General features: G+C 37.4%; 3 protein-coding genes, 2 long non-coding RNA genes, 15 other non-coding genes and 1 pseudogene across 21 annotated transcripts; 12 read left to right on the top strand and 9 right to left on the bottom strand.

Annotated features, from left to right (window-relative positions):
- Positions 1-1,591: 1,591 nt before the first annotated feature.
- Positions 1,592-2,873, top strand: LOC134326844 (uncharacterized). The gene is made up of 3 exons (XR_010014606.1): positions 1,592-1,653; positions 2,458-2,574; positions 2,817-2,873. It is a non-coding gene; the product is annotated as an uncharacterized LOC134326844 (long non-coding RNA).
- Positions 2,874-12,037: 9,164 nt separating this feature from the next.
- On the bottom strand, positions 12,038-12,110 carry trnak-cuu (transfer RNA lysine (anticodon CUU)). Its single transcript has one exon. It is a non-coding gene; the product is annotated as a tRNA-Lys (tRNA).
- Positions 12,111-12,848: 738 nt separating this feature from the next.
- LOC134326249 (serine/threonine-protein kinase DCLK2-like) lies at positions 12,849-17,385 on the bottom strand. The gene is made up of 10 exons (XM_063008421.1): positions 17,294-17,385; positions 16,270-16,369; positions 16,047-16,185; positions 15,921-15,968; positions 15,439-15,836; positions 14,824-14,964; positions 14,583-14,633; positions 14,120-14,495; positions 13,868-14,044; positions 12,849-13,391 (listed from the first exon to the last, which is right to left on the bottom strand). The coding sequence occupies exons 1-10, from the start codon at positions 17,383-17,385 to the stop codon at positions 13,297-13,299; spliced, it is 1,617 nt and encodes a 538-aa protein (XP_062864491.1). The 3' UTR covers positions 12,849-13,296.
- Positions 17,386-32,202: 14,817 nt separating this feature from the next.
- LOC134326840 (uncharacterized) lies at positions 32,203-40,691 on the top strand. Of its 2 annotated transcripts, none has more exons than XR_010014602.1 (3): positions 32,203-32,287; positions 40,388-40,452; positions 40,595-40,691. It is a non-coding gene; the product is annotated as an uncharacterized LOC134326840 (long non-coding RNA). The 2 variants fall into 2 exon arrangements; XR_010014601.1 differs by lacking the exon at positions 32,203-32,287 and adding an exon at positions 39,992-40,062.
- A 3,672-nt stretch (positions 40,692-44,363) lies between these two features.
- Positions 44,364-44,437, top strand: trnai-aau (transfer RNA isoleucine (anticodon AAU)). The gene has a single exon. It is a non-coding gene; the product is annotated as a tRNA-Ile (tRNA).
- A 979-nt stretch (positions 44,438-45,416) lies between these two features.
- On the bottom strand, positions 45,417-45,489 carry trnak-cuu (transfer RNA lysine (anticodon CUU)). Its single transcript has one exon. It is a non-coding gene; the product is annotated as a tRNA-Lys (tRNA).
- An 8,740-nt stretch (positions 45,490-54,229) lies between these two features.
- On the top strand, positions 54,230-57,721 carry LOC134326248 (maternal embryonic leucine zipper kinase-like). Its single transcript, XM_063008420.1, has 15 exons — positions 54,230-54,383; positions 54,462-54,509; positions 54,593-54,741; positions 54,886-55,003; positions 55,106-55,191; positions 55,309-55,425; positions 55,515-55,658; positions 55,745-55,813; positions 56,067-56,159; positions 56,362-56,460; positions 56,636-56,704; positions 56,798-56,896; positions 57,017-57,103; positions 57,198-57,296; positions 57,409-57,721. Exons 1-14 carry the CDS (start codon positions 54,230-54,232, stop codon positions 57,273-57,275), a joined length of 1,410 nt encoding a protein of 469 aa, XP_062864490.1. The 3' UTR covers positions 57,276-57,296; positions 57,409-57,721.
- Positions 57,722-60,249: 2,528 nt separating this feature from the next.
- On the bottom strand, positions 60,250-60,321 carry trnaq-uug (transfer RNA glutamine (anticodon UUG)). The gene has a single exon. It is a non-coding gene; the product is annotated as a tRNA-Gln (tRNA).
- A 258-nt stretch (positions 60,322-60,579) lies between these two features.
- On the bottom strand, positions 60,580-60,651 carry trnaq-cug (transfer RNA glutamine (anticodon CUG)). The gene has a single exon. It is a non-coding gene; the product is annotated as a tRNA-Gln (tRNA).
- Positions 60,652-69,053: 8,402 nt separating this feature from the next.
- trnan-guu (transfer RNA asparagine (anticodon GUU)) lies at positions 69,054-69,127 on the top strand. The gene has a single exon. It is a non-coding gene; the product is annotated as a tRNA-Asn (tRNA).
- A 5,827-nt stretch (positions 69,128-74,954) lies between these two features.
- On the top strand, positions 74,955-75,026 carry trnaa-ugc (transfer RNA alanine (anticodon UGC)). The gene has a single exon. It is a non-coding gene; the product is annotated as a tRNA-Ala (tRNA).
- Positions 75,027-75,121: 95 nt separating this feature from the next.
- Positions 75,122-75,193, top strand: trnaa-ugc (transfer RNA alanine (anticodon UGC)). Its single transcript has one exon. It is a non-coding gene; the product is annotated as a tRNA-Ala (tRNA).
- A 743-nt stretch (positions 75,194-75,936) lies between these two features.
- On the top strand, positions 75,937-76,009 carry trnaa-ugc (transfer RNA alanine (anticodon UGC)). Its single transcript has one exon. It is a non-coding gene; the product is annotated as a tRNA-Ala (tRNA).
- Positions 76,010-76,194: 185 nt separating this feature from the next.
- On the top strand, positions 76,195-76,266 carry trnat-cgu (transfer RNA threonine (anticodon CGU)). The gene has a single exon. It is a non-coding gene; the product is annotated as a tRNA-Thr (tRNA).
- A 560-nt stretch (positions 76,267-76,826) lies between these two features.
- On the top strand, positions 76,827-76,898 carry trnaa-cgc (transfer RNA alanine (anticodon CGC)). The gene has a single exon. It is a non-coding gene; the product is annotated as a tRNA-Ala (tRNA).
- A 4,522-nt stretch (positions 76,899-81,420) lies between these two features.
- LOC134326247 (uncharacterized protein F54H12.2-like) lies at positions 81,421-82,728 on the top strand. The gene has a single exon (XM_063008419.1). The coding sequence runs from the start codon at positions 81,421-81,423 to the stop codon at positions 82,726-82,728; it is 1,308 nt and encodes a 435-aa protein (XP_062864489.1).
- Positions 82,729-92,322: 9,594 nt separating this feature from the next.
- Positions 92,323-92,394, bottom strand: trnaa-ugc (transfer RNA alanine (anticodon UGC)). Its single transcript has one exon. It is a non-coding gene; the product is annotated as a tRNA-Ala (tRNA).
- Positions 92,395-92,489: 95 nt separating this feature from the next.
- trnaa-ugc (transfer RNA alanine (anticodon UGC)) lies at positions 92,490-92,561 on the bottom strand. The gene has a single exon. It is a non-coding gene; the product is annotated as a tRNA-Ala (tRNA).
- A 550-nt stretch (positions 92,562-93,111) lies between these two features.
- Positions 93,112-93,183, bottom strand: trnat-cgu (transfer RNA threonine (anticodon CGU)). Its single transcript has one exon. It is a non-coding gene; the product is annotated as a tRNA-Thr (tRNA).
- A 7,112-nt stretch (positions 93,184-100,295) lies between these two features.
- Positions 100,296-100,367, bottom strand: trnaq-cug (transfer RNA glutamine (anticodon CUG)). The gene has a single exon. It is a non-coding gene; the product is annotated as a tRNA-Gln (tRNA).
- A 16,926-nt stretch (positions 100,368-117,293) lies between these two features.
- Positions 117,294-119,719, top strand: LOC134326793 (zinc finger protein 850-like; annotated as a pseudogene).
- Positions 119,720-144,179: the final 24,460 nt, after the last annotated feature.

The following is a 144,179-nucleotide window of genomic DNA, read 5'->3' as shown; positions in this document are numbered from 1 at the left end:
GACATCACGGAGCTGGTGGATGTTAGACACCTTGAACTCCTCCACCTTCCACTTGAGGATGCGCCACAGGTGCTCAATTGGGTTTAGTCCATCACCTATACCTTCAGCTTCCTCAGCAAGGCAGTTGTCATCTTGGAGGTTGTGTTTGGGGTCGTTATCCTGTTGGAAAACTGCCATGAGGCCCAGTTTTCGAAGGGAGGGGATCATGCTCTGTTTCAGAATGTCACAGTACATGTTGGAATTCATGTTTCCCTCAATGAACTGCAGCTCCCCAGTGCCAGCAACACTCATGCAGCCCAAGACCATGATGCTACCACCACCATGCTTGACTGTAGGCAAGATACAGTTGCCTTGGTACTACTCACCAGGGCGCCGCCACACATGCTGGACACCATCTGAGCCAAACAAGTTTATCTTGGTCTCGTCAGACCACAGGGCATTCCAGTAATCCATGTTCTTGGACTGCTTGTCTTCAGCAAACTGTTTGTGGGCTTTCTTGTGCGTCAGCTTCCTTCTGGGATGGCGGCCATGCAGACCGAGTTGATGCAGTGTGCGGCATGTGGTCTGAGCACTGACAGGCTGACCTCCCACGTCTTCAACCTCTGCAGCAATGCTGGCAGCACTCATGTGTCTATTTTTTAAAGCCAACCTCTGGATATGACGCCAAACACGTGGACTAAACTTCTTTGGTCGACCCTGGCGAAGCCTGTTCCGAGTGGAACCTGTCCTGGAAAACCGCTGTATGACCTTGGCCACCATGCTGTAGCTCAGTTTCAGGGTGTTAGCAATCTTCTTATAGCCCAGGCCATCTTTGTGGAGAGCAACAATTCTATTTCTCACATCCTCAGAGAGTTCTTTGCCATGAGGTGCCATGTTAAATATCCAGTGGCCAGTATGAGAGAATTGTACCCAAAACACCAAATTTAACAGCCCTGCTCCCCATTTACACCTGGGACCTTGACACATGACACCAGGGAGGGACAACGACACATTTGGGCACAATTTGGACATGTTCACTGTGGGGTGTACTCACTTATGTTGCAGCTATTTAGACATTAATGGCTGTGTGTTGAGTTATTTTCAGAAGACAGTAAATCTACACTGCTATACAAGCTGTACACTGACTACTCTAAGTTATATCCAAGTTTTATTTCTATAGTGTTGTCCCATGAAAAGATATAATGAAATATTTGCAGAAATGTGAGGGGTGTACTCACTTTTGTGATACACTGTACATGCCATGAACCAATCAGATTTAACATAATTAAACAAGTTTATTCCTTAATTATTTGTCCTTATACTAGAGGAGCGACTCGGTTCCTTTAGTTCATTTCAAAGAGTCGTTCAGTAGAATCGGTTCGTTCGGGAACGACTCATCCCTCATCACAGTAACTGTAACGTCATTACAAATATGTAACTGTAACGCGTTACATGACTTCGTTACAGATAAAAAGTAATCACGTGACTGTACCGCGTTCCCCCCAACACTGTAGCTGAGAGATACAGGGCTAATGGAGATGTTTTACTGCTAAGCTGCTGTTCAACTCCAGTCCAGTTGGAGGCGCTGGTGCGTCTTAAGTTGTTCTGCCAACCGCCATTAAACATCATAAGAAGAACAAGAAGCTGCTGTGTTTGTACTGTAGAGCCTCATCTGTAAGTAAAATATGTATTTAATTATAACCCTTATATTTAATTATAACCACATTCTAATTAATAATAAAACTAGAGTTCATAATAAAACATCACTGTGAGGATTTGAGGAGCTTTAACTCCAGTTTTATTTAAACAAACAAACTATTAGCTGCTCCGCTAACTGTTAGCATCACAAATGATTCAGTACTGATGAACCGATTCATTGAACCGATGAATCAGTCGATTGTAACGGATTCAGAGTTTATTCATTATTAAATCTAACATTTTGATATAAACGCGTCACATTTTCAGCTTTGTTTACAGTGTTTAATGTTTGATAGAAACAGCGAGTTCTTGTAGCTTTGTTTACAGGTTGTTTTACAGGTTTATAGTAAAAGTTAAAAGTATTAGTACAGCACTGTTATTGGGAGTGGATGAGAAACTAGATGTAAAGAACATCAGACTTCATCATTTCACTTTGGGCCACAAAACCACTTCCACCAAACTCAAAGGCTTGTTTCCCAGACAGGGATTAAGGTTTATAGTCCAGGACTACATGTTGCTTTAAATAGAGAATGTCCATTCAAAATGCTGTGTAGTCTAGGACTAGGCTTAATCCCTGTGTGTGAAACCAACCCAAAAAGTTCTATTAGAAGTCTTTTCTGTCTGATGCTGCTCAGTCCCACAATAGTTTCAACATTTTCACTCTGTTTACAGCCTCACAGCATTAAAAATAAACAGTTAAAACAGTCTGAAAGAGTTTTCCTGGATTTCTCTTTAATAGGGAATAAAGTACATTTGTCTATCTGTCTGTCTGTCTGTCAGATCTTTTAATAATGCAGTCAGCAGAAGAGGGACACGTCACCCCCATAGATCTACAAAATGAAGGATTCCAAGAGAAACTAATAAAAAAGGAGGAGGAAGAAGATGGAAGTTACTTCTGTAAGTAAATATGGAGCAATTTGCCATGTTAGTACAGTACAGTTTGGTTAGTATAGTAGAAATAATAAGAGAATGTGGATAGTGGGATTAGAACCTGTACTGTACCGTACTGTCCTGTGGAGAAGTGCTTATACTTCCAGTCTGGATTAAATGTAAGTAGTATTTATTTGTGGTAACTAAACCCACAACCTTCAGTTTCCTCCAGTTGTTGAGTTTCTTATTCACATATTGATGAATTTCAGGTGAAGGATCTTTAATCCCTGTGGAACACGTCACCTCTGAGGAACACCTCACCCCAGAGGAGCAACAGTGTGGAGGTTTCCAGATGAAGCCTGTGAAGAAGGAAGAACCTGAAGATAAAGATGAACTCAGTAAGATATTTTTTATCTTGAGTAAAATAAGATTTGGATTGAATAGAATCAGAGGAACCTGGGATGAAGCATCATACAGTGAAAGCTTGTATTGTGCTCATGCAGATCAGTGTGAGCAGGAAATGATGAATGCAGGATGAATCACGTTACAGGACTTTAGCATCAGATCTCAGTTTAACAATTACTAACAGTATTTATTATTTATAATGTTATAAATGTATTTGATTATTTATAATGTTATAAATGTATTTGATTATTTATAATGTTATAAATGTATTTGATTATTTATAATGTTATAAATGTATTTGATTATTTATAATGTTATAAATGTATTTGATTATTTATAATGTTATAAATGTATATTATTATTTATAATGTTATAAATGTATTTATTATTTATAATGTTATAAATATATTTGATTATTTATAATGTTATAAATGTATTTGATTATTTATAATGTTTTAAATGTATCTGATTATTTATAATGTTATAAATGTATTTGATTATTTATAATGTTATAAATGTATATGATTATTTATAATGTTATAAATGTATTTGATTATTTATAATGTTATAACTGTATATTATTATTTATAATGTTATAAATGTATTTGATTATTTATAATGTTTTAAATGTATCTGATTATTTATAATGTTATAAATGTATTTATTATTTATAATGTTATAAATGTATTTGATTATTTAAAATGTTATAAATGTATTTATTATTTATAATGTTATAAATATATTTGATTATTTATAATGTTATAAATGTATTTGATTATTTATAATGTTATGAATGTATTTATTATTTATAATGTTATAAATGTATTTATTATTTATAATGTTATAAATGTATTGATTATTTATAATGTTATAAATGTATTGATTATTTATAATGTTATAAATGTATTTGATTATTTATAATGTTATAAATGTATTTGATTATTTATAATGTTATAAATGTATTTGATTATTTATATTGTTATAAATGTATTTGATTATTTATAATGTTATAAATGTATTTGATTATTTATAATGTTATAAATGTATTGATTATTTATAATGTTATAAATGTATTTGATTATTTATATTGTTATAAATTTATTTGATTATTTATAATGTTATAAATGTATTTGATTATTTATAATGTTATAAATGTATTTATTATTTATAATGTTATAAATGTATTGATTATTTATAATGTTATAAATGTATTTGATTATTTATAATGTTATAAATATATTTGATTATTTATAATGTTATAAATGTATATTATTATTTATAATGTTATAAATGTATTTGATTATTTATAATGTTGTAAATGTATTTGATTATTTATAATGTTATAAATGTATTTATTATTTATAATGTTATAAATGTATTCGATTATTTATAATGTTATAAATGTATTTGGTTATTTATAATGTTATAAATGTATTTGGTTATTTATAATGTTATAAATGTATTGATTATTTATAATGTTATAAATGTATTGATTATTTATAATGTTATAAATGGTTTTGGTTATTTATAATGTTATAAATGTATTTGATTATTTAAAATGTTATAAATGTATTTGATTATTTATAATGTTTTAAATGTATCTGATTATTTATAATGTTATAAATGTATTGATTATTTATAATGTTATAAATGGTTTTGGTTATTTATAATGTTATAAATGTATTTGATTATTTAAAATGTTATAAATGTATTTATTATTTATAATGTTATAAATATATTTTATTATTTATAATGTTATAAATGTATTTGATTATTTATAATGTTATGAATGTATTTATATTTATAATGTTATAAATGTATTTATTATTTATAATGTTATAAATGTATTGATTATTTATAATGTTATAAATGTATTGATTATTTATAATGTTATAAATGTATTTGATTATTTATAATGTTATACATGTATTTGATTATTTATAATGTTATACATGTATTTGATTATTTATAATGTTATAAATGTATTTGATTATTTATAATGTTATAAATGTATTTGATTATTTATAATGTTATAAATGTATTTATTATTTATAATGTTATAAATGTATTGATTATTTATAATGTTATAAATGTATTTGATTATTTATAATGTTATAAATATATTTGATTATTTATAATGTTATAAATGTATATTATTATTTATAAAATTATAAATGTATTTGATTATTTATAATGTTGTAAATGTATTTGATTATTTATAATGTTATAAATGTATTTATTATTTATAATGTTATAAATGTATTCGATTATTTATAATGTTATAAATGTATTTGGTTATTTATAATGTTATAAATGTATTTGGTTATTTATAATGTTATAAATGTATTGATTATTTATAATGTTATAAATGTATTGATTATTTATAATGTTATAAATGTATTTGATTATTTATAATGTTATAAATATATTTGATTATTTATAATGTTATAAATGTATTTGATTATTTATAATGTTATAAATGTATTTATTATTTATAATGTTATAAATGTATTTGATTATTTATAATGTTATAAATGTATTTGATTATTTATAATGTTATAAATGTATTTGATTATTTATAATGTTATAAATGTATTTGATTTTTTATAATGTTATAAATGTATTTGATTATTTATAATGTTATAAATGTATTTGATTATTTATAATGTTATAAATGTATTTATTTTTTTCAATGTTATAAATGTATTTGATTATTTATAATGTTATAAATATATTTGATTATTTATAATGTTATAAATGTATTTGATTATTTATAATGTTATAAATGTATTTGATTATTTATAATGTTATAAATGTATTTGATTATTTATAATGTTATAAATGTATTTGATTATTTATAATGTTATAAATGTATTTGATTATTTATAATGTTATAAATGTATTTATTATTTATAATGTTATAAATGTATTGATTATTTATAATGTTATAAATGTATTTGATTATTTATAATGTTATAAATATATTTGATTATTTATAATGTTATAAATGTATATTATTATTTATAAAATTATAAATGTATTTGATTATTTATAATGTTGTAAATGTATTTGATTATTTATAATGTTATAAATGTATTTATTATTTATAATGTTATAAATGTATTCGATTATTTATAATGTTATAAATGTATTTGGTTATTTATAATGTTATAAATGTATTTGGTTATTTATAATGTTATAAATGTATTGATTATTTATAATGTTATAAATGTATTGATTATTTATAATGTTATAAATGTATTTGATTATTTATAATGTTATAAATATATTTGATTATTTATAATGTTATAAATGTATTTGATTATTTATAATGTTATAAATGTATTTATTATTTATAATGTTATAAATGTATTTGATTATTTATAATGTTATAAATGTATTTGATTATTTATAATGTTATAAATGTATTTGATTATTTATAATGTTATAAATGTATTTGATTTTTTATAATGTTATAAATGTATTTGATTATTTATAATGTTATAAATGTATTTGATTATTTATAATGTTATAAATGTATTTATTTTTTTCAATGTTATAAATGTATTTGATTATTTATAATGTTATAAATATATTTGATTATTTATAATGTTATAAATGTATTTGATTATTTATAATGTTATAAATGTATTTGATTATTTATAATGTTATAAATGTATTTGATTATTTATAATGTTATAAATGTATTTTATTTATAATGTTATAAATGTATATGATTAGTTATAATGTTATAAATGTATTTGATTATTTATAATGTTATAAATGTATATGATTATTTATAATGTTATAAATGTATTTGATTATTTATAATGTTATAAATGTTTTTGATTATTTATAATGTTATAAATGTATTTGATTATTTATAGTGTTATAAATGTATATGATTATTTATAATGTTATAAATGTATTTGATTATTTTCTGCTTCAGAACTGAACAAGGATTTCTGCTGCTCCTCGTGTCCACATTCCTCTACAACCCAAAATCAGCTCCACAATCACATCAAGAGCTGCAACCATGATAAATATGAGACTCTGGTGAAGATTAAGACTGAACATGAGGATCTGACGCCCACCAGAAGCTCCAGTAATCAGCAAACATCCTCTGGTACTGTCAGCATTAACACCTCTCTCAGTCCCACACAGGAAGAAGGAAACGTCTGCTCACAGTGTGGGAAGAGCTTCAGTACCCAGGGTGCTCTCAAAATACACCAGCGCATTCACACTGGAAAAAAAACATATCAGTGCTTACAGTGTGGAAAAAGTTTTAATACACAGGGTAATCTCAAAATACACCAGCGCATTCACACTGGAGAGCAACTGTATCAGTGCTCACAGTGTGGGAAGAGTTTTTATACACAGTCTAGTCTTAAAATACACCAGCACATTCACACGGGAGTGAAACTGTATCAGTGCTCCCAGTGTGGGAAGAGCTTTAGGTGTCTGAGCACTTTCAAAACACACCAGCGCATTCACACTGGAGCGAAACCGTATCAGTGCTCACAGTGTGGAAATAGTTTTAATACAAAGACTGAGCTTAAAAAAAAGTGAAGAGTTTTAACAGACAGGAATCTCTCAAAAATCACCAGCGCATTCACACTGGAGAGAAGCCGTATCAGTGCTCACAGTGTGAGAAGAGTTTTAATCAACAGAGTAATCTCAGAATCCACCAGCGCATTCACACTGGAGAGAAACCGTATCAGTGCTCCCAGTGTGGGAAGAGCTTTAGGTGTCTGAGCACTTTCAAAACACACCAGCGCATTCACACTGGAGCGAAACCGTATCAGTGCTCCCAGTGTGGGAAGAGCTTTAGGTGTCTGAGCACTCTCAAAACACACCAGCGCATTCACACTGGAGCGAAACCGTATCAGTGCTCACAGTGTGGAAATAGTTTTAATACAAAGACTGAGCTTAAAATACACCAGCGCATTCACAGTGGAGAGAAACCGCATCAGTGCTCACAGTGTGGAAATAGTTTTAATACAAAGAGTGAGCTTAAAATACACCAGCGCATTCACAGTGGAGAGAAACCATATCAGTGTTCACAGTGTGGGAAGAGCTTTAGGTGTCTGAGTACTTTTAGAACACACCAGCGCATTCACACTGGAGTTAAGCCATATCCGTGCTTACAGTGTGGGAAGAGTTTTAATCAACAGGGTAATCTCAATATACACCAGCGCATTCACACTGGAGAGAAACCACATCAGTGCTCCCAATGTGGAAAGAGTTTTAATACAAAGAGTGAGCTCAAAATACACCAGAGCATTCACAGTGGACTAAAACCGTATCAGTGCTCGCAGTGTGAGAAGAGTTTTAATCGACAGAGTGATCTGAAAAAACACCAGTGCATTCACACTGGAGAGAAACTGTATCAGTGCTCACAGTGTGGAAAGGGTTTTAATACACAGAGTGATCTGAAAAAACACCAGCGCATTCACACTGGAGAGAAACCGTATCAGTGCTCACAGTGTGGAAAGGGTTTTAATCAACAGAGTGCTCTCAAAACACACCAGCGCATTCACACTGGAGAGAAACCGTATCAGTGCTCACAGTGTGGAAAAAGTTTTAATGTACAGAGTAATCTCAATAAACACCAGCGCATTCACATTTTACAGAAATGATGCTCACCGTGTTGGAGCTGCTTTGCTCATTTATCAGCACTTAGACACAAGTGTGACTCATCAGATTGTACCAAACATGCTAAAATATAAAAATATATGAGTGAGTGAGTGTTGGGGAGAAATGGTTAGCAATGAATTAATTATACTGTGTAATTAATAGGTCATTAATTACACAATTACACAGCAAACATTAATAAGTAAATAGTAATAATAAAAGTATAAATCTTTAGGTTAAACTATTACTGGGAAATAATGTGATTATCTATAGTGGAGTGAATGGTGGGTAGAACCAGGAGGTTTAGAGCCTGATGTAAGTGAATGCTATTAGTTAATAGTGGAAGTAAATTGGAAAAAAAAGGTATTGGATCAGCTAGCATATATCGGTCTTAGTGATACTGTGCTTGATTGGTTTTCTTCATACATTTCTAGACGTGTACAGTATGTTCACAGTAACTCCTGTTACTAGTGGTGTCCCTCAGGGCTCTGTCCTGGGGCCTCTACGATTTATAATTTCCCTGCTTCCCATTGCATGTATCTTTAGGAAATACAACATTCAATTTTATTGTTTTGCAGACGACACCGAGCTATACCTGTCCACTGTGCTCACGGCTACTCTTCCTCCTCCATCTCTCTCTGATTGTCTAATAGAATTAAGAACATGGTTCTCTTACAATTTTCTTAAATTAAATGCTGATAAAACTGAAATTCTTCTTATAGGTAGAAAATCTCCTCTCTCTAAATCTAACAAATTCTCAGTGATGATGAAGAACTCAGTCGTCTCTCCTTCCACTCACAATCTTTCATTTCATGCACATGTTAACAATATCACACGATCTGCTTATTTCCATTTACGTAACATAAATCGTGTACGTCCATTCCTTTCTCCTAGAAGTGCTGATGTTCTTGTTCATGCCCTGGTCACATCTCAAATTGATTATTGTAACTCTCTCCTTTTTGGTCTACCTCATATGGAAGCTAGAGCTTTTAGTTACTCTGCCCCACAATCCTGGGACTCTCTCCCTCCTGACATTCACACCATTCAATCCCTAGTTTCAAAACATGCCTTAAAACGTATTTCTTTAAACTCGCCTACCCTTAATCTGTGTAATTTATTCTGTACTGATTTTTTGTATTGTAAGGTGCCCATAAATAAAAGTATTATTATTATTATTTTTATATGTTGGCACAGATGTTACTTATACTTGTTTTTCACACATTTTCATAGTTTGGCTTATACAGAGGTGGAAAGTAACAAATTACATGTAGTCATGTTACTGTAATTGAGTAGTTTTTTGTGTACTTGTACTTTTTAAAGTAGATTTTACAGCCTGTAATTTTACTTTTACTTAAGTATGTTTGGTATTAAGATTTGTAATTCGCTGCATTTTAAATAACTTTCTTTGAGTAAAAAAAAAACAATAAAAAAAAGTGGACATCAAACCTACTTGTACTTGTACCGTTGCAGTCGTAGTCGCAATTTAACTGTTATGTGGCGCGTTTTGTTCCGTATTTTTATCAGTGGGAGAGAAATGCTGCAGATTAGACTGACAGGGTGATGTGTATGAAACAGAAGGAAACTGCTACTACCGTGGGAATTAGAAAGTGTTTAGTTATTATTTTAAGTAGTGTTCACTTTTAATCTTGGTGACGCCGTGTGTGCGCAGGTTTATCAGCATAACAACCTGTTTATTACTCCGCTGTTTGAGTAGCGCAGTGGGCACAGCATGTATTTTTATGCCCTAGATTCGAGTCCAGCTTAGGGCGAAACTAAACCAACTGGGGTGGGCATTGCTCCCCCTGGATTTTCTCACTGCCCGCCTAAGCAACATAGCCAGAACCGGGGCTGCATATCAGTGTGTCAGTGTCACTAATCATTAAGCTCCACTTGGCTACAACTATTAAGATTCTGGAGTGTATATGTGGGAATTTGTGCACGTCCGGATTTGACAAAAATGTCCAGGTTTTATCCCAAGTTAAGTTGAGGTCAGGGCTCTGTGACACTGGAGTTCCTTTCAATCAACTTTTCTTAATGTAAAACAGGAAAGGACCTTCCCTAAACTGTTGCGCTTTGTTTAAATAGTTGATTTACTACACCTGGGAGACACTTACAGTACAGGTATGTCCGGGTGGTGTATTTTAGAAAGTGGTGCAACAGCGACATCTAGAGTTTACATGCGGTACCGCTCAGAAATATAAAGAACACTCGCTCTGTTAATGACAGTGCTGCTTGGTCCTAGTGCCCTATAGTTCACCTTAAAATAAATGCTAATCACAACCACCGATCAAATAAAAACATTAGTTTAGCATTATGTGCAAAATGGAGACAGCATGTCTAAAATATAAAAAAGGTTTGTTCAGAGCATTTATTTCTTTAGCTAACTTTGCCAGTTCGTTCACTCTGCTGTTTTGAGTAGAGACTATCGGCCTCGTCTCAAATGACGCCAACTCCCTACTTAGTGCACTACTTACAATAAACATTGCACTGAACAGTTACGTTAAATATAACTTTTTATTGCTGAGTAAAAACTTCACCACCTTAATTCAATTTAAATAATTTAGCAGGAGAAATAACTCACATCATAGCATGAACAAACTGAGACGCACTAAAAGTGTGCAGACCCTTAAATGGTTTTTGTGCTGCCATGCAGCTGGTTGAATGGAGTTAGTGTAGAATTATGTACAAAGATCTACAGAAGCTTGATGTATTGGCAGGTTAGCTTAGTTGGTTAGAGCGTGGTGTCAATAAAGCCAAGGTCGTGAGAGAGTTCGATCCCCGTATGGGCCACACTATATTTAATGATTTCACCTAATGAACGTGTCATGACCTTTATAAATGCTTACAATCAATAAAATAATGGGCTCGATCCCCTTACGGGCCACTATCACTTTCGTACATAAATTAACAAACAAGTGAACCTTCTCTAACTACCAGATCCTATTAACCTGGGCTTCAAACGGTGTTTTTGACAAGTGTGAGATCTTTTTAATGCCCTGGTGTTTCAAACGGTGTTTTTGACAGTGTGAGATCTTTTTATTACCCCTCTCATTCAAGTCAGAAACATGCCATTATTTCAGTTTGCCAAACTTAATTGCCCTTCTGTAAATGTTAGCAAGTCATATGACCCAGGTGTACCATCCAATGAAACAGCTATATGTGTCTCTGTGGCGCAATTGGTTAGCATGTTCGGCTGTTAATCGAAAGGTTGGTGGTTCGAGCCCACCCAGGGACGAGTACCTTTTATTGCACAACCTGCCTGTTGATCAAACGAATATGAAACACAACAACAATGTGTAGCTCCACAGAATAGTGGAAATAAGTAACTGAAAAACATCCAGTAAACAACAGTCCTACAAGCACAAATATCCACCTGATAAGTCACCGGAGACCGGCTGTCCAAAGTGGAAGAACGTTCTTTTGGTTTCAGTAGATGTTAAATGAAGATACTCGCCCAACGTGGGGCTCGAACCCACGACCCTGAGATTAAGAGTCTCATGCTCTTCCGACTGAGCTAGCCAGGCTTAAGCAGCATGTCAGAACAGACAGCTTATTGATCAGACCATCAGAGAGATGAAGGTTTAATAGTGTTATTTTAAATAAACAAAAATAAATGAAATAAAACAATTTTACTTTCAAAGAATGTGCACAGTGAAATACACTGGAAACCTCAAAAGGTCGTCCTAACATGAGTGTGTCAGTGCTGTTGAATACAAATAAATAAAATATATAAGAACTGCAGGACGGATCAGCTGCATTCATCTTCCCCTCTATCAGGACTGCCACCACCATGCTTCACAGTAGGTGTGGCATTAGCCGGGTGCCTGGTCTCCTCCAGACGTGACTTGATTCTAGTGGTCCGAGAGACCTCTAGGTGCATTTTGGCACCTAGTTTAAATGGTTGATCTTCTGGAAGGTTCTCACGTCTCCACCAGGATATGCCAGAGGTTCCTGCTCACCTCCTGGCCAGGCCAGACTTCTTCCATTTATGGATGTTGGTGGTCCGTACCCTTGCCAAGATCTATTCCTCCGAGGTCTGCAGATGATTCCTTTGACCCCATGGCCACAGTGGACTGTGGGACCTCGTTTAAGCAAGTGTCTGCGATCCCCAATTGTGTCCAATCAATCCAATTGACCACAGATGGCCTCCAATTAAATTGAAGATGCATCTCAAGCAGTATCATATGTGTCTTTTGGGTGTCCTATCAAAGTGTGTGCACACAGACACCTAAAAACGTGCTAATAACACACAGACACACAGATAACGGTACAGTTCATGTCTTTATTGAACAATTTATTTATTTAATAAACAAAGAAGCTGCTGGTAACTGTAAGAAGAATCTCCTCGTCTTCCGGATCGAGATGCTCGTTGACCTGCGTCGAGAAAACAAGCAAGAAATGCAGTTAGACACGATCCAGCCCTGAAAGGTTGGAGATGTTAATTTATAGAGGTCTACCGTTACGCTATCGTGACGTCCTTGAGGTCCGGTAAGGTCCTGTGAGGTCCTGTAAATAGAGACTTAAACCTTGCATAGATATCAAACCTTCATCATCTGCTACTCACCCAGAAAGACCTCCCAGAGCTCTTGAACCTTCTTATTCCTGGAAAAAAGCTCAAATCTTAAAAGGTTTGATCGTTTTTACCGTTAGCAGAAGCCTTCAGAAACCTGTACGGTTAAAGATCTACACCGTCTGGACCTAGTCTTCGGCTTACTCATCAAACCACCTGTGCAGAAGGATCTGCCCGAGGGTGAGACGCTTGCTGGGCTTCTTCTTGAGGCATTGTTCGATCAGATGGCAGCAGGCTGGCGAGTGCGACAATGCAGATTCAAATTATACGGTGTTTAGATCTGAAGAAGATACACCGATCAGGCATAACATTATGATCACCTTTCTAATAACGTGGCCTCCATTGATCGGACTCGTTTGTCCAGCACATCCCACAAAATCGAGATTGCCATGTGTTCCCCCAGGTAAGCGACGTGGACAGGGGTCACCATGGGCATCCTGACTGGTCTGCTGCTATCTTTGAGCTACAGGAGCTCGTCTGTTGGATCGGGCCACACATGCATCAGCGAGCCTTGGCTGCCCATTACCCTGTCGCTGGTTTACCACTCTACCCTCCCTGGACCACCCCACAAGAGCTGCAGATTTGGAGATGCTCTGACCCCAGTCATCTATCCATCACGATTCGCTCCTTGATAGTCACTTCACCTGTCAGTGGTCATAACGTTATGCCTGGTCAGCGTAATTGCAGGTCTTAATGTATATATTTCCTTACCATCAGACACACCAGGTTTGAACACTAGACGCCCTTTGGTGATTTCCTTCCTAGACCGAAATGGCAGGCGTCCACAAACCAAGACATACAGCAGTACGCCCAGACTCCAGACGGTCGCAGGGCAGCCATAGTACTTCTGCTTGGTTATCCACTCGGGTGGCGAGTATTCCCACGTGCCTACACGAACAAAGAAGACAAACTAGTACCCAAAGTCCAAACCAAAGTACCTGTCCCTCATTGGTGCACAGTTACCTGAATATGTGTAGTACGGAGTGTCCTTCAACAGGTCGCCGCATCCGAAGTCGATCAGCTTCACCTCCAGCGTCTCCGTGTTCAGAAGGACATTCTGGCGCTTAATGTCCCTGTGCAAGACACCGCGATCCCGGCAGTGGAGAACCGCCAGGACAACCTGCCGCATTACATGCCGGGCAAACTGCATCCTCAGCCTACCCTTCTTGAGCATCAGCTGGTAGAGGTCTACGCAGGGGACGGGCCGCTCCAGGATCAGGATGCAACGCTCGGGCGTGTCGAACCACTCCAGGAGCTTCAGCACGTACGGGCTGGCGGGCGGCCTGGACACAATGCGCATCAGGGCCACCTCGACGGGGAGCAACTCTGTCTCGCCGGGCTGATGGTAGAAGAGACAAGAACAAATGATTTAATGTGTATCCAGTCTATACAGTATTTACTTCATCTGAAAGGTAAAGTCACTTACAATCCTGGTAAATCTGAGGTGCTCATCCTTCACCACGTATTTGATGGCAACCTAAACAAACACAAGTAAACGATCATTAGTGGATTTTTAATACAAGGGTTGGAAGAGACTCGATAAGGTCCTAGTAGGTCGCCATGGGTGTCTGGAGCCGTGCTGACTGCATTTGCTCGAGGCGCTCCTCAGGGTTCAAGTCTGGGAAGCCAGCTCACGAAATGAGACCTTCTTCAGGAGTAACTCAGACCACCGACACGTGGACTCCACGAGACATCCGAAGGCATCCCGTGGTATCTGGTATCACCAGTGACTCAGATCTTCTTAGTGTGCATCCCGGGTTTGTCTGAATAATGTCCCGGTAGGTTGTAGGGAGGATCCTGGGGAGGATCTGTAGATTGGGAACAAAGGGAATTCAGGGGGAAGGGTACTCGGAAGCCCCCGTGACCCTATAAGGTCCTGGAAGGTTGTCACAGGTATCTGGAGCAAAGGGAGGATCCAGGGGAGGATCCGTAGAGCCAACACGACCATCAAGGAGGTCCCATAGATGCTCAATTGGGTTCAAGTCTGGGACCAAAGGGAATTCAGGGGGCCAGGGTGGTACTCGGAAGTCCCCGTGACCCAATAAGGTCCTGGAAGGTCGTTGCAGGTATCTGGAGACATAGGAGGACCCAGGGGAGGATCCATTGAGCCAACACGACAATTCGAGGTGGGTTCAAGTCTGTGGATTTAGAGGGCCTGGGTCATGCTCTTCTAGCCATGCTGGAAGATCCCATCCATCCCACTGAGTCCTGATAGGTCGACACAAGTATCTGCAGCCATAGGAGGACCAAGGAGAGGATCAACACAGCAAACTGATACTCACCTGGTTCCCGTCCACCTTATGGATGCCTTCGTAGACCGAACCGCAGCCTCCCTTTCCCAGCAGCTCTTCAACGGTGTATTGGCTCTCAAAGCTGTTCGGGTTCGTGTCGGTCGTCATCTCCTCTTGACGTCCTCCATCGGTGGTTTCTCCTTCAGCAGGTTCTCCTTTAGCGGGTTCTCTTTCACCGGTTTCTCCTTTAGTGGTTTCTTCTTTAGCGTTTTTTCCTTCACCGGGTTCTTCTTCAGCGGGTTCTCCTTCACCGGTTTCTCCTTTAGTGGTTTTTCCTTCACCGGGTTCTCCTTCACCGGTTTCTCCTTTAGTGGTTTCTTCTTTAGTGGTTTCTCCTTCACCGGGGTCTCCTTCAGCAGGTTCTTCCTCAGCAGGTTCTCCTTCAGCATCTTCAACACAAATATCACCAATGATGCTTCATGGGCTCATGTAGACCAAAAATAAGGGTCCAAATAAAGGTTCGGCGTACTCACTCTTGTTCTCGGGAGCATCGCAGACGACTTCTCCAGAACTGATCCCACCTATGAAGCCCAAGGGTTAATTACATAGTCACTAAAGTTCAATAGTGTCGGACTTGAATGTGGTGGTGTTAAGGTTACCTGGAGCTTTAGAAGACGCCTGCGGTCCCTGGGAGTCTGTCTGCTCGCTCGAGTCTGAGTCCTCCAACTGAATCTCCCCGTCCACTAATGTCTTACTGGAGTCTGATTTCGAATCGTCCTCGTACCCGTTTGATTCCTCCTGATTCAGACGCATTAAACTGGTGTTACAGAGCCGAGAACCGAACCCCTCCCCTCCCGGAGTATAGTGGTGATGATAATTCACCTCGCTCTCGACTGTTTCTTCTTCTCTCTCAGTCAGGTTCTGAATGGCGCTGATCCACGCCCGTGTACCTGCCTCACAGTCGGCCTGGAACGTACAGCTCCTGTACACACACGGTGATAGATACAGATTATATACGATGCAGACAGACAGACAGATTGAGTAGATAGATAAACAGATAGATAGACAGACATTCAGACAGACAGATGGATAGACAGATAGATAGACAGATAGATAAATAGTCTGACTATTGATCTGTCTTTTGATAATCTGTCTGTCTGTCTATCAATTATCTATTTATCTATAATCTATCTTCTTGTCTATCTGTCTATTCATATGTCTATCTAGCATCTATCTGTTTGTTTATTGATCATCTGTCTGTTTGTCTATTGATCATCTATCTAGCTGTCTGTCTGTCTGTCTGTCTGACTATCTATTTGTCTGTCTAATATTTGTCTGTCTGTCTGTCTATCGATTATCTATTTATCTATAATCTGTCTTCTTGTCTATCAGTCTATCCATATGTTTATCTAGCATCTATCTGTCTGTCTGCTTATTGGTCATCTGTCTGTATGTATGTCTGTCTATCTCTCAATTATCTTGTCTATCTATTTATTGCCTGTCTGTTTATTAATCATCTGTCTGTCTATTGATCTTGTATCTATCTGTCTGTCTATCTATCAGTATGTCTGTCTATCAATCATCTTGTCTATCTATCTATTGTCTGTCTATTGATCATCTGTCTGTCTGTCTGTCTGTCTGACTATCTATTTGTATGTCTAATATGTGTCTGTCTGTCTATTGATCATCTATCTGTCTGTCTATCTGTCCGTCTGCCTATCTATCTGTCTATTGATCATCTATCTGTCTGTCTATCTGTCCGTCTGCCTATCTATCTGTCTATTGATCATCTATCTGTCTGTCTATTAATCATCTATCTGTCTGTCTATTGATTATCTTTCTGTCTGTCTGTCTATTGATCATCTGTCTGTCTGACTATCTCTGATGATTATAGATCTGGACTTACCTTGTGGGCGTGACCACCTGGAAGCAGAAGCGTCGCCCGGTGTCCTCGCAGCTCTGGACCGAACAGCGCTGCAGGTCTTCAGCCAGCACCATGAAGTCACGCTGGGGGAATAGAACATAAAACCTTCTTATTTATACAGTCGATGATATAAACGGCGGTGAAATCGTCCCAGACTTAAACACGACGGGGGCGGTTTGGGACGCAGCCCGGCACAGAAGTCGACCTCTGCTGTGATGCACCTGAATTATGAGGGGCGTAAGACTGCGGTGCATTATGGGTATTTCACAGAGTCCAGGAGAGAGCTGATTTAGATCATGTAAAGTCATGTGACCTACCTTAAACCTCTTCTTGTAGAGAAGCTGATTGTTCTGTATGATGAACCACCGCCTGCAGAGATCAAACACATCATATATATATACAGTATATAATATTGAGTGTATATATATAATATTGAGTGTATATATAATAGTGTATATATATATATATATATACAGTGTATCACAAAAGTGAGTACACCCCTCACATTTCTGCAAATATTTTATTATATCTTTTCATGGGACAACACTATAGACATGAAACTTGGATATAACTTAGAGTAGTCAGTGTACAGCTTGTATAGCAGTGTAGATTTACTGTCTTCTGAAAATAACTCAACACACAGCCATTAATGTCTAAATAGCTGGCAACATAAGTGAGTACACCCCACAGTGAACATGTCCAAATTGTGCCGAAAGTGTCAATATTTTGTGTGACCACCATTATTATCCAGCACTGCCTTAACCCTCCTGGGCATGGAATTCACCAGAGCTGCACAGGTTGCTACTGGAATCCTCTTCCACTCCTCCATGATGACATCACGGAGCTGGTGGATGTTAGACACCTTGAACTCCTCCACCTTCCACTTGAGGATGCGCCACAGGTGCTCAATTGGGTTTAGTCCATCACCTTTACCTTCAGCTTCCTCAGCAAGGCAGTTGTCATCTTGGAGGTTGTGTTTGGGGTCGTTATCCTGTTGGAAAACTGCCATGAGGCCCAGTTTTCGAAGGGAGGGGATCATGCTGTTTCAGAATGTCACAGTACATGTTGGAATTCATGTTTCCCTCAATGAACTGCAGCTCCCCAGTGCCAGCAACACTCATGCAGCCCAAGACCATGATGCTACCACCACCATGCTTGACTGTAGGCAAGATACAGTTGTCTTGGTACTTCTCACCAGGGCGCCGCCACACATGCTGGACACCATCTGAGCCAAACAAGTTTATCTTGGTCTCGTCAGACCACAGGGCATTCCAGTAATCCATGTTCTTGGACTGCTTGTCTTCAGCAAACTGTTTGCGGGCTTTCTTGTGCGTCAGCTTCCTTCTGGGATGACGACCATGCAGACCGAGTTTATGCAGTGTGCGGCGTATGGTCTGAGCACTGACAGGCTGACCTCCCACGTCTTCAACCTCTGCAGCAATGCTGGCAGCACTCATGTGTCTATTTTTTAAAGCCAACCTCTGGATATGACGCCGAACACGTGGACTCAACTTCTTTGGTCGACCCTGGCGAAGCCTGTTCCGAGTGGAACCTGTCCTGGAAAACCGCTGTATGACCTTGGCCACCATGCTGTAGCTCAGTTTCAGGGTGTTAGCAATCTTCTTATAGCCCAGGCCATCTTTGTGGAGAGCAACAATTCTATTTCTCACATCCTCAGAGAGTTCTTTGCCATGAGGTGCCATGTTGAATATCCAGTGGCCAGTATGAGAGAATTGTACCCAAAACACCAAATTTAACAGCCCTGCTCCCCATTTACACCTGGGACCTTGACACATGACACCAGGGAGGGACAACGACACATTTGGGCACAATTTGGACATGTTCACTGTGGGGTGTACTCACTTATGTTGCCAGCTATTTAGACATTAATGGCTGTGTGTTGAGTTATTTTCAGAAGACAGTAAATCTACACTGCTATACAAGCTGTACACTGACTACTCTAAGTTATATCCAAGTTTCATGTCTATAGTGTTGTCCCATGAAAAGATATAATGAAATATTTGCAGAAATGTGAGCAACATTTTGCACTTATAATTTGTGCGTTATCAGAACTCAATAAAATAACAACTGCAAGTAAAAAATTGTGTAATATAACGTAACTTTATTTTTTATCATACAGCAGTGCATATATTTAAGTATTGGCTAAAGGCCATCTGAATTACTTTTTAGAGTGTGTCCACCAGAGACCGCCATCAATGTTCAATCTAATCTCTAATTATCTGATATCAGGTGAGTTCTTACTTTTTCTTATCTCTTTAACGCTACTGTCATCAACATATTTTATTACTTGGACTGGTGCAGCAATAATATAATTATTTTTAGTTCTGTTACCTGGAGAAAATGGATGGGATCCTCTGTGTGTGAAAGCTGTTCCAGTTCAGCATCTTTCCTCTTCAGCTCTACAATATGCTGTTCCACCTGCTTCAGGACTTTTTCAGCTCGACTTACTTCTGCTGTCTCTCGATATCTGATCAGATCTTTTAGCTCAGAGCATCTTCTGTTAATTGAGTTGATTAGTTCAGTACAGATCCTCTCAATGTTCTTCACTGCTGTCTGTGCAGAACACTGTTAGAAGATTCAGAAAGAGGAAACGTTTCTCACTTAGATATTTGTCCATGCTGCACATTCATATGTAGCTACTGGCCAGACTAAGACTTTCATCACTTATAGCTTGGTGATGGTGCTAAATGGTTTGATTTTTCATACCCTTGAAATTTTTACCATCATCATGTCCACATGGTGCAGTATTTGATACTCTACTTCCCAAATATAAGAAAGAGTTCCAGTTTTCTACCTTCCACCTTAAACTCCAGCACTTCTTCGGTGTTCATCATCACTTTTGTTTTTACTGCATTTATCAGCATATTTCCTCAGAGATTTCCGATACAACACACCTGCTCCTGTATGTCCTTAATTCAAAATTATATGTGTGGATTATATCTAATAAAACCTAAAAGCACCATATATAGTGTAAAATGTGCTGGTGGTAGCATACTGTTACAGAAATTCTTTTGAGTATCAGGAAACAGCAGCCTGACCAGGACTGGGAAATTCAATGTAGTGATCTTAAGTCTTTACCAGAAATCTTATACAGAAATTTATGTTTAAGCATCTTGATCCAAAGCAACAATCAATCATCTTCTTGGGCGGCCCAGTCAAAGTCCTAATCTGATCTTATCACCCTTATAATTATTAGCACAATCTCAGAATTGCTGTACAGCATCAATCACTAAATAACCAGGCAAAATGTAAAGATTTTTTTTAAATTCATGAACAAAAATGCCCCATCACTTGCAAAGTTACCTGAGATATAAAATATCTCATTTTTAATAGAGCTGGGTTTAAAGGAGGAGAGTAGGAGAAATTCCCCCTCTTTTCTTACATTTTTGTCCCTAGTGTTTGATTCCACTCCCTGTATCCTACACACACACCTAATCCTGTCTACCCACACCTAATTGTGTCATAAAGCCCAAAACCCTTTTGTTTACCCTTGTCCTATATCTCCTGTATTACCCACCATAAAACCAACACCCTTCCAGTACCCCCCCCCCCTCCCCCCCGATCACCCTTCTTTGGTCCTTGTCTCCTGTATTACCCACATTAAAAACAACAACCTTCCAGTACCCCTCCTGATCACCCCTTTTTATCTTCCTTTTTGATCCTTGTGAATCCTCCCCTCATTTCTAGTGTATATAAAATCTCCCCAGAGTATGCCTAGTTAGATTTCTGTCGGTCTTCCAAGCTGTGCCCATACATCTATCTGTATGTGTTAATAAACGACTCTACTCCTGAAGACTGACGGTCTCCTGGCTCCTGAATATTGCTAAATTTCTAACAGTTGGTGCCGTGACCCGGATGGCAAACTGAAACCTACTCAGTGAGTAAACGCCATTTCGAACCTAGGAGAAATTTTGGCTGAATAAGATAAAACGGAGTCAGTAAAGGTTATCCTCTTTGCAAAAGAGAAAGTTGTAATGCATTGTTACTGATTGTAGCTGGTATTTTCTTTGAAAGAAAGGAAGTTTGATTGTTACTGCATTTGAAAGTAATTTGCTGTTTGAGAATTTTGTTGATTACTGTTATGGTAGTCTGTTTTTTTTGCTGTTTGAGAATTCTGTTGATTACTGTTATGGTAGTCTGTTTTTTTGCTGTTTGAGAATTCTGTTGATTACTGTTATGGTAGTCTGTTTTTTTTGCTGTTTGAGAATTCTGTTGATTACTGTTATGGTAGTCTGTTTTTTTGCTGTTTGAGAATTCTGTTGATTACTGTTATGGTAGTCTGTTTTTTTTGCTGTTTGAGAATTCTGTTGATTACTGTTATGGTAGTCTGTTTTTTTGCTGTTTGAGAATTCTGTTAATTACTGTTATGGTAGTCTGTTTTTTTTGCTGTTTGAGAATTCTGTTAATTACTGTTATGGTAGTCTGTTTTTTTTGCTGTTTGAGAATTCTGTTGATTACTGTTATGGTAGTCTGTTTTTTTGCTGTTTGAGAATTCTGTTAATTACTGTTATGGTAGTCTGTTTTTTTTGCTGTTTGAGAATTCTGTTGATTACTGTTATGGTAGTCTGTTTTTTTGCTGTTTGAGAATTCTGTAGGTTACTGGTAAAGTGTTTGTAACTATCACCTCCCTTAAAAGAGTGAAATCTTTGTTACTGCTGTAGTGCCTTTGTTCTGCTGCAATCCCAGTCAGTAGGGAAAGTTTTGTTTTGTTTTGTTTGTTTGTTTTTCTGCTTCCTCACCATGTTTAGTAAAGGCCAAAATACTCAGAATCTTGGTAAAAACTCCTGGAAACCTTTTAACTATAAAAGTAGCACCTTAGTTAAGGGAGGGACTGAAATGCCTGAGTGGACTGATTCATATTTTGAAAAGTTACTTAATAACAGTGGAGAAACACATTAATAAACAAAAGATAAGTCAGTACTTTTCATCCAAAGGTTTCTCTGTAGATAAGTTATGGACTCCTGCTGAGTGTAAAACAGCTTTAGGCTTTGGCCTTAAACATGACTCAGTCAAGGAATGTTTATTTGTTAATAAGCAATACTGGGAATACAGGTTGAAATCTTAAAAGACGCTGATGAAAAGATTGCAGAACTTACCAATGAGTGTAAAAAGCAAAAAACAGCTGCTATAAATGCCCAGAGAACATGTGAAAAACTTCAGCGTTCACTGACAGATATTGAGCAGCAACATGCTAAATGCATATCTAAGTCGAAAAATCAATGCCGCCCCCCACCTTTAGCCCCCCTGCCAGGTCAGCCATGCTACACAGAGGATAGCATGTACCCCTCCTGATCACCCCTTTTTATCTTCCTTTTTGATCCTTGTGAATCCTCCCCTCATTTCTAGTGTATATAAAATCTCCCCAGAGTATGCCTAGTTAGATTTCTGTCTGTCTTCCAAGCTGTGCCCATACATCTATCTGTATGTGTTAATAAACGACTCTACTCCTGAAGACTGACGGTCTCCTGGCTCCTGAATATTGCTAAATTTCTAACAGTTGGTGCCGTGACCCGGATGGCAAACTGAAACCTACTCAGTGAGTAAACGCCATTTCGAACCTAGGAGAAATTTTGGCTGAATAAGATAAAACGGAGTCAGTAAAGGTTATCCTCTTTGCAAAAGAGAAAGTTGTAATGCATTGTTACTGATTGTAGCTGGTATTTTCTTTGAAAGAAAGGAAGTTTGATTGTTACTGCATTTGAAAGTAATTTGCTGTTTGAGAATTTTGTTGATTACTGTTATGGTAGTCTGTTTTTTTGCTGTTTGAGAATTCTGTTGATTACTGTTATGGTAGTCTGTTTTTTTGCTGTTTGAGAATTCTGTAGGTTACTGGTAAAGTGTTTGTAACTATCACCTCCCTTAAAAGAGTGAAATCTTTGTTACTGCTGTAGTGCCTTTGTTCTGCTGCAATCCCAGTCAGTAGGGAAAGTTTGGTTTTGTTTTGTTTGTTTGTTTTTCTGCTTCCTCACCATGTTTAGTAAAGGCCAAAATACTCAGAATCTTGGTAAAAACTCCTGGAAACCTTTTAACTATAAAAGTAGCACCTTAGTTAAGGGAGGGACTGAAATGCCTGAGTGGACTGATTCATATTTTGAAAAGTTACTTAATAACATAGTGGAGAAACACATTAATAAACAAAAGATAAGTCAGTACTTTTCATCCAAAGGTTTCTCTGTAGATAAGTTATGGACTCCTGCTGAGTGTAAAACAGCTTTAGGCTTTGGCCTTAAACATGACTCAGTCAAGGAATGTTTATTTGTTAATAAGCAATACTGGGAATACAGGTTGAAATCTTAAAAGACGCTGATGAAAAGATTGCAGAACTAACCAATGAGTGTAAAAAGCAAAAAACAGCTGCTATAAATGCCCAGAGAACATGTGAAAAACTTCAGCGTTCACTGACAGATATTGAGCAGCAACATGCTAAATGCATATCTAAGTCGAAAAATCAATGCCGCCCCCCCACCTTTAGCCCCCCTGCCAGGTCAGCCATGCTACACAGAGGATGAAAATCCTACAGCCTCTAATAGGCTATATCCAGAATTAGCTGTGATTTCCTTGACTAATGAAACTGACCGCTTTGATGAGTCAGAATCCTTTTCATCTGATGAGGATTCTGACTATACTAGTGGTAAAGCACCATTTTCTAGGCGCATTCAGATGCGACCTGTAAGAATTGTATTATCAAAGGTACAGAATAGTGAAGGTGTAATCAAGGAATCTCGAATAGAGGTCAGTCATGTTCCCTTAGATGCAGTCACACTGGACAGAATATCTAAAGAATTTAAACATCCAAGGGAAATGGGACTTGATTTTATAGAGCTTATAGAGAAAAAAAGAACTCTTTACTCATTACATCCAAATGATGCTGTAGCCATTGCAAGCCAAGTATTAAATATTACAGATAGCAGACAGCTTGCTAATAAGGTGTTAGGTGGCCTTGGTGACAGAGGCCAGAACATTGATGAGGGGTGGAACATGTTTAGAGACTGGATTAGCCATAAGTGTCGTAAGACCACTGACTGGGGACAGATAACCCGTTGTAAACAACGGAAAGGTGGCAGAGTATTGCGAGCGATTTGAAAGGGTTTTTCTGCATCACTGTGGGATTGATCAGTACAGCAGCGATAACATTGATCAAACCACTGAAGGTCCCCATTTTAGACAGCTGTTCGAATCATTAAGACCAGATCTCAGACAAGCTCTGGTGACAGCTGTTCCAAATTGGAGAAAAACTAAGTGGGGTGATCTTAAAAACGAACTTGACCGCTTAGACTTGGATCTAGAACCAAACCATGTTTCAGCATCAATACATGCCCTTACTGCGAACAGATCTAACAAGTAAGATGTCCTATAGTAAAAAAAAAAAAAAAAGGGTGTCACTACTGTCATAAAATCGGTCATTATGCAAAAGACAGGCAGATAATCGCAGAAAACTTTTAAATGTGAATGATAGTCAGGAGGACATTACACAGGAAATATCAGTGGGAAATTCTTTTCATGGCATATCACAGGACCAGTTAGCTACTAAGGCAGTGCAAGGATGCACAGGGGTCTCAACAGTTCCCTCTGCTCCAGCTTTAAACTAATTTGCCCCGCCGCTTCAGCCTATCTGTGTGCTATTAGTAAAGTTTTTGAGAACCACGTTTTTGTTGATGTTCAAATCAGGGAACATAATTTTTCATTTCTTGTAGACACAGGAGCTCAAGTCACTACTCTTTCAGAAACAGTTTGTGAATCATTAGGAATACCTTTAACAAACAAACACATCACAGCTGAGGGAATAGGTACTGCTGGTATTTGCTTAACTTTGTTTGCACCCATATCTGTTAATCTAGGGCCTAAAACAATTTCATGGCAATTTTGAGTGGGGAAAGATGGATTTTCTGAGAGAGCTGAACTGCTCTCTGTCAATTTCTGCCGATTCTTGTGTTTGGAACATTGCTTCTTTAAAACAATCTGACTTGGCTGATCATATGATTTGGTCTGAAGATAAGGATGACTGTGGGCTCTTGGATATGAAACCAATTGTCAACCTCCTTGCACCAAACAATACCCTATTAATAGTGAAGCTTTGAAAGGTATTCGACCTATAATTGATCAGCTTAAGAAAAGAGGCATTTTGGTCAAAACACATAGTTCTTCTAATAGTCCTTTATGGCCAGTTCGTAAGGCTAATGGAACTTGGCGGCTTACGGTAGACTATAGAGGAGCCAATCAGCATATTGACAAGCTAACTCCATTGGTTGCTGACCCATCTACCATCTTTGATGGCATGATTTTTTGGCTAGCAAAGGGCACAAGGCCAGTCGTGACAAGGCACAGCTGGGTTGTGCTGGTGTACAATATTTGGGACAATGGATTACCCAGGGTTCTAGAGGAATTTTGCCTGCTAGAAGCTCTGCAATTAATGCAATGTCACTGCCAACTACAGTGCACAAATTGTGAGCTTTCTTAGGTCTATGCAATTACTGTAGACCCTGGATAGATTCTTATGCTGCAATTTCACAACCACTATACGATCTGCTTAAAGGTAACCCTGGACAACATGACCCTGTTGCACACACAGATGATAGCACATTTGCTTTTGACAAGCTTAAATCAGCCCTGGTATCTGCACCAGCTCTCGAACTTTGTGATACAAACAAGCCTTTTACTGTTTTTGTACATGAAGATTGTGGCTTCATGACATCCTGTCTAACTCAGGAGCATGGTGGTATGCAACGGCCAGTGGCTTACCATTCAGCTAAATGAGATAATGTGGCATGTGAAATGGGTCCGTGTTTAAAAGCAGTACAGGCTACCTATCTTGCACTATTAGCATTTGCGCCACGAATGCTAGAACAAACAGTAATAGTCAAAGGTCCTCATTCTGTGTCAGCACTACTAAATAATGGTCGTGTCTTGTCAGTGACAGCCTCCAGATGGGGTAACTGGCTTGCAGTTTTGACAGCTCCTAATATGGTAATTCAGAATGCACCCATGAACAATCCTTCCTCTCTTTACTGACTGATGCCACTGAGGAAGGAGACGACCATGATTGCATTGAATTATCTAATCCTCATCCTGTTTTTAAAGATGCCCCTCTCGATAACCCTGATTTGATTCTTTTTACTCACGGTTCCTCAACCCATAGTGATGGTCAGCTTAGATCTGGATGGGCAGTAACTGACAGCTACCAAACTTTAGCAAGCGGTAGTCTTCCTCCTTCTTACTCAGCACAGCAGGCTGAGTTGGTGGCCCTAACTGAAGCATGTAAACTTGCATCAGGCAGGAGTGCTACGGTTTATACAGATTCTCGTTATGCATTTGGGGTGGCCCATGATTTTGGGCATTGTGGAAACATTGAGGTTTCCTGACGGCTGCAGGCACCCCTGTTAAAAATGCTGATTTGGTACAGAATCTGTTGGAGGCAGTTAACTTACCCACAGATTTAACTATTGTAAAAGTCAAAGCACACACTGGAGTGATTTCATTTGAAGCACAAGGCAACAGACTTGCTGATGAAGTGGCTAAAAGGGCAAGTTTTTTACCACCAGCAAGCATTGCATCACTTACTAACACGGAGTGTAGCAGTAATAACATATCTTCCATCCTTAAGTTACAGTCTGATTCTCCAAGCTGGGAACTGTGGACATGGCTGGATTCAAGTGCAAAGGTTGCTCCAGATGGTGTCTGGACCAAAGGGGGAAAACTTGTTGCACCCGAATCATTGCTTTCTTACCTAGCTACACAAATACATTCTTTAGGCCACACTGGGGTGGCAAAGATGGTTAATCAATTTTCACACTCTTGGTGGAATCCTAAATTCTGGGAACAAGCTAGAACAGTTGTTAAAAATTGTGTTGCTTGCAAACAAGTCAATGCTGCACCACAGATGCAAACTCCTGCCATTAAAACAGCGGCTCCTCCAGGTTCTTTTCGCCATTCACAGGTAGATTATATCACATTACCTAAATGCGAGGAAAAACAAGATGTTTTAATTGTAATAGACAAATCTTCTCATTGGATTGAGGGCTACGCAACTTCTAAAGGTACTGCAGCACACACTGCTAAGATGCCAGTGCAGGATTTTATTCCCAGGTGGGGGCTCCCTGAGCAGATAGAGCATACAAACCGTGTCATCAAGGAACGATTGACCAAACTCCACAGTCAGGGAGTAAAGTGGACAGCAGCCTTGCCAGCAGTACTTTGCAGTATAAGGGCAACTAGCAACAAAACTGTTGGCCTTAGCCCTTATGAAATTCTGACAGGTAGACCCATGTCAGTTCCAGGTGTCATTGATCTCTGTATGGCAGATGTGCATTTGTTGTCAGATGCACTTCTTAATTACTGTCAAACACTCATGCAAGCAGTACAGGAGGCTCACACTCAGGTCAAACACATTTGGGGTAAACCAACTGAAGGCGGTCATACCATAATTCCAGGCCAATGGGTCATGGTGAGAAAGCATGACAAACAGTCCTTAGAACCTAGATGGGATGGCCCATATCAGGTTGTGCTCATTACTGACTTAGCAGTGAAATGTGAGGGAAAGAAAACATGGATTCATGTTTCTCACTGTAAGGTTGTGTCTGCTCCTCTGAATTGAGTGTTAGGGTCAGAAAGAGGAGGGGTGGGTAATATACAGAGCCACAGAGAAAAACTGTAGTGTTTAGAACTATGGGGGCCAAACTATGTGGTGAAGACTTTTCCACACACTGTATATTACCATAGCAGCCCCTACTAAGGGACAGATAGTGAGGAGCAGCAAGTAACCTTACATGACAAGTAAATTAATTAATTAAATTAATTGATTAGACTTAACTCAACGATGAACAGTTCACTGCCTGTGTTTCTTTATGTATCACACAGAGCCACCCAGAAGTCAGGTGGTGAGAGAGCTGAGTGTCTGCACAACGACCCGCCTAATTGACTGCCATTGTGGAAACCAACTGGAACAACATGCTCACCTCACCTGTTCAAATGCTGTGTCTGATCGTAGCAATGAGCTGTGGTGTCAACGCATGGGACTGTACACGGATGAACAACGGAGGGGTGACGAATCATTATGTGACAGCAAACAGTCCAAGCTCCCTGAACTGCATAGATAATGGAAACATCTTACCTGAGGACATCACGTGTTCCTGGCATTTCTGCACAGAGAAAAACTCAGACACGGCAGGAACCAGCGTACTAATGGCGAATTTTAAAATGAAAACAGACTTTCTACAGCCAAAACAGCAAACAACCCTCCCCTTTGTTTTAAAATCTAATGGAGTTTTATTCTTCAACAAGACAAATTTTGCTCTGGCATCTCACAGAATGATGATTCTACAAAACCGCATTGAATTAGATTACTTACTATCCAGCAAAGGAGGAACTTGTTCAGTAGTAGGCCCTGAATGTTGCACTGATGTAATAGATACCTCTGAGGACATATCCAACATCATCATTGACCTACACCACTTGCATGACCAAGTAACTGCCATAAACAAGTGCAGTTCTTGGCTGCATGGACTTCTTGGACAGTTTTGGCATAATGTTATGGAAATAGGCATTGTCCTCTTTTGTATCATTATAACTTTCAATTTGTTTCTGTGTTCAACTGCTTATTGTCTATTTTTTTTTTTTTTTTTTTTGTGAAATTAAAACAGTTTTGTGATTCTCCATTAGGGAAAATCAGAGGGAGGATTAAGATAAATTATCCCCCTTCTTTTCTTACATTTTTGGCCCTACTGTTTGATCCCACTCCCTGTATCCTACACACACACCCAATCCTGTCTACCCACATCTAATTGTGTCATAAAGCCCAAAACCCTTTTGTTCACCCTTGTCTCCCCAGAATATGCCTAGTTAGATTTCTGTCGGTCTTCCAAGCTATGCCCATACATCTATCTGTATGTGTTAATAAACGACTCCTGAAGACTGATGGTCTCCTGGCTCCTGAATATTGCTGAATTTCTAACAGGAGAGTCAGACTGATCCTGAGAGCTTTTTGTCTATAAAACTTACCTTATGAGATTTCACAGCGTTTATCAGCTCACAAAGTTCCTTCTCTCTGTTCTGGATTTTCTCCTGGAATTTTCTCTGCATCTCCAGCAGCTGCTTCTACACAGAATAACAATTCAGAATTTACTTGTATTGTGTACGAGCACCACATAAACAACAACAGTGTAAATGCTAATGAGTTGTTACAGTGTATCACAAAAGTGAGTACACCCCTCACATTTCTGCAGTTATTTAAGTATATCTTTTCATGGGACAACACTGACAAAATGACACTTTGACACAATGAAAAGTAGTCTGTGTGCAGCTTATATAACAGTGTAAATTTATTCTTCCTTCAAAATAACTCAATATACAGCCATTAATGTCTAAACCACCGGCAACAAAAGTGAGTACACCCCTTAGTGAAAGTTCCTGAAGTGTCAATATTTTGTGTGGCCACCATTATTTCCCAGAACTGCCTTAACTCTCCTGGGCATGGAGTTTACCAGAGCTTCACAGGTTGCCACTGGAATGCTTTTCCACTCCTCCATGACGACATCACGGAGCTGGCGGATATTCGAGACTTTGCGCTCCTCCACCTTCCGCTTGAGGATGCCCCAAAGATGTTCTATTGGGTTTAGGTCTGGAGACATGCTTGGCCAGTCCATCACCTTTACCCTCAGCCTCTTCAATAAAGCAGTGGTCGTCTTAGAGGTGTGTTTGGGGTCATTATCATGCTGGAACACTGCCCTGCAACCCAGTTTCCGGAGGGAGGGGATCATGCTCTGCTTCAGTATTTCACAGTACATATTGGAGTTCATGTGTCCCTCAATGAAATGTAACTCCCCAACACCTGCTGCACTCATGCAGCCCCAGACCATGGCATTCCCACCACCATGCTTGACTGTAGGCATGACACACTTATCTTTGTACTCCTCACCTGATTGCCGCCACACATGCTTGAGACCATCTGAACCAAACAAATTAATCTTGGTCTCATCAGACCATAGGACATGGTTCCAGTAATCCATGTCCTTTGTTGACATGTCTTCAGCAAACTGTTTGCGGGCTTTCTTGTGTAGAGACTTCAGAAGAGGCTTCCTTCTGGGGTGATGGCCATGCAGACCAATTTGTTGTAGTGTGCGGCGTATGGTCTGAGCACTGACAGGCTGACCCCCCACCTTTTCAATCTCTGCAGCAATGCTGACAGCACTCCTGCGCCTATCTTTCAAAGACAGCAGTTGGATGTGACGCTGAGCACGTGCACTCAGCTTCTTTGGACGACCAACGCGAGGTCTGTTCTGAGTGGACCCTGCTCTTTTAAAACGCTGGATGATCTTGGCCACTGTGCTGCAGCTCAGTTTCAGGGTGTTGGCAATCTTCTTGTAGCCTTGGCCATCTTCATGTAGCGCAACAATTCGTCTTTTAAGATCCTCAGAGAGTTCTTTGCCATGAGGTGCCATGTTGGAACTTTCAGTGACCAGTATGAGAGAGTGTGAGAGCTGTACTACTAAATTGAACACACCTGCTCCCTATGCACACCTGAGACCTAGTAACACTAACAAATCACATGACATTTTGGAGGGAAAATGACAAGCAGTGCTCAATTTGGACATTTAGGGGTGTAGTCTCTTAGGGGTGTACTCACTTTTGTTGCCAGTGGTTTAGACATTAATGGCTGTATATTGAGTTATTTTGAGGGAAGAATAAATTTACACTGTTATATAAGCTGCACACAGACTACTTTTCATTGTGTCAAAGTGTCATTTTGTCAGTGTTGTCCCATGAAAAGATATACTTAAATATCTGCAGAAATGTGAGGGGTGTACTCACTTTTGTGATACACTGTACTTGTTAAAGAGAGCTGTATAATATTTTTACCTGTTTCTCACTTCTTTCCTCTGCAGCTGATATTGTAATATGTCCATTATGATTGTCTAGCATACACAACATGCAGATACACTGCTGATCAGTATGACAGTAAAACTCCAGCAGTTTATCATGCTGAGAGCAGATCTGATCCTGGAGTTGCCTGGAAGCTTTAACCAGCTTGTGATTCTTATAAACAGGAATTCGATAATGAGGCTGAAGGTGAGTTTCACAGAAAGAGGCCAAACATGCTAGACAGGATGTTACTGCTTTGGATTTTCTCTCTGTACAGTAATCACAATCCACATCGTCAGGTCCAGAAGGAAGTGAACCTTGGGCTTCTCTCTTCTTCAGGTCCTCGACAACTTTTGCCAGAATAATGTTTTTCCTCACAACAGGTCTTGGAGTGAAGGTTTGTCTACACTGTGGACAGCTGTATGTTCCCTTATCATCCTCCTGATCCCAGCAGTTATTTATACACACCATACAGAAACTGTGTCCACAAAGAATAGTTACTGGATCCTTCAGTGTTTCCAGACAGACTGAACAGCTGAACTCATCCTGAGTTACTGAAATTTTAGACTCCGACATTTTTCTACACGTAAACAGAAACACCAGTAAACACAGCAAGTTATTTACAGCAGTTCAGACTTCCTGGTTTAATTTGTGTGTTTAAATCAAATCAACAATTTGAACTACATAAAGTAACAATACACAGTAATGTACAGAAGTGTGGAAATGTATAAACTCACCAGCGTTCATCAACTTCAATTATCAACAAAACTACAAACACAGACACGGAACAGATCCACACTCGAACAGAACAAGATCAGATCAGTTTCACTTCTGCTGAACTAAAGGAGAGAGAGAGAGAGAGAGAGAGAGAGAGAGAGAGAGAGAGAGAGAGAGAGAGAGAGAGAGAGAGAGAGAGAGAGAGAGAGAGAGAGAGAGAGAGAGAGAGAGACACGGAACCGCAGCGCTTAGCTTCAGAGATCAGACGAGATCGGGCGTTCTCAGAGTGGTGTGGTCGTAAGCGAGAGAAGTTGTAAACAAGCTGCTTCTTAAACACGTCCGTCGTTCAGCCTTTCTAGATAAGGCCAGCGCGCATATGTTGAGGTATGGGTTGCAGAAATGCTTTTTAGAGACATCGGTTCGAACCCCGCTTTGGGCGATTTTGTACTTCTCCACTTTTAGACTAAATAATCCTAAAGTGCATCGTAACTGACAGTAAAGATCTCTTGATATGTAAATCGCGAATTAACCATTGTACATGTGTTTACAATTGCCGTTTTATCACTTTTATAAAGCGTTTTTATTTAGCTTTATAAAGCATTTTTATTTACTTTTATAAAGCGTTTCCACACTTTAGAATAAATAAATTAAATTTAATTAATTCATTTACATTAAAAACGTGTTATAATAACAAAAACAAACTTTATTTACATGTTAACCTGCTGTAAAGGACAAAAGTAAATAAATAAATTCCTTATGAACATCACACCTGAATGAACTGTCGATTCCAGCCCATTGTGTTGATCTGATCACTTGTGAATTGCTGGCACATACCCATCTATAGATATTATGGTCTATTCCCGCTTATCATGTAAAATAAATACATTAAATTTCAATCCAATTAAGTTACATTAATAGAATTTATTTTATAGTACTACAAAAACATATTCACATGTTTATGTAACCTTTATGATTTAACCTGCTGTAAAGGACAAAAGTGAATAAATAAAAGCCTTATGAACATCACACCTGACTGCAAGCCCGGAGTGGCTAATCGGGAGATTCAAGAGGATTCCCGATGGGCCGGCTCATGTCACTCCCGAGTTTGGGCCGCTTGGATGGAAAAAATAATTTTGACACTTATCTGTCACTTATCTAATCTTCTTGCATTCATTCTCTTTTCATCTGACAGCGCAGCCCTACATCGCAGCAGTAGATTAGATGGGATCTACCATCTGAGGGAATTCCCCCCTCCCTAATGTTTCAGTTGGTCTGGTCCACGAGGCGTCTTTTCTGTAGCGCCGGTGTTGCAGCCGGTATTGCGCAACATAGCCAAGTCAACTTAGCGTACACTGTAACAATTTTACAGTATTACTACTGTAGAATGATAAAATTCTTACTGTAGAACCTGTACACAGCATTTTACTGTAGATCTGCAAAGGATCATGGTCAAGATTCAGTGGTGGGCGAATTCACCGTGGTAAAGTTAGTTTTATATTGGACATTCGCCTGACATTCGACTTTCTTTCGGCTCGTTCTCGGCTAATAAACATCCAAAAATTAATTAAATTGCACGAACTGATACCTCAGTAAACAAGGAACAAACTACAATTAATTTTGTTTAAAAAGGTTTTTCTGTTAATTTTTATTTAACGTTATTTGGTAAATGTGAGGTGCATCCGCGCTGAAATGCTAAGGAAGTGCTAAGGGAGCGTCTATAAAGTTCCGAGGTGTAGTAATTACCCAGTGGCGTGTACCATCTAATACACCTGTATTAAATCCTACAGTATGCTTACAGTAAACAGCGAGAAACGCACATTTTGAGGTTGAAATACTTAACTAGTCTCCTGTACTAGTTAATAAAACCACAATAATAATTAAAAGTCCCCCAGTTTGGGTGCATTACAAAAGTTTTTAAAAAATTAACAAAAATCAAGAAACACACATTTCAAAAAGACAAAGGTTGTAGTAGTTAACTAGTCCCATGTACTAGTTAGTACAACCACAATACAAGTTAAAAGCTCCACAGTATAGGTACAGTAATGAATCAAAATATTTAAAAAATGAAAAAAAATTGAGGAACGCAAATTTTGATATGATGAGGATTGTAGTAGTTAACTAGTCACCTGTACTAGTTACTACAACCACATAAAAAAATTATAAGTCCCACAGCATGAGTACAGTAACGATTTAAAAATGTAAAAAAAATTAACAAAAATCGTGAAACACAAATTTTGATAAGACAAAGGTTGTAGTAGTTAACTAGTCACCTGTACTAGTTACTACAACCACATAAAAAAATTATTAGTCCCACAGCATGAGTACAGTAACGATTTAAAAATGTAAAAAAAATTAACAAAAATCGTGAAACACAAATTTTGATAAGACAAAGGTTGTAGTAGTTAACTAGTCACCTGTGCTAGTTACTACAACCACAGAACAAATTAAAAGTTTTACAGCATAGGTGCAGTAATGAATCAAATGTTTTAAAAAATTAACAAAAATCGTAAAACGCAAATTTAGAAAAGACAAAGGTTGTAGTAGTTAACTAGTGACCTGCACTACTTACTACAACCACGTTTCAAATTAAAAGTCCCCCAGCAAAGGTACAGTAATGAGTCAAAGTTTTATAAAAATTAACAAAAATCGTAAAACGCAAATTTTGATAAGACAAAGGTTGTAGTAGTTAACTAGTGACCTGCACTACTTACTACAACCACGTTTCAAATTAAAAGTCCCCCAGCAAAGGTACAGTAATGAGTCAAAGTTTTATAAAAATTAACAAAAATCGTAAAACGCAAATTTTGATAAGACAAAGGTTGTAGTAGTTAACTAGTGACCTGCACTACTTACTACAACCACGTTTCAAATTATAAGTCCCTCAGCAAGTGTACAGTAATGAATCAAAGTTTTATAAAAATTAACAAAAATCGTAAAACGCACATTTTGATAAGACAAAGGTTGTAGTAGTTAACTAGTGACCTGCACTACTTACTACAACCACGTTTCAAATTAATATTCCCCCAGCAAGGGTACAGTAATGAGTCAAAGTTTTATAAAAATTAACAAAAATCGTAAAACGCAAATTCTGATAAGACAAAGGTTGTAGTAGTTAACTAGTCACCTGTACTACTTACTACAACCAAAATACAAATTAAAGTTTCCCCAGCATGGGTGCAGTAACTAATCAAAAATTTAAAAAAATTAACAAAAATCAAGAAACGCCATTTTTTATAAAACAAAGGTTGTAGTAGTTAACTAGTCACTTACACTACTTACTACAACCAAAATATAAGTTAAACGTGCCACAGCATGGGTATAATAGGTAATCAAAAAATGTACTAAAATCGAGAAAGGCAAATTTTAAAAAGACAAAGGTTGTAGTAGTTAACTAGTGACCTGTACTAGTTACTACAACCACAATATAAGAGAAATGTCTCACAGCATGGGTATAATAAGTAATCAAAAATTTTAAAAAATTAACAAAAATCGAGAAACGCACATTTAGAAAAGACAAAGGTTGTAGTAGTTAACTTGTCACCTGTACTACTTACTACAACCACATTTCAAATTAATAGTCCCACTGCATATGTACAGTGGGTAATCAAAAAATTTAAACAATTAATAAAAATTTACAAATGTAAATTTTGATAAGACGAAGGTTGTAGTAGGTTGTAGTAGTTATTTAAGCCAGCTGTAGCCTAGTGTTTAAAGTACTTGACCAGTGATCAGAGGGTTGCTGGTTTAAGCCCCAAAATTTTGACTTGAGAAACCTCTGTCCTTTTTGTCTCCTGATGTTTGGCCCACATTTCCTGAGACAGGCTGATGTCTTGTAATTTAAGTGGTTTTACAAGAAGGCCATCAGGGAAACTGTGGTAGACAATGTGCTCAGTGTACCTGCCCTGAAGAGAACTGTGCATTTTCCTCACAAACTGTCCTGGATGCAATCCTTTCTTTTTGTTTAGGATGTTATGCTTGATTATACCAAACCATGCCTCAACATGGCAATTCGTCTCTCTTGTTTTTTCAGAGAAAATGTCATCAGTGTTTTCTGTTTTGTCAGTAGATTCCCCAACATAATTCCACTCCAAAGAGGAAATATTGAAAGATAATGTTCAAACAGTTGATGACGCCTGGACAGTAGCATGGATTTTTATCTGATGACTCTTCCTCTTTATTCATCTTTAACTTAACAGAATCAGAAATACGCCTGAAACAAGCAGAGAAAGGTGAAGTTCCCACATGGGTTTTGGAAAATCTCTGCAATCCTTCATCCTGGTCGATTTCAGCTGCTCTGTCATCTGAAATTCTTCAAGGTCACATATTTTGGCTGTAGCAATAAGATCTTCAAGTCTTCTAATGTTTCTGAGAACATCATCATTCTTGTTCTTGTTTAACAGCACAGTACAAAATGATTGAAAAATGTCACATGCATCATCCATACAGCGAGTGTTCTGTAGTCTTGCCAGAATACGTACAAAAGTCTTTCAATCCTTTGTCACTGGTTTGTTTACCAACATCCACCACTTAAAAACTTAATCATGTAAAATAATTAAAAACTTGAAAATCTTGCATTTTCAAGTTCCATTATAATATTAAGCTACACTGTGGATTAAATCCAACTTTATAAATAAAATGCAACTGTATCGTAAGTGTAGTTATACATATTCATAATTATATTGTAATATGTTAATATGCTAAGTTATTATTATATTAAGGTGATATAGACATATCTATCTTCGATAATTATGCTTTACTGTTTTAACGATTTTAAATACTTTAATTTCATTGAGAAATAAAATTATTTTAATCTTGGAATACATTTCAACTTTAAAAATGGCAGCATGTAATGGACATTGCCCAAAATAACACATTTATTTCCAGGTCAATGTTTAATTAAAATGTATTAAGATATTTGTTAATTACTGTTCCATATCACTAAAAGACAGCAAAATATTATTTTATATAATCATACTATTTGGCTTAAGTTGGCTATAATTGCACAAAGTGTTCACAATTAAGGCTAATATGCCAGGAAAATATTTATTACATTTATTACATTGTAATTAACATATTATTACGAAACATTTAGCAGATAATGCAGATAAATAATACATAAATAACAAATATTTGTAATAAATAAATATTACAAAATGTCTACTAGAACCTACCTTATCCATTGAGCAAGATGCCAATATCCGGATTTTCATTAATGATATATTGTTGGCTCTGTATCATTTTGTCTGACCACCACTGAGCTATCACAGGGGCAATGGTAGCTCAGTGGTTAAGGTACTGGACTAGTAAACAGAAGGTTGCCGGTTCAAGCCCTGCCACCACCAAGTTGCCACTGTTGGGTCCCTGAGCAAGGCCCTTAACCCTCAATTGCTCATTGTGTTCAGCTCATTGTGTAAGTCGCTTTGGATAAAAGCATCTGCTAAATGCTGAAAATGTAAATGTTGTCTGCCTGACAGCTACTAATCCTAATGACCTTAAGTTGTAGGGGTGTTTACAATGCCTGAAGTGGTAGCTGAGAGTTGATTGGTTACATCTCGACATGTCAGTCTTCTGTTATATATGGCTTGGTTTACTGTCACCTTTTGGTTTGCTGCTTCCTTTGCATTTAATCTTGCTCATATTAAGTGTTTATGCTACTAAGGCAAACAGCATACACAATACACTTTGCAACAAATTTGTGTGGACTAATTAACTGATTTTAATTCTTCCAAACTTACTTTTCCTTAGCCCAATGCTGTAAATCAGAAACATTAGATCCACTTTCAAATTGGTTAACAACAAGGAGCTTACCAATTATGATGCCCAGGCATGTTGTGATTTAATCTTAAATATGCATTTAGTTTGTGAGTCAGTAGCTTTATTGCAATTGTTTTATGCCTTTAACTCCCAATAATACGTATGCACTATCTGATACATTACATTGTATTAAAGGAAACATTAAATTAAATTGAAATTGAAATTAACATAGACTGGTAAGCTTGTGAAAAGTTTTTTATTAAAGATGATCTAATAGATGTAACAATAATGTTTGAGAGAGCTTCTCCTTTGTATGTTCAGCATACAGATCATACTGCAATACATAAAAAAAAAAAGTTGGACACATGTTTAAAACCTTTTGCAATATTGAAAATTGTTGATCATTTGTGAACTAAGAATAGTAATTATTGCAATTTTCAAGTGCAATTGTTAGTTGTAGTAAGTAGTTCACCTTTCGGGTAATTACCAAAACATTAATTATATAAAAATATATTATTACACCTTGATTGAATACTGTACTGTAGTAGGTAGTATAAATGACTAAGTGAGTAATACAACATTCCTTATAACAAAATGTTCATTTATTAATTTGTATTTTTTTAAAATGTTTGATTCGTTACTGTACCAATGCTGTAAGACTTTTAACTTATATTGTGGTTGTAGTAACTAGAACAGGTGACTAGTTAACTACTACAACCTTACTTTTATAAAAAATGGCGTTTCTTGATTTATGCTAATTAAACATTTTTTTTTATTAGTTACTGCACCCATGCTGGGGGAATTTTAATTTGTATTTTGGTTGTAGTAAGTAGTACAGGTAACTAGTTAACTACTACAACCATTGTGTTATCAAAATTTGCGTTTCACGATTTTTGTTAATTTTTATAAAACTTTGATTCATTACTGTACACTTGCTGAGGGACTTTTAATTTGAAACGTGGTTGTAGTAAGTAGTGCAGGTCACTAGTTAACTACTACAACCTTTGTCTTATCAAAATTTGCGTTTTACGATTTTTGTTAATTTTTATAAAACTTTGACTCATTACTGTACCTTTGCTGGGGGACTTTTAATTTGAAACGTGGTTGTAGTAAGTAGTGCAGGTCACTAGTTAACTACTACAACCTTTGTCTTTTCTAAATTTGCGTTTTACGATTTTTGTTAATTTTTTAAAACATTTGATTCATTACTGCACCTATGCTGTAAAACTTTTAATTTGTTCTGTGGTTGTAGTAACTAGCACAGGTGACTAGTTAACTACTACAACCTTTGTCTTATCAAAATTTGTGTTTCACGATTTTTGTTAATTTTTTTTACATTTTTAAATCGTTACTGTACTCATGCTGTGGGACTTATAATTTTTTATGTGGTTGTAGTAACTAGTACAGGTGACTAGTTAACTACTACAACCTTTGTCTTATCAAAATTTGTGTTTCACGATTTTTGTTAATTTTTTTTACATTTTTAAATCGTTACTGTACTCATGCTGTGGGACTTATAATTTTTTTATGTGGTTGTAGTAACTAGTACAGGTGACTAGTTAACTACTACAATCCTCATCATATCAAAATTTGCGTTCCTCAATTTTTTTTCATTTTTTAAATATTTTGATTCATTACTTTACCTATACTGTGGAGCTTTTAACTTGTATTGTGGTTGTACTAACTAGTACATGGGACTAGTTAACTACTACAACCTTTGTCTTTTTGAAATGTGTGTTTCTTGATTTTTGTTAATTTTTTAAAAACTTTTGTAATGCACCCAAACTGGGGGACTTTTAATTATTATTGTGGTTTTATTAACTAGTACAGGAGACTAGTTAAGTATTTCAACCTCAAAATGTGCGTTTCTCGCTGTTTACTGTAAGCATACTGTAGGATTTAATACAGGTGTATTAGATGGTACACGCCACTGGGTAATTACTACACCTCGGAACTTTATAGACGCTCCCTTAGCACTTCCTTAGCATTTCAGCGCGGATGCACCTCACATTTACCAAATAACGTTAAATAAAAATTAACAGAAAAACCTTTTTAAACAAAATTAATTGTAGTTTGTTCCTTGTTTACTGAGGTATCAGTTCGTGCAATTTAATTAATTTTTGGATGTTTATTAGCTGAGAACGAGCCGAAAGAAAGTCGAATGTCAGGCGAATGTCCAATATAAAACTAACTTTACCACGGTGGCGAACCGTACAGTAAGCATATTTCTGCTGTGAATCACAATACAGTAAATTTAAGCGGGATTTTTCTTTTTCTGTCAGTTTAAACAATAATCCGTCTTTGGTAATAGTACAGTTTGCATTATATCTAACACAAATACTAGTTTTCTTTTTTTTTTTTTTAATCACTCAGACAGAAAGACGTCTTTATATCATCAGTAACAGGTACAGAAATTAGAATTACTTGATAATAATCACCAACTCTTTTAAAACGCTATCAAGACAGAAAGCGAGCTAGCTCGCTAAACATAGAACTAATCGGCCAGTTGATAAACAACTAGCTAATGGTCTCGCCAAAAGTGATATATTAGAGAGCCAGCGTGCATAACATTACCAAAATAAGCTATTTGTACATGATATTTTGTTATCTGGTGATATTTAGTTGATAACACCAGGAGTAACAACACAGTTCGTAAAGTTTGTGTGTATATGTGGCTGTGCTGTAGCTTCATGTTTTATGTGGTGAAACTCATCACTCGTTTTTTTCTAGTTACCGTGAGGCATGTGTAAGTAGCCTACTGAAGTGGACTAAAGCAAAACAGAGCCCCAAAACAGGTAAGAATTTTAAATAGTAGAATGTGTTTATTAATGTGATATCTCTAATGGGAGGTTAGGAATTAACAAAACTGTCATAGTCTCCAGTCTTGTATATAAATTTCTATAGCAGTAACAGTAATTCCTTGTTTTATCTTTACAGTGCAGGGAAGAAAACTTTAGCCCAAGATGTGGATTCCAGCAAATGTAAAACAAAGCACTTGCACATTTTTGTTTTTGTTCAGAACAGCAGTGTTTACAAAAATATAAATTTATTTATTTAATTATCTACGTATTTTCAAAAACATGTTTTAAAATGTTGAATTTAAATAAATGATTTTTGGTTACAAATGCAGTGTCTTCATTTTTACAATGTATAATTATTTTTTTAATATTATTTTAGTGTTAAATGCTGCAATGCCTTTGAAGTAGTCTAATATTTGCTGTAATTAAAAGACTGCATTACTGTGATAACAATTACAGTAAAGTGATTACTGCTGTAATAGTTTACAGTAAGGTGAAATTACTATAATAAGAGCTACAGTACTGTGATTATTACTGTAATAAATATTACAGTATTTTATAATTACTGTAATTAAATTTGCAGTATGCGTACTGTCAAATGTATTTCAGCAACTTACCGGCTAATTGCTGCCAGCAAGTTACTGTACATTTCACAGTCTCCTTTTTACAGTGTATGTAATAAATGTAGCATTCATATAGAAACACAATGTAAAGAAGTCATTTTAATGAAACACTGAGGTGCTTACAACACTACAGATTACTGTGACATGTCACCTACTTATAATTCACCATAGTGGTCTCTTACCTGTGTGTGTCTGTCATTATGAATCAGTCCAGTTTCCACCACGTGCGAAATCGTATGATTCGTCCAGTTCGTTCCTCAGTTCAGGCGCACACTGGGAACTCAGCCTGCTTTTTATAGATCCTACTACTGCACCACCCACAAGCCTCTGGGGCTTTCTGGTTCAGGGGACACAACACGAGAGTATAAAAACACTCGGCACTAATCTGACATACGTGATACACCATTTATTAACAACTCATTCATTATACCAGGGGTCACCAACCTACTACTACTACACAGTTATTTACTGAATTTAACATATAAGGGGACATAAAATGTATGAACGTAATGGTGCTTTCATTATTTTATGTTTTAAATCAATTGTATGGAGAATTCTGGCTTTGACCATGTAAGTGATAAAGGGGATTTGAACATGGAGTTTTATAATTGTAACAAAAAATAAAAATATCGAATGCAGTATTTATACACTTGCAATCTCAAATTGAATAGGCACCAAGTATTGTATCAGGCTATCCCTGGGATTTCCCATCCCTACTATATAACCAGTTTACTGCATTAAAAAAGTGATAGATAAGTCACTAAAATGAACCAATGTTAAGTGGAAGTTGGGATACAAAGTGAAACTTTATGTTTCATTACAGTTAAATAATAAAACATACATAATTCTTACTTACATTGGAACCTCTAAGTCTGTGCAGATGACTCTGATAGCTCCCTCTCCCTTATCTTTGATTATCCTCAGAAGTCTTTCCACTGCTAGAAATAAAGAGTTCCATCTGGTAGCATTAGTGCGCAGCAGCTGGAGGGAGCAAACCTCTTTGGTAGTTTCAGCTGCACGTGTTGATCTTCCACATTTGTTCCAAAGTGCATTGCACTTGCCAAAAGTCAAATAGTACACTTTCTTGTATGCCTCGGTGTATGTTGCTTTCATGGCTTTGGGAATTGAAAACTGCTGACACAACAAACTCCAATTCTTCATACCCTTCTTCATCCTCTCCTGGTTGAGATGCATCACCATCACCTTTGACTACATTGTTGTTCTCATCTTCACCAAAAACTTGAAAAGCTTTTATGAAGTTCGAGCCGTTGTAGTTCTCAGAATCTTGCCTCGAATTTTAAACTCTGAATGGATGTCATTCAGGGCACTTGCCAACATGTCAAACGTGTGCTAACCTCTCAGTTGTTTACAGGCTAGGGCTGCCGAGCATCTTTTGAGACTGTCAGGGTCAATCCAATGGGCAGTAACCCCAATGAAGCTCTGCCTATTGGCAGACCAGCAGTTGGTGGTGGTGGCGATATAGTCAACTTGTCTCATGTCTCAAGTCACTGCTTTCTTCATTTCCTTTGAGGCATTATGGTCACTAGTGACAAAAGTTTTGCATTAGGCATTAGTTCCTTTACAAAATCTTTAAATGGTCCTTGTTTAACGACACAGAATAGCTGGAGGCCTTGAACAACACACTTTATAACAGCTTTGTTAATAGACCTCTGAGACAGTTCATGTGTTCACTAATTTGGTCTGTCTGCTAGTGGAGGGAGTCTCAGAAACTCTTTTTCTCAGCTCATGTCAGCTCATATTTTTTAAGGTGGTGTACATGCCTTTTCTGAAACGGTGCCAGAAAGCCACTTTGTAAGCATATCTTTAATTACAGAATTTTCTTATCTTTTTGCTTCCATAGGGAAAATCAAATCACTCCAATACAGAGTTAGAATGCAAAAACTAGCAACCACAGAACTGCTTCACAATGTAATCTTATGGGGCAAGCCACATACACAGTAAACCATTTGTTTTTTTGGTCACCAACAGGCTTATAATGTTATTGAAAGTGTCTGACAACAAACCTGTGCCTACCTAAATAACTATAGGACGAAAAAACTAGACACGCCAGACAGTGAAAGTTAATTGATTATTGATGGGGTGCTGTTTTCTGATGTATAAAAATGACAAATTAATGCAAAATTTGTTAAGAAGCCTATTTCCAGTGCCCAAATACTGTATTTAGCATTTTTAAGGAAATACACTTCTTCATGAATTCTACGGATGGTTGTGGGCCCCCATGTATAGTTTTCATAAAAATATATATATACAAAATTAATGATGCGCAGCATGCATTACAACGAGAAGCGTGTTTGCATACCAAAAGACAAAGTTGTTTTTAGTTTGCACAGACAGAGCTGCTAGTCAGCGTTGTGGTTTACAACAAAGTAGTTCCCAAATTGTGGCAGATGGTTGCGATTGAAGATTTCCTTGTGCATATTTTGTGTACCGCCCACATCCTGGAACACTGCGCCATGTCAGCTGATTGCATGGTTCCGTACTGTGTGACATTTACTCTCTCCGTTGTAAAGTTACTAAGCTTCTATTTACAGAAAGGGGGCGCAAAAACAACAGAACAACTGAAGAAGGCAGTGAACTGAATACATCCCAAGTTGCAATACCCCCATCCCCCCTTACAGTTGTTACAGTATACAATCTAAGAAATTAAGGGTTAGGGGCCTTGCTCAAAGGCCCAACAGCTACAACCTGGCAGAGGTGAGGCTTGAACCAGCAACCCTCTGATGACTAGTCTAGTACCTTAACTACTAGGCTACAGCTGCCCTTAAAAGTCAATATTTCCATTTCTTAAGGTGAGCACAAGAGGAACTTCATCCGGTACGATGAATCTTTCTCTGCAACATAAAAAAAAAGAATTTCTTTTAAATATGGCCAAGGGTGTTCTTTATTGTCAACTCCACGGTAGCAATTTCTGCTTCCATCTTGTCGTAAAGTGGAATAATGATGCTTATATCTGACATTTCTAACTTTGTTGGATCTGGACTGAACTTGTCTGCACCTGCGCATTAATGTGCTTAACCAATGATCTAATTTACACCTGTTTGCAGTTTGTCACACATCTTACATCATTTAGCTTAAAAAAACTTGCAGTTTTATTTTACGAGTAAAGAATCTGCGTACGGCAAATGTATCGGAGTAAAAGTAAAAGTTGCCAAAAATGTTTATACTCCAGTACAAATACTCAAAGACTCAAAAAAAAAAAAAAAACTTACTATACACCACTGAGTGTAGAATTATGTTCAAAGATCTAAAGAGAATAGATGTACTGGCCGGTTAGCTCAGTTGGTTAGAGCGTGGTGCTAATAACGCCAAGGTCGCGGGTTCGATCCCCGTACTGGCCACACCCATTTTAATGATTAAAGGCAGCATGGCTGAGAGAGAGTCAGGTGAGCATGTGCTGTGTATCAGGACTTTCTAACCTGAGTAATTTAATCACTGAAAGTAAGAATACCACCCTGTTCTTCTGCCATCTTTAATTCTGGCTTCATTTCACCTAATGAACGTGGCATGACCTTTATAAATGGTTACAATCAATTTTGTCAATGGCAAAATAAAAAAATAAGTAAAAAGAGAACTGCTGTGTAATTTAGTGAATTCTTGCACTGCACATGGCAGAAGTCTAAAAGAAATGTAGACCGTGTACAATAAAAGTATTAGGAAAGTATGAGGTTAAAAGCATCAGCTTTTATTTATTATTAAAAGAAAAATATATGAACCTCAGTCATCTTACATGAAGATCTGTTCTGCCCTACCCTTGACCACTGGCTGGTTAGCTCAGTTGGTTAGCGCATGGTGCTAATAGCGCCAAGGTCTCAGGTTCGATCCGTGTACAGCCACTCACACAAACAAGTGATCCTTCTCTAACTAGCAGGTCGTATTGTCCTGGGCTTCAAATGTTGTCTTTGACAAGTGTGAGATCTTTTTACTGCCCCTCTCATTCAGGTCAGAAACATGCCATTTTTCAATTTGCCAAACTTCATTACCCTTCTGTAAACCCATGTATACTGTCTAATGAAAGAGCTGTATGCATGTCTCTGTGGCGCAATCTTTTAGCGCGTTCGGCTGTTAACCGAAAGGTTGGTGGTTCGAGCCCACCCAGGGACGAGTGCCTTTTATTGCCCATTTATGCCTGTTGATCAAACGGATATGAGACACAACAACAATGTGTAGCTCCACAGAATAGTGGAAATAAGTAACTGAAAACATCCAGTAAACAACAGTCCTACAAGCACAAATATCCACCTGATAAGTCACCGGAGACCGGCTGTCCAAAGTGGAAGAACGTTCTTTTGGTTTCCGTAGATGTTAAAAGAAGATACTCGCCCAACGTGGGGCTCGAACCCACAACCCTGAGATTAAGAGTCTCATGCTCTACCGACTGAGCTAGCCAGGCTTAAGCAGTGTGTCAGAACAGACTTTTTTTATTTTAAACTACTACACAATTACTGAACCCGCTCCATTATGCTTTACACCTCAGTGTATATTATCTGGAAACAGATGCTCTTCATATAGAAATATGCTTTACATTTGCTTGATGGTAATAACTCTTGGTGAAGTCTTAATGAACAATTAAAACATCAATTCAGGTTGTGTTTAGTTCAATTGGGGAAAATATTAACAGTAGCTGAACTTCCTAAAACCCAGAATCTACACATACAAATCCTACATTCATTCCACAATGGCTCTTTCATTAGACAGCGCTGATTGGATTAGGCGGTACCCTGCTGTATCGGGAAATTAAAAGAGTTGGGTCAGTTGTCAAAGGTCCCAAGAAACTGCCCAACCTGATTGAGATGGTGGGTAGAGCCGTGGGAACTCAAACTATGAATTTGAATCAGGGTATGGAATCCATCTTGCATAATATAGCGGCTCTGCGAAAGGAGATGAACCAGAGATGCATTAATCTAATTAATTCAGTCTGTGTTAAATTTTTGCCTCAGACAAAACAAGAAGTCATCTCTGCTTCTGGCTCCCCTGTTATCAGCAACGGCCTTGCTGATAAGTAAATACCTCCGGAAGATCTGCTGCTACGTTCCTACTGTTCCTCACTGTCTGTTTTCATTCTGGCCAGCAAGAGCTGAAAACAGCCATTTTATCGCGGACTTGCACAGACTTTCTTCTTGCTGCAGAATGGGAACTGACAGAAACTCTTTCCTTACCCAAACCAACGTCTCCACTCTTAGCTTCATCCCACCACTATGGTTGGACGGGTCTGTAGCGCGCGCTGTTATAGCTGCGAATCGCCAGATGGCTGCCTCCTGTAGTGCACTCTAAAAAATAAAACATTGGGTCAACAAAAAAAATTAAGGCAACATTTTGCATTAGTCTTTTTGAGTTATGCCAACTTCTCCTAGAATTACGTTGACCCAACACAATATTTTAAATTACACAATCTTAATAACTGTCAACATGAACACATATTTTTAAGTTAGTGTTATTTAAAAATGCTTTTTACTGAATTATGAAAACCTAAAATATTGTGTTGGATCAACGTAATTCTACAAGCAGTTGGCATAACTCAAAAAGACTAATGCAAAATGTTGCCTTGATTTTTTTTGTTGACCCAATGTTTTATTTAATATTCATTTAACTTAAAAGTTTTAATACTAAATATAACATTGGGTCAACAGAAAAAATCAAGGCAACATTTTGCATTAGTCTTTTTGAGTTATGCCAACTGCTCGTAGAATTACGTTGATCCAACATCCTGTAGCCTAATATCTCTAAACATTAATTTGAATGTTTGTTAGCATTGCACTGAATTTGCTGAATGTAAAACAATTTAAACAATGATACAAGAACAAGGAAACATGAATTATTACCAAAAATCATTTATTACAGAACACATCTACTTTTAACAAATCCCATTAGTGGACAACAATAAAAACTATGAAAAAACAAATTCCACATATCAGTCTGTAAAATCAATATTTTAAAAATTATATGCATTAAACAAATGAGTAATGTTTATTGTTTATTGTGAAAGACAGAAAGGCGTGGAGTACAATGATCCATAAAGTGACCGAGAGTCGGATGCGACTGAACGGATGAAATGATGAATGTTTATTGTTTAGTTTATTTTTACCTAGAACGCAAACACGTAATAATTAGCTAGCCAACCTTAGCATAGTTGTTGGCTACTTTTGCTACACAAACATCGTAAAATAGACTAGACAAAAAATAAGTTTTTAATAGCTCACCAGGGAAATTTTATGTCACTGGAAATATTTTAATCCATGAAAAAGTCAAGTTTTACTCAGTTTATAACACCAAATGGTGTGTTGGTCCATGCCACTCTGAAGAAAAGCTAGCTAGCTAATTTGCATAGCACTCAAACTCTCTCTTTCCCGCTCTCTCGCTCTTGTAGTTTGTGCCTGCCGACCTTCAACTGCAAAGCGGGCAAATTATTCAAATCACAAAAGTGAAATCTGTAGATATATAGGTCAAAAATTGTTTGTAACAGTTAGAATGCTCACCTTGCTTGTGAAAGACTCACTCCACAGTGAAGAAAGGGCGCCTTGAGAACACAGACCGTTTCTGTCCGTGTGGGCGGGGCGAATTTAAACTACTGAGAAAATTAAGTCGTACAGTGTATGTATTTTAAGTTGCTAGAAGCTAAATTTTGTTCTTTATTGTTCAACCCAATATCTTAAGTTCAGGTGATTCATTATAGTGTGTTGAAACAACACTTATAATTTGTGCGTTATCAGAACTCAATAAAATAACAACTGCAAGTAAAAAATTGTGTAATATAATGTAACTTGATTTTTTGTCATACAGCAGTGCATATATTTAAGTACTGGTTAAAGGCCATCTGAATTACTTTTTAGAGTGTGGTTACTTTTCATCATCCCCATATCCCTGCCTGTGGCTGGTTGTGTGATTATGTTATGTTATGTTTATATGTGCTTGTGTGCTGTTGGGGCTTTTTTTCATGTTATCACAGTGTGCTCCTAAGGGAGCACAATCTGGTTGCTGTTTTTTTTTATCTCCTATTCTCCCAATGTGTTTATTATTTCTTGTTTCTTATCCTGTCTTCCCGTCCTGTACCCCCCCCCCCCCCCCCCCTTGTCAAATTGAATGTTGGACGGGTGGATGGCTAATTTCGCTGTAATTAATTTATAGTGACAATAAAGTTCTACTACTACTACTACTACTACAAAGTTCACAAACATGATTTAATGAGTGAAAACTTGATGTTTGGAGCTCCTTTGGTGTGCAGACTGGTATTGTGTATCAGCACTACTTACTGTGTGCAGGACCTGAGTCGTATCTGCTCCAGTCACTAGTTGGCGCCATTAAGCTCAGTCAAGAACTTTAAGAAATATATAGTTTAGATAGTTCACACATATAAGAACCCACAAAACCTCTTAGATGTGTGTCAAGTGTGAGAGCTTTTTAATGCCCCTCTCATTCAGGTCAGAAACATGCCATTATTTTAATTTGCCAAACTTAATGACCCTTCTGTAAATGGTTTAATGTGCACACTGCTGCTACTGGCTTGTTCTTCTTTTCTACAATGTAAGTTCATACCTTCAGGTTCATGTTATTTGAGATCTCTCCATAGATTTCTTCCTCGTGTGCAGAAAGACGCAGTTCAGTTTGAGTCGATTCACTAAGTTGAAGGAATCGATTGATGAAGTCAACATTTTTTATGTTACACAAAATAATTAAAAGAGTCTGACCACTATCATTAGCTGTCATTTACAAATGAATCGCGGGTCAATACAGAGACAAACCATCTCTTCTAATACAAAATAGAATAAATAATGTGTAACAGTTTAATGATGCATCATACATACAGTGAAACAAAACTTCTAAACGTGTAAAAAGCTTCACTTAAATAATAATAATATGTCAAAAATACATCAACTCACCTAAATATTATCTACATAACACATACAGCAAAAACATGTGAATGTGGAAGCATGTGTGTGTGTGTGTGTGTGTGCATGTTTATGAATATTAATAGAATTGAAACGTATGTTAGACACGTATAGATACATGAAGTGATGTAGACACACATATTAACTCCTTAGCAATAGTAATGATACACTATGTGGCAAATTATTTGGACACCTTACCATGAGCTTGTTGGATCTCATTTAAAAAACAAACAGTATTAAGATCAAGTGACTTCTGTGTGATCATTAGTGAATTGTGATCTCCTGAACAGGTGCACAAATATCAAATCATCTGCTTCAGAGCGACATGAAGTGACGGGCCAACTGCGTCCTGAACTTAATGCAGTTTTCCAGCAGTGGAACGTTTTGTTGTGATTTTGATACTTGGGTGGCAATGTTTAACTAAAATGACTTTTATTTAGTGTTTAAAACTTCTAAATTACCTCAGTTTTTTTCAATTGATTTCAGTCAATTATATTAATCAAGTAAGTTTAAATAACTTGAGATGTAAAAGTAAAGTCTGAAGTTGTGTGTATTTTTCTTTTTGGCTTTATTTACTTAGCAAATGGCGAATCATTACGTTTAGATTTGTGGTGTCAGGGTTCCATGGTGTAATGGTTAGTACTCTGGACTCTGAATCCAGCGATCCGAGTTCAAATCTCCTTAATGAACCTTAATGCTTTTATTTGGGGCCCGGTGTGAGGTCCAAGGTTTAGAAACTTTAGCAGTTTCAGGATGGTAGCGTTCAGCGCATGTGCAAGTACAACAGAGCGCTTGTGGGGTGTAGACCACGATTACTTGTTCTAGTTGTGTCGACCAAGCAGATCACCATTCAGGAAGGTATATCAGTGCCAAAATATGAGCCAGTTTGTTCAGTAAAACTTTATAAGCCAACAGCAGCAAATAAACTTAAGAGTCACCTTAGATTACATGTTAACTTCCATCTATCCATGCAGCTTAAATACCATAAACACTACATACAAAACATGTGGAGCTATTCTTACTACAGTAAAACACACTGAACTGACTTTTAAAGTGAAGTTCGAAATGTTGTACAGAGATCGTTCCCATCTAGTGGTGCTAGATAAATTACAGCTTGTTGCTTGGGTACAGATTTGTGACTTTATTATTAAATTGTGTTTGTTGTTATTTTTTGAAACTGTAAAGTTTTTATTTATTTATTTTAGTTTCAATACAACGTGACACCGGCAAGATAATTTTGGCATACAGTAAAGAAAAGGCAGAATTCAGGTGAAAATGTGTTATTTGGCAACCAGCACTGTGTAAATATTAGACAGAACACATGATGGGTTATTTTAACTTGTTGGGTTGTGCAGTTTAACCATTGTGCTGAATTAAATAAATGTAAGAAAATACAGCATTAAAGCTTAATCTCATTAAAATACGCTACAACTGAACACTATAATACAATACAATACAGCGACAGTAAGTCTGTGTCTGTTTCTGTTACTTATTCTGAATTGTGTTTGTTTGTAAACTGTGAATTAGTTCTTATTCTGGTCGTGATGTTAGTGAATTAAACCTACATCTCTCTGATGGTCTGATCGATGAGCTGTCTGTTCTGACCTGCTGCTTAAGCCCGGCTAGCTCAGTCGGTAGAGCATGAGACTCTTAATCTCAGGGTCGTGTGTTCGAGCCCCACATTGAGCGAGTACCTTCATTTAACATCTACTGAATCCAAAAGAACGTTCTTCCACTTTGGACAGCCGGTCTCTGGTGAGTTATCAGGTGGATGTTTGTGCTTGTAGGACTGTTGTTTACTGGATGTTTTCAGTTACTTATTTCCACTATTCTGTGGGACTACACATTGTTTTTGTGTCTCATATCCGTTTGATCAACAGGCAGCTTGTGCAATAAAAGACACTCGTCCCTGGGTGGGCTCGAACCACCAACCTTTCAGTTAACAGCCGAACGCATTAACCGATTGCGCCACAGAGACACACAAAGAGACATTTAATTGGACGGTACACACAAGTCACATGGCGTGCTAACTTTTACAGCAGGGCATTTAAGTTTGGCAAATTAAAATAATCACATGTTTGTGACTTGAATGAGAGGGGCAGTAAAAAGATCTCACACTTGTCAGCGACAACATTTGAAGCCCAGGTTAATAGGACCTGCTAGTTATAGAAGGATCACTTGTTTGTTAGTTTAAGTACAAAGGTGGGTGTGGCCAGTACAGGGATCCAACCCACGACCTTGGCGTTATTAGCACCACGCTCTAACCAACTGAGCTAACCGGCCTATGTCCAAGGGGCAGGGCATATACCCACATACCTGATTCTACACTGCCAGCCCTTCAGTTAAGGACCTGCCACACAGAAACGATGGAGAGCTTTACTGTTGGTCTCAAGTTCGTCTCGGCTGTAGGAGAGAAGACTTAATGAATGAATTCAGTTTAAATATTAATTCAATAAAACTTGATGATTTACCAGGTCGTTTGTTACAGTTTCCTTTCCAGTCGTACCTCCACACAAACCAAAACACTCAATCTGTAAAAGAAAGACACGTGCAAGTGACGAGGTTCTAAAATTTTCTAATGTTGCGCTCACTATTAAAAGTCAAGTTTTAAGTAAAAAATAAATAAATAAATAAATCATCTAGGGGTTTTCTCTGCTCTTAAACATAGTAGAGGGCCACTTAAGAACACATCAGGGTTAAGTAAATTGTCAAGGTGTGTTATGGGATGGGGGTGTGTCAGTACCAGGGTGTGTCATGGTAGGGGGGGTGTCAGTACCAAGGTGTGTCATGGTATGGGGGTGTGTCAGTACTAGTACCAGGGTGTGTCATGGTAGTGGGGGTGTCAGTACCAAGGTGTGTCATGGTATTGGGGTGTGTCAGTACCAGGGTGTGTCATGGTATAGGGGTGTGTCAGTACCAGTACCAGGGTGTGTCATGGTATGGGGGTGTGTCAGTACCAGTACTAGGGTGTGTCATGGTATGGGGGTGTGTCAGTACCAGGGTCTGTCATGGTATGGGGGTGTGTCAGTACCAGGGTGTGTCATGGTATGGGGGTGTGTCAGTACCAGGGTGTGTCATGGTATGGGGGTGTGTCAGTACCAGGGTGTGTCATGGTATGCGGGTGTGTCAGTACCAGGGTGTGTCATGGTATGGGGGTGTGTCAGTACCAAGTTGTGTCATGGTATGGGGTGTGTCAGTACCAGTACCAGGGTGTGTCATGGTATGGGGGTGTGTCAGTACCAGTACCAGGGTGTGTCATGGTATGAGGTGTGTCAGTACCAGGGTGTGTCACAAACACACTTACACCTAGGGTACCCCATTACCCCCAGGACATGGGGAGAACATGCAAACTCCACCCGGGAATTGAACCCAGGACCCTCCAGAAGCCGTCCCACAGTGGAAATGAAGTCAGTATATGTGCAGTGACATGAATCCAGTCATGCCCATATATGGTAAAGGTAAATTCACTCTGCTCCCTCGGAACGCTGTGACATCACAATGTGGACCTGTGCTCTTCAGGAGCAGAATTTAGATTTTCTCCTCATTTACGATGGCTGCTTCTCTGAGACAGTGGTTTCTGCGTGTGCTGTGTTGCGGGGCGCCTCCCCGGGTGTCCTCCGGGGGCGACCCGGGTCACGGGGGCGGCACAGGGGCCCAGGAAGCGCCCCTGATGGAGGGTTTTCTGTTTAAGAGGACCAGGAGTGTGTTTAAAACCTGGAACAGGTCTGTACACTGATGCTTAGTGTATATATTAGGAATTCTATATATATATACACTCAATATATATATATATATATATATACTCAATAATATATATATACACTCAATATTATATCTATATACACTTAATATTATATATATATACACACTCAATATTATATTTATACACTTAATATTATATTTATTTATATTTATGCAGGCGGTGGTTCATCATACAAAACGATCAACTTCTCTACAAGAAGAGGTTTAAGGTACGTCACATGACTTTACATGATCTAAATCAGCTCTGTGAAATACCCATAATGCACGGCAACCGTATGCCCCTCATCATTCGGGCACATCACAGCGGACTTCTGTGCTGGGCTGTGTCCCAAACCGCCCCCTGTCATGTTTAAGTCTGGGACGATTTCACCGTGTTTATATCATCGACTGTATAAATAAGAAGGTTTTATGTTCTATTCCCCCAGCGTGACTTCACGGTGCTGGCAGAAGACCTGCAGCGCTGTTCGGTCCAGAGCTGCGAGGACGTCGGGCGACGCTTCTGCTTCCGGGTGGTCATGCCCACAAGGTAAGTCCAGATCTATAATAATCAGAGATAGACAGACAGACAGATGATCAATAGACAGACAGACATATAACCAATAGATAGACAGACAGACAGATGATCAATAGACAGATAGGCAGACGGACAGACAGATAGATGATCAATAGACAGACATATGATTAATAAACAGACAGGCAATAAATAGATAGACAAGATAATTGATAGATAGACAGACAGACAGACTAATATATAGACAGACAGATATATAGATGATCAACAGACAGACAGATTATCAACAGACAGATAGATGCTAGATAGACAGATAAAGAAGAAAATTGATTATAGATAAATAGATAATCGATAGACAAACAGATAGGTAGACAGACAGATAGATAAATGATTAGCAGACAGACAGACAGACATATATATGATCAATAAACAGACAATAGATAGATAGACAAGATGATTGATAGACAGACAGGCAATAGATACATAGACCAGATGATTAATAGATAGACAGACAGATAGATGATCAATAGACAGACAGACAGATGATCAACAGACAGACAGATAGATGTTAGATAGACAGATGGATAGACAGATAGACAAGAAGATAGATTATAGATAAATAAATGATCAAAAGACAGAGATATAGACACACAGACAGACAGATGATCAATAGACAGATCAATAGACAGACTATTTATCTATCCGTCTATCTGAATGTCTGTCTATCTATCTGTTTATCTATCTACTCAATCTGTCTATCTGTCTGCATCCTATATAATCTGTATCTATCACCGTGTGTGTACAGGAGCTGTACGTTCCAGGCCGACTGTGAGGCAGGTAGACGGGCGTGGATCAGCGCCATTCAGAACCTGACTGAGAGAGAAGAAGAAACAGTCGAGAGCGAGGTGAATTATCATCACCACTATACTCCGGGAGGGGAGGGGTTCGGTTCTCGGCTCTGTAACACCAGTTTAATGCGTCTGAATCAGCAGGAATCAGACAGGTACAAGAATGATTCAAAATCAGACTCCAGTGAGACGTTGTCGGATGGGGAGATTCAGTTGGAGGACTCAGACTCCAGTGAGCAGACAGACTCCCAGGGACCGCGGGCGTCTTCTGAAGCTCCAGGTAACCTTAACATCACCACTTTTGAGTCCCACACTATTAAACTCTAGTGACTATATATTTAACTCTTGGGCTTCGTAGGTGGGATCAGTTCTGGAGAAGTCGTCTGTGATGCTCCCGAGAACAAGGGTGAGTACGCTGAACCTTTATATGAACCCTTATTTTTGGTCCACATGACACATGAAGCATCATTGGTGATACTTGTGTTGAAGATGCTGAAGGAGAAACCACCAACGGAGAAGGTCAAGAGGAAAAGACAACCGACACAAACCTGGACAGCCGATACACCCTTGGAGAGCTGCTGGGAAAGGAAGACTGCAGTTCAGTCTATGAAAGAGACCATAAGGCAGATGGAAACCAGGTGAGTATCACTTTGCTGTGTTGATCCTCCCCTGGTTCCTACCTTGGCTCCAGATACCTGTGACGACCTTCTGAAGAGGCCAAACAAGAGGCGAAGAAGAGGCCAAATCAGTAATAATAATAACATGTCTCTTGTGGGCAGCAGGTTGAGGTACCATGCACTGTACCCGAGACGGACGACATCTCAGAGGGAACGTCACGTGTGGTTGAGGACGTCTCCGAGCTGCACAAGTGCTATGAGGTTTACAAAACCATTGGATCAGGTAACTGGTACCACTTTCAGTCGTCTCTCTGCCTTTGTGTAACACAGATGTGCATCTTTTAAAACCTGACTTAATATTTTTTTTAATTCAATTGTTCTTCAGGTGGTTATGCGACTGTAAAGCTCGGCAGGCACATTCGGACTGAAGAACCAGTGGCCATCAAGATCCTGGAGAAGAAAGAGCTCGGGGTTAGTTTCAGCAAAACCATCTGTTAAAGACGGACGTGTCTCAGTTTCCAAACATTTGGTTCTCCTAATTCTGATTTGAAAAGTCATAAAACTGTTCCTGTTTCCTCCCCATTGCAGGATGAGTTGTCTGATTTGAGGATCGAGATTGAAGCCCTGAAGAACCTCAATCATCAGCACGTGTGCCGCTTGTACCAAGTCATGGAGACTGCTGACCAGATCTACATGGTGCTTGAGGTACCATCAGTGGTTGGAAACTATCAGATTTGATTTAATCTCTGGATTTACGATGATTTGCTGCTCACTTGACTCGCTCTCTCCTCCAGTTTTGTCCGGGTGGAGATCTGTTCGACCACATCGATAATAACGACAGGTTGTCGGAGGAGGAGACGCGCAGAATCTTCCGTCAGATCGTCTCTGCGCTGGTGTACATCCACAGCCAGGGATACGCCCACCGTGACCTTAAACCAGTGCGTCAGCCAAACGGTTTCCACTTATACTTTGTGCTCTTTCTTTGTTAGTGCTTGTACATGACGTGTTTTATTTTGACTCTCAGGAAAACATGATGCTGGATGAGAAGAACAACATCAAGCTCATCGACTTTGGTCTCTGTGCCAAACCAGAGGTTCGTGTCTCTCCTATGACTGTAGTGTATACTTAAATCAAGCGTGCCATTCAGAGAGTCTAGTAAGGTGGTGTGCTTACCCCCATCCATCATGCTTTAATGAAGCCTTGCACACATGGTGTCCACAATTAGTTTCAGTGATCAGTTAGATGAACAGGACGTCACAGAGCCATGCTGGTTCAGTTTGTGTGTTGTGTTGCAGATGTGAGTCAACAGTTGGACCTTCGGTTGATAGAAATCTGTTTTGTTGTAGGGTGGATTGGGTACTGCTCTGATTGAGGGCTGTGGAACCCCTCCCTACTTGGCACCAGAAATCATTGATGCGCAACCCTATCTTGGTGCAGAGGTAGGTGTGTGTGGGGTGTGTCCCCAGGTTATTCCTAATAAACTTTGATTGGAGAGTCTCTAAATCCAAGGTGTTCAGTCCCCTCTGTAGCCCCATTCATGAGTTCTTCTATGAGGTCTGGATGAGGGGACTGACCTGGATAAAGCATGGTTAAAAAAGACAATGAATATGTGTGTGTGTGTGTGTGTGTGTGTGTGTTTAGGCAGATGTTTGGAGCTTGGGTGTTGTCCTATATGTCATGCTGTGTGGCTACCTCCCGTTCGATGGTGACAACTTTGTGGAGCTCCATGAACAAATTACTGTAAGTCTTAGAACTACAATGAAACACCATTGGCATACACGTCTTGTTACGATTATGAAGTTGAATCCATTACTTAATGCTCAGCAGCATGTTAAACATACAGTAAAAGTAACAGTAATGGCTTGTGGTGATGTTCTTTGATCAGATGTGATTGTTTTGCTCTGTGTTTCCTCAGAAAGGACATTTTGACACTCCTGACTGGCTGTCTCCTGGTTCTGTACTGCTGATTAAGGAGATGCTGCAGGTGTGTGTTTATGGGTGTGTTTAATGTGAGCAAAGTGAGTGTGTGTTTCTCTGTGGGCTTCATCACCTGAAGTTCTTGTATCTTGTCCTGTAGGTGGATCCAGAGCGGCGCATAAAGGTGGAGCATCTGCTGGATCACGAGTGGGTAATGAAGGGGTACAGCAGCCCTGTGGAATGGCACAGCACATGCCCGGTACAACATCCACCCTAGACGTAGTACAGTGACATGATGGAGATCCACCGTACAGAAGGTTGTATCTTTATTATCTCACATACTCATATATTTGTGTCTGTGTGTGTGTTTGTGTCTCAGCTGGATCATCTAGATGAGGAGAGCATCACCGACATGGCTGTGATGTTCAGACAGTCCAACCAAAGCACCAAGCAGCTGGTGTCTGAGGTACATTTCAGTACTTGTATCTGCATCAACACAGATGCTAAAATGTAGACACATATTTATTAATATTTATTAATGTGTGTATGTGTGTATGTAGTGGAAGTTTGATCAGACCACAGCTACGTATCTTTTGCTCTTGAGAAGGAAGCAGCGCAGTAGTCCAGTGTGTAGCTGAGCGGACGTGTAAGAAATCCAGGTAACATTTTCACAATCAGTGTATTTTACCTGATAAACGCTGCTCTACATGCTCATCTGTCCAAACACTACAGCTTCTGGAATGTTCTTACACCTCTTCTTGTTTTATTTAGCAGGAGACGTTGTCGGCGCATCAAGGAGGGACGATGGTGGAGCCGTCCAATCAGGACACGTTACATCTCAATTTCACATTTCAGTGATTGTTGCAGATGTTTCTCTCTAACCCATCCTCTCTCTCTCTCTCTCTCTCTCCCTCTCTCTCTCTTTTACCAGAACGATGCATTTTGGGTATCTGTGTGTGACTGGTTAGATGAACTCCACTGAGGTGCCGCCCTTGTTGATCCACACAGCTGTATGAGAAGTGTAGAACATGGATGACCAGGATCAACAAGCATCAAAATCTTATAACATTAAATAATAAATAAATAAACTCACTGAATATATGAAGGTGCATGGATGTTCATTTTTACAATAGCAACACAACGTTTCCGACGTTACAGAACATTGAACTCAGCAGTGAAGATACAGACCTACTGTCAGCTCACTCAGAGCAGCCTGAGATTGTTACCCTAAAACTTAATGAACTCATATCTCCTAAAGAGACAGTACACTATTAACAACCATTTTATAATACACGAGGTCCAGTTACAAAATACACTATATTGCCAAAAGTATTCACTCACCCATCCAAATCATTGAATTCAGGTGTTCCAATCACTTCCATGGCCACAGGTGTATTAAACCAAGCACCTCGCCTTGTCGCTCTCAGGAGCTCAGTGAATTCCAGCATGGTACTGTGATGCCACCTGTGCAACAAGTCCAGTCGAGAAATTTCCTCACTACTAAATATTATACAGTCGACTGTCAGTGGCATTATAACAAAGTGGAAGCGTTTGGGAACAAAGTGGTACCACGTAAAATGACAGAGCAGGTCAGCGGATGCTGAGGAACATAGTGCACAGAGGTCACCAACGTTCTGCAGAGTCGATCACTACAGACCTCCAAACTTCATGTGGCCTTCAGATGAGCTCAAGAACAGTGTGTAGAGCTTCATGGAATGGGTTTCCATGGCCAAGCAGCTGCATCCAAGCCTTACATCACCAAGCGCATGGACTAAAGCATGCCGCCACTGGACTCTAGAGCAGTGGAGACGTGTTCTCTGGAGTGATGAATCACGCTTCTCTACCTGGCAATTCAATGGAGTTTGGGTTTGGCGGTTGCCAGGAGAACAGTGCTTGTACAAGTTTGGTGGAGGGGGGATTATGGTGTGGGGGTGTTTTTCAGGAGTTGGGCTTGGCCCCTTAGTTCCAGTGAGAGAAACTCTTAATGCTTCAGCATACCAAGAGATTTTGGACAATTTCATGCTTCCAACTTTGTGGGAACAGTTTGGGGATGGCCCTTTCCTGTTCCAACATGACTGCGCACCAGTGCACAAAGCACAAAGTCCTTAAAGACATGGATCAGCCAGTTTGGTGTGAAAGAACTTGACTGGTCTCAACCAGATAGAACACCTTGAGATGAATTAGAGCGGAGACTGTGAGCCAGGCCTTCTCGTACAACATCAGTGTCTGACCTTACAAATGCACTTCTGGAAGAATGGTCAAAAATTCCCATAAACACACTCCTAAACCTTGTGGAAAGCCTCTCAGAGGAGTTGAAGCTGTTATAGCTGCAAAGGGTGGCCAACATGATATTAAACCCGGTGGATTAAGTCACTCAAGTTTTCTGTTATTCCTCAAAGAAATTGATTGAAGTCAGGATTTCTCGTTGTGATGTTTTGCTTTAATCTTCACTGTAAGTGCGCAGACTCTTAAATGGTTTTTGTGCTGCCATGCAGCTGGTTGAATGGAGTTAGTGTAGAATCATGTACAAAGATCTAAAGGAAGAGCAGGTTAACTGGCAGGTTAGCTCAGTTGGTTAGTGCGTGGTGCTAATAACTCCAAGGTTGCGGGTTAGATCCCCATATGGGCCACCCCTACCTTAATGATTAAAGGTAGCATGGTTGAGAGAGAGTCAGGTGAGCATGTGCTGTGTATCAGGACTTTCTAACCTGAGAATTTTAATCAATGAAAGTAAGAATATCATCCTGTTCTTCTGCCATCTTCAATTCTGGCTTCATTTCACCTAATGAACGTGGCATGACCTTTATCAATGCTTACAATCCATTTCATCAATGGCAATAAAAAAAAAAAAAGAACTGCTGTGTAATTTAGTGAATTCTTGCACTGCACATGGCAGAAGACTAAAAGAAATTTAGACCGTATAGAATAAAAGTATTAGGAAAGTAGGAGGTTAAAAGCATCAGCTTTCATTTATTCTTAAAAGAAAAATACATGAACCTCAGTCATCTCACACGAAGATCTATTCTGCTCAACAACAGTAAAGCTCTCCATCGTTTCTGTGTGGCAGCTCCATAACTGAAGGGCTGTCAGTGTGGAGTGCTGCTCCATCCCAAAATATAATCGCAAATCATTGTTTACAGCGCCATCTAACAGCCAACTTGCTCTTAAATTACTAATTATTAACTTTTGGGCTTAAGTCAGACCTCACTGTGTGGTTCCATGGTGTAATGGTTAGCACTCTGGACACAAATCCAGAGTCAAAGCCAAAAAGAAAAATACACACACACACACACACACACACACAACTTCAGACTTTACTTTAACATCTCAGATTTTTTTAACTTACGTGATTGATATAATTCTGAGCTAATTTAGAAGTTTTCAGTCAGTAAACAAGAGTAATTTTAGTTAAACATTGCCACCCAAGTATCAAAATAACAAACTATTCCACTGGTAAACTGCACTGAGTTAAGTTTAGGACCCAGTTGGTCGGTAGATGGCGCTGTAAACAATGATTTGCCTTTTGGTGTTACAGTTTGGCATAGAGCAGTCACATGTGGAACACTATTCTCTACTCAGCACTGATAACAGTGTTTTTACCTAAATAAAACCAGGTTCCACCGAGATTTGAACTCGGCTCACTGGATTCAAAGTCCAGAGTGCTAACCATTACACCATGGAACCACACAGAGAGGTCTTACTTAAGCCCAAAAGTTAATAATTAGTCATTTAAGAGCAAGTTGGCTGTTAGATGACGCTGTAAACAATGATTAGCGATTATATTTTGGGATGGAGCAGTCACATGTGGAACACTATAACACTACTAGTGCTATTATGATATTCAAGCTGGATGAATGGATGGAAATTAACATGTCATTTAAGGTGACTCTAAACTAGCACATTGTGTCAATCTTGGACCTCACACCCTGAATAAAAGCAGTAAGGTCCCACCGAGATTTGAACTCGGATCACTGGATTCAGAGTCCAGAGTGCTAACCATTACACCATGGAACCTTGACGCCAAGAAAACTAAACGTAATGATTAGCCATTGCTGAATAAATTAAACTGAACTAACTGATAACTAAATTAATCAGTGTTTTTACCTAAATAAAGCCAGGTTCCACCGAGATTTGAACTTGGATCACTGGATTCAGAATCCACAGTGCTAACCATTACACCATGGAAGCACAAAAGATAAACAATTCAGCACAAAGGTTAATAATTACACCATTAACTCCACATGTTTAACGTAGTGTTGATGGTATTTAAGCTGGATGAATAGATGGTAGTTAACATGTCAGATATCCCAAGTTGCAAAAACTCATTTCAGGACAAAAAAAAGCTAAAACCCACTCCCACACAGCAAAGGACATGGGTGATAACCACATTTTTTGGAGTTGCTAACTGAACTGTGTACTAAAAGAAATTTAGACCGTGTAGAATAAAAGTATTAGGAAAGTATGAGGTTAAAAACATCAGCTTTTATTTATTCTTAAAAGAAAAATACATGAACCTCAGTCATCTCACACGAAGATCTGTTTTGCTCAACAACAGTAAAGCTCTCCATCGTTTCTGTGTGGCCGGTCCATAACTGAAGGGCTGTCAGTGTAGAATCGTGTTTGTGGGTACATGCCCTGTGCTTGCACCTCGGCTGGTTAGCTCAGTTGGTTTGAACGTGGTGCTAATAACGCCAAGGGCGTTGGTTAAAGCCCTGTGCGAGCCACACCCACTTTAGGACTTAAACTAACAAACAAGTGCTCTTCCTCTAACTAGCAGTTCCTATTGAGCGGGGCTTCAAACGTTGTCTCTGACAAGTGTGAGTTATTTTTAATGCCCCTCTCATTCAGGTCAGAAACATGTGATTATTGCAATTTGCCAAACTTAATTACCCTGCTGTAAAAGTTAGCAAGTCATGTGACCCATGTGTACCGTCCAATGAAACAGCTGTGCGCGTGTCTCTGTGGTGCAATCGGTTAGCGCATTTGGCTGTTAACCGAAAGGTTGGTGTTTTGAGCCCACCCAGGGACGAGTGTCTTTTATCCTACAAGCACAAATATCCACCTGATAAGTCACCGGGGACTGGCTGTCCAAAGTGGAAGAATGACCTTTTGGTTTCTGTAGACATTAAATGAAGATACTAACCCAACTTGGGGCTCGACCCCACGACCCTGAGATTAAGAGTCTCATGCTTTATCGACTGAGCTAGCCGGGCTTAAGCACTGTATCAGGACAGACAGCTCATCGGTCAGACCATTCACTAACATCACGACCAGATTAAGAACTAATTCACAGTTTACAAACAAACTAAGTTCAAAATAATCAACAGAAACAGAAACAGACTTAGGCTGCGTGCGAAATCGCATACTTACTGAGTACGTACTAGATTGGAGGAAGTATGCACCACTCGGCCGGTAAAGAAGTACGTACTTTCAGTACAGAAGTGTGCAGTATGCACACAACACCCGTACGTACTACGTCCGCCATCAACGTCAAGTGACCATAGTTACAGACCGCATGCTCATTTCAAGCTCCACTCGCCAAAATTTTGGGTATTTATCGTCTTTATTTGCGCCACTTACTGATTAATTTATAGTCATGTATCCCGACTCCACAGTGAGACGGCAGAGAGTAGTAAATCACAGAAGAGAACTAAGAAAGTTATTGATTTTTTACCTCAGAGATAATGTAAGTACTGCTAACCTGTTTAGCAACAGTATACTACATTACCATGATTAGACTACTACAATGAAAATCGTCTGTGCACGACATTGTGCACAAAATGAGTAGGGCTGTCAGAGGGCTCGTCAGGAGGATCATCACCCTACCAACTGGTGATGAACTAGAGTGTGTAGGAGCTGGGTTTGCCCACTTGGCCGGATCCGAATGTTTTAGAGTGGCAGTTGGTGCTACTGATGGGTGCCACATTCGAATAAAACCTTTGTCTGCCAACGCACAGTGCTACCTAAACAGGAAGCTGTTCCACTCAATTCAGCTTCAAGCCATCTGTGACCACCTGGGGAAGTTCAGAGACATTGTTGTTGGTTACCCTGGGTCGATTCATGATGCAAGGGCACTAAAGAACAGCCCTGTGTATAAAGAGGGCTTATACCCACCTGCAGGACGATAAATTTTTGGGGATGGGGGTTATCCCTGCATTAATACACCCATCCGGCTCCTGACCCCCTATCGAGAGCCTGTGCAGAACCCTTGAGGTGAGCCCTGTCTTCGCCCCGGAGGTTGTTGCATGCTGTGCGGTGCTCCACAACCTCTGTATCACTCATGGAGACATCATTGAGCCAGAATTAACAGAGGTACATGTTGACCAACCAGAGCCTGTAATTAATGACATTACATCAGGTGAAGATGGAAGAAAGCATCTGGCTGCAGCTGTCTCAGTACCACAGCACAGCATATCAGCTCTTTATGAGCATGATTATATTTAGAAAAATGTTTTGTTAATAGTTCTTGATTGTCTCTTGACATTAACAGTTTATGCATTAATTAAAAGTAAAACTTGAATATTTTTTTAATTACAATTTCAAATTTTTAATTTTTTTCTATTTTTAATTAAGGTTAAATGAAAAAGAAAATCCTTTATTTCCATTATTTGCCAACACATTTTCTTTCTCACAACATACAATAATACTACAACACTTTTTCATTTTCAACTATTTATTTTTTCATTAGAATCTGTAGGATTTTAATAAACCTTTCCTCTCTCACTCTTGCCTCCCTATCTCTCCTTTCCTCCCTCATTCTTGCTTCCTGGTCTCTCCTCTCTCTCTCTCGCGTCTCTCGCTCTCGCTTTTCCTCTCTCTGATGTGTCTCTTCTTTCCTCCCTCTCCTCAGCCTCTCTCCATCTTCTCTCCTCGTTCTCTGCTGCTTCTATCTCCCTCTCATTTTCCCTTTCTTCCATCTCCCTCAGATACTCTACTAAATCTTTCTCCCCTCGTCTCTTTTTGGCTGGGGTTTCCATGCTTCTCGAGGATGGTGAAGCTTCAGCAGCATCCTGGCCGGATGAGGAAATAAGGGTCGGTGGGCTAATTGATGGTCTCCCACCTATTGCCTCATCCATATCCACGTACCATTTCCAGGATGCTGCTGTTGCTTCACCACCCTCTGTACTTACCCCAGTAGGTGGACACTTCAGTTCCTACAAGATTCAAAGACACAGTACAAGGACCTTAACTTGTATTACAAATCTTTTCTGATATTTTTACTGAAGATCTTACCAACAAACGAAGTTTACTTTGTATTTTTGTTTGAGGTTCTCCCACTTTTTCTTTACATAAGTGGGAGTCACCTTCCCCTGCATTTGGTTCTCCAACACAAAGCCTCTACAATATAATGCACATAACAGTTATTAATGTATATAGCATACACTGCTTCAAAAAAAGTTTAGTCATTAAAAGTTTTTAATGCTTTGAAAAAGTTAGCAAAACTTAAATACTAAAACTTGTCTTTATACCACCCTTTGTAATTAATATTATGCATAAGATGTAACACAAATTTTGTTATGTCAAACAAACAGTCACTTACTCAAACCCTCGAACCGCTGCATTCCGTTTTCCAGTGAAGAGGGTCTGGTTGGCCACTCTCCACCGGATAAGATTTTTAGTGTCTTCATCAGACCCTGAAATATCAAACATTAGTTTTAAAAGAGATTTTTAATGTGACTGTGTAGCAACATTACAACAATCATGAATGTTTAGCCTCAACAACCCCAAAGCTAGATATATCTACTTTCCTAAAGATAGTTTAGGATAGCCCATCACTAGCATTACAGATAAAATTAAATGAATCTATAGATAGATCATTTATTACAGCAGCTCAATATATATATTAATGCAAAGTATTATAGTAAGCAAGTATTAAAGTATGCAAGTATTCAAATTTGCAAGTATTAAAATACAGAAGTATTAAGTACACATGTAATGTTGTACAACACTATGTAGTTACAGTGTATCACAAAAGTGAGTACACCCCTCACATTTCTGCAAATATTTCATTATATCTTTTCATGGGACAACACTATAGACATGAAACTTGGATATAACTTAGAGTAGTCAGTGTACAGCTTGTATAGCAGTGTAGATTTACTGTCTTCTGAAAATAACTCAACACACAGCCATTAATGTCTAAATAGCTGGCAACATAAGTGAGTACACCCCACAGTGAACATGTCCAAATTGTGCCCAAATGTGTCGTTGTCCCTCCCTGGTGTCATGTGTCAAGGTCCCAGGTGTAAATGGGGAGCAGGGCTGTTAAATTTGGTGTTTTGGGTACAATTCTCTCATACTGGCCACTGGATATTCAACATGGCACCTCATGGCAAAGAACTCTCTGAGGATGTGAAAAATAAAATTGTTGCTCTCCACAAAGATGGCCTGGGCTATAAGAACACCCTGAACACCCTGAAACTGAGCTACAGCATGGTGGCCAAGGTCATACAGCGGTTTTCCAGGACAGGTTCCACTCGGAACAGGCTTCGCCAGGGTCGACCAAAGAAGTTGAGTCCACGTGTTCGGCGTCATATCCAGAGGTTGGCTTTAAAAAATAGACACATGAGTGCTGCCAGCATTGCTGCAGAGGTTGAAGATGTGGGAGGTCAGCCTGTCAGTGCTCAGACCATACGCCGCACACTGCATCAACTCGGTCTGCATGGTCGTCATCCCAGAAGGAAGCTGACGCACAAGAAAGCCCGCAAACAGTTTGCTGAAGACAAGCAGTCCAAGATCATGGATTACTGGAATGCCCTGTGGTCTGACGAGACCAAGATAAACTTGTTTGGCTCAGATGGTGTCCAGCATGTGTGGCGGCGCCCTGGTGAGAAGTACCAAGACAACTGTATCTTGCCTACAGTCAAGCATGGTGGTAGTAGCATCATGGTCTTGGGCTGCATGAGTGTTGCTGGCACTGGGGAGCTGCAGTTCATTGAGGCAAACATGAATTCCAACATGTACTGTGACATTCTGAAACAGAGCATGATCCCCTCCCTTCGAAAACTGGGCCTCATGGCAGTTTTCCAACAGGATAACGACACCAAACACAACCTCCAAGATGACAACTGCCTTGCTGAGGAAGCTGAAGGTAAAGGTGATGGACTAAACCCTATTGGGCACCTGTGGCGCATCCTGAAGTGGAAGGTGGAGGAGTTCAAGGTGTCTAACATCCACCAGCTCCGTGATGTCATCATGGAGGAGTGGAAGAGGATTCCAGTAGCAACCTGTGCAGCTCTGGTGAATTCCATGCCCAGGAGGGTTAAGGCAGTGCTGGATAATAATGGTGGTCACACAAAATATTGACACTTTGGGCACAATTTGGACATGTTCACTGTGGGGTGTACTCACTTATGTTGCCAGCCATTTAGACATTAATGGCTGTGTGTTGAGTTATTTTCAGAAGACAGTAAATCTACACTGCTATACAAGTTGTACACTGACTACTCTAAGTTATATCCAAGTTTCATGTCTATAGTGTTGTCCCATGAAAAGATATAATGAAATATTTGCAGAAATGTGAGGGGTGTACTCACTTTTGTGATACACTGTAAATACATTGAATAAAGAAAGTAGTACAACCCCTGGCAAAAATTATGGAATCACCACTCTTGGAAGATGTTCTTTCAATTGTTTAATTTTGTAGAAAAAAAATAAATCCCAGACATGCCACAAAACTATCATTTCTCAAACTGTCAACCCTCTGGCATTAAGAAACAATAAAAAAAGAAACAAATATAATAGTTGTGGTCAGTCACAATTGCTTTTTTTTAGATCAAGTAGAGGAAAAAAATATGGAATCACTCAAATCTGAGGAAAAAATTATGGAATCATTAGAAAACACTGCACCATTATTACTTTGTTGCACCACCTCTGGCTTTTGTAATGGTTTAAACTCTCAGAGGCATGGAGTTAACTAATGACAAACAGTATTCTTTATCAATCTGCCTCCAACTGTCTCTTATTGCTGTTGCCAGATCAGCTTTGCAGGTTGGAGCCTTGTCATTGACCATTTTCTTCCATTTCCACCAGAGATTTTCAAATGGATTGAGATCCGGACTATTTGCAGGCCATGCCATTGACATTATATGTTTTCTTGAATGAAAGTTTTCACGTCCTTTGCCCTATGGCAAGATGCATTATCATCTTGAAAAATGAAGTCATCATCACCAAACATCCTTTCAACTGATGGAATAAGAAAAGCGTCCAAAATTTCAATGTGGACTTTGGAATTTATTGAAGACCATCGCCTTTACCCGACATGCAGGCCCATATCATCAACAACTGTGGAAATTAACATGTTTTCTTTAGACAGTTATCTTCATAAATTTCACTGGACAGACACCAAACAAAAGTTCCAGCATCATCACCTTGCCCAATGCAGATTCGCGATTCATCACTGAAGATCACTTTTATCCAGTCACCCACAGTCCACGGTTGCTTTTCTTTAGCCTATTTTAACCTTGTTCTTTTCTTTTTAGGTGTTAATGATGGCTTTTGTTTGGCTTTTCTGTATGTAAATCCCATTTCTTTTAGGTGATTTCTTACAGTTCAGTCACAGACATTGACTCCACTTTCCGGCCACTTGTTTCTCATTTGTTTTGTTGTGCATTTTCTGTTTTCAAGACATATTGCTTTAAGTTTTCTATCTTGATGCTTTGATGTCTTACTTGGTCTACCAGTATGCTTCCCTTTTACAACCTTCCCATTTTGTTTGTACTTGGTCCAGATTTTAAACACAGCTTACTGGGAACAACCAACATCTTTTGCGACATTCCACAATGATTTATCTTCTTGAAGGAGTTTGATAATCAATTTGTTTCAACTGACATATCTTGTGTTGAAAACATGATTCATGACAATCTGCTTTGTGCAACAGCTCTCCGAGGTGTAAGCACTCTTTTTAAACTGAAGAATAATTAGCAAATCTAATCTGCTGCAGATGTTTTGTTTTTAAACTGCAAATTACAGAGTGATTCCATAATTTTTTCCTCAGATTTGAGTGATTCCATATTTTTTTCCTCTACTTGATCTAAAAAAAGCAATTGTGACTGACCACAACTATTATATTTGTTTCTTTTTTTTTATTGTTTCTTAATGCCAGAAGGTTGACATTTTGAAAAATGATAGTTTTGTGGCATGTCTGTAATTTATTTTTTTTCTACAAAATTAAACAATTGACAGAACATCTTCCAAGAGCGGTGATTCCATAATTTTTGCCAGGGGTTGTATATCGCTTTTATTGTCCTACCAGAATGACAACATTTGAAGCCCAGGTCAATAGGACCTGCTAGTTAGAGAAGACTCACTTGTTTTTTAGTTTAAGTCCAAAAGTGGGTGTGGCCCTTATGGGGATCGAACCCACGACCTTGGCGTTATTAGCACCACGCTCTAACCAACTGAGCTAACCAGCCGATGTACAAGGTCAGGGTGTGGTGCACTTAAGGGAACAACATAAAAGAAAAATAGAATGCCATCTGTTTACTCTGTAATCGATTGGTGAGCCTGCGCATCGATCAGTGCGAGGACTGAGGGGAGGGAAAACTAGAGGGCACCCGCAGCACCTGTATCATTATAAAGTGATGCGGCTGTGAATAGTACTCGAAGTGTCCTGTGTCTTTTTCCTTTTTATAATTTTCTATAATCCCCTCTCTCAGGGGCGTAACAAGGTCATATACCCACATACCCAATTCTACACTGACCGCCCTTCAGTTATGGAGCTGCCACACAGAAACGATGGAGAGCTTTACTGTTGTTGAGCAGAACAGATCTTCGTGTGAGATGACTGAGGTTCATGTATTTTTCTTTTAAGAATAAATAAAAGCTGATGCTTTTAACCTCATACTTTCCTAATACTTTTATTCTACATGCTCTAAATTTCTTTTAGTCTTCTGCCATGTGCAGTGCAAGAATTCACTAAATTACACAGCAGTTCTCTTTTTATTTATTTATTTTTGCCATTGACAAAATTGATTGTAACCATTTATAAAGATTATGCCACGTTCATTAGGTGAAATGAAGCCAGAATTAAAGATGGCAGAAGAACATGGTGGTATTCTTACTTTCAGTGATTAAATTACTCAGGTTAGAAAGTCCTGATACACAGCACATGCTCACCTGACTCTCTCTCAAACATGCTAACTTCAATCAATAAAGTCAGTGTGGCCTGTACAGGGATCAAACCCACGACTGTGGCATTATTAGCACCACGCTCTAACCAACTGAGCTAACCGGCCAATTAATCTGTTCATTCTTTAGATCTTTGTACATAATTCTACACTAACTCCATTCAACCAGCTACATGGCAGCACAAAAACCATTTGAGATTCTGCACATTCTGTTTCATGTTATTTTAATGATCTGAGAGCTCAGTCTTACTTCAGACATCACTGTCTAGTGCTGTTAGCTGTGCACGTGTCTCTGTGGCGCAATCGGTTAGCGCGTTCGGCTGTTAACCGAAAGGTTGGTGGTTCAAGCCCACCCAGGGACGAGTGTCTTTTATTGCACAACCATGTCTGATGATCAGACAATTAAACCTCAGTGTATATTATCTGAAAACAGATGCTCTTCATGTAGAAATATGCTTTACATTTGCTTGATGGTAATAACTCTTAGTGAAGTCTTAATGAACATTTAAAACATCAATTCAGGTTTAGTTCAATTGGGGAAAAATATTAACAGTAGCTCGACTTCCTAAAACCCAGAATCTACACGTACAAATCCTACATTCATTCCACAAAGTTCACAAACATGATTTAATGAGTGAAAACTTGATGTTTTGAGCCCCTCAGGTGTGCAGGCTGGTACTGTGTATCAGAACTACTTACTGCGTGCAGGACCTGAGTCGTATCTGCTCCAGTCGCTGATTGGCGACATTAAGCTCAGTCAAGAACTTTAAGAAATATATAGTTTAGATAGTTCACACATATAAGAACCCACAAAACCTTTTAGATGTGTATTATTAAAGTCCGTTTCAGCTGCTTGAATGGAGTTAGTGTAGAATTATGTACAAAGATTTAAAGCAACTAGACGAACTGGCTGGTTAGCTCAGTTGGTTAGAGTGTGGTGCTAATAATGCCAAGGTTGTGGGTTCGATCCCTGTACGGGCCACACCCACTTTTGGACTTAAACTAACAAACAAGAGATCCTTCTCTAACTAGCAGGTCCTATTGACCTGGACTTCAAACGTTGTCTCTGACAAGTGTGAGATCTTTTTAATTGCCCTCTCATTCAAGTCACACTGTAAAAAATGAGGTGTTGAAATTACTTAAAAAAATTAAGGCAATAGTTTGCATGGATCTTTCTATGTTGGGAGAACTTAAAAAAATGAGTCCTTCATTTTGACTTTATTTAGTTGTATTTATTACAAAGCCCGAGTAGATTCAACTTAAAAATCAACTCAAAATATTTAAGTTGACTCAACGTAGTGATTTTAGTTATACTGTGATAATTTATTTAAGTATATTTTAAGTGGCTTAGATAGGTTCCATTTACTTAATAGAACAGGAAGTTAATTCAACTCAAAAAGATCCATGCAAACTATTGCCTTAATTTTTTTAAGCAATTTCAACACCTTATTTTTTACAGTATACTTAACAATTTAAGTTGTTCTAACATTAAATTGTATTTCTGTTCTACTTAAAACTGTATATGTAACCTTTTGTATTAATTATATGACAGTTCAGTTAAAGAAAATGAAAGGCACCTTTGGAAATTCCATGTTTTGTTATGCAACAACAAATTAAAGCATCTGCTTTGGCAACCAGCTGCCTCACTTTTCTGAGTTTTCTCAACTTCAGGCATTCGTACTTATTTTCTTTAGTTTCCCCATAAGTTCACTTAAAAGAATATTTTAAGTTAAATCAACCTTTTTCCGAAGTACAATCAAATAGTAATTGTAATTTTGTCCAACTTTAAATAGTGATTTGAGTGAACTAACAACCTAACTTAGCAAAGCAAGTTGCACAACAGCTTGGGCTGCTGAAGTTGAGAAAACTTAAAAAGGTGAGGCAGCCGGTTGCCTTACATTTTCAAGTCAGCTTAACCTTTAGATTTTTAAGGTTGACTAAACATTTACTTTAAGTTTACTAAACTGTGTTTTTTTTTTAAGTAAAAAAAAAAATCAGTTACTAAATGTTTTTTTACAGGCAAAAGTTTTTTACATATCTGAACTGGCAGTTGGTAGCTCAGTGGTTAAGGTACTGGTCTAGTATTCAGTGGGATGCTGGTTCAAGCCCCACCACCACTAAGTTACCACTGTTGGGGCCCTGGGCAAGGCCCTTAAACCTCAATTGCTTGCATTGTATTCAGCCAGAATTGTAAGTCTCTTTGAGTAAAAACATCTGCAAAATGTAAATGAATATGTTACGCTCTTAACAAGTAGCTATGAAAGAAATTTAAGAAAATTTTATTAAAATGTTTATTTGACTTTCACAACAGACATTTATTTTAAGCCATAAACCTGTACCATGCCAGCAAAAGTTGATTAGCATCAATAAACAAACTGGATTTCCAGGTAAGCAGAGTCAGGATACAAATACAGCAATGGCCAGGAGCGCCCTTGGTAATGACACAATCTGTAATGTTTCAGTAGTACTTTTGGACTGGGATTGCATTGCATATTAATCTGCAATAAAAAACACAAACGATTTTAAATTAATATATTTACATTTAAACAATATGATGATTTAGCTCTCATTTAATAATCAATTAAGACAAGCACAGTAAATCAGCTAAAGTTGAAGTATGTAAGCAAAATTCCAATAAATTGACAATAAGCATATTAATGTTTAAGTTTGCAACTATAGCTAACTATGAATACCATGAATAAAGCCCTACCTAATTCACAGTCGTGAAAATCACATCAAATGAGCCGCTTACTTACAATCATACTGCATCATAATTAAGTGTAACAGACTGTTTTGTAATGTGCTGTACCACAGACAAGGTTAGCTTATTAAGCTAACATGGTTAGCCCCAGGCCATTCAAACAAATGGGCATCATAACCCGCTAGCATATCGGCTAACATCGCTCTCTGTGTACCAAAAATGGTTAAATTGTCACCGACAAGCCCAAATTTGCAAATAGATTACACTCGTACACCTTTATATAAATTAACAATTTGAAAAGAACTCGCACTCGTCTGCCATACAATATTTGAAATTTTGGTTGAGAAAATACGTGAAACTAAAATGCTAGTAATTCCACTCGTTATTCAGTCAGTTTATAGTTTATGCATTTGTTAAGTTTTAAACATAACTTGTATTATGTTGAATAGCTGAATACCTACCTCAGGGCAGGTCAGGGCAAAATCCAAAACTTCAGCGTCGTCCTCAGGGTCATCCTCGTCCGTTACAACTCAACTCGGAGAAGTGCGCATGTGCAGTCACAGAACGTAGAGCTTCTGATGCTCTTCTCCTCTTTGCTTTGTTCAACTCAGATATTTTTGTTGGCTCAACTCAAAATTGGTATGATGTTGTACTAAAGCAAAAATAATGTGTTGAAAAAGTTTACAATTTTAAGTTTGTCTAAAATAATGTCTTTTTAGGTTGCCCAAACTCAAAATATTATATTATGTTTAATTTACTAATGTGCTGAATCATTTTTTAGAGTGTAGAAAGTGGGACATTACCATTTTTAATATAAGAGCCAGTATTACTGGCTCACTTAGTTTGCCAGTGGTGCCATGTCTTTGCCAGATGTGTTTTGGGACATGTGGGCCATATAAGCATTTCCTATATGTTGGCTCATATGCTGTTTGCCGATGCCGGCAGTGAGCCGGCAGTGCCGTAACGTTGCCAGAAGTGGCCCACATCCGTATGCTATCTGGGCAATATGCTCTAGTTCACATTCCCCCTAGGCTAATTTGAGAAACACAACTCTTTTCCTAATTTACCACATTAATGCTGTGCTTCCACACCAGCACATTTCCTCTACATAGGGAAGGCAGCTTATAGGTACTGCATGTCGTGCCTGTATGAGCTCCAGAGTGTCACAATCCCTTGAAATATCCAGGTACTTAGTCAGACTCAATCACAAGCCCATTTTAAACTTCACCCAGCTGACTGAGCAAAGGTACAGGAGTTAGATTAATTTTGGATTGGACTTTCTATTGGCTTGCATGACATGATAGAGCTTGTTAACCGAGTGTTTAATGTCTTTTGGAGCCAACCGGTTCAGAGAGCCAGTTCTTAACAGCTACCACAGAAGACTATGCAAGTGTGCTGTTAAATCTGCAATCCCTCACTTGACAGAGGCTAGAGATTCCTGCTCCTGGTTCTGCTTCTCTTTTTGCAAAGACTCTCGTACCTGTTGGAGGTTTACAGTGGTGTATAGTAACGAAGTAATAATACTTCGTTACAGTACTTAAGTAGTTTTTTGGAGTATCTGTACTTTACTGGAGTATAAAAAAATTCTGCAACTTTCACTTTTACTCCACTACATTTCCGAACCACAAATAAAACGTTTCACTACATTAGCTTGTAATCAATTCAGTGCAGACATGATGTGTCCCATCATTTTTAAAAACTCACCTACAGACAAATATTTCCTCAGATTACTTCTGTATTACACTGTGTGATAAAGGCGTGTTCCCAGACTAAAGGGCACTCTTTATGGGTAATGTAGGGCGAATGGTTGAAAGCACTGAAAAGAATTAGCAGGAGCACAGAAGTTGTTCTTTTTCCCCGTCACCTTCATTTTTGGCCACAACAATCAAAATATTTACAAGCGCGCTATGAAAAAAAAAATAGAAAACTCAACCTCTACCACCAGAGGAAACAGACTTGTGACTGCAAAGTCACTTAAGTCACATTCATTGATGTTTACAAGTCACAGGCCTAGCATAGCTTTTAGCCCTTCTCCAGAAAAAAGAACCCCCTACACCTTTTCCAGAGCTGTATTTAAACAGGTAGCTCCTCCCCTGGATCATACCATACCTCATACAGGTAAAGACAAAATATATATTAAAAAAAATATCTAGTTCACAGAGCATCAAATATGGCAAAATGTTACAAACAATACTCAAACCCATTCAGTAACAACATTTCCAATATTTACAGCATATGCTTATCTAACATTTCTTCTCTTTTACAGGTTCTTCACCCCTCCCCTTCTACAGAGGATGGACTCACCCAGGTAAGTAAAGCTAAGGAGTTTTCCAATAGTACTCTTTTAGGACCCCACTGGTGAGTGTGAGCAGTGCCAGAATACAACAGGTGAGTGTTTACACTACAGCAGTCCATGTTGGTAATGTGTCAGGGTACCTTACATCATTACACACTGACAGAGGAAACATTCATGGTGCTGAGGAACATGCACGTCTTTAACCCTTTAATGGTCTCAACAAGAACTCAACTTTCAAAATTTTATGGAGGATTTTTCAGCTGCTGCTTCAGGTTGACACATAAGTTAGAAATGGTGTTTTCTTAAAGTAAGAATACCAATGTTTTTTACGTTTAACACACACCAATCAGGGAGTAGATACAGCCCAAAAAAGATGATTTGAATACAGCTTATTTTACCCAGCTATTTACATTATACTAATGGTTGAACAGATCATTAAAGGGTTAAAAGTGCCACATGTTTAGTTAAACTTGCTTGAGTTTTGCTTTTAAATTAATTCTGCCAAAATTCAGTTGTTTTAGGTTATTGGGATATATACAGTATCTATAACTTGAATGTACTACCCAAATAAAAAAAATGGAACAGTATAGAAAATGCAAATAAACTAGATGCAGTGTTTTTTACATTTACATCGACTCTTATTCCATCTTTTATGAACCCAAAATATTTCGTGTTTTGTCTGGTCAACTTTATTCTTAATATACACATACATGCATTTTAAGCTACAACACATTCTAAAAAAAGTTGGAACGGGGCAATTTAGTCCTCATAATAAGGTTAAAAAACAACTAAATAATGACGTGATTTCAAATAGGTGATGTGAACAGCTGATTATAATCACAAATTGGCACAGATCATGTTCAGATGGAAGGAAGAAAAAAGCTTGTTAAGGTGGTTTACAGGCTTAAAAGAACAATCTTATATTTTTCTAAATGACCGCTTCAGTTTATACTAACAGCATTTACTTTTACTTCTACTTTTAATACTTTAAGTTCATTTAATATCTAATTACTTTTAATACTTAAGTACATTAAACATCAGATACTTTTAGACTTTTACTCAAGTAATATTTTGAAAGGTGACTTTTACTTCTATCTAAGTAAATTTCTGGTAAGATACTTGTACTTTTACTCGTGTGTGGCCTTCAGGTACTTTATACACCACTGGAGGTTTATCCTGGGAAGCACAAGTCGGGGATGTAGCTCAGTGGTGGAGCGCATGCTTTGCATGTATGAGGTCCTGGGTTCAAGCCCCAGCATCTCCATTCAGAACCTTTTAATTAGGGACCATGTCTTGCCTAGCGGTCTTATTCTCTACAATAGAGCTATAGAGCCACAACAATCCTCCCATGTCAGAAAAGGGGATGTAGCTCAGTGGTAGAGCGCATGCTTTGCATGTATGAGGTCCAGGGTTCAATCCCCTGCATCTCCAGCTTGTTGTTTCACTCACTTGAAACAAACTTCATAGCTTTAAGAATTAGCACTTTGAAGCACACATTCCAGTGCTTACTCGTGCACAGGGACATTTTTCAGTGTGTGACCTTTCTTTGCTGTGCTGCCATGGCCTTGGGCTAAGGCGTCGCTCTAGGAAACCAAAGCTCACGGCTCATTCCCAGAGTGTGTCTTATTCGTGCTTTGTTTTTAAAGTCACAGACAAAACGCTCCTTGAAACAAACACTTGGCCGTTAAAGACCCAATCACAAGTGTTTTCTTTTGTAAACTTCACCTGGCTAAAAAGATCAACGGCTATAGGACAGCACAAGAGAACTTACCTAACACATCAAAGCTGTAATTCCACAGCAGCATCTTACTGCTACACAAGGATTGTAGCTTAGATTAAACCGTTCAAATATACGGGTAGTTGTTCCAGACCCATTCACAAATCAGTTTTAATCTTTACCTAACTAATTGGGCAAAAGGGCCAGGGGTTTGGTCATTTTTGGCCAGCCTTTCCATTTGCTTTATTGACACGGTGCAGCTTGTTAACTGAGTGTTTAATGTGTTTTGGAGCCAACTGGCTTGCAGAGCCAATTCTTAACAGCTACCACATATTACTCTGCAAGTGTGCCTTTAAATTTGCAATCCCCTGCCTGCTAGAGGCTAAAGATACCTGGTCATGGGTCTCTTTTTGTTTTTGCAAAGAGTCCTGTACCTGTTGCATTGGTGCCTATTCCGGGGGATGTAGCTCAGTGGTAGAGCGCTTGCTTTGCATGTACGAGGCCCCAGGGTTCAATCTCCTGCATCTCCTGTAGCTTGTTGTTTCACTCTGCTAGAAAAAAGCTTCAAGTGTGCTTCTAAAGGCTATGGCTTTAAGAACGGTCACTATCAAGCTGGCGTTCTGCTTGTTACTCTTGAACTTTAAGAAGGTGCTAAGTTTCCAGTTGTTACTTTTGCACAGAACGTTTTTTCAACTTTCTGCCAGCTACCTGGAGAGGTGCGATGGCCAAGTGGTAAGGCGTCGGTCTCGTAAACCGAAGATCATGGGTTCAATCCTCGTTCGTGCCTTTAACATGCATGCTCTCGTTTTAAAACATGACCAATATGCTCTAGCTCACATTCCCTCTAGGCTAATTTGAGAAACACAACTCTTTTCCTATTTTCCCTTGCAGGTCTTATTTACCACAATAATGCTGTGCTTCCACACCAGCACATTTCCTCTACATAGGGATGGCAGCTTAGAGGTACTGCACGCCATGCTTGTATGAGCTCCAGAGTGTCACAATCCCTTGAAATATCCAGGTACTTAGTCAGACTCAATCACAAGCTTGTTTTAAACTTCACCCAGCTGACTGAGCAAAGGTACAGGAGTTAGATTAATTTTGGATGGGACTTTCTATTGGCTTGCATGATATGATGGAGCTTGTTAACCGAGTGTTTAATGTATTTTGGAGCCAACCGGTTCAGAAAGCCAGTTCTTAACCGCTACCACAGAAGACTATGCAAGTGTGCTGTTAAATCTGCAATCCCTCACTTGACAGAGGCTAGAGATTCCTGCTCCTGGTTCTGCTTCTCTTTTTGCAAAGACTCTCGTACCCGTTGGAGGTTTAACCTGGGAAGCTTAAGTCGGGGATGTAGCTCAGTGGTAGAGCGTGTGCTTCGCATGTATGAGGTCCTGGGTTCAAGCCCCAGCATCTCTATTCAAAAGCTTTTTGATTAGGGACAGTAGTATATATCCCACACTATCTGTCAAAATATGATTTATGACCCTTGATTTATGACCCCCCCTCTGCCCCCCCAACAACTCTGTGAGCGACAGGCTAGTTTGATTGACAGGTCATGTTGACTGACATGCCAAGGTCCCACAGACACCCCTTCCCACCCCCCCCCCCCCCCACACCCCAATCTACTCGCAGAAACACACACACACACACACGCACATAGGTTTTTTAACAACAATGGTTTTATGACAAACCCCATGCTGTGACGATGTATATAGTATTGACGCATTCACACACTGTTGGATTTCTAAGAGAAAAGCTTTAAAATGTCTACACCAACTGTTCTAGTGAGCGTGAAAACAATTTGGTTTTTGCACCAAGGAGAAAAAGATAGGTCAATGCATATGACAGTAAGCATCACGAAAACTTTAAGGAAGTTAAAATAAACCTATTTGATTCTCGGGCTTATGATGTTTGTGGGTTGGGCAAACAATATCATTGCCTACCCACAGTGACTGTTAAAAGAAACATCAACCACATTCACAGAGTAGAACATCAAGATGGAGTCATCACGCAGGACGACATGTTTGAGGATTTTCTTCCAGCAGACCATCCCGACAACCATGGGTCCGAATGGTGCGGAAAATATCAAAGGCCGGGCCTTGAATACACACCGATCGACATGAGCCGTGGAGCCGTGAACTACAGCTATGATGAATCAGCGGTGTTCAACAACTTGTCAGACGACTGCTCACTGGATCAATTTGGCATCCATCTTGGAAATATGAATATGACGTACCTATCGACGTCGGCTTTTTCACCAGATCCATTGGAGGGGTCTGCATCTAGACATCAGAAGTTACCAGATGGTAATGAAGATAATGAAACAATAGTTGATACTCTTGAAGCGAAAGCTATAGCCGAGCCAATCGATGATGTGGATGGACAAGTATGCAGCACAGCATTAAAACTAATAAAGACCGCCGTTGTTGTAATCCTGCAACACATAATAGACAACAAACTGATGGAAACATGTCTCGGTTGTGAAGTGAATCACCCCAGTCAACTTTGACATTTGTGTCTGTTTGAGCCGGATATTTTCTTTTTTGAAAAATACTATAAAGATATAACAGAGACTCTGTTCACACCGGGGTTAAAACATGTCATAGCAGAACTTCTAAAGCATGTTGGTATACGTTTACCACTTCTAAAAATTCAAGGTTGTGCCGAAACAGTTGTCTGTGAATTACAGTGCGAGCCATACATTGTGGAAAAGCTAGAGGAAATAAGAGAAAAGCTGGTTGATCACACATCCGAACAGTTTGTAGCCGACGCAGTTGACGGTTGGAAATCTGGTTTAAAGACTTGCAGCGCTGTTTAAGTCACGATTGGGAATGTTTGCGGCTTCCAGGGGTTGGCAGACCACTTGTTAAAACATCGAGTAAGCAATGATTTGAGAAGTTTGTTGTATAAATGTATTGTCGATAGCGTGGATGATTTTAGATTGTTTAATAGCATGTATGTTGTTGATGCTAAACGTTTACAAAATTTCAAGAACCAATTAAATATTGTTAAATCGACGTCAGATGATTGGTGTTATTTGACACAGTTATGTATAGATTCTAACGATGCAGCCCATGTGACTGTTGGTAAAATTCTGTCTCTTATGTCTACGAGTGACAATACAGTGAAAATCAGTCATGTGCTTTGCCTATGCGCATACATATTAGACATTTGTGTGATAAAACTTTCAACAATGAAGCCGATTAATGTTTGTAAAGTGGTTGAAACACTTGTTGAACATCTAGTAGAGAGAAATGTAGATGTGTGTGTAAAATTTCTAGATTTCATTGATACATTGTGATTTTTGAATAAAACAGTCAACCAAACAAATCTGGGGTGTCATTATTTTCTGCAATGTCATCTATCAACATGGCAAATCTTTTAAGAACTGTTTATTACACACCGGCTAATTCAGGTTCATTAGGCGGTAAAAATCGTTTGAAACGGGGTGTTTTAGAGAATACAGGCGTGTGTCTGTCTGATCAACAGGTTTCGGATTGGCTAGCTGGTGAGGATGCGTACACACTTCACAAACCCATACGACATAATTACAAAAGAAACAGGGTTATAGTATACGGAATTGACTCTCAATTCCAAGCCGATCTTGTTGATATGAGTGCATATTCTATGGAAAATGATGATTATAAATATATGTTGACGTGTATTGACGTATTTAGCAAATACGCATGGACCCGTTTGTTAAAAAACAAGTCGGGTTTGGAAGTCTCAAAGGCATTTGCATCCATACTAGAAGAAGAAGGTAGAGTTCCTCAAAAGTTACAGACTGACAGGGGTAAAGAGTTTTTCAACAAACATTTTGAAAAATTAGTAGCAAAAAACAAAATTACACATTTTGCCACAGGTAGCGATCTAAAAGCCAGCGTCATAGAACGTTTTAACAGAACATTAAAAAGCCGTATGTGGCGATATCTAACGGTTATAAATTCCAAAAGATACATTGATGTTTTACAAGATATAATGCATGGTTACAACAATAGTTACCACCGTAGTATCAAAATGAAGCCTGTCGAAGTGTCAAAAGAAAACGAATCTATTGTGTTTGAAACGTTGTTTGGTGAACAAAACAAACTAGACAAGAAAACCGCATTTAAGTACAAGGTTGGTGATGTCGTACGTATTTCTAAAGTCAGGGGGCCATTTGCAAAGGGCTATGAAGAGAACTATACACAGGAGTTTTTCACCATATCAGAATGTATTCAACGACAACCGCCCGTATATAGATTGGAAGATTATGACGGTGATGTTATACAAGGTAGTTTCTATGAAGAAGAGTTGCAAAAAATTCACATGTCTAGGGATAAAGCGTTTAAAGTTGAAAAAATTTTAGATAAAAAGAAACAGGGTAAAAAAACAATGGTATTAGTGAAATGGTTAGGATGGCCATCAAAATTTAACAGTTGGGTTTCTGAAAATGATGTAGTGGACATAGAAAGGCCTTAAAAGATGTGTAACTACACAAACTAGTTCATTTACATGCTTGGACAATATGGATGACAACAGTTTTTGCGTCACTTTGCCGTGCAATTCGTCTAGGTCTGTGTACCCTGACAACCAAATTTCTAATTATAGAACAAAACTAAGTAAACCCATCGATTTCAAAGGTGACTGGGAAGTAGGTGTGTTGGAGTTTCAGTACCCACGAACATGGAATACATTTTGCGAGACAGATGCCACATTTAGAGTAAATGACAAAAAATTGGGTAAAACAACAAAAATAACGATACCCACGGGGTATTATAACAATATAATTCCCCAATAATTCCTCAATTTCCTTCGGGATTAATAAAGTATCTATCTATCTATCTATCTATCTATCTATCTATCTATCTATCTATCTATCTATCTATCTATCTATCTATCTATCTATCTATCTATCTATCTATCTATCTATCTATCTATCTATCTATCTATCTATCTATCTATCTATCTATCTACAAGCACTGGTTGACGAGATTAACATTCATATAGCAGAACATTCGATAGTTCTTGGTTATGACCAAATAAGACACAAGGTTTTTATTAAGACGCGGTCTGATATAGGGTTGAAATTTTATGGTAAACTAGCCATCATTTTAGGTTTTACACCTGGGGTCTTACTAGAGTGTAGTGTTAAAACGAAAGATTCAGATGTCGAACAGAAACAGTACGCGCCACACCCGGCCGACATCTATGGTGGTTTCTATGCGTTGTTTGTTTACACAGACATCATTGATTACCAGATGGTTGGTGACAGTTTTGTACCCTTGTTAAGGTGTGTACATATAACTGGGGACAACCATGATACAGTCACTATTAGATATAACAATCCACACTACGTATCGATAGCAAAGACACAGATAAACGATATCGCCATAGAAGTGAAAACTGACCAGAACCAACACGTAAATTTTTGCTACGGGAAAGTGGTTGTAAAGCTACATTTAAGACCTGTAAAACAAACAATTAGGTTTTAAAAATGGATACTTTCAACAGACACGCCATGGACCCCGAACGTTACATTTCTTACTATCAAAATCAGGCCGGAGGTCTCATGCCTGGCTATACAGGTAGTCCGGCAATGTATGGTGCCGGCTTTGGTGGGATTTTTAGAAATTTATTTAGAATGGCTATACCGCTGTTCAAGAGAGGATTTAGTATAGCCAAACCACATCTAAAAACAGCAGCTAAAAACATTGTAAGCGATGTTGTCAGCAATGATCTGTCGCGTGTGATGGAACACAATCACAATCAAGATGGTTCGGGCATGTTGGTGATGCCACGAAAAATCTGTAAAATGACCATCTGGTAAGAGGCGTGGCTGTCCTGCTAAGAAAACCAAACGTGAGACGAAAAAACACATAGTGTCAAAAAGGAAGAGAAAGGGTAAACAGACGCGGAACCCGTTCAGTAGAAAGACATTGAATACCATATTCTAATCATGGCTCTACTTCATCGTATGTCTGAAGAGTGTATTAAATCAGAACTGGACTTGTTTACAGTACCTTTAACACAAACAGCTATAGAGAAAAGTACCTATGTCGAAATCCCTCCGTTGTCAGCAATATCCGACACAGCTCCATTGGAGTTTTTCATAGCCGGGCATGGCGAAGATTATACGGATCTAAATAACACACTCTTGTACATTCGTCTTAAAATCACAAAACCTGATGGAACTGACATCGATGATGGTGCTGCTGTGGGGTTGATAAACTATCCAGGGGCTACGATATTTTCACAGGTCGATGTGTCATTAGGCGACAGACTGATATCGCAGAGTTCAAGTACATACCCTTACCGTAGTATAATAGAATGTCTCGCAAACTATTGGAAGGATACCTTGGAAACTGTATTCTCAGCAGGGCTCTTTTATCAGGACACAGCAGGGCATATGGACGAAACAAACCCTGCTGGGAACAACCAAGGCTTGACAACGAGGGCAGCATTTACAGATGGTAGCAATGTGGTGGAACTGCTGACCCCAATTCAAAGCGACATATTTTTTCAGGAGAAATTGATGCTTAATGGTGTTGATATAAAAATTCGAATGACACGCTGTAAGGATGAATTTTGCCTAATGCGGAATGATGCGTTAGCATACAAAGTCAATATTCTCTCAGCATCATTATTTGTTAAAAAAGTGTCTGTGTCACCGGGTGTAAGGCTGGGTCATGCACAGGCCTTGTTGTCGACAACCGCTAAATACCCTATTGATAGAGTGTGTGTAAAACATTTTTCAATACCTGTTGGAACACGCGTCTCTAATCATGAAAATTTATTTTTAGGAACGTTACCAAAGTCGATCATTTTGTGTATGGTGGAAAACCAGGCTTTTACGGGGGCTTATAATAGGAACCCATTTGCATTTAAACATTATGATTTGGAGTTTCTAGCCGTCTATTTAGACGGACAACAATTTCCATCTAAACCACATCAACCTGACTTCCAATCCGGCTCGGCAGTGCGAGAGTTCTTCCAGTTAGCCCTCGCGTCAGGAAGACATTTGAAAAACCAAGCTCTGTCTATTAATAGACAGGAATTCTTACAGGGCTACACACTGTATGCGTTTAATCTCACACCTGATGAAGAATGCGGTCAACATGTGTCCTTGGTCAAATCGGGTAATATTAGATTGGAGGCCCGTTTCAGACAACCACTACCACATACTGTAAATTTGATTGTGTACGCCGTTTTTGATAGTATCATCGAGGTGTCTAACCGAAGACAAGTTTTGGTGGATTTTTACTGATGAATACTTTAGAACTGACAGCTGTCATGGATAAAGTGACCGTCAATACACATTTTCTCGGTGTGTTAGCATGCGACCAATTACCTACAAATGTCATAAGGAAATGACCAACAATGACGATTATTAATACAAACACATCTGATCTTCCTGGCGAACACTGGCTAGCCGTCTACATAAACGAAGATCGTGTTGGGTATTTTTTTGACAGTTTTGGAAACGCTCCAGACTATGAAATGTTTTCTAAACTGATTAGTGATTTTCTTAAAACCTCGTGCATAACACAATATTATTCTAACAGACAAGTACAAGCCATCACATCAAGCACATGCGGTCAACACTGTGTGTTTTTTCTATACCACATGGTTAAAGGGTGTCGTTATGAAGAAGTGATGTCCAAATATGGTTGTGATTTAGTAAAAAATGACAAAATGGTGTCAACTTTTGTGAAACACATGTATCCATGTATTTGTAAAAACAGATTGTTTAATTGTATACAACATGTTCAAAAAGGAGAGATGTTTATTGTATAACATATTATTCTCTGTTTGTAATGTAAAAGTTGTTAAATAAAAAACAAACAATGCAAATATTTTTAACTTTGACTCATTTATTTACAAATATACACAGTGTAACAACAGTAAACAACAAATTATTGTTTTTCAAACATTGTGAAAAAGAATATTTACATAAACATGTAAACAATATACACAGCAATAATATACAACATTTAAAAAGAAAATTAAAAGTTTAACCAACTACAGCCATCTAGAGCGAGTGAGACAAATAATCTGGGGGTTTCGACAGTCTTAACAGGTGATACGTCGCTCAACGGCGTCGCATAATCAACAGGCGTTTTATTTTTTAACAAATTAATTTTTTGTCTGACATGTTTGTTTGGTATTGTAGAAAGAGGTATGTTTAAAACAGCAAAAGCCTCTAGAAACTCACCCCAGCCCTGTGGTCTACGATCATCACTAACCCTGTGTGGGGCTGTGATGCTTTTTACCAGGTCCAGTATATGTGACCCAGGGATCGTACGTCCGTTTAAGACAAACTCTCCCGAATCATTCCATGAAGACACATCTTTTGACTTAGACATTTTATCTAAAACATACTGAACATTCCGCCTACTTCGAGCTGGCACATTTCTAAGAACATCGCTGATTACAGAATTTTCATCACCGGTCTGGTCAATAACATTTGTTTCCTTATTAACCTTATCCACGAGTGGTAACGTCAGTGTTAAAGTCTTGGTCTCCATATCACGGTGTTTAGCAACGGCTAAATATCTCTGCAAGACAGCCGTATAAAACTTGGCCTTCTCATGGGGGTCTAGATCACTCCTAGCCAAAATATTTCTAATCGACGAGTCCAAGTCATTTTCCACAAATTTACTGATAACACCACGGTTGTCATCGTTCTTTAACTTATCCAGCTGGTGTTGCGGTACCAGAAACAATTTTTCAGCAAACTCCATCTCTATAGTCTGGATGTTATCAAACTTGTTACAAATGGTAAAGCAACGCTTAACAATGGTAGAAGAAAACCTCCTTTCTGATTAATTACTTTCTTTTTCCGTGAAACGCAAACTTTTTTATCAGCAAAAAATTTAATTTCAGTCTTTTTCTTTTTTAACGTACGATATTGTTTGGGTGTGAGAGGTATTGTACCGTTAAGCACGTTAAGAGCTACTTCACACAGAGTTAAGATGAGCTCATTAGATGCTGTTTGTAAAATAACACGTCTCTGCGCCGGTTTAGCTTTAAATAAAAGTTTAAGAAGCGGTAGGTTATTATATAGTCTGTCCGACATGTTGGTCTAGCGACGTTTTTTCTGAATGTAAACAACAGGCGTGTTTGAAAGCAGATCTGTTCTGAGACGAAAGTTTTCAGGAGTCTTCGCTTTATAATCAATCAAAAGGTGACCGAATGGTTTACTTACAGCATTTTGAAAACATTCCATGAAAAATTTGGTATTGCCGGGGTACATCTGTCTACCTAATACACAAATCTGATTGTTGTCTCTAGGATTTTTAAATAATATGAGATAGTTTGTGTTCAAACTAATTGTCCTGCTAGATTTTCCTTGAAAAAACAAATTTTGCATTAGGTAAACGGCGCTTAAATTTCTATGGTGTACATACTGTGTAAAAACCTTTTCCACCTCTGTATTATTGCTAGCATCTTTCATAACATCGTCAATTATTAACAAATTATTTCTGTTAAGCGGTAAAAGTGTGTCGTCATTTAGTGATGTCGGTATTCCTTGAACAAAATTAATATTTCTTATTTTTAACATTTCATCATAAAGAGGCTGCCAACAGTCATAAATATATACAATGTTCTCTATTTTCTTTGAAATCAACTCATCAGTACGCTCAATCAACTGTTTAACAAAAAATGTTTTTACGGAATTTGATGGTCCGCTTATTACACATGAAAACGGATGTTGTAATCTAAAATCAAAACCATCTACATCTATAACACCACGATAGCCATGAACGTCTTTAGTATCCATAGGGAAGCGTTGAAAAATCAGACAACAGAACACGTTTGTTGTACACGACTTTAAAACGTTTCACTACTGACTTGTTTTTCAGTGTGAGGTTCTTTTTATTCCTCACTATGCCGTCTGCACGAGCGAGTATATGTCGACTACTAGAGCGATTTGTCACATAATGATCAACAAGATCAATGAGTGTGTCGAGTCTGATGATTTTTGAGTTTTCAGTATTAAGTGTGATTCCTTTTGCCTTCATACAAGTTTTACCGCCGGCCGTAAGGTAACCATAGGTCTTAGGCCCACCTGAACAAAACTCGGTAATGTGATCGCCACCACCAACCTCATCTGTCAAATCACCCAAGTATGGACCCAGTGGCGGATCCCAATCACCTTCACGAGAAACAAAAATAACACTGTCTGTGTCACTATACAACAATCTGTCACCTAATCTATCCATTAAACTGTACAATTCTAAACGAGCGTGTGCAGTTGTGAATGCACCAAGAAATACATTAATGTCACGTGTTGGACAACTGTCTCCAGCTGAGTAGCACCACTGTATCAAGGCTGTAGTGTCTGACACAAATGAAAAGTGTTTAACATCATAACCATCACCAAAGATATGCTGTGAAAATCGTTCAGGATCTACCAACAGTTCAGAGACCGGCAAGTTTTCCCTCATTGAAAACCGACCCCACAAACTATTCAATAACAATTTATTAATAGAACGACGAGCCTGGTTAAGACATATTTTGTCCGGATTCAGTTGAATATTTTCTTTTTCAAAATAGTCCCTGATGTATTCGGCCTTATCTTCCTCTGTGACAGCATACGCCGGATAACCACTAGCCTCCTGTTTGTACTGTAAGAATGTCTTTACATACTCACAGAATAATGTCTCTGAACGTTCTGGAAAATGCCATACCTCATGGATTTTTGTCACCACATATCCTTTCTCAATAGCCTTCAACGATTCAATACTGACCCAAGTACCGGTGATGGATCGATCAACATCGCTATGCACACATGTATGTGTCTGGTTTTCCAACTCTGCACAAGTACGACACAACGGAAACATTAATTTACCATTACAACGGTATGGCAAAACAGGGTGTAAGAGTTTTCTTGGGGGTTGTACAGTTGCTTTGACTAGACCGTAATATTCATCAAGAGGGCGGAAATCTTTAAAAATTATCTGAGGGTGCCCTGTCGGGTATATTTTCTTGGCCTGACAGGAGGGGTACAAGCTGGTGAAGTCTACATACCTGATTTTCTCACCATTTTTTGCTTTGTAGTACAATTTGTAAGCATTTGTTCGACCGCCAAAGAGAGCATCTCTTGGCTTGAGTCGTTCAGGAGCTGTGTAATTAGACATAAATGCTGCAACATCAGAATTACACCTCTTGGCCTTTACCCACCGACATTTCCACATAACCTCCACATCCAGACCATACGCCCTAACAAGTATCTCAACCTTGGTGTCAAACTGTTTTCGCAATTCACCATACAACACTTTTGACATCGGATGTGCCTGATTCGGTCTGTAACAGCATTCGTGACCATGGTGCATACATCCGTTAAATTCTAAGACCTTTCGTGTTCCGTCTTTTTCATAATAACCATCCACATAATATACACCAAACTTCATTTCACCATGAGTTAGGGCATGATGCATATCGACGTCTCGTGTGTGCTTAATGTATTCAAGCCACTCGATCGAAACATTCGAGAATGTCTTGTGTTGAGTAATGTACGCATTGTTGTGTGTCAGGGCTATTGTGTCTTTCGGGAGAAAATGTGTCTTGTACACCGCCATGCAACAGGATGCTAATGTCGTATAATTGAATGGGTCAAGCTTTGTACATTGAATAAACTCGTCACGATATTTGATACAAGCTTCACGCAGTAAAACGACATCATTCCGACCATAAACATGCAATTCCTTTTTGAAGTCAAACACATCACCAGAGACAGTGTTGTACCATTCGTCAAACTCATGTTTGTCTTTGTCATTCATTGTGTTATATCCATAATAATTTTTTTCAGGGTACGACCCTACATAGTCCTCATTACACTTTAAATTAAATTTGTGTGGAAAATACCCTTTCTCATCACGTCAGATTTAGGGCCGATGTTGGTTTAGCCAGACGCATAGGGATGAATGAGTATGAGTCTATGTAACGCTGTTTATACATTTCGTCATACATCGCAATCAGTCTACACCCCATCATCGTGATTTTTAACGCAATCCCCACTTTTGAAAAATATTCCAATAACAGGAAGTTGTCAAAACCAGCGGCGTTGTGTGCTAACCATGTGTAGTCCTGATATTTGGGCTGTCTAAACTTTTTGACAAGTCTCTCTATACAGTCAGAACCCTCAGCTGTGAATTCGTCACCGTCAAATGTAATAGCGCAGACAAAATTAGCTTCATGCTTACCGTTTTCAAATCGTGTCTCAAAGTCGAAAAAGATGTACAAATCGCTGGGTTCTTTTAATTTGAGTGGTTGTATGTAACACTCATGCTTGGTGTCTGAAATTAAATCTTCACCACAATGAATACAGCGGTCAGACAAACACCTATGGCGTTTTGGCTTTGTCAAACTAACATGATAACGACGTCCACATTTTTTACAATACTTTGTGAGATCGCATGAAGAAGCCATTACACCTGTGTTGGGCTGCGGTTTTTCTTCTCTATGTTGTTCATAACAGTATAGAGATTTACAGTAGCATGAGCAACTGGCACGGTATTTGACAACTTTGGGGTGTGTATGACACATTGCGTTTTGACACACATCGCAGTGAAATTTCAACATATTCAAACATACGGCACACCCATGAACGCTTTCAAATTTTTTATCATGTAGTAATGACCATCGTGGAGGGACAAAAACACCGTCTTATTTTGTGGTCTGTCGCTAGTTTGATACTTCTCTAAATCACCAGAAACACTCTTGTGAAAAACAACTATCTTAACACCATACATACATTCAAAACGACCAACGTCATTAAACCCGACTCTATGATCCTGAGAAAAACCAACATTTGTCTGCAGTTGTTTAGCTATAGTTTCTAATGTGTTATATGTGGCGTTTGGGTTTAGAAATGATGCAATACAAATAGCAAAGCACAAGTTATTTGAGACATTTGTTGGACAGAAAAGATTCAATCTGTTTTTTTCAATCACCTGGTTGTGTGCTAGGTCACGAACCTTGCGACGAACACCACCATTTTTACACATGGCTATCGAGACAATCAAAACCAAACTATCGTCTGTTCTAATACAACGGTTGCTCTGCATAACTCTTTCAATAGCATCTGAAAACCTATCTACACTGTAACCGTCTCTTGAAGACAACACCGTGTTAACATCAGATGTTAAACTACCTCCTCTTAGAGTAATGTCAATAACACCACCATCACCAGCTAGCAACCTGGAAAACGACACAATTTCTGATAGTGTATTGTGTATATATGAAGTGTATGACGCCATATCAGTGGTTGACGCATCACGTAAACTCAATGATCTGTGTAGTACAACACTGTTAAACAGACCTCTGGGCACTACGGTATAATCACCCACTACGCCGCCATCTGTCACCAACGTCACTATATCGCTTTCCGACAGACCATAGTTAGGAGTTGTTGTATCGAGGGGCGTGTGACCATATGACGGTGCCCCGCCTCCTGTCTGTTCTATGTTTATGTATTGTCTATTATTTTGCAGATTACATTCTAGTTCGGCTAGAGACAAATTATACTCGTTGTTTAGACACGCTGCTTGTTCGTCATGAGACATATGTTGGAAGGCCTCAAAAATTTTATCATTACATGTTAAATCTAACGTTTGCTCACAACTACTATCCATTCTACAGCGTTTTGCGGATGTTTCTTGTGAAGTTTGACTACTACTGTTTGTTAACCACGTGTCCAGTGTATTTTGCAAAAAAACACGGGTGTTACTATCGTTATTATTAACACTGTTTTGTGAATTATTTTGTATAACATTTATAGCAGTTGTATACTGTTGGTTTAGACAAGCTGCTTGTTCGTCGTGAGACATTTGCTGGAAAATTTTAAAAGCGGGGTCATCGCTTGTGTCGTTGTCTGACCCCAAAAACCTTTTAGATGCTATTTTATTTATACCAAAATAATGTTGATACGTAATTGTTTGAGCTTGTACTGACGAGCTGATTTATTTAAAACCTTTAAACAACAGCAGTTAACACTACAACAACAACAACAACAATAACTAACAACAACAACAATAACTAACAACAACAACAATTATTTAGAACCAGATGGACCTGCTATGGGTATTAACGATGATACTTTTAGTTGTAAAAAACGGTTTAAATTGTACAATGTATTGTACACGTTGCTATTGTGTGGTGCCTGGTCCTTCCGTAATTTTTGATTTTCTACAAATAAATTTGAAATAGTTTGTTGCATATCTCCAATTACATGACCTAAATTAGAAATCGTAGATTTTAAGTCGGCAATTTCTTTTCGAAAAGCATTGTCTGTTTTGCGTTTTAGCGCGGCTTGTCTACGTTGCTCGATGGCTATTTTAGAAACATTCTGTACCAGACTCAACTCATTAAACTTTGTAGAATTAACGGCGCTAACCTGGTGTAGCCTCTCGTGGGTTTGATTAGACTTTAAATCATCCTCGGTGGGGTCTCTTACTCCGTGCTGCACATCTGGATGCAAACTCCGTACGACCGTAGAATCAAAGTCCGTAAAACTATTATCGTTCCACGTTTTCAACAGACCATCAGTCCATTCAAAGTTGTTCTGGTCTGTGTCAACGCGGGGGCCTTGCACCAGCAGTGGTTCGTCGTTCAAATCTAAAAACAATTACATATTAATACACTTTACACACACACCTTAAGTTGCGAACTACAAATAGTAATTCATTTGTATTTTCTTACCATCTCATTCGCAACCATCTAGCCATCTAAGACGTTTTCTGCTTGGATTTTGTTCATGCACATCGACGATACCGGAACAAGCTCGTTTTCCACGCAGAGTCGATTCACCGTCGAGTCGTTGTGGGTTTTGGACCCTCTGTGATCCCTCAGGGCTGCTAGTCGAACAGGGGTTAAAATTGTCTGACGTGTGTCCGTGGTTACCGCTCGCTGTGTCCCGCGATACTGCCAACGGGGGTGTGTCAATTACGGCAGCAAAACCGGGGGGTGTTAACAACCCCGTAGACTCAACCAGTCGCGTTAGCCCTACTACAGAACATATAATTAGTATTACACATTAACATACAAGCAACTTACTGCATAAATCATAACTCACCAAGTGGATGTACATAACTGGATGTGTCAACTGTTTCTGTAGAAATGTATGAAATATTATGTTGAATAACAAATACACATTAACAACAATTAAATGTTACAAACACAGAAAACAGACCTTCAAAAAGTTGAGATATTCCTTCAATGCTTCTAATAGCTTGGATTGTTTCAAGCTCAGATGTGCCTACACAATAAATAAACCTGTTAAGTGAGAAAAACATTATAACCTTAAAATTCTTACAACAGAAATAACAACAGAAATAAGTAGAAAGGACGTACCAGCAACACACACTTACCAAGAATGCTAGAGTCCATTGCAACTTTTCCAAATGGTATCTTGGTGTCTTAGCGTCTTCGTGTCTTGAACGACCGTTTGTAAACTGAACTATGAAACAAACAGCTATACATGCTGTTTTACCTGGAACACACCTCTTAACATTTACATATTTAAATATTTGTGTCTGATGGCCAGTCATTGCGGCCTAGGGTGTCATAAACCATGGTTCGTGTTTGTGACCCCCCACTTGTTGGGTGGGGGAATATGCGTCTGGAAATCCATTGTAGTAAAAGACAATCCATACCTGTCTGCCATCCTGACATTGTTATAAACACAATGAAACATTAACATATAGTTACACTGTTCTAATTAACCATTTAATGTAGATATCTAGTGGAGCCTAACCAGATTAACAGTAGGTGTGTGAGTGTGTGTGTGTGTGTGTGTGTGTGTGTGTGTGTATGTGTATTGTCCTGTGAAGAAAAAACTAAGTTTCACGTTTATTTGTTTCATAAATACATTTATTTTTAAATATACATTTATATTTAGACAGCATTAATCATGATGTTGGCTTTAAGACACTAACTTAAACCATTATTGTGTATGAGTAGTGGTGGAGTGATGTGTGGGTGTATGTGTTTGATGTTTCTTTTAACAGACAAAACAATGCTTGCCTCTTTACTCTTTATTAGACCTATTATCGTAAGCCAAAGAATCAAATAGGTTTTATTTTAACTTTTCCTTAAAATACTTGCTATGCCTACCACCAAATGCTTTGTCTATCTTTTTCTCCGTGGTACAAAAACCTAATTGTTTTCACGCTCACTAGAACTAACAACAGTGTTGCTGTAAAATACTTAAAATGTGTCTGATTTACACATACGGTAGCCATTTTAAAGCTTTTCTCTTAGAAACCCAACAGTATACGAATGCTTAAACATTACATACAGACATTGTTACAGCATTGGGGCTCCATAAAAAACTTTTGATGTTAAAAAACCTAGGTATGTGTGTGTGTGTGTGTGTGTGTGCGTAGAATGGGGTGTGTGGGGGTGGGCGGGAGGGGGCTGTGTGGGCCCTTGTTCTGTCAGTCAACATTACCTGCCATTCAAGGATTGTGATGTGGGTTAGGGAGAGGTGTGTGGGGCTGGGGGTCTGTGTTTGGGGATGGGGTGTTTGGGGGTGGGTGTGTGGGGGTGGGTGTGTGGGGATGGGGTGTGTTGGGTGGGGTGTGTGTGTGTGTGTGTGTGTGTGTGTGTGAGAGAGAGTAGAATGGGGTGTGTGGGGCTGGGAGAGGTGGGACAGGGTGGGAGGGGTGTCTGTGAGGAACCATGGCCTGTCGGTCAAAATGATCTGTCAATCAAAACTAGTCTGTCATACACAGAGGTGGTCATAAATCATATTTTGACAGTTAGTGTAGGATATATACTACTGACCGTTCTTAAAGCCATCGGCTTTAGAAGCACACTCAAAGCTTTTTTCTAGTAGAGTGAAACAACAAGCTGCTGGAGATGCAGGGGATTGAACCCTGGACCTCATACATGCAAAGCATGCGCTCTACCACTGAGCTACATCCCCTTTTGTAGCAAGGCAGGATTGCTGTGGCTCGATAGCGCTATTGTAGAGAATAAGACAGACAGGCAAGACATGGTCCCTAATTAAAAACTTTTGAATGGAGATGCTGGGGCTTGAATCCAAGACCTCATACATGCAAAGCATGCGCTCTACCACTGAGCTACATCCCCAACTTGTGCTGCTTAGGGTAAACCTCCAGTGGTGTATAAAGTACCTGAAGGCCATACTTGAGTAAAAGTACAAGTATCTTACCAGAAATTTACTTAGAATTAAAAGTCACCTTTTAAAATATTACTTGAGTAAAAGTCTAAAAGTATCTGATGTTTAATGTACTTAAGTATTAAAAGTAATTTTATATTAAATGTACTTAAGTATTAAAAGTAGAAGTGAAAGTAAATGCTGTTAGTATAAACTGAAGCGGTCATTTAGAAAAATATAAGATTGTGAAGGTTAAAACGGGCTTGTGATTGAGTCTGACTAAGTACCTGGATATTTCAAAGGGATTGTGACACTCTGGAGCTCATACAGGCATGACATGCAGTACCTCTAAGCTGCCATCCCCATGTAGAGGAAATGTGCTGGTGTGGAAGCACAGCATTAATGTGGTAAATAAGACCTGCAAGGGAAATTAGGAAAAGAGTTGTGTTTCTTAAATTAGCCTAGGGGGAATGTGAACTAGAGCATATTGGTCATGTTTTAAAACGAGAGCATGCATGTTCAAGGTACGAACGGGGATTGAACCCATGATCGTCGGTTTACGAGACCAACACCTTACCACTTGGCCATCACACCTCTCTAGGAAACTGGCAGAAAGTTGAAAAAACGTTCTTGTGCAGAAGTAAAAACTGGAAGCTGAGCACATTCTTAAAGTTCAAGAATAACAAGCAGATCGCCAGCTTGATAGTCACCGTTCTTAAAGCCATCGGCTTTAGAAACACACTTGACCATAGTTTTTAACCTGCTTTCACCCTTGTCTGTTTTAATCTTTACCTAACTAATTGGGCAAAAGGGCCAGGGGTTTGGTCACTTTTGGCCAGCCTTCTCTGGCCTTCTCTAACTAGCAGGTACTATTGACCTCACTTGTTTGTTAGTTTAAGTCCAAAAGTGGGTGTGGCCCATACGGGGATCAAACGCACGACCTTGGCGTTATTAGCACCGCGCCCTAACCAACTGAGCTAACCGGCCAGTGCACAAAGGGAAGGTCATATACCCACATACCCGATTCTACACTGACAGCCCTTCAGTTATGGAGCTGCCCACAGAAACGATGGAGAGCTTTACTGTTGTTGAGCAGAACAGATCTTCGTGTGAGATGACTGAGGTTCATGTATTTTTCTTTTAAGAATAAATAAAAGCTGATGCTTTGAACCTCATACTTTCCTAATACTTTTATTCTACACGCTCTAAATTTCTTTTAGTCTTCTGCCATGTGCAGTGCAAGAATTCACTAAATTACACAGCAGTTCTCTTTTTTATTGACAAAATTGACAAAATGTTATTAATAAAATTGATTGTAAGCATTTATAAAGGTCATGCCACGTTCATTAGGTGAAATGAAGCCAGAATTAAAGATGGCAGAAGAACAGGGTGATATTCTTACTTTCAGTGATTAAATTACTCAGGTTAGAAAGTCCTGATACACAGCACATGCTCACCTGACTCTCAGCCATGCTAGCTTTAATCATTAAAGTGGGTGTGACCCTGATTCTGAATCATTCTCGTACCCGTCTGATTCCTGCTGATTTAGACGCATTAAACTGGTTTTACAGAGACGAGAACTGAACCCCTCCCCTCCCGGAGTATAGTGGTAATGATAATTCACCTCGCTCTCGACTGTTTCTTCTCTCTCAGTCAGGTTCTGAATGGCGCTGATCCATACCCGTCTACTTGCCTCACAGTCGGCCTGGAACGTACAGCTCCTGTACACACACGGTGATAGATACAGATTATATAGGATGCAGACACACAGACAGATTGAGTAGATAGATAAACAGATAGATAGACAGACATTCAGACAGACAGATGGATAGACAGATAGATAAATAGTCTGTCTATCTACCTGTCTGTCTGTCTATTGATCATCTGTCTGTCTATCTCTGATGATTATAGATCTGGACTTACCTTGTGGGCGTGACCACCCGGAAGCAGAAGTGTCGCCTGGCGTCCTCGCAGCTCTGGACCGAACAGCGCTGCAGGTCTTCAGCCAGCACCGTGAAGTCACGCTGGGGGAATAGAACATAAAACCTTCTTATTAATACAGTCGATGATATAAACGCCGTTGAAATCGTCCCAGACTTAAACAGGGGGGGGGGGGGGGGGGGGGGGTTGGGGGGGCGGTTTGGGGCACAGCCCGGCACAGAAGTCGACCTCTGCTGTGATGCGCCTGAATTATGAAGGGCGTAAGACTGCGGTGCATTATGGGTATTTCAGGAGAGAGCTGATTTAGATCATGTAAAGTCATGTGACCTACCTTAAACCTCTTCTTGTATAGAAGCTGATTGTTCTGTATGATGAACCACCGCCTGCAGATCAAACACATCATATATATAATATTGAGTGTATAAATATAATATTGTGTATATATAATATTGACAATTATACAGTGTATCACAAAAGTGAGTACACCCCTCACATTTCTGCAAATATTTCATTATATCTTTTCATGGGACAACACTATAGACATGAAACTTGGATATAACTTAGAGTAGTCAGTGTACAGCTTGTATAGCAGTGTAGATTTACTGTCTTCTGAAAATAACTCAACACACAGCCATTAATGTCTAAATAGCTGGCAACATAAGTGAGTACACCCCACAGTGAACATGTCCAAATTGTGCCCAAATGTGTCGTTGTCCCTCCCTGGTGTCATGTGTCAAGGTCCCAGGTGTAAATGGGGAGCAGGGCTGTTAAATTTGGTGTTTTGGGTACAATTCTCTCATACTGGCCACTGGATATTCAACATGGCACCTCATGGCAAAGAACTCTCTGAGGATGTGAGAAATAGAATTGTTGCTCTCCACAAAGATGGCCTGGGCTATAAGAAGATTGCTAACACCCTGAAACTGAGCTACAGCATGGTGGCCAAGGTCATACAGCGGTTTTCCAGGACAGGTTCCACTCGGAACAGGCTTCGCCAGGGTCTACCATAGAAGTTGAGTCCACGTGTTCGGCGTCATATCCAGAGGTTGGCTTTAAAAAATAGACACATGAGTGCTGCCAGCATTGCTGCAGAGGTTGAAGACGTGGGAGGTCAGCCTGTCAGTGCTCAGACCATACGCCGCACACTGCATCAACTCGGTCTGCATGGTCGTCATCCCAGAAGGAAGCTGACGCACAAGAAAGCCCGCAAACAGTTTGCTGAAGACAAGCAGTCCAAGAACATGGATTACTGGAATGCCCTGTGGTCTGACGAGACCAAGATAAACTTGTTTGGCTCAGATGGTGTCCAGCATGTGTGGCGGCGCCCTGGTGAGAAGTACCAAGACAACTGTATCTTGCCTACAGTCAAGCATGGTGGTGGTAGCATCATGGTCTTGGGCTGCATGAGTGTTGCCGGCACTGGGGAGCTGCGGTTCATTGAGGGAAACATAAATTCCAACATGTACTGTGACATTCTGAAACAGAGCATGATCCCCTCCCTTTGAAAACTGGGCCTCATGGCAGTTTTCCAACAGGATAACGACCCCAAACACAACCTCCAAGATGACAACTGCCTTGCTGAGGAAGCTGAAGGTGAAGGTGATGGACTAAACCCAATTGAGCACCTGTGGCGTATCCTCAAGTGGAAGGTGGAGGAGTTCAAGGTGTCTAACATCCACCAGCTCCGTGATGTCATCATGGAGGAGTGGAAGAGGATTCCAGTAGCAACCTGTGCAGCTCTGGTGAATTCCATGCCCAGGAGGGTTAAGGCAGTGCTGGATAATAATGGTGGTCACACAAAATATTGACACTTTGGGCACAATTTGGACATGTTCACTGTGGGGTGTACTCACTTATGTTGCCAGCCATTTAGACATTAATGGCTGTGTGTTGAGTTATTTTCAGAAGACAGTAAATCTACACTGCTATACAAGTTGTACACTGACTACTCTAAGTTATATCCAAGTTTTATTTCTATAGTGTTGTCCCATGAAAAGATATAATAAAATATTTGCAGAAATGTGAGGGGTGTACTCACTTTTGTGATATACTGTATATATATATATATATATATATATACAATAAGCCTTAGTGTACAGACCTGTTCCAGGTTTTAAACACACTCCTGGTCCTCTTAAACAGAAACCCCTTCATCAGGAGCGCTTCCTGGGTCCCCGTGCCGCCCCCGTGACCCGGGTCGCCCCCAGAGGACGCCCGGGGAGGCGCCCTGCAACACAGCACACGCAGAAACCTCTGTCTCAGAGAAGCAGCCATCGTAAATGAGGAGAAAATCAAAATGCTGCTGCTGAAGAGCACAGGTCCACATTGTGATGTCACAGCGTTCCAAGGGAGCAGAGTGAATTTACCTTTACCATATATGGGCATGACTGGATTCATGTGACTGCACATATACTGACTTGATTTCCACTGTGGGACGGCTTCTGGAGGGTGTGCATGTTCTCCCCATGTCTTGGGGGTAATGGGGTACCCTAGGTACGTATGTGTGTGTGTGTGACACACCCTGGTACTGACACACCCCCATACTATGACACACCCTGGTACTGGTACTGACACAACCCATGCCATGACACACCCTGGTACTGACACACCCCCATACCATGACACACCCCCATACCATGACACACCCTGGTACTGACACACCCCATACCATGACACACCCTGGTACTGACACACCCCATACCATGACACACCCCATACCATGACACACCCCCATACCATGACACACCCTGGTACTGGTACTGACACACCACATACCATGACACACCCTGGTACTGACACACCCCATACCACGACACACCCTGGTACTGACACACCCCCATACCATGTATGTACTTTATCCTGGTGTGTTCTTAAGTGGCCCTCCACTATGTTTAAGAGCAGAGAAAACCCCTAAATGATTTTTTTTTACTTAAAACTTCTTGACTTTTATTAGTGAGCACAACATTAGAAAATGTGTGAGTGTGTGTGTGTGTGTGTGGTGTAAAGTGTCTGAATACGTTTGGTTACAGTATGTATACTGACTGTGGTGCAGTAACAGATAGAGGTGCAGTATAAGGGTAACAGTGAGTGTCAGTATGTTGGAGGTGCAGTATAGTGCAGTGAATGTGCAGTATGAATTACATTTGGGTTCATTAGGGATGATCAGGATTATATTCAGAGATCTTAGAACCTCATCACATTCATGCACGTGTCTTTCTTTTACAGATTGAGTGTTTTGGTTTTTGTGGAGGTACGACTGGAAAGGAAACTGTAACAAACGACCTGGTAAATCATCATGGGTAAGTTTTTTAAATTAATATTTAAACTGAATTCACTCATTAAGTCTCCTCTCCTACAGCCGAGACGAACTTGAGACCACACCCAACGGAAGGTGACGAAGACGACGGAGGAAGAGACGACAAAAACGAAGATGCCGGTCCGGTATCTTAGCAAGGCTAAAGAGCCCCTTACAGACCACCGCTACCAAGTCTGTTTGTCACGAACGTCAGGTCACTTTCAAATGATGGATGAACTGAGACTAACATCACAAACATCTATACAGAAAACGTGTACGATGATAATCACAGAATCTTGGATTAATCCAGGTGTGGATCCAAACCTCCAAATCGTTGTCTCTGACAAGTGTGAGATATTTTTAATGCCCCTCACATTCAGGTCAGAAACATGCCATTATTTCAATTTGCCAAACTTAATTACCCTTCTGTAAACCTTAGCAAGTCATGTGACTCATGTGTACCATCCAATGAAACATCTGTGCGTGAGTCTCTGTGGCGCAATTGGTTAGCGCGTTCGGCTGTTAACCGAAAGGGTGGTGGTTCGAGCCCACTCAGTGACGAGTGTCTTTTATTGCCCAACCTGCCTGTTGATCAAACGGATATGAGACACAACAACAATGTGTAGTCCCACAGAATAGTGGAAATAAGTAACTGATAACATCCAGTAAACAACAGTAACACAAGCGCGAATATTCTCCTGATAATCACCGGAAACCGACTGTACAAAGTGGAAGAACGTTCTTTTGGTTTCAGTACATGTTAAATGAAGACACTCGCCCAACATGGGGCTCGAACCCACGACCCTGAGATTAAGAGTCTCATGCTCTACCGACTGAGCTAAGCAACATGTCAGAACAGACAGCTCATCGGTCAGACCATCAGAGAGATGTAGGTTTAATTTACTAACATCACGACCAGATTAAGAACTAATTCACAGTTTACAAACAAACACAATTCAGAATAAGTAACAGAAACAGACACAGACGTACTGTCGCTGTATTGTATTGTATTATAGTGTTAAATTGTGGCCTATTTTATTGAGATTATGCTTTAATGCTGTATTTTCTTAAATGTATTTAATCCAGCACAATGGTTAAACTGCACAACCCAACAAGTTAAAATAACCCATCATGTGTTCTGTCTAATATTTACACAGTGCTGGTTGCCAAATAACACATTTTCACCTGCATTCTGCCTTTTCTTTCCTGTATGCCAAAAACAGTCGCCATTGCAGGTCTACAACACGTTACAGAAACACTTGGGACACTTTATTTTTGCTTTCTTTATCTTGCCGGTGTCACGTTGTATTGAAACTAAAATAAATAAATGAAAAATTAAAATTTAAAAGCGAGTGTTTAGGTTCATTCATCATCTTAACACATATTACAAACTAATCAAGCTCGTCAAATTTCAGACATTGTTCACGTAAACAAAAATCTAAGTTGGAAGAACAAGGTGATTCATTTATTTATAGACGGTGCTGTTTATGGTTTTACACTTAAAAACATGAACAGTTAAAAAATAACAACAAACACAACATCAACAATTTAATATCAATGTCACAAATCTGTACCCAAGCAACAAGCTGTAATTTATCTAGCAGCACTAGATGGGAACGATCTCTGTACAACATTTTGAACTTCACTTTAAAAGTCAGTTCAGTGTGTTTTACTGTAGTAAGAATAGCTCCACATGTTTTGTACGTAGTGTTTATGGTATTTACGCTGGATGGATAGATGGAAGTTAACATGTAATCTAAGGTGACTCTTAAGTTTATTCGCTGCTGTTGGCTTATAAAGTTTTACTGAACAAACTGGCTCGTATTTTGGCACTGATGTACCTTCCTGAATGGTGATCTGTTTGGTCGACACAACTAGCACAAGTAATCGTGGTCTACACCCCACAAGCGCTCTGTTGTACTTGCACATGCGCTGAACGCTACCATCCTGAAACTGCTAACGTTTCTAAACCTTGGAACACTGGGCCCCAAATAAAGGCTTTAAGGTTCCTCCGAAATTTGAACTCAGATTGCTGGATTCAGAGTCCAGAGTGCTAACCATTACACCATGACACCACAAAAACTAAATGTAATGATTCGCCATTTACTAAGTAAATAAAGCCAAAAAGAAAAATACAAACAACTTCTAACTTTACTTTAACATCTCAGGTGATTTAAACTTATGTGATTGATATAACTGACTGAAATCAATTGACAAAACTGAGGTAATTTAGAAGTTTTAAACACTAAATAAAAGTAATTTTAGTTAAACATTGCCACCCAAGTATCAAAATCACAACAAAACGTTCCACTGTTGGAAAATTGCACTAAGTTCAGGACGCAGTTGGCTGGTAGTTGGCGCTGTAAACAATGACTTGCCGCTTTGTGTTCTAATTTAGCATAGAGCAGTCATATGTGAAACACTATTGTCTTCACAGCATTGATAATAGTGTTTTTACCTAAATAAAACCAGGTTCCACCGAGACTTGAACTCGGATCGCTGGATTCAGAGTCCAGAGTGCTAACCATTACACCATGGAACCACAGCAGACATGTTATTTAATGAAGAATTCAACACAAAGGTTATTAATTACACCATTAGCTCCACATGTTTTATGTAGTGTTTATGGTATTTAAGCTGGATGGATAGATGGAAGTTAACATGTCAGACATCCCAAGTTACAAAAACTCATTTCAGGGAGTAAAAAAAAAGCTAAAACCCTCTCGCACACAGCAAAGTATATGAGTGAGGGAACTGAGCTACTAAACTAACTGTTCGCGTCACAAACACATTAATGTGTACTACATAGTGCACCAGGTAGTGTGCAAGATAATAGATTTATGTTCCCTACATAGTGCACTAGATTGTATATTAAAAAAGAATTTATGTTTTTTACTTAGTGCACTAGATAGTGTACTAGATAATAGACTTATGTTTCTTACATAATGCTTTAGGTAGCGTATTAGTTAACGGATTTATGTTTCCTACATAGTGCACTAGACAGTGAATTGGACAATTGGTTTATTTTCCCTACACAGTGCACTAGAAAGTGTATTACATAATTAATTATGTTCCCTACATAGTGCACTAGATTGTATATTTGATCATAGATTTATGTTCCCTACTTAGTGCACTGGACAGTATATTAGACAATTGATTTATGTTCCCTACACAGTGCGCTAGAGTGTATATCAGCGCTAGAGTGTATAACGGATTTAATACGCGATCGTATCAAAAAAGTCTGTGTTGCCTTCGTATGTGTGTGTGTGCACTCTTGGCCACTCGTTCTAGATTCCGGGAGATTTTATCTGACTTGTGGGAATCAGGGAGCCGCTATGTATATATACGGGAGACTCCAGGAACTTTTGGGAGACTTGGGATGTCTGTAGTGTAGTCCTCTCTAAAGCTACCTGAGAGATACATAGTGGTGGGCTGATCCATCCAAATATCGATAGTGTCGATACCAACGTTGTTATTGGAATCGGATCGATACTAGAGTGATGGGATTGATACCTTAGATTCAGTTTTTAAACATGTGTTCTTCAGTTTTAATGTTGTACTGTACTTTGTTTTAAGACAGATAAGAAGTGCAGTGAAAGGAATTAATTTAGTTTTATTATATTATTGTTTATGAACAAAAAACTTTCTATGAAAAAAGAATTGACGTTCTTTAATATTTCTCTGTACTTTATTTTACAAAAAGCCAGAGTGTACAATGAGAGGAGGAATTATGTTTCTTATTATATAATTGTTTCTCAACAAAAAACTCAGACTTCATTAAAGTTTATTACATTAATAAAATTACTTTTTATTCACCTACACACTGTAGTGGGTTTTTACTGCACATGATGAACTAACAAACACAAAATCATTTATTAGTCAAAGCAAATTGATGATACATTCACCTCATAAATCATGATACACTGCTCTACTCTACATCGGATCGATACCAAATTTTGCAGTATCACACAACACTGATACAGATGTGTTAATGGAGATGTTTTACTGCTAAGCTGCTGTTCAACTCCAGTCCAGTTGGTGACGCTGGTGCGTCTTAAGTTGTTCTGCCAGCCGCCATTAAACATCATAAGAAGAACAAGAAGCTGCTGTGTTTGTACTGTAGAGCCTCATCTGTAAGTAAAATATGTATTTAATTATAACCCTTATATTTAATTATAACCACATTCTAATTAATAATAAAACTAGAGTTTATAATAAAACATCACTGTGAGGATTTGAGGAGTTTTATTTAAACAAACAAACTATTAGCTGCTCCGCTAACTGTTAGCACCACACATGATTCAGTACTGATGAACCGATTCATTTGAACCGATCCAGCAAAATGAATCAATTGATCGGAACTGATTGAGTTTCTTCATGATTAAATCTCACAGTTTTATATAAACACGTCATATTTTTAAACTTTGTTTATAGTTGAACTTTGTTTATAGTTGAACTTTGTTTACAGTTGAACTTTGTTTATAGTTGAACTTTGTTTACAGTTGAATTTTGTTTGTTGTTGATATTTATAGTTGAACTTTGTTTACAGGTTAACTTTGTTTATAGTCTATCTGTCTGTCTATTAGATCTTTAATAATGCAGTCAGCAGAAGAGGGAGACGTCACCCCCGTGGATCTACAATATGAAGAATTCCAGAAGAAAATAATACAAAAGGAGGAGGATGATGATGACGATGATGATTTCTTCTGTAAGTAAATATACGTAGAGGATGATGACACTTTTCCACCAGACAGTATGGTACAGTACAGTGTCTGGATTTAAGTTTGAATCTAACTAGGATTTGTTTATGATTAGGAACCAAACCCACAACCTTCAGTTTCCTCCAGTTGTTGAGTTTCTTCTTCTCATATTGATGAATTTCAGGTGAAGTCACTTTAATCCCTGCAGAACTTGTGGCTTCTGTGGAACTGCTCTTCTCAGAGGACCAACAGTGTGGAGGTTTCCAGATGAAGCCTGTGAAGAAAGAAGAACCTGAAGATAAAGATGAACTCAGTAAGACTTGAGCAAAATCATTTCTCCTAATTTGAACGTGTCTGAATGTCTTGTAATATTTTAGTATATTTAGTGCATAAGTGAGCAGGTGAGTGAAATGAGGAGACAGAAGATAAAGAAGATTAAACAGATCATGCTGACTGTACCGTGTTTACACTAGTATATAATTACAGAGTAATGCCAGGTGAATACAAGTGGCTGAATGATTGGGTAATGAATGAGAAGAAATAAAGTCGAGTATATAAGCTGATATATTCAATATATACGTGATTGTTTGTGCTGATGGTCCTGGAGAGATGAGTCTGCACCTTCCATCCAGATCTTAACTCTCCTCCTTTTTTTGGAAAGTGTTGCAGGCCTGAAACGCAGGAATGGATGTTTATTAATAAATGAAATGAAGTTGAGCAGATAAAAGATGAAACATCTCAGCTTCATCCTGTCTGACATCAAATAAAAGTCAAAGTCTGTGTTTATATTATTATTTGCTTTTTCCATACTGTCCCAACTTTTTCTGATTTGGGGTTGTATTGTTATTATTAGTATTATTAAATCTGCTGAAACCCTGTTTGAACAAAGGTTTATAGGTCGTGTTTTTGACAGATAGTATAGAAGTACGTGTCTGTTAGTTCTAACTTAAGTGCTTAATAAAGAAGTTGGTCGTTACTACCAACAATAACAAACTTATTTTTCTTCTTTCACAAAACAAAGAAATTTCAGGTGAAGGAACCTCGATCCCTGTGGAACACGTCACCTCTGAGGAACACCTCACCCCAGAGGACCAACAGTGTGGAGGTTTCCAGATGAAGCCTGTGAAGAAGGAAGAACCTGAAGATAAAGATGAACTCAGTAAGATATTTTTTATCTTGAGTAAAATAAGATTTGGATTGAATAGAATCAGAGGAACCTGGGATGAAGCATCATACAGTGAAAGCTTGTATTGTGCTCATGCAGATCAGTGTGAGCAGGAAATGATGAATGCAGGATGAATCACGTTACAGGACTTTAGCATCAGATCTCAGTTTAACAATTACTAACAGTATTTATTATTTATAATGTTATAAATGTATTTATTATTTATAATGTTATAAATGTATTTGATTATTTATCATGTTATAAATGTATATTATTATTTATAATGTTATACAGTGGGGTCAAAAAGTATTTAGTAAGCCACTGATTGTGCAGGTTCTCCTACTTAGAAAGATGAGAGAGGTCTGTAATTTTCATCATAGGTACACTTCAACTATGAGAGACAAAATGGGAAAAAAAAAATCCAGGAAATCACATTGTAGCATTTTTAAAGAATTTATTTGGAAATTATGGTGGAAAATAAGAAAAGAGATTTGGTCACCCACAAACAAGCAAGATTTCTGGCTCTCACAGACCTGTAACTTCTTCTTTAAGAAGCTCTTCTGTCCTTCACTCGTTACCCGTATTAATGGCACCTGTTTGACCTCGTTATCTGTATAAAAGACACCTGTCCACAGCCTCAAACAGTCAGACTCCAAACTCAACCATGGCCAAGACCAAAGAGCTGTCGAAGGACACCAGGAAGAAAATTGTAGACCTGCACCAGGCTGGGAAGAGTGAATCTACAATAGGCAAGCAGGTTGGTGTGAATAAATCAACTGTGGGAGCAATTGTAAGAAAATGGAAGACATACAAGACCATTGATAATCTCCCTTGGGGTCAAGATCTCATCCCGTGGGGTCAAAATGATCATGAGAACGGTGAGCAAAAATCCCAGAACTACACGGAGGGACCTGATGAATGACCTGCAGAGAGCTGGGACCAAAGTAACAAAGGCTACCATCAGTAAACACACTACGCCGAGAGGGACTCAAATCCTGCAAAGCGAGGCGTGTCCCCCTGCTTAAGCCAGTACCCCAGGCCAGGCCCGTCTGAAGTTTGCCAGAGAGCATATGGATGATCCAGAAGAGGATTGGGAGAATATCATGTGGTCAGATGAAACCAAAATGGAACTTTTTGGTAAAAACTCAACTCGTCGTGTTTGGAGGAAGAAGAAGAACCCAAGAACACCATACCTACTGTGAAGCATGGGGGTGGAAACATCATGCTTTGGGGCTGTTTTTCTGCAAAGGGGACAGGACGACTGTTCCGTGTTAAGGGCAGAATGAACGGGGCCATGTATCGTGAGATTTTAAGCCAAAACCTCCTTCCATCAGTGACAGCATTGAAGATGGAACGTGGCTGGGTCTTCCAGCATGACAATGATCCCAAACACACCGCTCGGGCAATGAAGGAGTGGCTCCATAAAAAGCATTTCAAGGTCCTGGAGTGGCCTAGCCAGTCTCCAGACCTCAACCCCATAGAAAATTTGTGGAGTCCGTGTTGCCCAGCGACAGCCCCAAAACATCACTGCTCTAGAGGAGATCTGCATGGAGGAATGGGCCAAAATACCAGCTACAGTGTGTGCAAACCTGGTGAAGACTTACAGGAAACGTTTGACCTCCGTCATTGCCAACAAAGGTTATGTTACAAAGTATTGAGTTGAACTTTTGTTATTGACCAAATACTTATTTTCCACCATAATTTACAAATAAATTATTTAAAAATCCTACAATGTGATTTCCTGGATTTTTTTTCTCATTTTGTCTCTCATAGTGTAAGTGTACCTATGATGAAAATTACAGACCTCTCTCATCTTTCTAAGTAGGAGAACATGCACAATCAGTGGCTGACTAAATACTTTTTGGCCCCACTGTAAATGTATTTGATTATTGATAATGTTGTAAATGTATATGATTATTTATAATGTTATAAATAGGGATGTAATGATACACTCTGCCCACGATGCGATACGATTTACGATACTGAGTTCACGATACGATTTTTTTTTTAACAAAATGAAATTAAAGACGAATTATGACAGTTTTCTTTTTTCTTTAAAAAATAAAATAGAATACTGTCTGTGTGCTTATCTTTTATTTATCTAAATAAACAACAATCAAAACAATGCTGCACATTTACCCTCACATTTCACATTGTCTAATAAAAACTGAATTGAAAATTTAAAACAAATCCCACATTAAATAAATAATACAAATAAAAAAAGAAATTTCAAATAAATAAACTAATGTTTTGCCTGTTCTCCCTCCAAGCTTGGTAAAGTGCTGTAAAGTAAAGTTATGGCATTACAGTATGGCTAAAGTGCGGGCGCGATGGAATGCAGTATTTAGGCTCCAGTGAGTTAACCAGCAATCAAAATCCCTCATTTTTAGCTACTGAAAGTTATCTCATATCTTTTGCCATGACAATACCAGTGCACCCCGTAATCTCTTTTGCTCAGCGAGCGGTTGTGTAAACGTGCTTTTCAGGGTGGTTTGCCTTTTTATGAATGATTTTCGCTTATGCGGGGTGACCGGAGCTTTATATGTTTATCATGTTTGTTGTGCTTTTTGTGTAGTTCAGTATCCGGTTGTTTTATTTTGTCCATTATCTTTTTTTTATTTTCGGTCTTGAGGAGACCAGAATGCTGCCACACTTCTGATTTGAAAGAGGAGAGGGCATCCTCAAGTTCCACATCTTCACCTTTGGTCGCCTTTTTTCTAGAACTGTGTAGTGACTGGGTTGCCAAGTCAGGCATAACTCACCCATTTTGAATGAAGCCCGATTTGGCAACCAGGCGAAGTGGCTAGCGCAAGTGCTCTTTGCTGTTTAAAGTTAATATCAATTCATTTTACTTGAATTACCGAATTAAATCGTGGCAAAAATGCAGCGATTTTTAACTGTGTATTGGTGAATCTTTACATCCCTAGTTATGAATGTATTTGATTATTTATAATGTTATAAATGTATTTGATTATTTATACTGTTATAAATGTATTTGATTATTTATAATGTTATAAATGTATTTGATTATTTATAATGTTATGAATGTATTTGATTATTTATAATGTTATAAATGTATTTTATTATTTATAATGTTATGAATGTATTTGATTATTTATAATGTTATAAATGTATTTGATTATTTATAATGTTATAAATGTATTTGATTATTTATAATGTTATAAATGTATTTGATTATTTATAATGTTATAAATGTATCGGATTATTTATAATGTTATAAATGTATATTATTATTTATAATGTTATAAATGTATTTGATTATTTATAATGTTATAAATGTATATTATTATTTATAATGTTATAAATGTATCGTATTATTTATAATGTTATAAATGTATCGTATTATTTATAATGTTATAAATGTATATGATTATTTATAATGTTATAAATGTATTTGATTATTTATAATGTTATAAATGTATTTGATTATTTATAATGTTATAAATGTATCGGATTATTTGTAATGTTATAAATGTATATTATTATTTATAATGTTATAAATGTATTTGATTATTCATAATGTTATAAATGTATATTATTATTTATAATGTTATAAATGTATCGTATTATTTATAATGTTATAAATGTATTTGATTATTTATAATGTTATAAATGTATTTGATTATTTATAATGTTATAAATGTATTTGATTATTTATAATGTTATAAATGTATCGGATTATTTATAATGTTATAAATGTATATTATTATTTATAATGTTATAAATGTATTTGATTATTTATAATGTTATAAATGTATATTATTATTTATAATGTTATAAATGTATCGTATTATTTATAATGTTATAAATGTATCGTATTATTTATAATGTTATAAATGTATATGATTATTTATAATGTTATAAATGTATTTGATTATTTATAATGTTATAAATGTATTTGATTATTTATAATGTTATAAATGTATCGGATTATTTATAATGTTATAAATGTATATTATTATTTATAATGTTATAAATGTATTTGATTATTTATAATGTTATAAATGTATATTATTATTTATAATGTTATAAATGTATCGTATTGTTTATAATGTTATAAATGTATCGTATTATTTATAATGTTATAAATGTATCGTATTATTTATAATGTTATAAATGTATATGATTATTTATAATGTTATAAATGTATATTATTATTTATAATGTTATAAATGTATCGTATTATTTATAATGTTATAAATGTATATTATTATTTATAATGTTATAAATGTATCGTATTATTTATAATGTTATAAATGTATATTATTATTTATAATGTTATAAATGTATCGTATTATTTATAATGTTATAAATGTATTTGATTATTTATAATGTTATAAATGTATATTATTATTTATAATGTTATAAATGTATCGTATTATTTATAATGTTATAAATGTATTTGATTATTTATAATGTTATAAATGTATTTGATTATTTATAATGTTATAAATGCATTTGATTATTTATAATGTTATAAATGTATTTATATTTATAATGTTATAAATGTATATTATTATTTATAATGTTATAAATGTATATTATTATTTATAATGTTATAAATGTATTTGATTATTTATAATGTTATAAATGTATTTGATTATTTATAATGTTATAAATGTATTTGATTATTTATAATGTTATAAATGTATTTGATTATTTATAATGTTATAAATGTATTTGATTATTTATAATGTTATAAATGTATATGATTATTTATAATGTTATAAATGTATATGATTATTTATAATGTTATAAATGTATCGTATTATTTATAATGTTATAAATGTATATGATTATTTATAATGTTATAAATGTATCGTATTACTTATAATGTTATAAATGTATATGATTATTTATAATGTTATAAATGTATTTGATTATTTATAATGTTATAAATGTATTTGATTATTTATAATGTTATAAATGTATTTGATTATTTATAATGTTATGAATGTATTTGATTATTTATAATGTTATAAATGTATTTGATTATTTATAATGTTATAAATGTATTTGATTATTTATAATGTTATAAATGTATTTGATTATTTATAATGTTATAAATGTATTTGATTATTTATAATGTTATAAATGTATTGGATTATTTATAATGTTATAAATGTATATTATTATTTATAATGTTATAAATGTATTTGATTATTTATAATGTTATAAATGTATATTATTATTTATAATGTTATAAATGTATCGTATTATTTATAATGTTATAAATGTATTTGATTATTTATAATGTTATAAATGTATCGGATTATTTATAATGTTATAAATGTATATTATTATTTATAATGTTATAAATGTATTTGATTATTTATAATGTTATAAATGTATCGGATTATTTATAATGTTATAAATGTATCGGATTATTTATAATGTTATAAATGTATATTATTATTTATAATGTTATAAATGTATTTGATTATTTATAATGTTATAAATGTATCGGATTATTTATAATGTTATAAATGTATATTATTATTTATAATGTTATAAATGTATTTGATTATTTATAATGTTATAAATGTATATTATTATTTATAATGTTATAAATGTATCGTATTATTTATAATGTTATAAATGTATCGTATTATTTATAATGTTATAAATGTATATGATTATTTATAATGTTATAAATGTATATTATTATTTATAATGTTATAAATGTATCGTATTATTTATAATGTTATAAATGTATTTGATTATTTATAATGTTATAAATGTATATTATTATTTATAATGTTATAAATGTATCGTATTATTTATAATGTTATAAATGTATATGATTATTTATAATGTTATAAATGTATATGATTATTTATAATGTTATAAATGTATATTATTATTTATAATGTTATAAATGTATCGTATTATTTATAATGTTATAAATGTATATTATTATTTATAATGTTATAAATGTATCGTATTATTTATAATGTTATAAATGTATTTGATTATTTATAATGTTATAAATGTATATTATTATTTATAATGTTATAAATGTATCGTATTATTTATAATGTTATAAATGTATATGATTATTTATAATGTTATAAATGTATATTATTATTTATAATGTTATAAATGTATCGTATTGTTTATAATGTTATAAATGTATTTGATTATTTATAATGTTATAAATGTATTTGATTATTTATAATGTTATAAATGTATATGATTATTTATAATGTTATAAATGTATCGTATTATTTATAATGTTATAAATGTATATGATTATTTATAATGTTATAAATGTATTTGATTATTTATAATGTTATAAATGTATTTGATTATTTATAATGTTATAAATGTATTTGATTATTTATAATGTTATAAAAGTATATGATTATTTATAATGTTATAAATGTATTTGATTATTTATAATGTTATAAATGTATTTGATTATTTATAATGTTATAAATGTATTTGATTATTTATAATGTTATAAATGTATCGGATTATTTATAATGTTATAAATGTATATTATTATTTATAATGTTGTAAATGTATTTGATTATTTATAATGTTATAAATGTATATTATTATTTATAATGTTATAAATGTATCGTATTATTTATAATGTTATAAATGTATCGTATTATTTATAATGTTATAAATGTATATGATTATTTATAATGTTATAAATGTATTTGATTATTTATAATGTTATAAATGTATTTGATTATTTATAATGTTATAAATGTATCGGATTATTTGTAATGTTATAAATGTATATTATTATTTATAATGTTATAAATGTATTTGATTATTTATAATGTTATAAATGTATATTATTATTTATAATGTTATAAATGTATCGTATTATTTATAATGTTATAAATGTATTTGATTATTTATAATGTTATAAATGTATTTGATTATTTATAATGTTATAAATGTATTTGATTATTTATAATGTTATAAATGTATCGGATTATTTATAATGTTATAAATGTATATTATTATTTATAATGTTGTAAATGTATTTGATTATTTATAATGTTATAAATGTATATTATTATTTATAATGTTATAAATGTATCGTATTATTTATAATGTTATAAATGTATCGTATTATTTATAATGTTATAAATGTATATGATTATTTATAATGTTATAAATGTATATTATTATTTATAATGTTATAAATGTATCGTATTATTTATAATGTTATAAATGTATCGTATTATTTATAATGTTATAAATGTATATTATTATTTATAATGTTATAAATGTATCGTATTATTTATAATGTTATAAATGTATATTATTATTTATAATGTTATAAATGTATCGTATTATTTATAATGTTATAAATGTATTTGATTATTTATAATGTTATAAATGTATATTATTATTTATAATGTTATAAATGTATCGTATTATTTATAATGTTATAAATGTATTTGATTATTTATAATGTTATAAATGTATTTGATTATTTATAATGTTATAAATGTATTTGATTATTTATAATGTTATAAATGTATTTATATTTATAATGTTATAAATGTATATTATTATTTATAATGTTATAAATGTATATTATTATTTATAATGTTATAAATGTATTTGATTATTTATAATGTTATAAATGTATTTGATTATTTATAATGTTATAAATGTATTTGATTATTTATAATGTTATAAATGTATTTGATTATTTATAATGTTATAAATGTATTTGATTATTTATAATGTTATAAATGTATATGATTATTTATAATGTTATAAATGTATATGATTATTTATAATGTTATAAATGTATCGTATTATTTATAATGTTATAAATGTATATGATTATTTATAATGTTATAAATGTATCGTATTATTTATAATGTTATAAATGTATATGATTATTTATAATGTTATAAATGTATTTGATTATTTATAATGTTATAAATGTATTTGATTATTTATAATGTTATAAATGTATTTGATTATTTATAATGTTATGAATGTATTTGATTATTTATAATGTTATAAATGTATTTGATTATTTATAATGTTATAAATGTATTTGATTATTTATAATGTTATAAATGTATTTGATTATTTATAATGTTATAAATGTATTGGATTATTTATAATGTTATAAATGTATATTATTATTTATAATGTTATAAATGTATTTGATTATTTATAATGTTATAAATGTATATTATTATTTATAATGTTATAAATGTATCGTATTATTTATAATGTTATAAATGTATTTGATTATTTATAATGTTATAAATGTATCGGATTATTTATAATGTTATAAATGTATATTATTATTTATAATGTTATAAATGTATTTGATTATTTATAATGTTATAAATGTATCGGATTATTTATAATGTTATAAATGTATCGGATTATTTATAATGTTATAAATGTATATTATTATTTATAATGTTATAAATGTATTTGATTATTTATAATGTTATAAATGTATCGGATTATTTATAATGTTATAAATGTATATTATTATTTATAATGTTATAAATGTATTTGATTATTTATAATGTTATAAATGTATATTATTATTTATAATGTTATAAATGTATCGTATTATTTATAATGTTATAAATGTATCGTATTATTTATAATGTTATAAATGTATATGATTATTTATAATGTTATAAATGTATATTATTATTTATAATGTTATAAATGTATCGTATTATTTATAATGTTATAAATGTATTTGATTATTTATAATGTTATAAATGTATATTATTATTTATAATGTTATAAATGTATCGTATTATTTATAATGTTATAAATGTATATGATTATTTATAATGTTATAAATGTATATGATTATTTATAATGTTATAAATGTATATTATTATTTATAATGTTATAAATGTATCGTATTATTTATAATGTTATAAATGTATATGATTATTTATAATGTTATAAATGTATATGATTATTTATAATGTTATAAATGTATATTATTATTTATAATGTTATAAATGTATCGTATTATTTATAATGTTATAAATGTATTTGATTATTTATAATGTTATAAATGTATATTATTATTTATAATGTTATAAATGTATCGTATTATTTATAATGTTATAAATGTATATGATTATTTATAATGTTATAAATGTATATTATTATTTATAATGTTATAAATGTATCGTATTATTTATAATGTTATAAATGTATTTGATTATTTATAATGTTATAAATGTATATTATTATTTATAATGTTATAAATGTATCGTATTGTTTATAATGTTATAAATGTATTTGATTATTTATAATGTTATAAATGTATTTGATTATTTATAATGTTATAAATGTATATGATTATTTATAATGTTATAAATGTATCGTATTATTTATAATGTTATAAATGTATATGATTATTTATAATGTTATAAATGTATTTGATTATTTATAATGTTATAAATGTATTTGATTATTTATAATGTTATAAATGTATTTGATTATTTATAATGTTATAAATGTATTTGATTATTTATAATGTTATAAATGTATTTGATTATTTATAATGTTATAAAAGTATATGATTATTTATAATGTTATAAATGTATTTGATTATTTATAATGTTATAAATGTATTTGATTATTTATAATGTTATAAATGTATTTGATTATTTATAATGTTATAAATGTATCGGATTATTTATAATGTTATAAATGTATATGATTATTTATAATGTTATAAATGTATATGATTATTTATAATGTTATAAATGTATTTTAATATTTTTAATGTTATAAATGTATCGGATTATTTATAATGTTATAAATCTTCTTCTTCTTCTTTCGGCTTTTTCCCTTTTTCAGGGGTCGCCACAGCGAGTCATCCTCATGATCGCTCATTGATTTGGCACAGTTTTTACGCCGGATGCCCTTCCTGACACAAACCTCCCTAATTTATCCGGGCTTGGTACCGGCACTGCAATGCACTAGTGCATCTAGCGGCTAGGTATCTATCGGACAATTCAGTGTTTCCAATTAACCTGGTGGCATGTTTTTGGACTGTGGGAGGAAACCGGAGTACCCGGGGGAAACCCACGCAGACACGGGGAGAACATGCAAACTCCACACAGAAAGGACCCGGACCGCCCCACCTGGGGATCGAACCCAGGACCTTCTTGTTGTGAGGCGACAGTGCTACCCACTAAGCCACCGTGCCGCCCATTTATAATGTTATAAATGTATTAGATTATTTATTATGTTATAAATGTATTTGATTATTTATAATGTTATGAATGTATTAGATTATTTATTATGTTATGAATGTGTATGATTATTTATAATGTTATAAATGTATATTATTATTTATAATGTTATAAATGTATTTGATTATTTATAATGTTATAAATGTATTTGATTATTTATAATGTTATAAATGTATTTGATTATTTATAATGTTATAAATGTATTTGATTATTTATAATGTTATAAATGTATATTATTATTTATAATGTTATAAATGTATCGTATTATTTATAATGTTATAAATGTATTTGATTATTTATAATGTTATAAATGTATTTATTATTTATGATGTTATAAATGTACCGTATTATTTATAATGTTATAAATGTATCGTATTATTTATAATGTTATAAATGTATTTGATTATTTATAATGTTATGAATGTATTAGATTATTTATTATGTTATGAATGTGTATGATTATTTATAATGTTATAAATGTATATTATTTTTTATAATGTTATAAATGTATTTATTATTTATAATGTTATAAATGTATTTGATTATTTATAATGTTATAAATGTATTTGATTATTTATAATGTTATAAATGTATTTGATTATTTATAATGTTATAAATGTATATGATTATTTATAATGTTATAAATGTATATTATTATTTATAATGTTAAAAATGTATTTGATTATTTATAATGTTATAAATGTATTTGATTATTTATAATGTTATAAATGTATTTGATTATTTATAATGTTATAAATGTATTTGATTAATTATAATGTTATAAATGTATTTGATTATTTATAATGTTATAAATGTATTAGATTATTTATTATGTTTTAAATGTATTTGATTATTTATAATGTTATGAATGTGTATGATTAATTATAATGTTATAAATGTATATTATTATTTATAATGTTATAAATGTATTTGATTATTTATAATGTTATAAATGTATTTGATTATTTATAATGTTATAAATGTATCGTATTGTTTATAATGTTATGAATGTATATGATTATTTATGTTATAAATGTATTTGATTATTTATAATGTTATAAATGTATTAGATTATTTATTATGTTTTAAATGTATTTGATTATTTATAATGTTATGAATGTGTATGATTAATTATAATGTTATAAATGTATATTATTATTTATAATGTTATAAATGTATATGATTATTTATGTTATAAATGTATTTGATTAATTATAATGTTATAAATGTATCGTATTGTTTATAATGTTAAGAATGTATATTATTATTTATAATGTTATAAATGTATTTGATTATTTATAATGTTATAAATGTATTTGATTTTTTATAATGTTATAAATGTATTTGATTATTTATAATGTTATAAATGTATCGTATTGTTTATAATGTTATGAATGTATTTGATTATTTATAATGTTATAAATGTATTTGATTATTTATAATGTTATAAATGTATCGTATTGTTTATAATGTTATGAATGTATTTGATTATTTATAATGTTATAAATGTATTTGATTTTTTATAATGTTATAAATGTATTTGATTATTTATAATGTTATAAATGTATCGTATTGTTTATAATGTTATGAATGTATTTGATTATTTATAATGTTATAAATGTATTTGATTATTTATAATGTTATAAATGTATTTGATTTTTTATAATGTTATAAATGTATTTGATTAATTATAATGTTATAAATGTATCGTATTGTTTATAATGTTAAGAATGTATATTATTATTTATAATGTTATAAATGTATTTGATTATTTATAATGTTATAAATGTATTTGATTTTTTATAATGTTATAAATGTATTTGATTATTTATAATGTTATAAATGTATCGTATTGTTTATAATGTTATAAATGTATTTGATTATTTATAATGTTATAAATGTATTGATTATTTATAATGTTATAAATGTATTTGATTATTTATAATGTTATAAATGTATTTGATTAATTATAATGTTATAAATGTATCGTATTGTTTATAATGTTAAGAATGTATATTATTATTTATAATGTTATAAATGTATTTGATTATTTATAATGTTATAAATGTATTTGATTATTTATAATGTTATAAATGTATTTGATTATTTATAATGTTATAAATGTATTAGATTATTTATTATGTTTTAAATGTATTTGATTATTTATAATGTTATGAATGTGTATGATTAATTATAATGTTATAAATGTATATTATTATTTATAATGTTATAAATGTATCAGATTATTTATAATGTTATAAATGTATTTGATTATTTATAATGTTATAAATGTATTTGATTATTTATAATGTTATGAATGTATTTGATTATTTATAATGTTATAAATGTATCGGATTATTTATGTTATAAATGTATCGGATTATTTATAATGTTATAAATGTATTTGATTATTTATAATGTTATAAATGTATCGGATTATTTATAATGTTATAAATGTATCGGATTATTTATAATGTTATAAATGTATCTGATTATTTATGATGTTATAAATGTGTTTTATTATTTATAATGTTATAAATGTATTTGATTATTTATAATGTTATAAATGTATTTGATTATTTATAATGTTATAAATGTATCGGATTATTTATAATGTTATAAATGTATCTGATTATTTATAATGTTATAAATGTGTTTTATTATTTATAATGTTATAAATGTATTGGATTATTTATAATGTTATGAATGTATTTTAATATTTATAATGTTATAAATGTATCTGATTATTTATAATGTTATAAATGTATTTGATTATTTATAATGTTATAAATGTATTTTATTATTTATAATGTTTTAAATGTATTAGATTATTTATTATGTTATAAATGTATTTGATTATTTATAATGTTATGAATGTGTATGATTATTTATAATGTTATGAATGTGTATGATTATTTATAATGTTATAAATGTATTTGATTATTTATAATGTTATAAATGTATTTGATTATTTATAATGTTGTAAATGTATTTGATTATTTATAATGTTATAAATGTATTTGATTATTTATAATGTTAGGAATGTATTTGATTATTTATAATGTTATAAATGTATTTGATTATTTATAATGTTATAAATGTTTTCTGCTTCAGAACTGAACAAGGATTTCTGCTGCTCCTCGTGTCCACGTTCCTCTACAACCCAAAATCAGCTCCACAATCACATCAAGAGCTGCAACCATGATAAATATGAGACTCTGGTGAAGATTAAGACTGAACATGAGGATCTGACGCCCACCAGAAGCTCCAGTAATCAGCAAACGTCCTCTGGTACTGTCAGTATTAACACCTCTCTCAGTCCCACACAGGAAGAAGGAAATGTCTGCTCACAGTGTGGGAAGAGCTTCAGGTGCCTGAGTCATCTCAAAATACACCAGCGTATTCACACTGGAGAGAAACCATATCAGTGCTCACAGTGTGGGAAGAGCTTCAGGTGCCTGAGTCATCTCAAAATACACCAGCGCATTCACACTGGAGAGAAACCATATCAGTGCTCACAGTGTGGGAAGAGCTTCAGTACACAGAGTGCTCTCAAGAAACACCAGCGCGTTCACACTGGAAAGAAACCGTATCAGTGCTCACAGTGTGGAAAGAGTTTTAATCAACAGGGTAATCTCAAAATACACCAGCGCATTCACACTGGAGAGAAACCGTATCAGTGCTCACAGTGTGAAAAGAGTTTTAATACAAAGAGTGAGCTTAAAATACACCAGCGCATTCACACTGGAGAGAAACCATATCAGTGCTCACAGTGTGAAAAGAGTTTTATTACACAGGGTAATCTCAAAATACATCAGCGCATTCACACTGGAGAGAAACCGTATCAGTGCTCACAGTGTGAAAAGAGTTTTAATACAAAGAGTGAGCTTAAAATACACCAGCGCATTCACACTGGAGAGAAACCGTATCGGTGCTCACAGTGTGGAAAGAGTTTTAATACAAAGAGTGAGCTTAAAATACACCAGCGCATTCACACTGGAGAGAAACCGTATCGGTGCTCACAGTGTTGAAAGAGTTTTAATCAACAGGGTAATCTCAAAATACACCAGCGCATTCACACTGGAGAGAAACCGTGTCAGTACTCACAGTGTGGAAAGAGTTTTAATACAAAGAGTGAGCTTAAAATACACCAGCGCATTCACACAGGAGAGAAACCGTATCAGTGCTCACAGTGTGGAAAGAGTTTTAATCAACAGGGTAATCTCAAAATACACCAGCGCATTCACACTGGAGAGAAACCATATCAGTGCTCACAGTGTGGGAAGAGTTTTATTACACAGGGTAATCTCAAAATACACCAGCGCATTCACACTGGAGAGAAACCGTGTCAGTGCTCACAGTGTGGAAAGAGTTTTAATTCAAAGGGTGAGCTTAAAAGACACCAGCGCATTCACACTGGAGAGAAACCGTATCAGTGCTCACAGTGTGGAAAGAGTTTTAATTCAAAGGGTGAGCTTAAAAGACACCAGTACATTCACACTGGTGAGAAACCATATCAGTGCTCACAGTGTGGAAAGAGTTTTAATAGACAGAGTCATCTCAAAATACACCAGCACATTCACACTGGAGAGAAACCTTATCAGTGCTCACAGTGTGGGAAGAGTTTTAATGGACAGAGTGAGCTTAAAATACACCAGCGCGTTCACACTGTAGCGAAACCGTATCAGTGCTCACAGTGTGGGAAGAGTTTTAATGGACAGAATTATCTGAAAAGACACCAGCTCATTCACACTGGAGAGAAACCGTATCAGTGCTCACAGTGTGGAAAGAGTTTTATTACAAAGAGTGAGCTTAAAGTACACCAGCGCGTTCACACTGGAGAGAAACCGTATCAGTGCTCACAGTGTGGAAAGAGTTTTATTACACAGAGTAATCTCAAAACACACCAGCGCATTCACACTGGAGAGAAACCGAATCAGTGCTCACAGTGTGGAAAGAGTTTTAATGGACAGAATCATCTGAAAAGACACCAGCGCATTCACACTGGAGAAAAACCGTATCAGTGCTCACAGTGTGGAAAGAGCTTTAATGGACAGAGTCATCTGAAAAGACACCAGCGCATTCACACTGGAGAGAAACCGTATCAGTGCTCACAGTGTGGAAAGGGTTTTAATCAACAGGGTAGTCTCAAAATACACCAGCACATTCACAGTGGAGAGAAACCGTATCAGTGCTCACAGTGTGGAAAGAGTTTTAATATACAGAGTAATCTCAAATTACACCAGCGCATTCACACTGGAGAGAAACCGTATCAGTGCTCAAAGTGTGGAAAGAGTTTTAACACACAGAATGGTCTAAAAAGACACCAGCGCATTCACACTGGAGAGAAACCATACCAGTGGTCACAGTGTGGAAAGAGTTTTAATTAGGGATGCATCAATACCATTTTTTCCCAACCGAGTACAAGTACATGTATTTTTGTACTTGCCAATACTGATACCTATTTAGAATGATGCAATCTGGAGCATTATGGAATAATGTAGTTTTTAGTGTAAAATGGTGCAATGGAACAGTTGATTTGTTTCTTTGAGTACACACACTGAACAGAAACCAACGGTCTCACAAATACCATTTTTTAAAAACAAAAACACACCTGAGAAGTGACGAGAAGTTTCATGATACCACGTCCAGAAATGCACGTCAACAAATAGCGAGTGATCAAAGTGTGCACTGATGTGATGAAATCAAGGAGTAAAAATAAATGAATCTGAGTGGATTTGGCAACATGAATAGCATGGATTGTTCTGTAGTGAGTTGGAGGTTAATAAATATTTTTGCAATGTTGGTGTTTTGTTGTTATGTTTTGTAGAGAACGATCAGGTCAGAAATACTGTATAACGTGTGTGTGTGTGCTGATGTATTCTGATATAAATTATATTACGCCCCGTGCCACCTGTTTACACTCCTCTCCTGCGTTTCCCCTCACACCGTATCCTGCGTTCTCATTGGCTGTTCGACATGTCACTCATTCCCAGCCAAGCGCTCGGCGAGCCGATTCCAGTTGCTGGATAGTTCACACTTCGTTTGCGAGTACGTGTACAAGTTAATGAGCGCGGTATCTGGCAAATACCCGATACCAGTATCGGTACTCATGCATCTCTAGTTTTAATATAAAGAGTAATCTCAAATTACACCATCGCATTCACACTGGAGAGAAACCATATCAGTGCTCACAGTTACCACTTTTCCACCAAAAGCACCATGGTTCTTGAACCGGTTCTGTTCAGGTTTCTCAGAACCTTGGTGTTCTGTAGAGAACCGACGTGGTTTCCACCAGTTTTTGAGAACCAAGCATCATCGGTGGGCGTTACTTAACGAAAGTTAAAGAGTCGTACCATCATGGCGGAGCATGTAGATTATGTGTGAACATTTTGTGCTGTTACAGATGTTTGTTTTTATGCAAAAAGCATGGATCAGCTGTCGGTGATAAGACGTGACGTGTTTGGCTCACTTGTTGTTTTCTTTAGTTCATTGACGTGAGAAGCGTTTTGCGCTTTGCTTTCACCGCGACTCTCGGTGCAAATAACCGATTTGATCAGTGCTGCTATAAAACATCACTAAAGTTCCACAACACGAACATCCATCTGTGTCAAATAACCATCAAATCCAGTCTAAAAGCTCCACATGTATCTGTATTAGCTGGATTTACTTCACGTGTGGTGTTTATGCAGCTCAGGGTTCTCGGGAGAGTCAAAAAGCTTCACGTAAAAAATAAAATGTAAAGTGGCTGAATGTACTAAAATACGACATAGAAACACGATTACTCGTTATAAGTGCGCTGTACTGCCCAAATTCATTGCTCAGTGTTTTAGTATAATAAGCCACGTTATGGTTTATTTTTCACGTAAAGCGTTGTTCGTTCTGTCCGGGTCACTTTTACCGCGTCATATCACACACTTCATCTTTTTAAAGGCACTTTGAAAATATCAGCAACAAAATCCATTCAGGTGAATTTTAAAAGATAAAAATGCTACATTAAGCTCCATACGAGACACCAGCAGACGCCATTGTTGCTGTCGCTATGCTGTACAACATGACACACCCACATGTGATGTCACGGTTTAGGCTGAAAAACCAAGTATTCTGTGGGGCCAGATTGAAAAAAAAATGGAACCGGTTCCAAATCAAGTTCAGGAACCGGAACGGAACCGGAACCGGTGGAAAAGGGGTAACAGTTTTAATCAACAGAGTGCTTTTAAAATCCACCAGCGCATTCACACTGGAGATAAACCGTATCAGTGCTTACAGTGTGGAAAGAGTTTTAATATAAAGATTGAGCTTAAAATACACCAGCGCATTCAAAGTGAAGAGAAACCGTATTAGAGCTCACTGTGTGGGAAGAGTTTTAATACAATGAGCGAGCTTAAAATACACCAGCACATTCACAGTGGGGAGAAACTGTATCAGTGTTTACAGTGTGGAAAGAGTTTTAATCAACAGTCATCTCAAAACACACAAGCGCATTCACACTGGAGAGAAACCATATCAGTGCTCACAGTGTGGAAAGGGTTTTAATATACAGGTCCTTCTCAAAACATTAGCATATTGTGATAAAGTTCATTATTTTCCATAATGTAATGATAAAAATTAAACTTTCATATATTTTAGATTTATTGCACACCAACTGAAATATTTCAAGTCTTTTATTGTTTTAATACTGATGATTTTGGCATATAGCTCATGAAAACCCCAAATTCCTATCTCAAAAAATTAGCATATCATGAAAAGGTTCTCTAAACGAGCTATTAACCTAATCATCTGAATCAACGAATTAACTCTAAACACCTGCAAAAGATTCCTGAGGCTTTTAAAAACTCCCAGCCTGGTTCATTACTCAAAACTGCAATCATGGGTAAGACTGCCGACCTGACTGCTGTCCAGAAGGCCATCATTGACACCCTCAAGCAAGAGGGTAAGACACAGAAATAAATTTCTGAACGAATAGGCTGTTCCCAGAGTGCTGTATCAAGGCACCTCAGTGGGAAGTCTGTGGGAAGGAAAAAGTGTGGCAGAAAACGCTGCACAACGAGAAGAGGTGACCGGACCCTGAGGAAGATTGTGGAGAAGGGCCGATTCCAGACCTTGGGGGACCTGCGGAAGCAGTGGACTGAGTCTGGAGTAGAAACATCCAGAGCCACCGTGCACAGGCGTGTGCAGGAAATGGGTTTTTGAACCAGAAACAGCGGCAGAAGCACCTGACCTGGGCTACAGAGAAGCAGCACTGGACTGTTGCTCAGTGGTCCAAAGTACTGTTTTCGGATGAAAGCAAATTTTGCATGTCATTCGGAAATCAAGGTGCCAGAGTCTGGAGGAAGACTGGGGAGAAGGAAATGCCAAAATGCCTGAAGTCCAGTGTCAAGTACCCACAGTCAGTGATGGTCTGGGGTGCCATGTCAGCTGCTGGTGTTGGTCCACTGTGTTTTATCAAGGGCAGGGTCAATGCAGCTAGCTATCAGGAGATTTTGGAGCACTTCATGCTTCCATCTGCTGAAAAACTTTATGGAGATGAAGATTTCATTTTTCAGCACGACCTGGCACCTGCTCACAGTGCCAAAACCACTGGTGAATGGTTTACTGACCATGGTATTACTGTGCTCAATTGGCCTGCCAACTCTCCTGACCTGAACCCCATAGAGAATCTGTGGGATATTGTGAAGAGAAAGTTGAGAGACACAAGACCCAACACACTGGATGAGCTTAAGGCCGCTATCGAAGCATCCTGGGCCTCCATAACACCTCAGCAGTGCCACAGGCTGATTGCCTCCATGCCACGCCGCATTGAAGCAGTCATTTCTGCAAAAGGATTCCCGACCAAGTATTGAGTGCATAACTGAACATAATTATTTGAAGGTTGACTTTTTTTGTATTAAAAACACTTTTCTTTTATTGGTCGGATGAAATATGCTAATTTTTTGAGATAGGAATTTTGGGTTTTCATGAGCTGTATGCCAAAATCATCAGTATTAAAACAATAAAAGACCTGAAATATTTCAGTTGGTGTGCAATGAATCTAAAATATATGAAAGTTTAATTTTTATCATTACATTATGGAAAATAATGAACTTCATCACAATATGCTAATTTTTTGAGAAGGACCTGTACAGTGGGGCCACTCCAGGACCTTGAAATGCTTTTTACGGAGCCACTCCTTCATTGCCCGAGCGGTGTGTTTGGGATCATTGTCATGCTGGAAGACCCAGCCACGTTCCATCTTCAATGCTCTCACTGATGGAAGGAGGTTTTGGCTTAAAATCTCACGATACATGGCCCCGTTCATTCTTCCCTTAACACGGATCAGTCGTCCTGTCCCCTTTGAAGAAAAACAGCACCAAAGCATGATGTTTCCACCCCCATGCTTCACAGTAGGTATGGTGTTCTTGGGATGCAACTCAGCATGCTTCTTCCTCCAAACACGACGAGTTGGGTTTTTACCAAAAAGTTCCATTTTGGTTTCATCTGACCACATGATATTCTCCCAATCCTCTTCTGGATCATCCATATGCTCTCTGGCAAACTTCAGACCGGCCTGGACATGTACTGGCTTAAGCAGGGGGACACGCCTGGCACTGCAGGATTTGAGTCCCTCTCGGCGTAGTGTGTTACTGATGGTAGCCTTTGTTACTTTGGTCCCAGCTCTCTGCAGGTCATTCATCAGGTTCCTCCGTGTAGTTCCGGGATTTTTGCTCACCGTTCTCATGATCATTTTGACCCCACGGGATCGAGGAAGATTATTAGTGGTCTTGTATGTCTTCCATTTTCTTACAATTGCTCCCACAGTTGATTTATTCACACCAACCTGCTTGCCTATTGTAGATTCCCAGCCTGGTGCAGGTCTACAATTTTCTTCCTGGTGTCCTTCTACAGCTCTTTGGTCTTGACCATGGTTGAGTTTGGAGTCTGACTGTTTGAGGCTGTGGACAGGTGTCTTTTATACAGATAACGAGGTCAAACAGGTGCCATTAATACAGGTAACGAGTGGAGGACAGAAGAGCTTCTTTTTTTTTTTTAATTATCTATTTTTTCCCACTTTTTTCCCCCAATTTTTATCCCCATTCTAGTCATGTCCAATTACCCTGATTATGTCCTCTATACTGGTTCAATCCCTTGCTGCTGACTGAGGGCGCCACTCAACCGAATTGCGCCCCCTCCGGCACGCAATCGGTACAGACTTGCATTTTACTCCTGCACGAGCCGAGTTCATACACCGACAGACACTGCGCACGGAGGGTCACACACCCCTCAATGTTATTCCTCAGCCCTGTGCAGGCACCGTCAGCCAACCAGCAGGGGCCGCTGTTGCACCAGTTATGAGGACCTAGTCTCCGACTCTACCCGCTAAGCCCATGAACAGCCAAATGTTGTTTATACTGCCGCCCAACCCAGTCGGAAAGGTAGAGCTGAGTTTCGATACGATGTATCTAGAAACCCAACTCTGGTGCACTAGCGTACTTTACGGCTGCGCCACCTGAGCAGCCAACAGAAGAAGTTACAGGTCTGTGAGAGCCAGAAATCTCTCTTGTTTGTTATTGACCAAATACTTATTTTCCACCATAATTTACAAATAAATTCTTTAAAAATCCTACAATGTGATTTCCTGGATTTTTTTTTCTCATTTTGTCTCTCATAGTTGAAGTGTACCTATGATGAAAATTACAGACCTCTCTCATCTTTCTAAGTAGGAGAACCTGCACAATCAGTGGCTGACTAAATACTTTATGGCCCCACTGTACTTAAGCAGTTGCTACAGTCTGGGCAAATGCCCACCTATCCAGTCTAGAATTAGTATTGTTATGGTCATTTATGTATTTTGCTTGTTATTGCTTGTTTGCTAATAAAATATCTACATATTGAACCTTAATCCTCTGCCTCATTATTGATTCCTGAAAGCTTCTGTCCTGTTTTAGATAAATAAAAACACGTCCCAGTCAGTGTACTGAAGAGCAGAGAAGGTCACCGCTAGCCCGGTCTTTACCTGTTTTAGTTCTGGTTTGTAGCGACTGGTGAGCAGTCTGTACGCTAGAATCAACATAACAGAGGTGTAGTCTGAGTACCACAAAGTCCACATAGGGGTGAGTAAACTGACATTGTTTAGCTCATGTATGGCACTGAGGTAAAATATATTTGGTATAATAAGAACATCAACATTTTTCAGGGTTTTGTTGGTTCATTGGTTAAAAACGTCTCCATATAGATATTATATCACTAATTACACTTAGCCCTGATTGCTAAGTGAAGTTCTGTGTTCAGCTGTATTGAGGATATCGACATTTTCCTCAGGCATGTTGTTACATTTTAACAAAAAGCATCCATTTTTTTTTTTGCTAAGATAACAATAATTACATTTAGCATTGTTATTGTACTGGAATTCTGGGTTCAGCTATCAGTGATATCATAATATATCAATTATTACACTTAGCATTGATTGATAAGTGGAATTCTGTGTTCAGCTCTATTGAGGATATCAAAAGTCTAATCGCTAATTACACTTTGAACATTGATAGTTTGTTGATATTCTGTATTCAGATGTATTGGGAACATTAACATTTCACTCAGGTATGTTGGTACATTTAAACAAAAAGTCTCCATATTGCTAAAATACAGAGGTGGAAAGAGTACGAAAAAATTGTACTCAAGTAAAAGTACTATTACTTTAATACATTTTTACCTAAGTACAAGTAAAATTACTAGTCTAAAAATCTACTCAAGTAAAAAGTAACTCATTTAAAATGTACTCAGAGTAAATGTTACTTATTACTTTTTTTAACAGCGGTGGGGGGGGGGGGGGGTTCATAGTTTTATAGTTGCTACTTGTAAATAAAGGTGGCTCTACATGGACCGTCTCAAGCAAACCCAGCTAGTCTTGTAATTGTGGCCCACTTCCGGCGCAGCTCCTGCCAGCCGAGCCTGCCGCATCTGGTTCAGTGGCGGCAGCCCGTGTCGGCTCTGACTCTTTTTGAATGACTGCCCAGAATCCAAATACACTGGCCCAAATCCAGATGCCAGATCTCCGCCGACTCTCCCATAACTGGGCCGGGATCGCCACCAAAACACTGCGATACTATTTATTTCCCGTTTTCGTCTCCTTTCACATCCGCATAGATAAAATAGTACATTTATACTACATATTGTGCAGCAGAAAGTATTTTATTGAAGACAATTGCAGCAGGTAGTATAATAATAATAATCAGAATATTAAAAAAATAATGACAAGGCAGTGTAATTGCATATAAGAATAATAATTATAAAGTGAACAATATTGTAAATATAAATACTATACTACACATACAAAATACTACTAAACATACTACTACTACATCTACTAATACATACTATATACATACCATAAATATTTATCACACACATCATATACAGTGTATCACAAAAGTGAGTACACCCCTCACATTTCTGCAAATATTTCATTATATCTTTTCATGGGACAACACTATAGACATGAAACTTGAATATAACTTAGAGTAGTCAGTGTACAGCTTGTATAGCAGTGTAGATTTACTGTCTTCTGAAAATAACTCAACACACAGCCATTAATGTCTAAATAGCAGGCAACATAAGTGAGTACACCCCACAGTGAACATGTCCAAATTGTGCCCAAATGTGTCGTTGTCCCTCCCTGGTGTCATGTGTCAAGGTCCCAGGTGTGAATGAGGAGCAGGGCTGTTAAATTTGGTGTTTTGGGTACAATTCTCTCATACTGGTCACTGGATATTCAACATGGCACCTCATGGCAAAGAACTCTCTGAGGATGTGAGAAATAGAATTGTTGCTCTCCACAAAGATGGCCTGGGCTATAAGAAGATTGCTAACACCCTGAAACTGAGCTACAGCATGGTGGCCAAGGTCATACAGCGGTTTTCCAGGACAGGTTCCACTCGGAACAGGCTTCGCCAGGGTCGACCAAAGAAGTTGAGTCCACGTGTTCGGCATCATATCCAGAGGTTGGCTTTAAAAAATAGACACATGAGTGCTGCCAGCATTGCTGCAGAGGTTGAAGACGTGGGAGGTCAGCCTGTCAGTGCTCAGACCATACGCCGCACACTGCATCAACTCGGTCTGCATGGTCGTCATCCCAGAAGGAAGCTGACGCACAAGAAAGCCAGCAAACAGTTTGCTGAAGACAAGCAGTCCAAGAACATGGATTACTGGAATGCCCTGTGGTCTGACGAGACCAAGATAAACTTGTTTGGCTCAGATGGTGTCCAGCATGTGTGGCGGCGCCCTGGTGAGAAGTACCAAGACAACTGTATCTTGCCTACAGTTGAGCATGGTGGTGGTAGCATCATGGTCTTGGGCTGCATGAGTGTTGCTGGCACTGGGGAGCTGCAGTTCATTGAGGGAAACATGAATTCCAACATGTACTGTGACATTCTGAAACAGAGCATGATCCCCTCCCTTCGAAAACTGGGCCTCATGGCAGTTTTCCAACAGGATAACGACCCCAAACACAACCTCCAAGATGACAACTGCCTTGCTGAGGAAGCTGAAGGTAAAGGTGATGGACTAAACCCAATTGAGCACCTGTGGCGCATCCTCAAGTGGAAGGTGGAGGAGTTCAAGGTGTCTAACATCCACCAGCTCCGTGATGTCATCATGGAGGAGTGGAAGAGGATTCCAGTAGCAACCTGTGCAGCTCTGGTGAATTCCATGCCCAGGAAGGTTAAGGCAGTGCTGGATAATAATGGTGGTCACACAAAATATTGACACTTTGGGCACAATTTGGACATGTTCACTGTGGGGTGTACTCACTTGTGTTGCCAGCTATGTGTTGAGTTATTTTCAGAAGACAGTAAATCTACACTGCTGTACAAGTTGTACACTGACTGCTCTAAGTTATATCCAAGTTTTATTTCTATAGTGTTGTCCCATGAAAAGATATAATAAAATATTTGCAGAAACGTGAGGGGTGTACCTCATGTACTTTTGTGATACACTATACATATAAGGTTAAACGTTTATTATAGTTACAGTTCTAGTGTTTTATGGTGATGGTTTTGGGGCTACACCTACATATAAGGTTAAACATTTACTATAGTTACAGTTCTACAGTTCTAGTGTTTATGGTGATGGTTTTGGGGCGACACCTACATATAAAGTTAAACGTTTATTATAGTTACAGTTCTACAGTTCTAGTGTTTATGGTGATGGTTTTGGAGCGACACCTACATATAAGGTTAAACGTTTATTATAGTTACAGTTCTACAGTTCTAGTGTTTATGGTGATGGTTTTGGGGCGACACCTACATATAAGGTTAAACGTTTACTATAGTTACAGTTCTACAGTTCTAGTGTTTTATGGTGATGGTTTTGGGGCGACACCTACATATAAGGTTAAACGTTTATTATAGTTACAGTTCTACAGTTCTAGTGTTTATGGTGATGGTTTTGGGGCGACACCTACATATAAGGTTAAACGTTTACTATAGTTACAGTTCTACAGTTCTAGTGTTTTATGGTGATGGTTATGGGGCTACACCTACATATAAGGTTAAACGTTTATTATAGTTACAGTTCTACAGTTCTAGTGTTTATGGTGATGGTTTTGGGGCGACACCTACATATAAGGTTAAACGTTTATTATAGTTACAGTTCTACAGTTCTAGTGGTTTATGGTGATGGTTTTGGGGCTACACCTACATATAAGGTTAAACGTTTACTATAGTTACAGTTCTACAGTTCTAGTGTTTTATGGTGATGGTTATGGGGCTACACCTACATATAAGGTTAAACGTTTACTATAGTTACAGTTCTACAGTTCTAGTGTTTTATGGTGATGGTTATGGGGCTACACCTACATATAAGGTTAAACGTTTATTATAGTTACAGTTCTACAGTTCTAGTGTTTATGGTGATGGTTTTGGGGCGACACCTACATATAAGGTTAAACGTTTATTATAGTTACAGTTCTACAGTTCTAGTGGTTTATGGTGATGGTTTTGGGGCTACACCTACATATAAGGTTAAACGTTTATTATAGTTACAGTTCTACAGTTCTAGTGTTTTATGGTGATGGTTTTGGGGCTACACCTACATATAAGGTTAAACGTTTATTATAGTTACAGTTCTACAGTTCTAGTGTTTTATGGTGATGGTTTTGGGGTGACACCTACATATAAGGTTAAACGTTTATTATAGTTACAGTTCTACAGTTCTAGTGGTTTATGGTGATGGTTTTGGGGCTACACCTACATATAAGGTTAAACGTTTATTATAGTTACAGTTCTACAGTTCTAGTGTTTATGGTGATGGTTTTGGGGCGACACCTACATATAAGGTTAAACGTTTATTATAGTTACAGTTCTACAGTTCTAGTGGTTTATGGTGATGGTTTTGGGGCTACACCTACATATAAGGTTAAACGTTTATTATAGTTACAGTTCTACAGTTCTAGTGTTTATGGTGATGGTTTTGAGGCGACACCTACATATAAGGTTAAACGTTTATTATAGTTACAGTTCTACAGTTCTAGTGTTTTATGGTGATGGTTTTGGGGCGACACCTACATATAAGGTTAAACGTTTATTATAGTTACAGTTCTACAGTTCTAGTGGTTTATGGTGATGGTTTTGGGGCTACACCTACATATAAGGTTAAACGTTTATTATAGTTACAGTTCTACAGTTCTAGTGTTTTATGGTGATGGTTATGGGGCTACACCTACATATAAGGTTAAACGTTTATTATAGTTACAGTTCTACAGTTCTAGTGTTTTATGGTGATGGTTTTGGAGCGACACCTACATATAAGGTTAAACGTTTATTATAGTTACAGTTCTACAGTTCTAGTGTTTTATGGTGATGGTTTTGGGGCGACACCTACATATAAGGTTAAACGTTTATTATAGTTACAGTTCTACAGTTCAAGTGTTTTATGGTGATGGTTTTGGGGCGACACCTACATATAAGGTTAAACGTTTATTATAGTTACAGTTCTACAGTTCTAGTGTTTTATGGTGATGGTTTTGGGGCTACACCTACATATAAGGTTAAACGTTTATTATAGTTACAGTTCTACAGTTCTAGTTTTATGGTGATGGTTTTGGGGCTACACCTACATATAAGGTTAAACGTGTATTATAGTTACAGTTCTACAGTTCTAGTGGTTCATGGTGATGGTTTTGGGGCTACACCTACATATAAGGTTAAACGTTTATTATAGTTACAGTTCTACAGTTTTAGTGGTTTATGGTGATAGTTTTGGGGCTACACCTACATATAAGGTTAAACGTTTATTATAGTTACAGTTCTACAGTTCTAGTGGTTTATGGTGATGGTTTTGGGGCGACACCTTCAGGGGTTGGACAAAATAACTGAAACACCTGTTTTTAGACCACAATAATTTTTTAGGATGGTGTAGGGCCTCCTTTTGCGGCCAATACAGCCTCAATTCGTCTTGGAAATTACATATACAAGTCCTGCACAGTGGTCAGAGGGATTTTAAGCCATTCTTCTTGCAGGATAGTGGCCAGGTCACTACGTGATGCTGGTGGAGGAAAACGTTTCCTGACTCGCTTCTCCAAAACACCCCAAAGTGGCTCAATAATATTTAGATCTGGTGACTGTGCAGGCCATGGGAGATGTTCAACTTCACTTTCATGTTCATCAAACCAATCTTTCACCAGTCTTGCTGTGTGTATTGGTGCATTGTCATCCTGATACACGGCTCCGCCACTGGATGCACATGGTCCTCCAGAATGGTTCGGTAATCCTTGGCAGTGACGCGCCCATCTAGCACAAGTATTGGGCCAAGGGAATGCCATGATATGGCAGCCCAAACCATCACTGATCCACCCCCATGCTTCACTCTGGGCATGCAACAGTCTGGGTGGTACGCTTCTTTGGGGCTTCTCCACACCGTAACTCTCCCGGATGTGGGGAAAACAGTAAAGGTGGACTCATCAGAGAACAATACATGTTTCACATTGTCCACAGCCCAAGATTTGCGCTCCTTGCACCATTGAAACCGACGTTTGGCATTGGCACGAGTGACCAAAGGTTTGGCTATAGCAGCCCGGCCGTGTATATTGACCCTGTGGAGCTCCCGACGGACAGTTCTGGTGGAAACAGGAGAGTTGAGGTGCACATTTAATTCTGCCGTGATTTGGGCAGCCGTGGTTTTATGTTTTTTGGATACAATCCGGGTTAGCACCCGAACATCCCTTTTAGACAGCTTCCTCTTGCGTCCACAGTTAATCCTGTTGGATGTGGTTTGTCCTTCTTGGTGGTATGCTGACATTACCCTGGATACCGTGGCTCTTGATACATCACAGAGACTTGCTGTCTTGGTCACAGATGCGCCAGCAAGACGTGCACCAACAATTTGTCCTCTTTTGAACTCTGGTATGTCACCCATAATGTTGTGTGCATTGCAATATTTTGAGCCAAACTGTGCTCTTACCCTGCTAATTGAACCTTCACACTCTGCTCTTACTGGTGCAATGTGCAATTAATGAAGATTGGCCACCAGACTGGTCCAATTTAGCCATGAAACCTCCCACACTAAAATGACAGGTGTTTCAGTTATTTTGTCCAACCCCTATACATATAAGGTTAAACGTTTATTATACTTACAGTTCTACAGTTCTAGTGTTTTATGGTGATGGTTTTGGGGCTACACCTACATATAAGGTTAAACGTTTATTATAGTTACAGTTCTACAGTTCTAGTGTATTATGGTGATGGTTTTGTGGCGACACCTACATATAAGGTCAAACGTTTATTATAGTTACAGTTCTACAGTTCTAGTGGTTTATGGTGATGGTTTTGGGGCGACACCTACATATAAGGTTAAACGTTTACTATAGTTACAGTTCTACAGTTCTAGTGTTTTATGGTGATGGTTTTGGGGCGACACCTACAGGGGTTGGACAAAATAACTGAAACGCCTGTTTTTAGACCACAATAATTTATTAGTATGGTGTAGGGCCTCCTTTTGCGGCCAATACAGCGTCATTTCGTCTTGGAAATGACATATACAAGTCCTGCACAGTGGTCAGAGGGATTTTAAGCCATTCTTCTTGCAGGATAGTGGCCAGGTCACTATGTGATGCTGGTGGAGGAAAACATTTCCTGACTCGCTTCTCCAAAACACCCCAAAGTGGCTCAATAATATTTAGATCTGGTGACTGTGCAGGCCATGGGAGATGTTCAACTTCACTTTCATGTTCATCAAACCAATCTTTCACCAGTCTTGCTGTGTGTATTGGTGCATTGTCATCCTGATACACGGCACCGCCATTGGATGCACATGGTCCTCCAGAATGGTTCGGTAGTCCTTGGCAGTGACGCGCCCATCTAGCACAAGTATTGGGCCAAGGGAATGCCATGATATAGCAGCCCAAACCATCACTGATCCACCCCCATGCTTCACTCTGGGCATGCAACAGTCTGGGTGGTACGCTTCTTTGGGGCTTCTCCACACCGTAACTCTCCCAGATGTGGGGAAAACAGTAAAGGTGGACTCATCAGAGAACAATACATGTTTCACATTGTCCACAGCCAAAGATTTGCGCTCCTTGCACCATTGAAACCGACGTTTGGCATTGGCACGAGTGACCAAAGGTTTGGCTATAGCAGCCCGGCCGTGTATATTGACCCTGTGGAGCTCCCGACGGACAGTTCTGGTGGAAACAGGAGAATTGAGGTGCACATTTAATTCTTCCGTGATTTGGGCAGCCGTGGTTTTATGTTTTTTTGGATACAATCCGGGTTAGCACCCGAACATCCCTCTCAGACAGCTTCCTCTTGCGTCCACAGTTAATCCTGTTGGATTTGGTTTGTCCTTCTTGGCGGTATGCTGACATTACCCTGGATACCGTGGCTCTTGATACATCACAGAGACTTGCTGTCTTGGTCACAGATGCGCCAGCAAGACGTGCACCAACAATTTGTCCTCTTTTGAACTCTGGTATGTCACCCATAATGTTGTGTGCATTGCAATATTTTTAGCAAAACTGTGCTCTTACCCTGCTAATTGAACCTTCACACTCTGCTCTTACTGGTGCAATATGCAATTAATGAAGATTGGCCACCAGACTGGTCCAATTTAGCCATGAAACCTCCCACACTAAAATGACAGGTGTTTCAGTTATTTTGTCCAACCCCTGTACATATAAGGTTAAACGTTTACTATCGTTACAGTTCTACAGTTCTAGTGTTTTATGGTGATGGTTTTGGGGCGACACCTACATATAAGGTTAAACGTTTATTATAGTTACAGTTCTACAGTTCTAGTGTTTTATGGTGATGGTTTTGGGGCTACACCTACATATAAGGTTAAACGTTTATTATAGTTACAGTTCTACAGTTCTAGTGGTTTATGGTGATGGTTTTGGGGCGACACCTACATATAAGGTTAAACGTTTACTATAGTTACAGTTCTACAGTTCTAGTGTTTTATGGTGATGGTTTTGGGGCGACACCTACATATAAGGTTAAACGTTTATTATAGTTACAGTTCTACAGTTCTAGTGTTTTATGGTGATGGTTTTGGGGCGACACCTACATATAAGGTTAAACGTTTACTATAGTTACAGTTCTACATTTCTAGTGTTTTATGGTGATGGTTTTGGGGTTACACCTACATATAAGGTTAAACGTTTATTATAGTTACAGTTCTACAGTTCTAGTGGTTTATGGTGATGGTTTTGGGGCGACACCTACATATAAGGTTAAACGTTTACTATAGTTACAGTTCTACAGTTCTAGTGTTTTATGGTGATGGTTTTGGGGCGACACCTACATATAAGGTTAAACGTTTACTATAGTTACAGTTCTACAGTTCTAGTGTTTTATGGTGATGGTTTTGGAGCGACACCTACATATAAGGTTAAACGTTTAATGTAGTTACAGTTCTACAGTTCTGGTGTTTTATGGTGATGGTTTTGGGGCGACACTTACTTATAAGGTGAAATGTTTCCACACACATTTCAAAGCACGTTGGTCCGAGCCGTCTAATTTTTTGATTTGTTTGTATTTGTAAAGAAACAAAGACAACAATAAAGTCTTTCTTTCTGCAGCCTGTGGATTCATGATGCAAATACCAGGTACAACACACACTGTTCCACGTGGACATGCAAATGAAGTCGTTTGCCTAAAAATTATCCGTTTCTTTCACACATAAAAATGAATCGCAACGTCTTCACATCGAATTAATGAACAACAGCCATGAAGACACCAAATTACCCCCATTAATTAATAAGGGGCATTGATTTTTAAACCAAGTCTGATCTTACACCAGCAATGTAAACCTAACCCCCTTTACTGCAGTCACCACATGATCAGCAAGACTGAAGGAGGTTTGAAACAGGGGCCCTCCTCCAGAGTGCATACAGGACAAGTCTAGACTTAAACCACAGTAAACATCTGTGGAAAGACCATGGATCGAGAGGATCTGCCATTGAGAACGGACTAAAGCGCCCAAATCTTGGAGTGCAAAACTTGGCGCAGACCTGCAGCTGTAATTACTTCCAACCAGGCTTTTGAACACAATGTTTAAGGGTGGCACCATATTTTGTGTTGACCAGCTACGACTCTTGATGATGAAGTAGTCATAAAAGATAGAAAATTACAGACATCCCAAGTTGCAAACATCCCCCAGACCTCGACCCCCCAAGCTAAAAAAAAAAAAGCTAAAAAACCTCACACACACTGAAGTATATGGGTGATAACAGAACTTTTAGGAGCTGCTAACTGAGCTACTAAGCTAAGTGTTTGTGTCACAAACACATTAATGTGTACTACATAGTGCACTAGATAGTGTGAAAGATAATAGATTTATGTTCCCTACATAGTGCACTAGATTGTACATTAGAAAAGAATTTATGTTCCTTACTTAGTGCACTAGATAGTGTACTAGATAAAAGATTTATGTTTCTTACATAATGCTTTAAGTAGAATATTAGTTAACGGATTTAGGTTCCCTACATAGTGCACTAAATTGTATATCAGATAACAGATTTATGTTCCCTACATAGTGCACTAGATAGTGTATTAGATAATGCATTCATGTTCACTACATAGTGCACTAGAAAGTATAACTAGATGATGATTTGTGTTCCTTACATAGTGTATTACATAATTAATTATGTTCCCTACATAGTGCACTAAATTGTATATCAGATAACGGATTTATGTTCACTACATAGTGCACTAGACAGTATATTAGACAATTGATTTATGTTCCCTGCACAGTGCGCTAGATTGTATATCAGATAACGGATTTAATACGTGTGTGCATGTGTGTGTGTGTCGCTCTTGGCCGCTTGTTCTAGATTCCGGGAGATTTTATCTGACTTGCGGGCATCAGGGAGCCGCTGTGTATATGCGGGAGACTTGCGGAACTTCCGGGACACTTGGGATGTCTGTAATTAATAACAGATTTTGATGGGGATCATTTACAAACACAACATCTCTCATCACCTGGTTCCTCCTCCCCCCTGGAACGTTGTTTATGCAAAAGCTTCAAATGATTCATGACGCCATTTACTGACACAAACACAAACATGCATTCAGTGTCCAGTATAAGTCAGGTGATGGTGTGATCTTCTCATGTATAACAATTACATCTATGCACGTGTTATATAGACGAGCAGAAGAGTTCTCCAGAGGGACTGGAACATGATTCTGTTTCTAAAAGGTGAGAGAATATATTGAGAGAATGTATTAATGAGGTATAAATATTGTGTATTAATGTGTATGTATTGTGCACTGATGTGTAGTGATGGTGCATTAATGTATTAGTATTGTGCATTACTGTGTTAGAATGTGGGTACAGCAGGTACTTTAATGGTCATTATTTCTTACATTAATACTGTGTTTCTCCTCCAGGATTCATTGTGTTGTTGATCATATCTCTTGGGTCATCATCAGGTCAGTCAATTCTAACACCTACACAGAGCTTTTAGGTTCATCACGATCAGATCCATCAGATTTGGATTTTATACTTGCTGCTGGATGTACAAAGGAGTGTTTATTTGACCTTCTGTGAAATACACACACAAAAAAAGAAATAAAATAAGAGTTTGCATATACGAGTTTTGTTTTGTATCATATTTGATACATCAGGATTTAATGTATTAATATTTTTGATTTATTGTTTACTGCATGTTTTTAACCCCTTTACTGGAGTCTCAAAAAAAAAAAAACAGTTGGATCGCCACAAAAATTTGAAATAAAATGTGAATCTGAGCAAAGTTCAGTGTGCAGCAATGAACAACCTGCCAGTGGGATTGGTGGGGTGGGAAGGATACATTTCATTTGATTTTTAATGACCATTTCATAAATTATCAAACAGTGTATGTTGCTTTGTGGAATTTATTAATATTTGCCTTAAATACCTGCTGTATATAATTTGATACACACATATTCAACCCAATTTGGATCTCTCCATAAAAGATCCTCTGGTGCATGCAGTACATGGGAAATACACCAGGGGGCAGAAGACAAGTGTCAAACTGTAAACATCATGCTTTTCAGGACAATGATATACTGATGATGTAGAGGCTGCTAAAACTCGTGTATCAAAAATGATACACATGGTGTTATAGGGTTAATAGCTTCAGAAGTACTTGTCTTCCTAGTTCTATTGGCTGCAATAGACACAATCATCCTGAACTTTAGTACCTGGATTGGAGGATCAAGCTGGGTTTATTCACACTACTAACATTCTAATGTTCTGTTTTGATAGATGTTCCAGATCTGAATCTCACACTGTCTGGAAAGTGTAAGGTATTGTTCTAAATCTTTGTGGACACAGTGATTAACGTAGTGTTCATGAATCATAATAAGAAGGTTCCAGGGTTTACAGGTATGAATTTGTGTCTCTAGTTAAATTTTACAGCAGAATGTGCGACGGACTTTCTGGACCGAATTCTAAACATCTCAGCTGAAGAACTTCAACAGGAGGTGAGACTCGTTCACACGGTTCTTTCCTGATTGGTGACGTGATGTGTGATGGGAACTCTTGTTGTGTGTTGGACGGCAGATGGTGGAAGATTATCTAAACACAATAACGACTCTCATGACCTCTGTGATGAACACTGTAACTGATGAAGAAGATCTGATACGGTTTGGAAATTCTGTGTTGAATGTGAATGAGAAACTGGCGTCCACACTGCTGAGAAGGACAGAGACCTTCAACCTGACCAGCATCTTCCTCCAAATGTTGGGTATGAAAGCAGGACTTAAAATGGAAACCAGTACAGTTATACATCTGTAGCCCTGACTCTTGATTCCTACCTTTACAGAAGTGCAGGTCTTCCAGGTTGGACAGGCTGGAGCAGATCCCTACCGGAGTAAAGTTCTCCAACTCCAAATGAGCAACGTTACCATGGACATCGATCTCAGTGACACTTTGAATGAGAACAACGGTACAGTGGTGACCTCAACACTTTATTATCATTCATATGGTGTCCGTGTGGTCACATGTTTGTATCTATTGCACATCAGGATCTGCAGCTGTGGGCTTCATCAGCTACTCCAACATGGCAGAGATCCTTAAACCCAGCTTATTCAACACAAGTGCAGACAAAGAGAACACCTTGGTGTCCAGTGTGGTGTCAGCTATGCTTCCCAAAACCAGCCAGACTCAGCTAACTAGACCAGTTAATTTCACCTTTAAGCACAACACTGTGAGCTGTTTCATTTCTATATGTGTGTGTTTATAGACTTTTCTAATATTCAGTTTAATAATGAATAGATTTCTATATTTCTCCTCCTGCTTTACTGGCTAGGAGCTTTTCATTACAGACCCTCTCTACTGTGTTTACTGGAACTCAAGTCAGTGGGTTAAAAGTGGTTGTGATGTTACAATGACTAACTGGACTCACACCGAGTGTTCGTGTTCTCACCTGTCTACCTTTGCTCTCATCCTGCAGACTAAACGATACAGGGTAAGAGGTCTGTACAGGCGTGGCCTTATTTCTCATTAATAATGATGAGTGATTCAAGTTGGTGACACCTTTGTGGTTTTATAAACCAGGGTGGCGCTGTGAGCCACCCAGAGGTTTTTGGGAACCCTAAGCGAACACCACACAGAAGACACAAAGGTAACGTAGACAGGTTTATTAAAGACGACAAAACACAGACTCAAGACAGGTAGACTAGGAGAGCAGCGGGGGGGGACTTGGAGAACCAACAGGAACACAAGAGACTGGAGAGGAAGAAGGTGGCATGGAACAGGGAATCCAGGAGATGACAAAACTGAAAACTTTCAAGGCAGGAATACTTGGAAGGTGTGACGTGGGAACCAGTGGGCTGGGATCAAGGCAGGTGAAACCACAGGGGGACACAAAAGATTAAAAGGTGCGACGAGGGAACCAGGGGGCTGAGATCAAGGCAGATGATACCGCCGGGAACAGAGAAGATTGGAAGGTGCCAAGAGGGAACCAGGAGGCTGGGTTCAAGGCAGGTGAAACCACTGGGAACACAAGAGATTGGAAGCTGCGACAAGGAAACCAGGAGACTGGGATCGAGGCAGGTGATACCACAGAGAACACAAGAGATTGGAAGGTGCGACGAGGGAACCAGGAGGCTGGGATTGAGGCAGGGGAAACCACAGGTGGACACAAGAGATTGGAAGGTGCGACAAGGGAACCAGGAGGCTGGGATTGAGGCAGGTGAAACCCCAGGTGGACACAAGAGATTGGAAGGTGCGACGAGGAAACCAGATGGCTGGGGCAAAGGCAGGAGGGACCGACTGGAACACTGGCGACATGGAACATGGGGTCAAGGAGATGAAATCAAAATACTGACGGCAGGAATACTCGGAAGGTACAGCTAAGGAACCAAGAGGCTGGTCCAGCCGACAGGAACACAGGAGACGAGGAAGGTGGCATCGAACATGAGATCCAGGTGAGGGCAAGGAGCTTGATGACCAGGGAAAAAAACAGAAGGGCTGCTTTCTGTAGTAGGAGGGTCAGCAGGACGCAAGGAAGGACGAATGATACCATCAAACGGAAAGTCAACAGGACCAAAAACAGACGATCTGGCCAGGAGTGGAGGAAAATCTAGGGAGCTAATTAATGGGGGGAATCTATTGGCTGATCATTTAGAGAAAGTCTAAGGCAGTTCCCTTCATCTTCACCAGGAGTCGCCGAAGCTTCCCTGGGACTCCAGACAGGTTAATGTAATGCATCAAATAACAAGAAAATTTTTACTCTGGTTTTATTTACACAAAAATGGATGGAGAGATTGTTTAAAATGCCGCCACTGTTAAAATCATCCATATTTATGTGGACACACAAACTGAGACGTGCTTTATTGTTTTTCAGTTCATTGAAGTCTTCATGATGTTATCTGGTGTGGTAGGAATGGTCTGCCTGAGCTTATCTTTACTGACGTTCGCCGTCTGTCGGGAGCAAACGGGGACGAATGCGGCTCTAATAAATCTGTGCATAAATATTTGGCTGATTGACCTTTTATACATGGTCAGTGATGTTCTCCAGGACCATATAAACTCTCATAAGGTAAGTGTTACCCCTGTTGTACAACCATACAACCTCAGCAGACTCACTGGATATTTCCTCACATTCTTCCCTCCACACCTCTCTAGCTATTAAGTGCAACACTGACTGTCGTCGAAGACTTTCTGAAGCTCACGGTTTTCATGTGGATGTTCCTTGAGGCCGTGGTGCTCTACAACTTCGTGAAGAACCTGTCAAATATCAGATTGGACGACACAAAAGTACTGAACTGGAAGTGGCTGGTTTTTTATGGATACGCTATTCCGCTGGCTTTTACTGTCGCGGCTTTTGCCAGCTCACCATGTAACACTGATTTCACGTGAGTGAGAAGAACTGCTGGACAGTTTCTACACAATCCAGTCCGTTTATCATTAAAAAGATGATTTTTAATGATGTGCTTGATGTTATTTGTTTGTAGTCGAGACATATGTTGGGTGTTGTACTCCTCAGTCGCACTGATGGCTTTTGTTTCTCCCAGTATTCTTTTTATTCTAGTAAGTACTGGTACAACCTCGCTTTCTATCGTCTTTTCAATCATACCGTAAGCTTCATGTATTATGTAGCCAAATGTGTGTGGACACTCCTGCTATTTACTGAGCTCTGAGTGTGTCAGCCACACCCCCTGTTAGCAGACAAAGTCAATATTATTCTGAAAGGGAACAGCTAGCAACAAGGCCATAAAGACGCTTGTGGTCTCATGGTCAGTTGTCTACATACTTTTGGCTACATAGAGTATGGGTTAAATCTTTACCATGTATAACTGTTTATAGCTTTGTATTTGCTTCTACTTGTGCAGATGAGCGCAGTCCTGTTCATCCGTATCATCATCCACCTGATACGATTAAAGAACAATAACCTACAGATGAATAACACAGTGGATAAGAGTCTCCTGATCAAGGTGGTACTTAAAAGCCTGGCACAGTTTGTCTTCACTGTATGCCCCATGATGGCCACCTTCTTCTCAGACAGGAATAACTTGAATGCATCAGTACTCGTCATCGAGTTCTTCGTCCTCCAGCAGGGCACCTTCATCTTCCTCGTCCACTGCGTCTTCAATCAAAAGGCAAGTGCCCGTCTGTCTCACACCTTCTGTCAGTGCCGGATGATCGTTAGGTGGTTGCATTGATGTTCCAGGTAGTTGCTAGGCTAATACTAGGAGGTTTTTATTTTTATTGACTTGTTTCTATGTGGTTTCTACCAGCTTTTTAGCTTTACCTGACTGTATTGTCTTCTTTTCTCAGGTCAGGGAGAAGTACAAGAACATTCTGGGTGCTTGTTGTGGCGGTAAAACACCGAACATCAGAACAGGTGTGCAGGAAATCCAGTGGCTTCAGTCACTTAGTGCACTGTAATAAAAAGATTAGAGATTATTTTCACCTACTTGTATTTAGTGCCTCCTAGATGTTTATTATAGTTACAGTTCTACAGTTCTAGTGTTTTATGGTGATGGTTTTGGGGCTACACCTACATATAAGGTTAAACGTTTATTATAGTTATGGTTCTACAGTTCTAGTGTTTTATGGTGATGGTTTTGGGGCTACACCTACATATAAGGTTAAACGTTTATTATAGTTATGGTTCTACAGTTCTAGTGTTTTATGGTGATGGTTTTGGGGCTACACCTACATATAAGGTTAAATGTTTATTATAGTTACGGTTCTACAGTTCCAGTGTTTTATGGTGATGGTTTTGGGGCGACACCTACATATAAGGTCAAACGTTTATTATAGTTATGGTTCTACAGTTCTAGTGTTTTATGGTGATGGTTTTGGGGCTACACCTACATATAAGGTTAAATGTTTATTATAGTTACGGTTCTACAGTTCCAGTGGTTTATGGTGATGGTTTTGGGGCGACACCTACATATAAGGTTAAACGTTTTCACACACTTGTTAAAGCACATAGGTCCGAGCCGTCTAATGATTTCTGATTTGTTCTTATTTGTAAACAAAGACAACAATAAAGTCTTTCTTTCTGCAACCTGTGGATTCATAATGCAAATACCAGGTACAACGTGGACATGCAAATGAAGTTGTTTGCATAAAAATGACGTTTCTTTCACGTATAAAAATGAATCGCAATGTTTTCACATCAAATTAACTCTGTTTGATATAAACTTGTGAACTGATGAATCTTGTGTAATGAGTAACTACCGTTCCTGTCATGATTGTAACCAAAGTGTAAAACATGACGTTAAAATCCTAATAAACTAACAAACTACTCCTGATGCACAGGATTGTTCTAATACATAATGCACATGTTAAAGTTTAAAAGAAATAATGAGAGTTTACATTACTGCGGTCATGTTACCTGTCAGTCCTTGCATGGAACAGACTGATAACAGGCCATTCTCTGATATGCATAATAACAATAAAAAATGCATACAAATAAATAATAATAAAAAACAGTGAAGAATTATTTATCTGAAAAACACTGGATGAAGCCAGTCCATAAAAGACTCACCTCTGCAGTGTTGATGCCAGCTTTGATGGGTAATGGACGTTGAAGCTATAAGTCCCAAACATCATGCACAGGGTGGAAATAAGGGTTGAGACATCGTCTGCAGTTTTTCCTTCTTCTCCTGCTGGCTCTCTGGGGTCTCGCCAAGGGGCAAAAATTTAAAATCCCATTTGATGCATCCATAAGTGTCCTGGATTGCTGCTTTTTGTTCATCTGTGTCAGAGTCTTCAGTGCGATGCTTTTGCTTTATTATGTTCGGGGTCGTAGATCGATTCACATTCTCCTTCCTATTTTGCAATTGCTTGACTAGAGAATAAAACCCTCGTCCAATCACGTCTCCCTCCGTAATTCGGACTCAAATCTTCCTTCTTAGCCACAGACTTGGTCGTTTTCTTCTCTCCTCTGACTGCATTAGTTATCCTACGGTATCATAAAGGTAGCCACCCAGTCTATATCAGGGCATTCACATTGTGTTCCCGATAACTCTTTTACACAGACTACTTTGGGCAATGTTTGAATATTGGACTGAAATACTTGGATTACATCTCAGCGTCCATGCAGCAAGGTCTTTTCAGGCTTAAATCGGCCTCAACGCTGAGAGCAAATCAGCTTCCTCAGTACACCTTGAGAATTATGACTTCCAAAAAAAACAAGACTAGTAAGAAGGAACCGACTTTAAAGTCTGAAGCAACAGGTGGACCGAGCGATGAGCTCAATATGGCAACTCTCCATCTGCTTGACGAGCATCATAAAACTATTACGGAGGAGTTTAAGACAGTGATTGCTTTGGTGGAGTCCAAACTCGACCAGATTCAGGCACACTGTTCTGCACCATCCTACAAATGATAGATGGGTTAAAGAATTTTGACTTGTGTTAACTTGGGAAAGATAAGATTCTTGAGTTCTTGACTCAGCTTTTTTTTTTCTCTTTTAAATCAGGGGGGACCTTGCCTGATAACGGTTTAGGTTAAAGGGAACCAGATGAAGACAGGGAGTGCGGGATAAGGGTAAAAGCTAAGCACGTTCTATGTTCTATGTATATGTTTTTTTTTCCCTGAATGTATTGTTGCATCATCTTGTTGCAAACCTCAGTAAAATAAAAGACGTGCCTCCTGTTCTCTTGTACCATGAAGAATTACACCAGTGATGTAGTGATTGAGTAGAAGTAGATGCCCAGTCTTGTATTTATTGAGAATGGCTTGAATGTAGCATTCAATTGTTAAAAGAAAGTGATTTAGACTGGTAAGTTCAAATGAAAATGTTAAGTTGCTTAATATTGATCAAATTCTTCATATTTATAAAATCCTTAATAATAAACTGACTTTGCCATTCAACAGTTCATGGGGCCACAGTGTCACAAAGTGTAGATCACCTTTCTATTTTAAAGAATGGAAGTTCTTACTATACCAAACCACTTCTCAACATGACAGTTTGTGTCCATTGTTTAACCTGAAGTAAGGTCATCATCTGTTCTTCTTTTATGCCCTAGCATTGTCCCACTTCACAGGGGAAACATTCCAGGATAATTGTCCAAAAGAACTTCTAGGATTTCAGGACAAATATAGGCATTTTCTTCATCATTTCACATTCCTTTATATTCACTGTGGTTTTAACTGTGGTTCTTCGCTAACATTCTCTCAGTTTCATCATCCCAGACCTCTGGCTTGTCATCATCTGTGTAATACTCAAGGACTTGTGATTTTTCCTTGAGTATAAGTTCCTTGAGAATTTCAAGACAGCTGCTTTGTCAACAAAACAGTACTGAAGTGCCTGAAACTCTCACAGGCTTTCTCCAAAGCAACAGTGTTCTGCAGTCTAGTAAAACATAGGTGGAGAAATCTGAAGTCCATGGTCATCAGTCTACTGTGCAATAATTTGAGCAGAGCAAAGATGCAAAACGACTTTAAATGACTTTATTTCTGCCCATGACCTGCACTTCTTGGTAATTGCGTATGTTCTATCCAGGTACACATCAATGTGCTCTCTGTTAAATACCAAAATAACAGCCGGCATCAAAGCTCAGCTGTAATTAGTCTCTACATTATGAACTCTGAGGCTGGTATACCTGGACAATTTAAGCACCAACTGTTTTAACCAAAATGTTAATTGGGGAACTGATAGAGGAGGAGAGGAGAAGCATCTTGACCTTTTCCAGGTAAGGTAAGGGAGTAATACAGGATTCTTTGATTTTGTTTAGGTATTTTAGACACTACACATCCTGTTGCATCGAAGTACAGTAATACAGGTGTACAAGATGCTAATCCCTGTTTCTGTGTAACCT

The sequence above is a fragment of the Trichomycterus rosablanca genome, chromosome 14, assembly GCF_030014385.1.
Source record: "Trichomycterus rosablanca isolate fTriRos1 chromosome 14, fTriRos1.hap1, whole genome shotgun sequence".
Lineage (NCBI taxonomy): Eukaryota > Metazoa > Chordata > Actinopteri > Siluriformes > Trichomycteridae > Trichomycterus > Trichomycterus rosablanca.
This window is presented reverse-complemented; position numbering and strand designations above follow the sequence as displayed.

Coding starts and splice junctions, on each gene's coding strand:
- LOC134326249 (XM_063008421.1), bottom strand. CDS start 17,385: ATGGTGCTGGCTGAAGACCTGCAGCGCTGTTCGGTCCAGAGCTGCGAG. Junction 14,965..15,438: donor ATAAGGTGGACGGGAACCAG/GTGAGTATCAGT, acceptor CCCAATCTACAG/ATCCTCCCCAGGATCCTCCC. Junction 14,634..14,823: donor GTGGAGTCCACGTGTCGGTG/GTCTGAGTTACT, acceptor GTGTTTGTTTAG/GTTGCCATCAAATACGTGGT.
- LOC134326248 (XM_063008420.1), top strand. CDS start 54,230: ATGCGTCTGAATCAGCAGGAATCAGACAGGTACAAGAATGATTCAAAA. Junction 54,742..54,885: donor ATAAGGCAGATGGAAACCAG/GTGAGTATCACT, acceptor TGTGGGCAGCAG/GTTGAGGTACCATGCACTGT. Junction 56,705..56,797: donor TGATTAAGGAGATGCTGCAG/GTGTGTGTTTAT, acceptor CTTGTCCTGTAG/GTGGATCCAGAGCGGCGCAT.
- LOC134326247 (XM_063008419.1), top strand. CDS start 81,421: ATGGCTCTACTTCATCGTATGTCTGAAGAGTGTATTAAATCAGAACTG.